This window comes from Amblyomma americanum, chromosome 7 (genome assembly GCF_052857255.1).
Source record: "Amblyomma americanum isolate KBUSLIRL-KWMA chromosome 7, ASM5285725v1, whole genome shotgun sequence".
Lineage (NCBI taxonomy): Eukaryota > Metazoa > Arthropoda > Arachnida > Ixodida > Ixodidae > Amblyomma > Amblyomma americanum.
In genome coordinates this window covers 65,013,865-65,141,556 of record NC_135503.1, presented here as the reverse complement: position 1 = coordinate 65,141,556, position 127,692 = coordinate 65,013,865, and the positions used below count along the sequence as shown (strand labels likewise).

General features: G+C 45.4%; 3 long non-coding RNA genes across 7 annotated transcripts; all 3 read left to right on the top strand.

Moving 5' to 3' along the window:
* Positions 1-8,247: 8,247 nt before the first annotated feature.
* On the top strand, positions 8,248-12,945 carry LOC144097163 (uncharacterized). Its single transcript, XR_013306928.1, has 3 exons — positions 8,248-8,395; positions 11,204-11,285; positions 12,850-12,945. It is a non-coding gene; the product is annotated as an uncharacterized LOC144097163 (long non-coding RNA).
* Positions 12,946-26,394: 13,449 nt separating this feature from the next.
* Positions 26,395-117,704, top strand: LOC144099254 (uncharacterized). Of its 5 annotated transcripts, none has more exons than XR_013307361.1 (4): positions 26,395-26,447; positions 29,249-29,316; positions 78,923-79,004; positions 117,605-117,682. It is a non-coding gene; the product is annotated as an uncharacterized LOC144099254 (long non-coding RNA). The 5 variants fall into 5 exon arrangements; XR_013307360.1 differs by lacking the exon at positions 117,605-117,682 and adding an exon at positions 80,197-80,293; XR_013307357.1 differs by lacking the exons at positions 26,395-26,447; positions 29,249-29,316 and adding exons at positions 70,115-70,195; positions 72,985-73,052.
* LOC144099253 (uncharacterized) lies at positions 47,372-54,414 on the top strand. Its single transcript, XR_013307355.1, has 4 exons — positions 47,372-47,518; positions 50,310-50,377; positions 53,058-53,139; positions 54,312-54,414. It is a non-coding gene; the product is annotated as an uncharacterized LOC144099253 (long non-coding RNA).
* Positions 117,705-127,692: the final 9,988 nt, after the last annotated feature.

Genomic DNA, 127,692 nt, shown 5'->3' with positions numbered 1-127,692 from the left:
ATTCGCTGTGCATTGGACTGAAAAGAGCTGGAGCCGTTGGTTAACTACCATGCCCGATTTGCTGATGACATGGCCCTTCTACCAACTAAAAATGAAAAATGCCGGTCCTTACGGGGACACTGCAATTCAGCAATAAATTTTGCACCTTTCATGAACCGTTGGCCATAAACGTTACGATGCAACGGCCGCAGATGCAGGTTTCTCAGTGTTGCAAGATGGTGTCAAAAAAAATAACCTCTCCTATTCAGTATTTTTTTCTGTTTTAAACGACTTTTTATTGCTGTTCATTCTGTTTCTTCGGAGTGGCGTGACTCGGGTACCGTCTGACGTTAGGTTATAATTCACTTGAGCGTCGTAAGCGCCTGCACGTGCTGGGAAACTCAGACGCGACAATAATAACTGCTCCAAAACAATAAACAAACATATAAGTAAAGCACAAATTTAACGCAAAAAAATGGAACAATTTCAAGAGAGTCATCTGCTGTCTTTTTTCATGGACTCACTACATTCTTTACCGCACGTGGCACACTTTGCAGTAGTTTGTAGTTTTAAGGTATTCAGAGCACCAAAAAGTTATCACGATCATCATCAGCTTGACTACGCCCACTGCATGGCAAAGGCCCCTCCCATGTCTCTGTAATCAACCCTGACCTTTGCCACCTGCGCCCACCCTATGCCTGCAAACTTCCTAACCTCATCTTATTTCATGTTACGAGCTGAGCAGTACTGCTGACCAGTGAGACTTCACCTGCGCTGCCTTCAAACCCACGAAACGTTTCTTGACTCACTATGGAGCATGATGCTCCTGAATCGACTTTCGTCTTCACAGCTTTCCATAAATGCTACCGTGATTTCGCACTTTTCTTGCGCACGCATTTCAAATCCAGAAAATTCTTCCACTCCTTCGGCTGAATGTCACTCACCTCGCTGTTGCATGTGATTTGCTGCTTTTCTTTATCTTACATCGTGTTTTTCTGCAAAGACAGGCTTTAGCGATGCGGTCCTTTCCTTGCAATAAGAGCACGTAAGAGCACCGACCCTCTTCTCTTATATCCCTAGAAGTGTCACTGCATATCTCCGGTGTCATATCTGCTTTATTAGTGCGTAAGCACTAATCCGATAGGTACCAGCCCCGAGCAAATTCGTCCGTTGTCTTTTCTCTTGTTCGCATAGCGCGAGCGCTCCGTCCCGCAGCGGCGCCCGCTCTTTGTCGCCTTATACGAGGCAATAATTCGTTGGTTCCGACACCAGCAAAATCGTCTCTTGCGTGTCCGCAGCTGGCCTAGTTCGAGCGCTCCGTCCCGTGGCACCGCCCGCGCTCATCGTCTTCTACGTAGCAAATATCCACGTTTACGCACTGGTTCCAATGTCGTAAACCTTCTCTCTAGTTTTTTTTTTTTTTGGCTCTCGGAAACAATTTTTAGTTCAATGGCTGCATGCAAACTGCTCGATCTCTTATAATATTCTATGCTGTTTTACCTTACAGCTAAATGTATTTACGTATCTTCAATAAAAGTTGAAGAAATGGCGCTAATAAAAACCGCGACTGAGTGGGGGACCTGTTACTCACTGGCATGATGGTTGAGTGTGTAGATAAACAATCTGCTAGATTTTCGTCTTATGCCCCCCCCCCCCCCCCAAACAATGGAATGCTCACGTGAAAATAGACGAATTAAAATATAAGATTTGACGACATCTCATCTGGTCGGGTTCATGTCGGAAAGAAAAGTATATTCACGTTGTTTGCTTCTCGGATTCTTAAATTTCAGTTCGAACTATCGGCATTTTATATTGCTAAAATTTGTTGGGAAATTTCAAATCTTTATAATTCCACTGCTATGTAGTGTTTATAGATGAGCCCATATATACTCATTCAGTAAGAAATGGAACTGAAGGTAAGTCCTTCGCAAATTACCTCATCATCAACAATTGCCCTTGGACAGAGGCGCGTTTTGGTGGTTTGGAGAAATAATTGTGTCCTTCCGGACCGAACCACGATGCTGTAATGATCTAGCTGGTTGTCCCCGTCTTATATAATTATATAATGGCCTGATACCAATCTTATGACTTTGGCAGGTGTTTTTAAAAGTCGCCTTCATATTAAAGTAAGGCACAAGAGGCACCCAAACTGAGCAAAACAAAGAGGATGAAATTAGATATGCGCTAGAGGCATAGTAAAGCAACCAAAATGTTTGAATACATGCCTCTACCCGTAGACTCAATGGGCAGCGGACGCTGGCTCTCGCCAGCAGTTCGCAAACTTTTACCGCCAACAGTAAATTTACTCGGTCAAGTTGATGAAGCTTGCATAAAACAAACCTTATTTTAATATGCATACCCAGGCCACACAAAAAGAATAGAAAGTATTTACAGGGCTCATCAGAAACAAATCTACGTTCAAACATATTTGATCCTATACCATTTGAACCGGTTCAAACCGGTTCAAAGCAGACCGGAATGTCAGTCTGTATTCGATCCAGGAAATGAACCCGCACTGAACCGTAAAGATTTCCGATTCGACACAGCTTCTTAGGAAAAACAGTACTAGCTGAGAGTGAGGCACAAAGTGACAAGGGGTAAAACGTGAAAGTTTGTTACTTAACACAACTTTTAAATCTCCACTTATATTCACTGCTTATCGGCCTGCCACAATCCACTACATGTTCGTTAGAGCTGAACCTAATGCTGATATTCTTAACAACTTCTGAGAGCAGAAAAATTTCCTCAGTGAACCTTTGTGAACTGGAAAGCCGTGAAAAAGGGGAAAAAGTCTCTTGTTTTTCAAATATTTGCAGCGCAACCGAACGCATGTCCAGCAATACCGTATCTGTTTATTTATTCCAAGTGGCTATTGGTCCTTTCTCATAGAAAGTTTAGGAATTTTCGCATTGTATGCTCCGAGGCGGCAATGATTTGAGCATCAAGCTACACGTGGGCAAAACGGGGCATTGTTGTGTGCCATATGCCCTAAAATGAGAGTGCTACTTTTAATGCTTACTGCAACGCCTTACACTTGGTTAATCGTTCTATATAGTATAACCTGAACGTAAAAATTAAAAAGACAATGCCCAATGGTGCGACGAGGACAGGAATAAACTACTGGCGAATATCAAGCAGGCCGAGTTCCCACCAAGAGTTTTGGGCTTCCTACAGGCGCCCACCAGAGAACAATAAAGAAAGCGAGAAAATATAAATGGGAGGAAGTACAGAAATTTCTTTTCAAATTAAATGGAGCACTCCTTCCGCAGAGCGTGAGAGGTTGCCTGTAGAAAACATTCTGGAAATGAACGAAGCTTTATTAGGTCTGGGACGCCCAAAACCTCTCGTCCATATGCCGCGAAGCGAGCCAAATCGCGTGTGCATTCTACAGGGACGAAGCGACAGAGAGGAAACACTGATACTCGAAGAGAAAAAGATGGGAAGGAGGCAGGACATTGCAAGAAACGTGTAGCCCATCTACACGGAAAGCAGAGCTGCGTCTCTAGCTGGCCTTGGACCAAAACAGCGCCTAGTTCCGTCTGAATCTAGGATTCATCAAGAAGATAGCCTCAGAACGATGGCATTGGTCCCCATGGAGGCAACGTCGGGCTCGCTTGCTCCAAGGCTGCGTACTAGTTTGATTTTTGAAGGCGTTTCATTTCGCCCCATGCAATGACGTATTTCGGCCCAAGTGCTGGGTCAAAATGCTAAATTTCAAACTTTCAAGCATTATAAAAATTTTAATGTTCCACTTCACCTAGGCGTCTCAAAACTACCCAGAAGAATACTGGCGTGGTACCACATAATTGTTTTTATATTTATTCCTAGATGCTTGAGAATTTTCGATTATGATGATGATATGAAAATTTGTGTCCCGTTTTGCCCCACTCTGCCTCAAGCAAAATCAAACGCATAACCGTGCCCAAGCCATTTCTGCGCTTTCTTTATATAGGTGGGCATTATATTCCTTCTGGATAATGAGCTTACAATAAGTTATGTATGAAACCTTTGGTATGCTTGTGGGAATGTTAGTCTGTGGTTAGATAGCGAACCATGCGCAAAATGTAAGTTGGTAGACCTGTATTGCGCGTGAAAATATTTTAGTGTAAGTGCGCTGCTAGCACTCTCGAAAAAAAACAAAAGCAAGCCCTACAGCTGAACATCTTTTGAACGTCCTACGTATAGAAAGATGGAGTAACTATAAATGCACTTCTCTGGGGTGAAAGTCTCGACGAATCAGTCTTTGACCACACCGTTGACTATTAAGAATACCTTGTTCAATGGCGCTCTTTGGCCAAAGTTGCCCTTGCGCCTTTAAAATTCGCGATCATAATCATCTTTTCTCCAATAAATGCGGTAGCTGTTATCGGACCTATATGAATCTAGCAATTGCGTGACATTTCCGCACAGCGCCACTGCCACCAGATATTTGCTTCTAAAGCAGTGAAAAAATTGGAAGTAAACCTTTTTAACCAGACATCGACAACTGCGCCCCACACGATTCATACGAGATAGGAGACAAAATGTTTTGTGCTAACGCGTCAAGCCTACCAATTCTTCTGGGCGAGGGACACGTGTCAACAGATGGGACTCTTAGGAAAGGGGCCAAAGCCACGAGCAGCCACAAGTAAGATGCCACCAACATTGACACGAAGCATCCTGAAGATCGCTAAGTAGCTGTCAGACTTCCATTAGCAGTGATGCTGCTCGCTCCCTTTTGCAGTTATATCGTCCCAGTGGACGTCGATGAGTCATCAGTAGTGTGGCTACAGAAGGGCACCCTCACAATGCAGTACTCCATCCCAAGCCGGAAATGTGAATGCAATGCCCTTTGAATTCTGATTTCCATTTGCTTCCAGTGAAATAACATGTGGATGGTTAAGGAAATGTGCTCTCCTCTTTTTCAACGTTTTCAAAACAAAATTTCAGACATTCTAAATTAGATTTTACGATACACCAAGAAACACATAAGGGGATTGAGATGAGGAAAGGGGGTGGGGGCGAGGTAAGGCAATATTTGTTGAAGAACAAAATTGAACAAGTAAAATGGAAAACAAAAATAAAACCTGCTGTACATGCAAAAATCTTGAATAACGGGCAGGGCTACAATAACAAAGGTAAGCACAGTCTTCTTTTAAAGCTGCAACCCTGCCGCAACATTTGAGGCGGAACAGCTGCTCTTCGAAGCAGACCTTGCTTGTGGTCGCTTTACGCCTGCCGTGCATCTACTGCGGTCGAGGGGTTCAATGCCATAGTATGTCAGTACATCGGCCAGACCATTACACGTGTACATTTCTTAGTAAATGAGGGAAAACCATGGGAAAAGCATGATGGGCGCTGTGGCGCTTTCCTTGTGGTACGCAAATGCAACTTAAAAAAAAGAAACAGTCGACACGTGCCAAGATCCGCACGTGGTGCTTTTCTGCATGTTTTGTTTGGGACACGCGGGGCTCTGTAGGCGTTGCCGGTCGCGTGGCGGATACGGCGTGGCCACGCCCGGTGCGCTCGATAAAGACTCGTCGATTCGCGCGGTGCTTTTCCACTTCTTTGGTGACAGACAGAAAGCCATGAAGAACATTGCATTGGTACTCGCTGCGATCCTGCTGTCTGCAGGTAAGTGCTGCCCGAATGCTCGCAGTTGCAATAGATAAGTGCTCGTACTCTGCACAGAAATTATAACAAGCAAGAGAATACTCAGTCTTTAGAAGAAAAATGGCTCCCAGCTTGCAACTGCACGATTTTGTCTGATTCTTTCACGTTATGTCCACGCATCTTCCTGGTCTACTGCAATAAATTAGCGTATATGCCGCTGTAAGGCGCAGGTTAAAACTGAAGTTAACAATGCACAGCGGTTTTATATAACCCATTCTTTTGTTGGCGTTGAAGTTGTGAGAAAAATGCTTCCAAAGAGGCCGCTGTTTACGAGGGAGGCTAGCGGTTGTATTGCACTCAAACGGCTGTTTACATAGCAATGAACGCACATGTAAATACTTCGTATGTACCACCCCATCAAAAGTATACAGCCCAAGGGGTTCGCTTCGAAGCTGTTTAACTGGGCTCCCTAGCAGATTTCGATGTCCAAAGCTTGGGAGGATTGAGGACGCGAAGCCATTTATAGCTTTAGATGTTAAGGTCGCTCTGTATGCATAACCAGGCACTTTGAAGGCCTCGGAAACAAACCATTTGGGCTTTATTCTTTTGACGGGGGGTGTAAGATGCCATGCCTATATCTTATATACGTTTAGGGCAAAGACAACTGGACAACGGACAGTAACACTTCATGTAGTCGATGGTTTGACGGCATACCGTCTTGTCAGGAATCATGGTTACGTTTCGGTAGCTCTACGGCTACCTTGTTCATAATTATTCACAATTATTCACAATTAGCACTCCAGAAACGTCATTCATTTTTCGAACGTGCTGATCAATGCAACACATAACATTGCACAGGCGCTTCTGGAGACTGGTCGTTACATTAGAACACAAATTCTGGTTCTTTTTCATTTGGAAACTTTGGCACACAATTACTGTTTTCGAGTAATTAGGCCAGTTGTTCTAATCGCCTGTGGTTTCTTAAGCGCAGCTTTCGTTTGTCCCATTGTGCCTGCGGAAAAATTGTAGAAGAATGACCCAGCTAGCCGATTCAAGTACATTGGTGTCATAGCTATGACTCAGGCTATTTGAAAGGACTGCATACAGCGATTGCAAATCACTGTCTTGAACTTTAACTGCTGAACGCATGCGCTTTCACGATGCATCTCGCTTTTTAATGTAAAGTTTTGCGACAGCGCGCAGCCGTGTTTCTTTGTACTGTGTACGTACATTGTAGCTAAGTTTTTCGGTTGGCTGAAAAGAATAAAAAAAGGTAGTGGCTACACTAACTGGCCAGCATGGTTTCAGGCCGTACGTGTACACAGCGCCGAAAAACTTGAAAAGAAATGTTGCTGAAAGTAACGTCGAAAGGGGGGGGGGGGGGGGGGGGGCAGGCGGTCGTTAGTTTTTTTCATGCTCTACGGTCGCATATCTATCGACTGAGCAGGGGTACCTGGCTGCGAAAATTGCACACCGTTCGCAATGCCGCTGGCGGCGTCGGTGTTTATTTGAAGTGACGCTGACTTAGGCTGAGACCTACGCTGATGAGACCGTTGTTGCTTCGACCGGGTGAGAGAGCACGATCTATCAATCCGCAAGTAAGAAGAACAAGTTTGCATGCTTGTCACCTTGCCAGCCACTGTATAAAGTGAGATAGATTCAATAGAAGTCTGCATGAATTTTTGGAAGCATTTCTCTCTGAAAACGGGGAACGACACGTGAATTTGATAGGTCGACTATGATAGCATGTGTTTTTGGCGTGCTATTAGTTCGCTCATGTGTAGTAACGCGTGAACATGTTGACCGCTATGTAATCAAAAATACTGTTTAGAAAGAGATTACGGTTAGAAGTAGCGCAGATCCTTTCCGTGTGTTTGCCGTTCTCACCTGCATGTCGCATCTAAAACAGTGCAAGAAGAACTGCTAGCCCTGCATTTTGTTATTTTATGTGCTGCAGCTAGCGGTTCATAGGTACCTGCAAATATAAAGAAGGAAAAAAACACGCAATCACTCGCTACATTGGCTACTATGCTCTATTTTTTGCTTGTTCGTGTCGTGCAGCGCAATGCACGCAGGGTCAAAGGTGTGTAAACGCTTAGGAGCAACCGTTTGGAGGAGCTTAGACATGAGCTAAATATAAAACATAGCTCTAATACGAACCTTACAGGGAACTCACGGATTTAAAAATTCGACAACAAAAGATGCAAAAAAATAATGCCTAATCGACTACAGACAAATGACGCCTCAGAAAGCTAATAAGGTTACTTTAATTATGAGTGCTGCTCTCGCCTCGCCATTATAGCAGCGTCCAGTACGATAACATAACCGTATGCAGGAAAACAACATCAAAAAGGAAGTACTACGTCTACGAAGGGTATGTAACGTTAAATCCCAATTTATATGTAAAAAAAAAAACTACACAGCTTGTTACGAAAACAAAACGAACACACAACCAATATAAAAGAGACCAAATATGCTTTTAGGCAACACATAAAAGAAGATTAAAATTTATTTTTAAAAAAATTTAAAAAGGGGAAACGCTTCTTGCTAACAGCGGGCTTGACATTGTTTTAGGAATTGTTTCCGCCAGCATTTCGGTGCCAGCTTCAAAAAAAAAATTCAGTTTATGCCCCTTCTCAACAAAAAAGTGGGAAGACAGATCCACTGGTCGCATTGTCAATACGAGAATAGCTTTGAAAAAAGTTGCATGTATATTAAATGGCGCCTGATATCAAACGATTACAATTCGTTTACAGTCATGCTAGCTGACGCCCAAGGATTCCGGGAAGGATTTCCACGGCCTGTTGGCCGACGCAATTGTGGCGTAAGTAAATTATTTTCAATTTTATTCTTATGTACCATATTTGCTAGCCGGCGACCATCAAAGTCAATTGAATCGAATGAAACTAAACAATTTCAGTAATTAAAGTTTTATGGCTGAAGCTGTCAATTTCAAAGTAGAATGCAGGGCTTTATGGCTAAACCAAAGCTGTTACAGCTTCTTCTGTAAATTGTTCCTATATACAGTTAAACCCACTTACAACAAACGTGAAGGTCGCGCGGATTGGGTTCGCTGTATCAAAGGTTCGTGTTAAGCCAACCTTTCATTAAAACGCCAGAAATACCAAGTCCAACGAAACTGGCGTTTATATCTTGCAAAAGTTCGTTATGCGCGTCGGCTTCTTTAAAGGAGACGATGTCATGGCGCTTTGCAAGTCTTCAAGACTGGTCATACTTTGTTCCTCGCCCATGCAGGCCTTAAATGCAAACAATTTAGCTGATTTAAGATCAAGCTATAGCTAACCCGCTGTTAAAGCGTTCACGGCAATTAATGGTATGTCGGCCTCCTAGTCATTTTTATCAGATTTTCGGCAGTCGGACAGCGCTAGTGCTTTCGTTACAATGGCTTCGCCAGTGTTGTAAAGGATGCGCCATAGTTCGTACCAACGAAGTCACCTCAGGCGAAATTATTTCCGGCAATCTGTGTACTAACAAGGCCTTGCTACAAATTCTCGTTCGTTTAATCACCCTGATGTTCAACAGCGTTCTCTGTTGTTCTTTGGACCATAAGGCATGTTTTTCGGAAACAATTGCTGATGGATTCCGCTCTCAGTCCGATCAACACGGTCTTAATTATTTTTACAGCAGCGAAGGATTATTTCCTGTGTGAACTGCTATCAGCATGAGCTGGATAATGCACCGAAGATAAAACGTTTGGAGCGCTTGAGGGACGCCCACGTCAGGTGGCTGCATCTTGCACTTCGCACTTTGCTTTTTTGAGAACAACGCTATCACCACAGCCAGAGAAGAAAACACGTGGAATGTTACAAACTTATCAAGCATGATTTAGCTCGTGTGCTTTCGCCCTGTCAGGTTCGAACTCAAAAAGTCACGTAGCGAACAAATCACGCCAGATACCAATCCCTCCGTTGGAACTTAAGTTGCACGTGTCGCATGACAACAAAAGCCACGCGTTAGCCGCGCCTTTGTTTTTGGTATGCAGTGCAAGAAAACGTAGCTTCCAAATCTTCGCAGTGCGCGAGAATTGCTGATGACTCCTCGTGCACAGCACCATGTTAACGCAAAACCCTGTCCTGTCTTCCGCCAGACCATGTGTCGCCTTTAATGACATGCCTTGTCGACGGCAACATTTGGTAAAACTGTGCCGTTTTGTCAGCAATATTTCGACTTTATTTGGTTTTCGGACTCTACATTATTCTTTTCAGGTAAGGGTGTCACAGGCTCCCGGATGCACTCTTCCATGTACTTGCTTACCGGAAGTCAGAGTTTTTCCACTGCGGGGCCGAGTTTACGCCGCCTCCTCGTTATTTCTAGCCGAGTCACGCCGCCACGGTTGTTCATTGTATTTCAAATGTAGTCCTATTGATCTAAAGCATATTTCGATGGTAGCACCGCCCTCATTCGTAATAAACGAACGGTCGGAATAACTGCAGCCGTTTCAAGCGGATTTACTGTAATCACTCATTAAGACACAAGTACTCCTGTGTTTCGAAAACCTATCGCTCGTAATATATAGACCTACACAACTCATTTTGTAGGTGTAAGCAGTATAAGGATGTCGGCTGCTAATTGAACAGGAGAAAAACTGAAAAGCAGGTTATAACCGCGTGGTCACTTCTAGCAGTGAGCTGCCATCAGAAGTTTTAAGAGAAAAGGAACAGTAATATGGAGCAGTTTGCCAGCATTAAAGCTATCCTCGTGGGATTTTTTGCATATATTTTATATTTCTTCTCTTCATTGAAAATATAACATTGGTAAAAGTAGCTGCTAATGACAAATACATCTTGTCAGTAGACAAGACGAGAACATTATCGGCGTTGCCTGAAACTTTCCCAGCCTCTAAGACGTATTCTGTGCGCCGCCGGTTTGTAGGTGCGTTAATGGTCACATCCCGTGGCTATTTCGTTAATGTGAGATCCACGATGCAGTTTCCTGATGTGCGCGCATGGGGCGAGTGATATCAAATTTCTCTCTAAGCGCGGCCAGCAACTACAGGGTTCACAGTAGAGTTCAGCAGGAAACTGACGACTGCTTTAGAAGGCAGCTGGCTTGAGTTTTTCCACAAAAAGATGCAGTAAAACAAATCGTGCTGCATTCAAACTATTAAATAAAAGTAAAAGATGTCAGCAATAAAACTCAGACTGATAAAGCTCAGGTCAGAGGAGGTATTAATTTTTAGCATGTAAAAGATTTTGTGTAAAGTATCATCACAGCCACCACCAGTAAGTGGTTGCAGCCGTCGGTAGAGAGCCAATGTGAGGAGTTGCTCTGAAAATGTTTACAGCTTTGACTTTACAGGGGTTTTACGTCCCAAAGCGACTCTGGCTATGAGGGACGCCGTAGTGAACGGCTCCAGAAATTTCGACCACCTGAGGTTCTTTAACGTGCACTGGTATCGAACAGTATACACGGGCCTCTAAAATTTCGCCTCCATCAAAATTCGACCGGCGCAGCTAAGATCGAACCCGCGTCTTTCGGGTCAGCAGCCGAGCGCCATAACTACCGAGCCACCGCGGCGGCTGCGCTGTCAAAATTGTGACACATCGGCAAATATAGTGTGAAGAAACTTTTTCAAGTCATGAAGGTTAATTTTTTTGCTTGTTTTTTCCAGGACGTTATTTGCCCCCCAGGACAACGCTGTATTTACACGGGAATAGTGTGCGTCAGAGCTCCGTGCCCATCAACTCCTATATGTAAGTGCGATCTCACCAGACCGTAGTTAAAACGACATTATGAATGTTTATATCATATCTTGGTATATGGGATTTATTGAGTCTAACGAGGGACGTCATTGTGGACATGCCCGATATTCTTGGACAAAAATTTCGATTATTGAAAAATTGTAAGATACTGCTATGGAATGATTGAAGATATTGGTTCATTCTCCTGATGTGTATTAAAGCCTTTCTTTTAACGTGTTTCTGTTGATCTAATCAAGCAGTAAGGACTGCCATAGAAAACCAATGGGGAACACTTTTGACGATTGTAAAAACGTTAACAGCAAAAACAAATTCAAGACTGCCATCGGGTGGCCTGCGGATATGTTGATTTTTACGTAAGAATTTTACGTTACACGAAAAAATTTTGTTCATAACCTGTTTCCTGCTCGAAAATGCTCTTGTTCAGAATTTTTGGGTGCGAAATTATTTTTTCATTGAGAACACCTAGGTTCTTTGTCCACGCTGAAATAAGATAGCCCACCGATATTTTAGCATTTATACTCCATCGAAATGCTGACGCCAAGGCAGTTAATATAATACTTGCATTTTATTAACTCGCATGTAGTGTTTAACTTGTTACAAAACCACTTTGCATTACCCTTTAATGAATACTATGGCAAAATTGAAACTTCAAATTCCAACACGTCATAGCGCTAGTGGCTATGAAATGAAATATGTCAAGGGCGAAATTATGCGAGATGAAGCGGAAGTTTAATGAAGTACTCGACCGGAGCTCATTGTTGGTGGAGAGGAACGTTCGCATCATATATACATGTATCGAGCTTGTAAATAAGTGCTAACAGGATTTGATGCAAAGGCTACAGACGCATTTAACAACGACAAGCACAGTCACAAGCGAGCGGTTTGGCTGTTTTGAAAGCGCTGGAGGATGTTGGCAGGCTGCGCTGGGAGGATGTCTGGCAGGTTTAAGCAATCGTGCGTTAATCACTCGTTTATGTACGTTACCAGCTTCAGCCAACGATGCTTGTGATGCGGGCCATGTGTCGGGATATGAGGAAACAGTGCAGGCACACTCGCTTAGTACAGCACGTGCAACAAACATTCCCGGCGCGCAGATACCGGTAACGGTATCGGAGTACCGGGAGCCCGCTCACTGCTGGTAAGCATGTGCTGATTGGTCCCGATACTGCAGGCGCGCGTGCAGCGGTCGTGTACCTTGCGCCATCTGGCGCCGTGAATGCGATTTGCGCACGCACATTGGCTGCGTGCGTGCTCCCGGTACTCTGGTGCCGGTAACCGCAACACGGTACGCGGTATGCTAAAGGTGTCTATTAAATGAGGCTGCCATAGCTTATCTGCTTGAGCAAGGAACACCAAATATATTACTCAACCCCCTCCGCGTTCCTCACAATCTTGCGAATGATTAAAGTGACCTAATATCGTTCTGAGCGCACAACGTAAATTAAACGCGGCCTATACACATGAACGAGGACGTACTGTTCAGCACATCTTACTGTACGATAAGTGCATTTGTTTCTCATTTGTTACTGACTCATAATTGCACCATTGTTTGCAGGCATCTGACAAAGTGGTCCTGGACGTATTTGCTTCATCAGTGATTCCTAAAGGCAACATCGTGTTACTTGATTCAATAAAATGTGCAGAAAAGAGTAATCGTGACAACTGAGGATCTATACGGGCAACCCAACACGCTCTAAAAAAGAAAGATCATAAGCTTTACTGTGAAAAACTCTTTATCACACTGTTTCAAGTTCAACATACCTGTGAGCAGCTGAAAGGCTGAAGATGGAGACAGAACAGATAAAATGAAACTGTAGCTGTAAATGCATTCTGTGTTTCAGTAAGATGTCAGAATATATGGTTAAGCGTCACTTCAAACGAGCGCTTCGAAAACATGAAGGATATTTCTCCGCTGAAACGGATACGCTGAAAGGAGCTAAGAGGGAAAAGAAGGCATGCAAGTTGATAAGGTGATTATTTGGCAGATTTTTTAAATTCTTTGCACCACGAGTGCCGGCATGTTGTGAAGAGGTGCTTATTTAGTCACTTCCACTGGCATCACGCCCTCTTGATAATATCCCGCCCAACAGGCGCGCCGCAACAAGTGGCGCCACATTACCTCCTCCCCTCAACTCTGCATCCTCCCATTGTGCGTTTTGGCTGGTGTGTGAGTTTCAGGCCATCTGAAACCATGGGTCTCTTTAAGCACGTACCGCTACTTCATTACGTGCACTTAAACAAGATACGCTAGACTCTTAGCAATTTAAATATTTTCTGACCGCCGGTTACTGCATTCCCAAGCAAGGTTTCAGGGCGTCTTTACGGATGGGTGTGGATGTGTTGCTCTGTTTTGCATAGCCGGTTCTTCGCTTTGCTTTTTTTCCACATAGATTCTAAACATAGCGCACTATTGTATTTGCTTAGTCTGTACAAGCGTCCGAAGGTGAAGCCGCGCTACTTGCCGAGAGTTTAAAGCGAAACGCACCCTCAGCGCAGTTGCTGCATGCTTATGTTCGCTTGTTAAATTCGGTCGCGTTAACTCTATTGTTAATCTCTGAAAACGAAATATACGGCAAGAAAAATTTATAGTTAATAAATTACGGCAAAGGTCGCTAATGTTTGCCTAACATGTTTTATTTCATGCATTCGGCATCGCAAGAACCTTAAGAGAACCTTAAGCAGTTTTGGACTGACCTCGAATATCTTCAGTTTGTTCGAGGCCAGATCTTCAGATTAAAGGCGAAATTTAAACAAATAAAAAAATTTCGTTATGCACTTCAGGCACTCCTCGAACGGTCCACCAGGAGGGGTCAGTGTACGGGACCGTAAGTAAGCGGGTTAACTCTGACAAGACTCAAGGTGCAGTGTGTGACCTAGAAGACCAATAGCGGTTTGCACTATGCAAGACAAATAGAAACGACCCTGCCTTGGGGCAAGTCGTACGTCAGAAAAACCGAAAGTTCGACTTATGACAGCGCGAAAAAGCACGCCAATAGAGGATGGATGGATGGATGGATGGATGGATGGATGGATGGATGGATGGATGGATGGATGGATGGATGGATGGATGGATGGATGGATGGATGGATGGATGGATGGATGGATGGATGGATGGATGGATGGATGGATGGATGGATGGATGGATGGATGGATGGATGGATGGATGGATGGATGGATGGATGGATGGATGGATGGATGGATGGATGGATGGATGGATGGATGGATGGATGGATGGATGGATGGATGGATGGATGGATGGATGGATGGATGGATGGATGGATGGATGGATGGATGGATGGATGGATGGATGGATGGATGGATGGATGGATGGATGGATGGATGGATGGATGGATGGATGGATGGATGGATGGATGGATGGATGGATGGATGGATGGATGGATGGATGGATGGATGGATGGATGGATGGATGGATGGATGGATGGATGGATGGATGGATGGATGGATGGATGGATGGATGGATGGATGGATGGATGGATGGATGGATGGATGGATGGATGGATGGATGGATGGATGGATGGATGGACGGACGGACGGACGGACGGACGGACGGACGGACGGATGGATGGATGGATGGATGGATGGATGGATGGATGGATGGATGGATGGATGGATGGATGGATGGATGGATACGGCTGAACCCTTTACATCGGGCGGTGGCTCAAGCCACCTAGCCATGTCTTGTGAAATTTTACTCCTGTCTTGCTTTTAGCCACCAATCAGATAACCTTCGCTTGGTTACTTCTAACCTCTTAAAATCAACTTTCCCTTCACTATCCCTAAACCCCAATGCCTTGGGTAAGTCAGCCCCGCTGCCTTCCACTGTAGGGTGAAGCCCTTTACAGAAAAGTATCAAGTGTTCAGCCGTTTCCTCCTCCTCTCCGCACGCAATGCACAAAGTGTCTATCTCCTGGTACCTGACTCTATACTTCTTAGTCCGCAAAACTCCAGTCCTGGCCTCAAACAACAAAGAACTTCCCCTGCAATTATCATAGATATTTTCTTTGACAATATCCTGTTTAAAGGTCCGGTATGTTTCTAGTGCCGATTTCGTCAGCATCCCTGTTTTCCACAAAGCTCTCTCTGTTCCTTTAACCTTTTTCTTAACCGATAATTGCTGATTTGCCCCCTTACTGCTGTCCAGATATTTGCTTGTCAATTTTCTAGTTCGCTTTCTCCATTTCGTGTCAACATTCTTTATATACAGGTATCTGAAAACTTTCCTAGCCCACCGCTTTTCCTCCATCCTTCTCAATCGTTCCTCAAATGCTATCTTACTGCTAGCCTCTCTGCTCTCGAAAGACGCCCATCCCATATCACCCTGTACCCCCTGATTTGGTGTATTGCCATGTGCTCCCAAAGCTAACCTCCCTACTCCCCGTTGCCTAATTTCCAGCCTTGCTTGAACATCTGGCCTCATACACAGGACCGCATTCCCGAAGGTCAGGCTAGGGACCATCACCCCTTTCCAGATCCCTCTTACCACCTCATACCTATTGTAATTCCACAGTGCCCTATTTTTCATGACAGCTGCATTCCTACTAGCTTTATTCATTACATATTTTTCATGCTCTGTCAGATACTCAACACTGTTATTTATCCACACCCCAAGATACTTGTACTCATTCACTACCTTTAGCACGAACTCCTGTATTCTATGCTCGCCGCCCTCTTCATTAAATGTCATGACTGCAGATTTTTCCTTACTATACTTGAAGCCTAATCTATCTCCCTCTGTACTGCATATGTCTAACAACTTCTGCAGGTCTTCCTTGTTGTCAGCCATTATCACTATATCGTCCGCATATATTAGTCCCGGTAATGTCTGTTTAATCAATTCCCCTTGCTTGAAAAAAGATAGGTTGAAGTCTAGTCCGCTCCCCTCTAGCTTGGCCTCCAAACCTTGCAGGTACAACATGAACAACAAAGGGGACAGAGGACATCCTTGTCTAAGCCCCCGCTGTATCTCTACAGGCCCTGATACATTTTTTTCCCATTTTATGAGCACTCTGTTACCTCTATATATATATCTTTTAAAAGATTAATTACTCCATTTTCCACATCCAATGTGCCCAATATGTCCCACAAATGCTCCTGAGTAACGTTGTCATAGGCTCCCCTAATATCCAGAAATGCTAGCAATAAGGGCCTATGTTCCTTTTCCGCAATTTCTATACACTGTGTCAATGAAAATAGATTGTCCTCCAACCTCCTTTGTTTCCGGAACCAATTCTGTAGTTCCCCTAGCACCCCGAAATGAGCAGCGCCATCTCATGGCGCTCCGAAAACTACGCCCGCCATGTTGGTTCGGTCGAGAAAACGAAACCGCTGCCCAGCGTTGGGTTAAAACGGCTGCGCTCCGTTTGAAATGGAAAATGCCGATGGACTGTTGCGGTACGGTGTGCGCTCTGCAAGGACAGTACGATGCGTGCGGGAAGCAGGTACGTTTCAGCATCTCGCTTTCAATTTTTTCAACTCTGTGCTAACGTTTTAATAACACCAAATGTCACGCGAGGTGCCACGTGTTAGCACGCTGACCAGTGCACACCTTTCCCTTCATGCGCTGATTTTTCACGAAGCTTTAAAGGAGATTTGCGTTCAAACTAGGTTACGAATCAGATTCTTTGTTCTCTCTGGTCAAAATTGAGTCGATTTTGTGCATTCAATAACTCTCTAACAGCGCATAGACGGTCGGACGTGAACATATCGACGCGTACTTCCACAGCGTAATAGAGGAGGCAAATTATTTCAGCCGGCATAGGCCTGTGTTGCTCAATCATGCGGTCCAGTAGCAAAGAAGCGCTTTCATTTATTTGTCGGCCAATCAAGGCCATAGGCACTAAGTGCGCTCCATCTACGAATCTCGATCGCTCGTGCCGTGGCGAACTAAGCGCACTCAAAGAACCATACGCCGATTACAGTTTAGTTTTCGGAGCGTTCACATGAGTTTTCTCAATTTCAATTGCTTTTAGAAGGGCCAGAAAGATCTCGGCCGTGTAGCTGTTGCAAGGTCCCAAACGTCTTTCTGTATTATCATGCTATCGCGTCTTCATGTTATGCGCGTTAGAGCACCTGTGTGATGTGATGTACAGTATGTATAAAAACTTAGGTGTGAATGTGTTAATTTTTCAGGTTATCCAGTTGTTAATATGGACGACTAACAGCGCAGTATTCACTCCATGACGGAGTTCTAACGAGTCGTACGCCTGTTTGAATCAGCGCTAGCAACAGCTTTGAAACGGTGACATTGAAAATCTCGGACATGCATTGCACATTGCAGTTAAGGTAATGGCAGTACGCAGCTGGCCGAGGGTCCTGTGTGATTGTATGGCAGTTCACGCAGCTGCCAGCGTCAGCGCGCACGATAGTTCGCAGTGCCACAGAAGTAGGTCAACACATTTGCGCACTCAGCGCAAAATCACCGCTTGCTACATAACCGGATGAATGTGCCTCCACCTGTAAACAAAACAGAGGTGATAATGCGCGACACTTGAACCGGTACTTAAATACGAGTATTAAAACGACAACGGCACAGAGTTCTTCTTTCGAACCCGGTTTCCTGTGCCGATTAATTCTTGCCATGATCGGCGCCAAACTTCAAGCGAAGCTGGGGACGCCATAGGAGCGTGCTGGCACTGAGTAAAAGCGCCTACATTTGGCAAAACGTGAGCAGAGTAAGCAGGAAAACAAATCAGGCATTGGCTACAGCTGCACCGATATCAGAATGTACGCATAGGAAACGACGCACCAGCTGGATGAGCTCGACCGAACCAAGATGGAAACCGGAAGCTGTGGGCGCGGTTTTGCCAGACCGCCAAGCAGGTTCGCATATCACTTAAATTTCGCATATTCAGTGGAAGTTGCAACAAGTGTTGGGTTTTCTTTTCCACGCTGCGGCCGTTGTAAAGATTAATCTCCCCCGTTAAATCAAACACGCAACAAAAATAAACATAAACACAGTGCACTCATCATCCAAAAGGAAAAACAAGGGTGTGTGACCGAACCATTTTTTCGTAAGAAGTCGCACTTCTGCTAATGTGTTTTCTGATGTGCGCCATGCAGCGAATTGGCTCTTTTTTGTCAGTTGTACACACATTTTTCCTCTCTTTTCTTTGCTTGTTACAGCTTATTAGTCTTTTGTTTATGTTTTACCTACCTTATCCAGATATTAGCGACCGCGCTGGGAAGATGGAGTTTTTCTCCGTCATGCCTATTTTTTCACTTTCCCTTTTTATTGATTTATTTTCCTATTGTACAACGACTACAGGTTTTTTCGAATATCTGAGAAACAGTGTCAATTGTCCGTCAGTGATAGTGGTTTCCATTCTTTTCCTTTCTCGTCATTCGTGCTACTCAAACCATAACCGTTTTCAATCTGAAGGGCCAGAATTTTCAAAATTATTTTCCTTTTCTCAACCTCGACGAAGTGACTGTGGTTTGCATAACATAACTTCGGTTTGTGTAGAAATTCTTCTCGCCCACTGGTTCCACAGTTCAGTCCTAGCAAATTTGTGCAATGATATTGGCTTTGCAGAGCGCCGTCTGATTTACACAGCTGTACGCAGAGATACACCTTCGCTTCCAATTATTTCCCTCCGCAGAGAAGCCTAAGGCTCTTCGTAGTAAAAAAATCCGCAGCTCATGTATTGGCATCGCGAAAAACAGCCCCCAACATGGACTGGGCGCACACGTGCGCATAAAAGTAATGAGACATGACAGCAACGCATTACCTGATGGGGGAAATGGTGGCGCCACGGAAAGGAGTGCCGGTCGAGAGAATTACGAGTAAGCTGAACAAGCTGCACCCAATCAGGGGCAACGAATGAGGTGTCTATTATCAGCTCGCTCCAAGAACAGCGGAGTGTGATCTGTATGTACCGTGTCATCGGCACTACTAAGCGTCATTCCTTTGACGCCAACCAACACCAAGTATGTTGTGCTCGGAGGAGAGACGAGACCACCGTGGACGCGGCCAAACGTCAACAGAGGCGAGCATGGAAAGGAGACTCCCCAATATTTCACTCAGCCAGTGATATATGACACGCACAGACAAAACAATATCACAAGGCTCCCGCTGCCGCCGATAGGTTTCTGCCTCATGTATCAGAGTACGGGCCCAAAGAACCCTATGGGCTACGATTTGGGTTCTTTATCGTGGATCGAAATCTCAGTACGAACTGTTGTCTAAAGAATAGCGGAAACAGACGAGTATATAATGGAAAGAAGCACAAGGTTCGCACAGGCACCGCCTACAAACTCGTTTATCAGTGTGAATCGAAACGGAATGCGGGCCTGTTAAGCTTTACCGAGTTTATAAATGCAGAGCTAAAAGAAAATAAGGGAAGCAAAATCAAACTGCATATGGGAGGCACTAGCCGTCGCAACAACGTCTAAATCAGCACTTAGTAAAGCGCAGAAATAAATAATAAATCCGATAAAAACAAAGTCAAACTGCAGATAAGCTAGATTACCACTTCCATTCGACTCCAAATGAAACATCTTTTTCAAGATAAAGTGAGTCACGTTCTTTGCGCGCATACAACTAATGATGCGCAAAAAACTACTAAACTTCACTGCCTCTCCAGCCCGTGCACTTGCTCATGTAATTGTTGATGTAAAGAAACAAAAAAGAGAAATTCGCCATGTACTTGAATTTTTTTCCTTCTAGTGGTAAAATCTTGCACGTAGTCAATTCAAGAAAATTAAACCATTTCCACTCTATTTAGCCGCCAAGAAGCATGTTCATATTTCGAAGTAGGATTGTGGCTATGCTCATGCTTTCCTGGCCTGCACAGTCCAACCAATGGCCCAACTGTAATTTCTCCGCGATATGCGGAAGATGACGTAGCATTCGTCAAATAGAGGCGCGCCACCATGCTGTTCACCTCGTAATGGCACAACGTGAACTTACACGGCCTAAAGACGTTATAAATATCTTGGGTAGCTTTCTGATTCAGGCAACGACAACTTAAGTCGATATGCTGATTGCTGTACCTTCGATAATTTGATAGACACGATCTCCGACTGCTAAAGAACTCCTGGAACTATAAAATCTGTCCAATGTCTTCTGAGTTGAGAACGCCACATTTGCGCCTACTCTTCATACCTGAAGGTACTAAAAACTGCAGGATATCATTGTAAATTAGGGTAACCACTCTCATCTTAACCAACACTTCAGTCCTTCAAACATGAAATCGTCGCTTCTTCGCGGATCGCGCCTGCCCGCTCCTAGCGATTTTCGCCTTCTTTCAGTCTGGTTAATTAGCAGCGGCACAGACGCCTCCACATTCAAACCACTTCTCGCAAGTTTATTTCTTATGCTATTCCCAGTAGAATAATGATGAACAGTTCGTAATATAGCTCAAGGAAGCGAGCAGTGAGCCCTACTGTGCGCACGAGCATTCGATTCGTAGACGTAAAAATAATTCTCGCATCAAGGCCCGATGATAGAACAAATTGGATACTAAATGTAACCGAAAAAAGCTATGTTTTAATTCTATGCTGAGAAGTTAGCAACAGCCAGCTATGCTATCAAATAGTTTGGTTGAATAATGATTGCAGTCCGAACCCAGGGGGCATTGCGGTCACTTCAAGTACTTAAAATACTTTTCTTGTTTCAAACATGACTACCTTGTGCAAGCGTACAGTCTTGACAATGAAGGTAACGTTATCTCGTGAGTGGATAAGGCAACCTGCTCATGTTTCCCCCTTTCTGACGAAGTCACGGAGTGAAGTTACGGTTTTCACGTTGCCTGCAGTCGCAACGCCGACGGACGTGGTCGGCTTGCTAGGGCCCACTAAATAGGGGCTGCGAATCCCCAGAAGAGTGCTAGCGTGCTCTCCGCAGAATTGGGAACATGCTGCATCCCATGCCGCCCGTTGCCAGATAAGGGGGGCAGGTGTGGAGGCTCCCACACTGGGAGCGTCGAATCTGGCCTCCAAAGGCGATGAAAATTCGGAAGCATAGAAAAAAATCATACCGCACGACCTCCATTCCGTTGCGAAGGGCGTACCACCCAGCAGGGCCGCGTTCGTTTCCGATTCCGAAGGCTCGGTACCTCGGGGAGGGGGGGGGGGGGGGGGGGGGTGCGGCTGGACGAATCAAACCTGGGTACTGGGAAAGTCCGCCTTTCTCTCATATCAGCGAAAAAGGTAGAAACGACAAGCCGCGCCAGGGGTCCCAGTTGGCGCCGGAGATATGAGAACGACAAGCAGTAATACCGAGTAACGGCTGGTAAGCTCGACTTCATCTCACCAATTTTTATGCCCGAATTATGTTTCCGGGCGGATGGAAGGAGGTCAGGGGAAGACAAAAAGCAACTGCTACCAGGTTAGATACTCGTAGAGTAAATACCCGTTGAAAAATTTTGCGGTTTCGAAAACCGTGGAAGGGGGTCACCGCTGGGACTTGTACCTTGAAGTAAGCGCCGGAGCATCCTCTGGGTTGTGTGAAAGCGAAATAAAAGCGATATAAAGTGTAGGCGGAGGCTGCTTGCTTCGGGGATAGGACAGCAGATAGTTGCCCTCAATATGATTCTCCATGAAGGAGGTTTCGCGCAGAGGTAGAGCATCCACCTTTCTTGCAAGAGGACCGGAGCTCGAATCCCCAGGCCGTGCAATTCTACACCGGGTTTGAAAAATAAAACTTCGTGTGTCAATAGCAACGCATATCCAGGCCTGGGGTGGGGCCTGATCTCGTTGACCAGAACAGACAACGCACTCCCTTACTAGAACAGGATATGCCCACGATGGTGTAGTACTTGGCCACAGCCTTCCATGAACAAACGAATTAACCCTCGGCCCTCACTCCCCAGCGGCTACGGAGCAACTGACCAAGGCGGCGGTCAGACTTGTGACGCAGTAGAGGGCCCTGAGAATCTCTGGCTTCGGACAGGCCGCCATTGGAATCCGAACCTGGCAACGTTTAACGCTGGAAGCTTATCCTGTCAGGCTAGCCTAGCAGTGCTGCTCGAGGTACTAGCGGGCATTAAATGGGATGTCATTGGGGTTAGAGGGGGACAGGTGAGGCGTATACAGCACCAAAGGTCAGGCACATACTGTGTTATCGTGGATTAGCGGACAGAGAAGAACTAGATACGGGATCCCTCATAAAGGAGGATATAGCTGGGAACTTGGATGAGTTCTATAGTATTAACGAGACGTTGGCAGCTATCGTAATTAAACTCAATAGGAGGTACAAGCTAAAGGCGGTGCAGGCCTACGCGCTGACATCCAACCGTGATGACCAGATAGTTGAAAACTTCTACGAAGACGCGTAATCCGCATTAAACAAAGTAAAAACGGCGATGGTTTAGTTTTGGTTAAACCTGGAGTGACGCGATAGCTACAGCTGGCCGAGTAGAACTTGGTCACGTGACCAACCACGTTACCAACCACATGATCAGCCACGGCGCCGCACTAACGGCAGCTGCTCCGCACCACGTGACCAACCACGTGACAGCGTGGCGGCGCCGCCACGCTGAAGGCTCGAAATGCTACCGTAATGTAGCTATCGCTACAAAATCACAGTACACTGTACTGACGGGCGACATGAATACGAAGGTGAGAAAGAAGCAGGCTGGCGACCAGGCAGTAGGCGACTATGGGATAGGTTCTAGTAATAGCAGGGGAGAGTTATAGGTAGAGTTCGCCGATAGAAATAATCTACGGATCATGAATATCTTCTTCCGAAAACGATAGAACAAGAAGCAGGCCAGGAAAAGGTCAAATGATGAGACTAAAAATGAAATCGACTTCATACAAAGCGCTCAATCTAGCATCGTTCAGGATGTGGACGTCCGGGGAAATGGGCGTTATATTTCTTTAGTGCTTTATATATTGTAATTCTTAAATAAAGAGGACATTTCTCACGCAAGTTGTAACTTAAATCCGCCATATTTCGTAACACGATTATTTTCGACCACATCATGAATGTAATCGGCAAATTCTTCCAAGAGTACTATTGTGTTCTTGCTTTTTGTGGAACCAAATTGGACTGGGTTATGCAGAGGAAATCTTTCACAAAATGACGGCATCACGCATGCGATATGTTTTTCTATTATTTGCACTAAACAGCACGAAAGTGCGATCGGTCTGTATCGTGTAGTCGTCTTTTCTACCACTTTCATAACCAGGCATCATGGTCGATATTTTTAGCGCTTGGGGTATAAGGCCGGTTTCAAATATGGCATTTATTATCCTTAGCATCTGATCTTCCAGCTTATTGAAATGAAAATATAAGGCACGAAATTGTACTTTATCAATTCCCGGTGGTTTTGTAAGCTTTATCTGCCTCATGTTGTTCCAAAGCTTTGTTTCAGATATTGGTGGTAGAAAGGCTGTGTGTGCGCATGCGCGTACTGGCCTGTACTCGTCAGAGTTGCGGCCATTCCGTTCTCTTGGCTTCTCCGCTGCTCGTACGAGCGTATCTTGGAACTTTTCACATATCACCTGCGTGCTTTCGTTTGGAAAGTTCTTTTTGATTGTTTCCTCAATGCTGACCTTCCTTTCTCTGTCCATTAGTTCATTTGGTATGTTCCACGCCTTCCTCCCGTCGTGCTTGCAAAGTGCGAATTGATGTAAGAAGTATCGCTTTTTAGGTTGTCGTATGTTTGCCCTGACAAGATTTCGTAATATATGAAACTCTCCTCTTTTACATCATCTTCTGGTTGTTTTTGGCAACTTTGCCAAGCCTAGTCTTTTAAGTAGCAGAAATTCATTATTTCATGAGTCATCCATTTATGGTGCGGATTTCTTTGCCGCAGGGCGACACAAATAGATGCACGATGATAAATACCTTCAAGTATGTCAACTGGCTGCTTGTATGCATTTAAATGGTCAAGAGCTAACAGAGATATCCAATTAGTATTCTTGATTATTGCATCAACATTTTATTATCTAAAAGAGTGTTTTGCGCGGCTTCCCTCTCCATCGTTAATTTATTTCTGAGAATATCACGGCTGCTATAAAATATTCCTCAGATAATTTGACTGATCACACCAGACCTATATTCCCGCTAATCTTTGCAGTGTTCCTTCATTCTTCAAATCTGCCGACACGCCGCTTTATCGCTTTGTTTGCGATGCAAGACGGGACCAGATTTATCTCGATTGATCGCATCCGGGCAATGCTGAATCTACGTTGTTCCAGAATGTTCTGTAACTTGGCACTCTTTATCTCGAAAGTTCGCTATCAGCTTGAAATTGGGAATAGCCGACAGCGGCGGGCATTCCGTTCGACGACCGCCGAGCACGCACGTTGCTACGCCACCGCCTAGTGATTCTGCCAATCAGCGCAAATCAGCCCAAATAAAAAGATCCTTAAACACCATTTCAGCAGCCTTGCTGCTCCCCGGACTGCAGTCACCACGTCGTGAGAATATGGTTGTTTTGCCCACCAAAACACAATGTGGTCAATGCAAGCTCTCATGGCTCTCTGTCCTAAAAACTCTTCCCTGGTGTAGACATTTGTTTCATTTATGAGTCCATATTCCGCTAATAAATTCATGTAATCAGCCTCTGCTGTCGTAGATTCCTGTATAGTATCTTCATTAAGGTCCCCAACCAAAAGAAGTCTTTTTTCATTCATATGCCTTTGAAGAAAACGGTTCAATTCTTCCAGAAACTTACTATTCGTACAAGCTTCCTTCGGCCTGCTTCTCTGCTTGTCTCGGATGAAATGCTTCAAAAATAGGTTTTTTTCCACGCATTGAGCAATAAAAAATACCTTATGCAATATCGCTCTTTCGCCAAAGGTGCCCTTGCGCCATTAACATTCACCATCATAAACATATCTTTTCAGCAATTAAATGCGATACCAGGTTCCGGAACCATACATCTATCAATAGCGCGTCGTTCGCCCAGATAGGCCCCTGCCTTGGGACATTTGCTTCTAAAGCGCTGAAAAAAATCCAAAGTCGACCTTTCGAATCCCTTGAGAATCACACATCGACAACTGCGCCCAGCACGAATCATACGAGATAGGACACAAACTGTACTGGGTTAACGCGTCAAGCCTACCAATTTTTCTGGGCGGATGACACGTATTGACAGATTGGGCGCTTTGTAAAGGAGCGCGAATAATGACCAAGAACAACTGTGGCGCAACAGATCTTGACATGTAGCGTCCTGAGGATCGCTAAGTAGCTGCGCATATGTTGCTTCCCTGCAGCGACCAGACTTCCTTAAGCAGTAATGGGGCTCTCTCCGTATTGCAGTGACATCTTCGCACTGCACGTCAACGGATCATCAGTCCATGGCTACCGAAGGACACTCACATTGCAATACTCCATCTCCAGCCAGATTCGTGAATGCAATGCGGTCTTTCGTTCTGATTTCCATGTGCTTCCAATGAAATAAGAACTGGACGTTTCAGGAAGTGCCCTTTCCTTTTTTAAAACTTGTTCAAAACGAAGTTTATGACACGGCGTTTCATGAAAGTGGTCATATTGCTTCCCGTGGCACATGAGCCGGAATCTGCACCCCAAGAAACACATAGGGGGATTGAGGGCCGGGCGGGCGCACGGCAAGAAAGTGGTTGTTGGTGCACATAATTGAAAAAAGAGAATGGAAAACAAAAATAACACTTGCTGTGTATGCAAAGAATTCTCTTGAAGGAGCGGGGCTATAATAGAAAAGAAAAGCAGACTCACCGTTTAAAACTGCAAGCCTGCTGCAACATTTGGGGTGGAGTAGCTACACTTCAAAGCAAACCTTGCATGTGGTCGCTTAACACATGCCGTGCGTCTGTTGCATTCGAGGGGTTCAATGACATCGTATGTCAATACATCGGCCAGACCATAACACCTGCACATTTCTTAGTAAGTGAGGCCACTACAATGGAAAAACACTGATACGCGCTTTGCCGCTTTCCTTGTGGTAGGTACGTGCAAGTAAAAAAAAAAAGAAACACTCGAAACATGCCAAGATCCGCACGCTGTGCTTTTCTGCATCTCTTGTATCGCACACGTGGGGCTCTGTGGGCGTTGCCGATCGTGTGGCAGATACGGTGTGGCAACACTGCGAGCGTGCGATAAAAGCTCGTCGATCCGCGCCATGCTTCTTCAGTTGTTTGGTGACAGACAGGAAGCCATGAAGAACATTGCACTGGTACTCGCTGTGATCCTGCTGTCTGCAGGTAAGTGCTGCCCGAATGCTCCCATTTGCAGTGGATAAGTGCTCGTACTCGGCACAGAAGTTATAACAAGCAAGAGAATACTCGATCTTAAGAAGGAAAACTGCTCAAAGACCGCTACAGAGGCGTGCATGATTTTAGGATTCTTTACAGTTCTGTGAACGCACTTTCCTGGTCTACTGCAATAATTTAACGGATGTGCTGGTATAACGTAACTGCCAATCCGAAATGCTACAATACACAGCGGTGGCATAGGAACGTTGTATTCTTTAGGTTGAATATACGAGAAAATGTTTCCAAATGTAATGCTGTTTGCGAGTGGGGTTAGAGCTTGTCTCGCCAAAAGGACGGTTTGCACATAGCCATGAACGCACACATACCTCGATTGTATGATGGCACGCATATATCTTCTATATGTTTAGCACAACGACAAAGGGACAAAAGAAAGGGACGCTTAATGTAGTTAATGGTTTGACGGCATAACATGCGCTCAGGAATAATCTTTGATGATCGAAAAAGGAAATGTTTCAGGAGCGCTACGGCTTCCTTGTTCATGAAGTAACACTTAACACGACACAGGGTGGTCTGGAAATCGCTCGACATAGTAGAGCACAAATTCTGTTTTGTTTATCTATTCTCCAAGTTTTTCACAAAATTTCTCTTTTCCAATAAATCGGCCGGTTGCAGTAAGCGCCTGTGTCTTCATAAGTACACATTACCTTTGTCAAGTTGCGACCACACGAAACTTGTAGACATATGCCCCAATTAGCCATTGAGGTACATCTCTGCCACAAGTACGATTCAGCCCGTTTGAAAACAATGCAAGGAGCAGTTGCAAATCATTATCTTCAACCTGTTTTTCCGAGCTCATGCGGTTTCAGTACGCAGTCAGCTCTTGCATGTGAAATTTTGCGAAAGGGTTTAATCGCACTGCTCATCACTCTTTAGCTAACGTTTCCCAATAGGCTGTGGAGAAGCAAAAAGGTAGTGGCTGCTCGGAAAATTGGCCAGCATGGTGTGATACCATACGTGTACAGAGCGCGGGAAAACGTGCAGAGAACTTCCCGCAAGTGACTTTATAGCGACCAGGAGGACGTGCCTTTGTTGCATGCTTGTGCTTTTGCATATGGAGCGGATGAGCCAAGGCCCATCCGCAACAAAGGTCTCGGAAAATACACGCCCGTCTCATTGTCGCTGGCAACGTTGCTGTTTTATGTGAAAGGACGCTGACCTGAGCTATTGTGTCTTGACAGGGCAAGATAACATGACCGATCAATTCGCAAGTAAGAAGGAATGAGTTTGCGCGCTCATCGCCTAGCCAGCCGCTTTAATAAAGCGATACAGCTTGTAGAAGCAAGTATTCAATTCTTCGGGAATTTTTGGAAGCGTAGCTAGTCTAAAATTGTGGAAACGGGTCGTGTGTGTGATACCTGGACTTTGTTATAGAATGTAGTTCGTGTGGGTTTCTGTACAAGCTTGTTCCGCCCTCCTTTGACAGAAAGGCAAAAACAGGTTCAAGGTTTGGTTTCTGCTTTTTTGCGTGTTATTCTATTACACATGACCCTGTTAGTGACTGTGATCAAAAAATAATTAAGAATAAGACCACAGTTAAAAACAGCGCGAATCCTGTCTTTATGTTAGCTGTCGCCTGTGCGACGCCTTTAAAATCGTGCAACAAGCACAGCTGTCCCTGAATTTTGCTCCTTTATGTACTGCTGTTTGGTATGCAAGGTACAAGAGAGCATACATACGAAAAAAAAAAGAACGGGATTATTCTCTACATCGGCCACTATGCTACCTTCCTTGCTGGTTAATGTTGTGCAGTGAAATGCCCGCAGGGTTCCAGAGGTGTGAACGCTTAGGAGCAGCCATTAGCAGCATCTGAAACATGAGTTACAAATAAAACGCCGCCTCTGAACAGAACCCTACAGCCAGTTCAAGGCGATTTAGAAAGGCGGCAACAAAAGATGTTAAAAAAAACTATTAAAATCGGCTGCAGAAAAACGTTGCCTCAAGAAAGCCGATAAAGCGACTTTAATTATGAGTGCTGCTGTAGGTAGTCTCTCCGCCTCAGCAGCGTTCAGATGATACCAGTTCCGTATACAGAAAAAAATAATAGAAAAGGAAGTACTACGCCTACGAAGGGTATTTCATACTAACCGACAATATTCAAGAAGAAACAATACGCGGCCTGCGTGGTAACGACCGAACTGAAGACAAAAATGCACGATGCATGAGACAACCAATGTCATTAGGCGACAGAAATTAAAAATAAATTTTGTTTGTTTTGGGGGATTTAACGTCTCAAAGCAACTTGAGCTGTGAGGGACGCCTTAGTGAAGGGCTCCGAAAATTTCGGCTACCTGGAGTTCCTACACGTGCACTGACATCGCAAAGTAGACAAGCCTCTAGAATTTTGCCTCCATCAAAATCCCACCGCCGCCATCGCGATCAAACCCACGTCCTTGGGGTCAGCAGCCGAGCGCCATAACCTCTGAGCTACCGCAGGGGCAGAAAATTTTTGTATACATGAAGGTGTGTAAATAAGGTGTAACGGTGAAAATATTCGTCCTAACAGCAGACTTGTCAGCGTTTTAGTCTGACAGCATGAACAAGAAAAGGTATTTTTCCGGCTTCGCTTCGGTGCCAGCTTTAAAAGAAAAAGGTTCAGTGTATGTCCCTTCTCGATAAAGCAGTGGGAACGCAGATCCACAAATCGCATTGTCGATACGAGAACGGCTTTAAAAAAAAGTGCATGTTCTGTAAATAGAGCCTAATATCAAGACTTTATAATGCCTTTACAGCTGTGATAACAGACGCCCAAGATTTCGGGGGAGGATTTCTACCGCCTGGTGTCAGACGCAGATGCGGCGTAAGTAAATTATTTTGATTCCTCTTGTTATACGCCATTGTTGGTTTGTGGCTACCATTGAATTGCATTAATTGAAATTTAATAATTTCATAAGCAATTAAGGTGTTCTGGCTGACACTGTCGATTCAACCGAAGAATATTGTTTAACCCACTTATAACAAACCTGAAGGTCGCGCGGATTGCGTTCGTTCTATTCGAGGTTCGTGTGAAGCGATCTTCTCATTAAAACGCCCCAAATACGAAGCCCAACGAAACTGGCGTTTATTTTTCATAACAGTTTGTGATGCCCCTCAGCTTCTTTAAAGGGTACCATATTATGGCGCTTTACAAGCCTTCAAGAGCGGTCATAACTTTGTTCCTCGCCCAGGACTAAAGTGCCAATATATGAGTTGTTTTACCGCCAGGCTATAGCTAGCCGCGGTTAAAGTGTTCACTTCAACCAGTAGCCCGCCTCCCTACTCGCCATTTTGATCTGATTCTCCGCAGACAGGCAGCGCTCGTATTTTGCGTACAATAGCTTCGCCAGTGTATCACCTTTTTCACGGCCACGTCATAATACGTACCAACGAAGTCATCTCAGGCGAAATCATGTCCGGCCATCGGGATATCAATAGGGCGTTGCTACAAACCCTCATGCGTCTAATCACTACCATGGTCAACAGTGCTCGCAGTCGTTCCTTGGCCCATGCTTTACGGAATCAATTCGTGATGCACTCCAGTGAGTCCAATGCACATGACTTTAATCATTTCCACAGCAGCAAACAAAATATGCGAACCGGAACACCGTCATCCGGTGTGTGAACTGCTGTCAGCATGAGTTGGATGATGCACCGAAGATGGGACATTCTGACCGCATAAGGGACAACGATATCCAGTGGTTGTATCTTGCACTTGGCGTTTAATGGCGAGAAAAATGTTCTCAGTGGAGCCAGACAAGGCAATACATGGAGCGTTGCACAGTTATGAAGCAGGAATCTTTTCGCCATGTCAGGTTCGAACTCAAAAAGCCAACCTGCTAACAAATCCCGCCCAATACCCATCGCTCGATTGGTACTTATGACCGGTTGGACGCTCGTCACATGAAAACATGACAGCACGCGTTAGCGTTACCTAGGCCTTTGTGTTCTATCTTCATCGTACTAAAATGTATCTTCTAAAGTATCGCAGTGTGCGAGACTTGCCGATGACGAAGGACCACCACCGGTCACTGCCGTTCTTCCTCTTTCTCAGTAGGATGTTAACGCGAGACCTTGCCCTGTCTTTCACCAGTGCCAGTGTCGCCTTTAAAGACGTGCGTTTTCGAAGGAAGCATTTGTAAAAACTGTTCCGTTTAGTCGGCAATATCCCGGATTTTTTGTTGCGTTTTTGGATCCCACATTAATATTTACAGGGAAGGTTGTCACTTGCGCTCGGAAGCTCTGTTCCAATTACACGCTTACAGGAAGCACGAGTTTTTCCACTTCGGAACCAGTTTATGGTGCCTCCACGTTCTTTACAGCCGAGCTACGCATACACGCTTGTTCGTTGTATCTGAAACGCAGCCTCATTGCCCAAAAGCGTGTTTCGGCAGTAGCACAGCCGTCATTTGTAATAAACGAGCGGTCGTGAAAACTGCAGCCGATGTAAGTGGGTTTCACTGTAATCAATTATTACGCCAAAAATAGGCTACTGTGCGTCATAAGCTTACCGCTTCGTAATATATGGAGTTACACAACTCATCGTAAGTATTTGTATTTTTTCCGTCAGAACAAATCCGATGATAATAGAACAAGAGTAATAAACACAAGCAGGTAAAAACCACGTGGATAGTTCTCACTAATGGACAGCTGCCACAACAAATTTTAAGGAAAAGAACAGTAATAGTGGTGCCTTCCCAGAATCAAAACTGTCGCCTACTTGGTTTTCCGCATATATTTTATCTCTTTTCTTCATCGGACATATAACATTAGGAAAATTAGCGGCCAACCACCGAACACGTATCTCCAAATGTGACTAAAGTACCTGTGGCAGTATTCCCCTTCAAAAGGACATGAGTGGCGTTCCTTGAACCTTTCGCTACACTGAGCGACTTATTCTGTTCACGACCGGCTAACAGGTGCGTTAATGGTCATATGTTATGGCCATCGGGTTAATGTTAGATTCATGATGCAGTCCTTATACCACGCAAATAAACCAGTGGTCTTTGCCAGCACCTTTATGCAAGACAGTTATGAATGTTTGTTTCATGATGTGCGTGCATGGGGTGAGTGATATCAAATTTCTCTCAAAGCGCCGCCAGCAACTACGGGGTTCACAGTGGAGTTCAGCAGCAAATCGTTGACTGCTTTAGGAGACAGGTGGAACCAGTGTTTCCACATCCACAAAAGGTACACTTGAACAAACCGTGCTGCATTGAAAAAAAGTAAACGCATATTAAAGATTTCAACAATGAAGTTCAGTCTATCGATAGGTGCTAATTTGAGCATTTGAAAGTTTTTTTTTGTCACTTGTCATCCCAGCCACTTGCAGTAAGCAGATGCAGGTGTAGGTAGAGGACCACTCTGAGGATTTGCTGGGGAAATTTTTTATACTGGTGTATACACCGTGAAAAAATTGTTTCATATCGTTCTTTTTCTTGTTTTGTTTTCAGAAAGTCTTTTGCCGCCGAGGACAGCGCTGTATATATGAGCGAGTCGTGTGCATCAGAGCTAGGTGTCCACCGATTCCTATATGTAAGTGAGTTTTCAAAAGGCGGGCGTTAAAACACGATTAGGAATGTTAATGTAATATTTTGGCCTATGGAGTTTATTTTCTTATTACAATTACTGTAAGCGACACATGGAAAATGGGGGACACCGTAGTAGGGGACTACTGACTCCTAGGTTTCATTATTCTCGCTGAAATTAGTCCTGAGGTGTCTTTTTTTTTCATTTAGAGCCTTCAAAATGCTGCCACCGCGGCGGCAATTCGATCCAGAGACAACTGATCGGAACAGTATGATAACACCGAAACCACTGAGCGATCGTGACTGTTAATCTAATACTTTATTTTAATTACTAGCATGAAACAGCTTGCAACACAACAGCTCTTCTGCCTGATTTTGTGAATAGTACGACAGAAGTAACACTACTACCAGTTCTAACACGTCACTACGCTAGTGGTAATGAAATAACTATTTTAAGCGTGAAAACAAACGCTAAATACGCAGTTAAAAACAACCAAGCAAAGTCAAAAGCGGTTTTGAAAGCGTTGAAGGATGTTCCCAGGCTTCGCTGTCAGGGTGTCTAGCCTTAGGGAATCGCGCGTTTGTCACTTGTTTATGTAAGCTGCCAGCATCAACTGGTGATGCGCGTGACGCGGGCCCTGTGTCGAGATATGAGGAACCAGTGCAGATATAATCGCTGAGTCCAGCATTCTGCACAGATTGCCAAGTACCTCCGGGCGCCGGTTGCGGAAGTACACATGTAATACATATTGGCAGGAGTTATCTATATACACGTGGCCGTAAATGAATCTGGTCTGAGTCATGAAATAAGGCTGCCATAGCTAATCTGCTTGAATAACCAGCGCCAAGTATTTACTCAATCCCCTCCGCGTTCCTCACTTTCTTACATATATGGTCAAGCTGGTCTAATCTCTTTCTGAGCGTATATCGTTAAATAAAGGCGGCCTATATACGTGAACGCCACGAGACTGTTCCGCACATCATACTGTACGTTAGGTGTGCATTTGTTTTTCTATTTGTTGCTTACTCATAATTGCACCATTGTTTGCAGGCGTCTGAAGTGCTTCTGGAGGTCCTTGGTTCATCAACGAATTCTAAAGGCAGCAGCATGTTACGTTACTTGATTCAATAAATCGTGCAGAAAAGAGTGATTGTGGCAAGTTTCTTTCCAGGAAATCCAACACTTTCCATAAGCACGATCATTAACTTTACGGCGAAAAACTGTTTATCACACTGTTACAGCTTCCTTATACATGCGTGCAGATGAATAGCCAGTTAGATGGAAACGGAAAAGATAAGATGAAACTGCAGCTGGAAACACTCTGTGCTTCAATAGATTTTCTTTAAACGTGAAGTTTTGCGTCGCTTCAAACCAATGCTTTTTGAACCTAGCGCATATTTCGCCGATGAAATCTACACGCAGAGAGCAACTAAGGGGAAAAGGAAGGCATGTTAGTCGACAAGCTGGCTATTTGGCTGATTTATTGGATTAATCGCAGCACGACTGGCTGCATGTTCCGTTGCGGTCCTCTCGGTAAAATCCCGCCCAATAGGCGCGCTGCAACAAGGGGCGCCACATTCCACCCCCCCCCCCCCCCCCCCCGCCCCCCAGCTTTCAACTTTCAGCTTTGAATCCTTCCATGGTGCGCTTGGGCTGGTGAGCGACTTTCAATGCAGTCTAAAACCTTGGGTCTGTTTAAGCACGTACCGCTACGTCATTACGTGCACTTAAACAAGATATGCTAAACTGTTCGCGATTTAAGTATTTTCTGACCGCCAGTTACTTTATTGCCAAGCGAAGTTTCAGGGCGTCTTTACGGATGTATGTGGAGGTGATTCTCTGTTTTGCACAGCCGGTTCTTCGCTTTCCTTTTTTTTCCACATAGATTCTAAACATGGCGCACTATTGTATTTGCTTAGTCTGTACAAGCGTCCGAAGGTGACGCCGCGCTACTTGCCGCGAGTTTACACCGAAACGCGCCCTCAGCGCACTTGTTGCATGCTTATGTTCGCTTGTTAAATTCGGGCTCGTTAACTCTATTGTTGATCTCTGAAAACGAAACATACGGCAAGAAAAATTCATATTTCATAAACTAAGGCGAAGGTCGCTAATGTTTGCCTAACATGTTTTATTTCATGGATGCGGCATCGTAATAACTTTATGAGAACCTTCACCAGTTTTGAACTGACCTCGAAGATCTTCAGTTTCTTCGGGGCCAGATGTTCAGATTAAAAGCGAAATTTAAACGAACAAAAAATTTCATTTTGCACTTTAGGCACTCCTCGAGTGGTCCACCAGGAGGGGTCGGTGTACAGCACCGTAAGTAAGCGGGTGAACTCTGACAAGACTCAAGTTACAGTGTGTGACATAGAAGACAAATAGCGGTTCGCACTATGCAATACAAACGCTATTTGAAACGACCATGCCTTGGGGCAAGTCGTATGTCGGACAAATCGAAAAATCTATTTATGATAGGACGAAAGAGCACGCCAATAGATGATATGCGAAATGCGCAGCGCCATCTCATGGTGCTCCGAAAACTAGGCCAGCAATGTTGGTTCGGTAGAGAAAACGAAACCGCTGCCCAGCGTTGGGTTAAAACGGCTGCGCTCTGTTTGAAATGTGAAATGCCGATGGACTATTGCGCTACGGTGTGTGCTCTGCAAAGACAGTACGATGCGTGCGGGAAGAAGGTACGTTTCAGCATCTCGCTTTTCATTTTTTAAACTCGGTGCTAACGTTTTAATAACACCAAATGTGACGCGAGGTATCATGTGCCAGCACGATGACCAGTGCACACATTTTGCTTTCTACGCTCTTTTTTCTCGAAGCTTTAAAGGTGATTTGCTTTCAAACTAGGTTACGGATCAGAGTCTTTGTTCTCTCTGGTCAAAATTAACAGTCGATTTTGTGCATTCACTAACCCTCTAACAGCGCATAGACGGTCGGACGTGAACATATCGACGCGTACTTCCACAGCGCTATAGAGGAGGCAAATTATTTCAGCCGGCACAGGCCTGTGTTGCTCAATCATGTGGTCCAGTCAGGAAGAAGTGCGTTCATTTATTTGTCGGCCAATCGAGGCCATAGGCACTAAGTGCGCTCCATCTACGAACCTCGATCGCTCGTGCTGTGGCAAACTAAGCGCACTCAAAGAACCATACGCCAATTACAGTTTAGTTTTCGGAGTGTTCACATCAGGTTTGTCAATTTCAATTGCTTTTAGAAGAGCCTGAAAGCTCTCGGCCGTGTAGCGTTTGCAAGGTCTTAAGCGTCTTTCTTTAATATCATGCTAGCGCCTCTTCATTTTATGCGTGTTAGAGCACCTGTGTGCTGTGATATACAGTATGTATAAAAACTGAGATGTGAATGTGTTAATTATTCAGGATATTCAGTGCTTAATATGGACTGTGTACAGCGCAGTATTCAGTCCATGACGCAGTTCCAACGAGTCGTACGCCTGTTTGAATCAACGCAAGCAACAGATTTGAAACGGTGACGTTGAAAATCTTGGACATGCATTGCACATTCCAGTTAAAGGAATGACAGTACGCAGCTGGCCGAGGGTCCTGTGTGATTGTATGGCAGTTCACGCAGCTGATCGCGTAAGCGCGCACGATAGTTCGCAGTGCCACAGAAGTTGGTCAACTCATTTGCGCACTTAGCGCAAAATCACCGCTTGCTACATAACCGGATGAATGTGCCTCCACTTGTAAACAATACAGCGTTGATAATGCGCGACACTTGAACCGGTACTTAAATGCGAGTATTGGAAGGACAACGGCACAGAGTTAGACTTTCCAAACAACTTTCCTGTGCCGATTAATTCTTGCCATGATCAGCGCCAAACTTCAAGCGAAGCTAGGGACGCCACAGGAGGGTGCTGGCACTGACTAAAAGCGCCTACATTTGGTAAAACGTGAACAGAGCAAGCAGCAAAGCAACTAAGGCATTGGCTACATTGGCCACAGCAGCACCAATATCAGAAAGTACGCACAGTAAATGACGCACCAGCTCGACGAGCTCGACCGAACCAAGATGGAAACCGGAAGCTGTGGGCGCGTTGTGGCCAGACCGTGAAGAAGTTTCGCATATCGTCTATTCATTGGAAGTTGCAACAAGTTTTGGGTTTTCTTCTCCCCGCAGCGGCCGTTGTAAAGATTAATCTCCCCTCCTAAATCAAACACGCAACAGAAAGAAACATTGTAAGCGCAGTGCACGCAAGAATCGGGCAGCCTTCATCATCCAAAAGAAAAAAACAAGCGTTTGTGACCGAACCATTTTTCCGAAAGAAGTCGCCCTTCTTGATAATTAGTCTTCTGATTTGGGCCACGCAGCGAATTGGCTGTTTTTTCTCATTTGTACACACATTTTTTCTTTTCTTTGCTTTTTACAGTTTATTAGTCTGTTGTTTCTTTTTTACCTACCTTATCACGATATGAGCGACCGCGCTGGGAAGGTGTCGTTTTTCTCCGTCATGACTATTCGTTCACTTCCCCTTTTTATTGTTTTATTTTCATATTGTACAACGACTATAGGAATCTTCGAATATATGAAAAACAGTGTCAGTTGATCGTCAGTGATAGTGGTTTCCTTTTTTCTCCTTCCCCGTCATTCGTGCTACTTAAACCATAATCGTTTTCAATCTGAAGGGCCAAAATTTTCAAAATTATTTCCCCTTTCGCCACCTCGCGGAGGTAACTGGGGTTTGCATAACATAACTTCGGTTTCTACAGAAATTCTTCTCGCCAACTGGTTTCATAGTTCAGTCGTAGCAAATTCTTGCAATGGTATCGGATTGATTTGCTGAGCGCCCTCTCGATTTGCACAGCTAGCTGAACGCAGAAATACACCTTCGCTTTCAATTATTTCCCTCCGCAAGGAAGTCTAATGATCTTCGTAGTCCCATTTCAATAGGTGATTATCGTCCCATTTCAATTTTGCCAATATTTTCAAAGGGTTTTGAGAAACTGATTCTTGAGCGACTTACATCCTTCACCGACCGTTACAGTATCATAAGCCCTTCGCAATATGGTTTTCGAAAAAACAGATCAACAGAATTCGCCTTTCTCTGTCAAAAAGAATTGATATTGGAAAACTTTGAGAACAGAGGTATATTACCAGGTGTTTTTCTTGACGTCAGCAAGGCTTTTGATCCCGTTGATCATCAAATATTGCTCCAGAAACTTAACTCTCACGGGATTCGTGGTAAGGCTTTGTCATTATTATCATCTTGTCTACAGCACCGCACACAATTTGTTGATATAAATGGACACTTCTCACATGTTAAAACTGTGACTACAGGCGTTCTCCAAGGTAGTATTCTTGGTCCGTTTCTTTTTATGTTACATATTAAGGATATTGTGCACATAGGTGAACCTGACAAATACATATTATATGCAGACGATATAGCAATGTTCTTTTCGGGAAGCAAAGGCTCAGACTTAAGTGCCCGTGCGAATGGCACCCTTTCGCAAGTAAACAACTGGGCATGTAACAACTATTTAAAGTTAAATACCAATGCGTCAAAACCAGCTTTATTTCACACACGAAACACGAATATTGGGCTGCCTCCCCTCCTGCTCAACGAAAATGTACAGGAAGTTGTACCCTGTTATAAAACTTTAGGAGTTTAGTTTACTGAAAACATGTCATGGGATAGACACATTGAACATTTGTCCGGTAAATTATCTAGCGCCATCGGCCATATACGTCGCTACTGCCCGACGTTACCCACATTCGTTAATACCCTCCTTTTTAAATCACTCTTCCTATCTTTAACTATGGCATCCTAGTGTGGGCCACTACAACTGCAGAAAACATGCACAAGTTGGCAGTCTTGCAAAAACGTGCTATTAGAATTATAAGTAAAGTGCCATACCAAAATCCTACAGCTGACTTATTCAAAAAAAGTAAACGTTACTCGTGAGGACTCCATGCATGGCTTTAGGTTATGCAAATGTTACAGGTCAAATATCATAAACCATATCCGAAGCCTGGTTGAATTAGCCGAATTATATAGAAACAAATCTTCATACCCCACACGTCATCCTGAATTCAGGAAAGTTGTCAAATGCCGTATCAATTATGGGAAACAGATGCTAAAGTTCGCCTTTCCAACTACCATAAATCAACTACTACAAAATGACATACATGTTAAGAGATTGTCCATGAAAAAGTTGCGCGATATTTTTATTTAGATAACGTATGTGTTTTCTAATTGTACTAATTTTATTAACTAGTCATGCTTGTTCTGTATCTCTTTTTTTGCTAATACGACAGAAACCGTTTTATGTTTTGCTTTTTCCTGATAATGCAAACATGGGGTCTACGAGTGGCTTATATATGCTTTGTAATCTTCCATTGCCTTCCACTGTATTTTTATCGCTGTATGTTTTCAGGTTGTGGAACATATTATTTTCCACCCCTGCTGGAAAAGAATGGGTGCACTGGCCTTGTCAAGCCTTTCTGGCTTTTTGCCCGTGCACCCAACATCACCTGATGTTGAATAAAGATAAAAACGAATCAATCAAAAAATCCGCAGCTCATGTACTGCCATCACGAAAAATAGTCCCAAACATGGCCTGGACGCACACGTGCGAATTAAAGTAATGAGACATGACAGCAACTCATTACCTGATGGGGGAAATGGTGGCGACAGGGAAAGGAGTGGTGGTCGAGAGAATTACGAGTAGTAGTAGTAGTAGTAGTATTTTTATTTGGCCATTTAATACAATATGCCCTCGAGGTGAGGCAAAAGGAGGAAGACAAGGAAAACCTCCTGACGAGGCCTACACCCCGAATAATACATCGAACAGTGGCCGCATGGCAAAAAAAAGACACTTTCAAAACAAGCAACATAAGTTATATAATAGACATAGCAAACACTGAAAAAACGATGCAAAGATAATAAACAGCAATTGGCAGAAAACACGATATGCACACTCGGCAGTAAAGGAAGCAACGCAAAAGACAAAATATACAAGGTTAGCTGAATTGAAACAGGAAAAAGAATCTGCTTTTAAGAAAAGTTTTTCTTAAAAGCAGATACACTTTGACTTTCTACGACGATTTTTATTAAAGACTGATAAGCATTACACAATGTTACAATTTGGCTATCTATAGTTGGTTTTCCATAGTTTGTTCTAGGTCTTTCAGTGGATAACCATACGTAACATTTCTTGAATTATTGGAAAGACCTGAAATTATGTTTTACTTTATAAAAAATCTGAACAGCTAAACTCAAATTGTAGGAATGAAAGAAATTGCGAACATGAAATGTTTCGAAAAGATTATGTTCGACAACTGGGCTTTAACATAATGAGCGTAGAGCTCTTTTCTGAAGAGAAAGCAATTTATACGAATCGGTTTTGTTGGAAGTTCCCAACACCAGGTTGCAGTATACAAGATGGGAATGAACAAGGGCAAAGTATAATTGTCTTCTAACCTGTAGTGGAAGTCGATGCCTAATACGATAGATAACACAAATAGACCTGGCCATTTTTAGTCTACTGCAGTTTACATGATCTGTCCACCCCATATCACTGCGAAAATACACACCTAGAAAGCGGCAACTATAACCTTGCTCGATGTTCAAGTCATTAAAAGCTAGTTTGACGCGATGATCTAAAGGTTTGTGTTTAGTATGAAAGAGCATAAACTTTGTTTTGCTGAAGTTTAACTGAAGTTGATTAACAAAGAGCCAAACCGCTAACTCGTTAAGCCAGGCATTAGATTGTCGTTCAAGTACTTGAAGATTGGAGCCAGAAAAAAAGACATTAGTATCATCAGCATATATAATAATATTAGGAGTTAATGGAATGTTGACAATGTCATTGTTGTATAAAATAAATAAAAGTGGTCCTAAATTTTAACCCTGAGGGACACCGACATTTATCGTGCCAAAAGTAGATTTTGCATCATGAATCTGAGTGTACTGGATACGTGCAGTTAAATAACTCTCCAAAAGTGCATTTGCAACTCCACGGATCCCATAAGTCTCTAATTTATGAAGTAGTATTGAATGCTTCACAGAATTGAAGGCTTTGCACAAATCAAGAAAAATTCCAACAGAAAAAAGCCTATCCTCAAAATTGTTAATTACAGAGTTTTTAATATCTAAAAGAGCTGATTGAGTTGATTTACCGGCCTTAAAACCGTACTGTTGGGGACAGATTAGATGCTTAGTCTGTAAGAAGTTATTTATTCGCCTGAAGAGAACACGCTCAGCTAATTTTGAAAAAAGAGGCAATACCGAAATGGGACGATAATTGTTCGGGTCATTTTTGTTGCCACCTTTGAATATCACGGCAACACGTGCGACATTTAATTTGCTAGGGAATACACCAGAGAGCAGCATTCTATTACAAATATGCGTAAGGGGACCAGCGATAATAATAACTGCACATTTGATAGGAAAAACAGCTACTTCGTTGTCTCCAGGTGAGCACGTGTTTCTAAAGGCATTAATAATAGAAACAACTTCATCCGCGGAAGTGGGGGACAGAAATATAGAATCAGTGCTGCAGGAGGAAAAATAAGTGTCTACAGTCCGAGTTAAATGGCAGCTAACTGAAGGCTGGTATGCTCCGGCAGCTAAAAAGTTGTTCGTTGAGTTTATTCGCAAGTGACATGCCGGCATAATTCACCCCATTGATTTTTAGCTCAGATGGAAGATCATTTTTCTTGTTCCCTATTATGGCGTTAATACCTTGCCAAAGTAATTTGGGGTTGTGCAAAATAGACGAGAACTTATTAACAAGCTGCACCCAATCAGGGGCAACGAATGAGGCGGCTATTAGCAGCTCGCTCCCTGAAGATCGGAGTGTAATCAGTATGTACCGTGCCATCGACGCTACTAAGTGCCATTCCTTTGACGCCAATCGACACCATGTATGTTGTGCTCGGAGGAGAGACGAGACCACCGTGGACGCAGCCAAACGTCAACAGCAACGAGCAAGGAAAGAAGACTCTCCAACATTTCACTCAGCCAGTGATATATGACACGTACAGACAAAACAATATCACAAGGCTCCCGCTGCCGCCGATAGGTTTTTGCCTCTAAGCAAAGTACGGGCCCAAAGAACCCTATGGGCTACGATTTGGGTTCTTTATCGTGCATCGAAATCTCAGTACGAACTGTTCTCTAAAGAACAGCGGAAACCCACGAGTATACAATGAAAAGAAGCACGAGTTGCGCACAGGCACCACCTACAAACTCGTTTATCAGTGTGAATCAAAACGGAATGCGCACCTGTACAGCTTTGCAGAATTTATAAAGTCACAAATGAAAGAAAATAAGGGAAGCACAATCAGGATGCATATGGGAGGCACTAGCCGTCACAACAGCGTCTAAATCAACACTGAATAAAACGCCGACAAAAATCATAATGCCGATAAAAACAAAGCCAAACTGCAGATGAGCTATATTATCACTTCCATTCGACTCACTATGAAATATCTTTTTCTAAGAGAAAATGAACGGTGCTTGCTTACGCGCATACAATTAATGATGCGCAAAAAACTACTAAACTTGGCTGCCTCTCCTGGCCCTGCACTTGCTCATGTACTTGAAGATGTAAAGAAACAATAAAGAAAAATTCGCGAAGTACTTGAAATTATTTTCTATCCAGTGGTAAAATCGTGCAAATAGTCAATACAGGCAAATTAAGCCACTGCCACTCCATTTTGCCGCCAAGAAGCATATTCATTTTTGGTAGTAGGATTGTGGCTATGCTCATGTTTGTTTTTTAACCTGCACTGCCCTATCAATGGCCCAACTGTAATTTCTCTGTGATAAGGAATGATGCTGCGGAAGACGACCTATTGTTCATCAAATATAGGCGCGCCACCATGCTGTTTACCATGCAATGGCACGACATGAACTTACGCTGCCTAAAGATGGTTTATGGTTTTTGGGGGTGTAACGTCCCAAAGCGACTAAGGCTATGAGAGGCACCGTAGTGAAGGTCTCCGAAAATTTCGACTATCTGGGGTTATTTAACGTGCACTGACATTGCACAGTACACGGGCCTCTAGAATTTCTCCACCAATCAAGCCTGGGTACTGGGAACGTCGCCTTTGCTTGAAAACCGCGAAAAAGGTTGAAGCGACAAGCCAAGCTAGGGGCCCCATTTGGCACCGAGGATATGACAACGACAGGCAGTAATACCGAGTAACGGCTAGTACGCCTGGCTTCATCTCACCGATTTTTACGCCCGAATTAGGTTTCCGGGCACCCGCACCTTGGCGGATGGGAGGAGGTCACAGGAAGACAAAAGGGAACTGCTTCCAGGTTACATACTCCAAGAGTAAATGCCACCGGAAACCGCGAAAACCGCGGTTGCGAAAACCGGTAAAGGGTTCAGTGCTGGGACTAGTGCCTTCAAGTAAGAGCCGACGCACCTCTGGGTTGTGTGAAAGCGAAGTCCTCTAGGAGTTGAAGGTGGAGGCGGAGGTTGTTTGCTGGGGGATTGGACTGCAGATAGTTGCCCTCAACATGATTCTCTGCTTAGGAAGACTGGCGTAGACGTAGAGCATACGCCTTGCGTGCAAGAGGATTGGGGCTCGAATCCCGGGGCCGTGCAATTCTCCACCGGGTTTAAGAAATGAAAGTTCTCGTGTCGATGGAATGCCATATCCAGGCCTGGGTTGCGGCCTGATCTCGGTCACGAGAACCGACAACGCACTCACTCAGCAGAACAGGACTTGGCCACCCTGGTGTAGCACTTGGCGACAACCAACCTTCCATGAAAAAACCAATTAACCCTTGGCCCTCAGTCCCTAGTGGCTGCGGAGCAACTGACCAAGGTGGTGGTCAGACCTGTGACACAGCGGAGGGTGCTAAGAATCTCTGGCTCCCAACAGGCCGCCATTGGAATCGGAACCTGGCAGCGCTTAACGCCAGAACCTTATCTAGTGAGGCTAGCCTAGCAGTGCTGTTCGAGGAACTAGCGGGCATTCAATGGGATGTCATAGGGCTTAGTGAAGTTAGGAGGACAGGTGAGGCGTATACACTACTAAAGGACGGACACTTACTGTGCTATCGCGGATTAGCGGATAGACGAGAACTAAGTGTGGGATTCCTCATCGATCAGGATATATAGCTAGAAACATAGAGGAGTTCTAGAGTATTAATTAGAGGGTGGCAGATATCGCAATTAAGTTCAATAGGAGGTACAAGCTGTAAGCGGTGCAGGCCTACGCACCTACATCCAGCCATGATGACCGGCTAGTTGAAAGCTTCTATGAAGACGTGTAATCCGCATTAAAAAAGGCAAAATCACAGTACACTGTACCTATGGGCGACTTCAATGCGAAGAAGAGAAAAAAGGAGGCTGGCGATCAAGTTGTAGGCGACTACGAGATAGGTTCTAGGAATAGCAGGGTAGAGTTATTAGTAGAGTTCGCTGATAGAAATAATTTCCGGATCATGAATACCTTCTTCCGCAAACGAGAGAAAAGGAAATGGATGAGGAAAAAACCCCAATGGTGAGCCTAAAAATGAAGTCAACTTCATACTATGCGCTCAACCTGGCATCTTTCAGGATGTGGACGTGATCGTAAAAGTGCGCTGTAGCGACCAAGGAATGGTAAGGTCTCAATTTTAAACTTAGACTTGAAAAGGGAGCGGAAGAAGCCAGTGAAGAGAAAGTACATTCAAGAGTTATCGGGAAGAGGAAAAATAGGGGAATTCAGGATATCGCTGCAAAACAGATATACGGATTTAACTGAGGTAGATGATCTTAATGTTCAAACAATGGTGATAATCTCACTGCTGTCATTAAGGAGTCCGCAGTAGAAGTAGGTGGTAGGATGGTTCGACAAGATACCGGCAACCTATTTCATGAGACGAAAGATGTGATTAAGAAGCGCCAGAACTTGACTGCGTCTATCCGTAGAGACAAAATAGATCTCCACAGAAGACTCTATTCACACTACCAATGAGGTGTTAGAGAAAAGCACAGATTATAACCGACCCCTGTATATAGCTTTTAATGATTACGGGAAAGCATTTGACTCAGAGGAAACCTCGGAAGTCATGCAGGTATTGCGGAATCAGGGTGTAGAAGAGCCTTATGTGGAAATAGCGGAAGATCTCTATACCAACTGTACAGCTACCATAGTCCTCCATAAAGTCAGCAATAAAATTCCATTAAGAAAGGACGTCAGACAGGAGGCATTCGGAGGCCTGAATTGGGAACAGATGGGGATAAGAGTTAATGGAGAATGCCTAAATAATCTGCAATTGGCTGATCACATTACCTTGTTTAGTCACTCAGCAGATCAGGTGCAAAGCATTATCAATCAGTCAGACAGGCTGAGCAGATCGGTACGTCTTGAAATTAACATGCAGAAACCGAAGTAATTTTCAACAGTCTCGCATGAGAACAGCAGTTCACAATTGGCAACGAGATGCAGGAAGTGGTTAAAGAAAAAGGTCTACTTAGGGCAGGTAGTGACAGCTGATCCCAATTATGGGAGGGAAATGCCTAGAATAAGAATGGGGTGGAGCACATGTGGAAGGTTCTCTCAGATCATGAATTGCAGTTTACTAGTATCCCTCAAGAGAAAGGTATACAACAGCTGTATCTGTTGTGCACCTGCAGAAACATGGAGGCTAACAAAAAGAGTTCAGCTGAATTTAAGGAAAACGCAACGAGCTATGGAAAGAAAGATGATAGGCGTAATGTTAAGAAGCAAGAAGCGGGCAGAGTGGGTCAGGGAATAAATGCGTGTTAATGACATCCTAGTCGAAATCAAGAGGAAGAAATGGCCTTGGACAGGGCATGCAATGCGAAGGCAAGACAACCGCTGGTCTTTAAGGGCAACGGAATGGATTCCAAGAGAAAGCAAGCGTTATCAGGAGACGGCAGAAGGTTAGGCGGGCGGAGGAGATTAAGAAGTTTTCCGGGATGTGGTGGCAGCAGCTGGCAAAAGAAAGGTTTGCTTGCAGAGACAATGGGGGAGGCATTTGTCCTGCAGTAAGCGTAGTCAGGCTGATGATGATGACCGTGATGACATTCATTCTGCCATGTACGCATTATTTCAGCACTTATTACAAAAACCAAAATCATGCTTTCGCTTTCCGAGCGCGCCACATCGGACTTCGCAAGCAGTACGGGTTTAAAAAAAATGCCGTCTACTTTCTATCTGAGACCTGATCGTTTGTTTCCAACGCATGATTATACGTACCGCGAATATTTAAGCATGCAGGAAATAAGGTCTCAAAGCCTGCTTTAACAATTAAGTACATGGAGGCATTTCGGCATCAGCAAACACTGGCGCACTAAGTCGACTTCTGCTGGTACATTCTTTGAGGGCGGTGCTCAAGGCTGTCACATTGGGGCGGTTAATTTAATAAGAAATACGGAAAAATTAGGTTGGACGCTTAAGCTGCGCCTTCTGCGCCTTTTTTCTCTTTGTATTCCTTTTCTTTTTACTTTCTCTTCTATAAGCTATCCACAATCACATTACCCAGCACGATCATCGATTACAATTCTAATTACTAATCAACTTACTCAGTACCAATCAGAGAGAGAGGGTTTATTGACGGGAAAGACAGAGACGTTGGCCGGAAAAATAAATATCTGTCCTGCAAATGTCAATAACCAATCACCAATCATTATCTAGGTTACAATGAACGACATACTACGTCACTATGTACTCTTACACATACACATCATTTGTTTCAGTACAGTGAAGCACTATAACACCGCCTTTCATTCTGCGCACTTTTGACACCTAATTAGCATCATCATCATCGTCATCGTCGGAATCGTAAATAAGGCTGATGGTGATGATGATTATAGCAGCACTCTCAGAAGGCACACTCAAGCAGCAATATATATATATATATATATATATATATATATATATATATATATATATATATATATATATATATATATATATATATATATATATATATATATATTTGGTTGTATTTCTTTAACTACTATAACGTGAGTACACATGCTAAACACACGTTAGTACGTTAAACACACCTCAATGCGTTCAACAGGGGCTCCATCAGCAAGGTCGCACCAACGTTGCTTACGTTCGAGGCCGTCGTTCATGGCCTATGTGTTGTGTGTCCGCCTGGCACGCCAATGGCGTGGGTTCGAACCCCAATGGCGGCAATTTCCTTTTAATGAGTTATACGTATATTCTCATTTTTCAATATTCTGGGGTTTTATTCGGATGAAGCCGAACGACGCCCGACGCGGGGTTTCAGTAAGAACTAGCTCCTTATGTTACCGCCTGAAACTCTTCTCCGCTTGCCACCGCACGGTCGCCTAGTGATTTAGTATCTCCCTCGCATACAAGAGGCGCAGAGTTCGAACACCAGTGCCGCCGGGTACCCACCGCTCATATACAGTTGGAACACGCTTTCCCCTGGCCTAGGTTCTTTGTAAAGGAGCGAGAATAATAACCAGGAATAGCTATGACGCAGCAGATCTTGGCATGTAGCATCCTGAGAATCACTAAGTAGCTGCGAAAATGTTACTATCTCTGCAGCGACCAGACTTCCATTAGCAGTAATGGGGCTCTCTCCGTATTGCAGTGACATCTTCGCACTGCACGTAGACGGATCATCAGTCCATGGCGACCGAAGGACACTCTTACATTGCAATACTCCATCTCTAGCCAGATTCGTGAACGCAATGCGTTCTTTCGTTCTGATTTCCATGTGCTTCCAATAAAATAACTGGACGTTTCAGGAAGTGCGCTTTCCTTTTTTCAGACTTATTCAAAAAGAAATTTAGGACACCGCGTTTCATGAAAGTGGTCATATTGCTTCCCGTGGCACATGTGCCGGAAACTGTACCCCAAGAAATACATATGGGGATTGAGGGGCGGGCGGGTTCAAGGTAACAAAGTGGTTGTTGGTACACAAAATTGAACGAGGAAAATGGAAAACTAAAACAAAACTTGTTGTGTATGTAAAGAATTTTAAAGAAGGGGCGGGGCTATAATAAAAAAAGCACACTCAGCTTTTAAAACTGCAAGCCTGTCGCAACATTTGGAGCTGAGTAGCTACACTTCAAAGCAGACCTTGCATGTGGTCGCTTTACACCTGCCGTGCGTCTATTGCCTTCGAGGGGTTCAATGCCATCGTATGTCACTACATCAGCCAGACCATAACACGTACACATTTCTTAGTAAGTGAGGCCATTACCTTGGGAAAACCCTGATGGGAGCTTTGACGCTTTCCTTTTGGCACGTAAGTCCAAGTAAAAAAAAAAGTGCAAATGAAAAAAAGAAACACTCGAAACATACCAAGAGCCGCATGCTGTACTTTTCTGTATCTTTTTTCTTGGGATACGCGAGGCTCTGCGGGCGTTGACGATCGTGTGGCAGATACGGTGTGGCAACACTGGGAGCGTGCGATAAAAGCTCGTCGATCCGCGCCGTGCTTCTTCAGTTGTTTGGTGACAGACAGGAAGCCATGAAGAACATTGCACTGGTACTCGCTGTGATCCTGCTGTCTGCAGGTAAGTGCTGCCCGAATGCTCGCAGTTGCAGTGGATAAGTGCTTGTACTCTGCACAGAAGTTACAACAAGCAAGGAAATACTCAATCTTTGGAAGGAAAACGGCTCCTAGACCGCTAAAGAGGCGTGCATGATTTTATCTGATTCTTTACAGTTCTGTGAATGCACCTTCATGGTCTATTGCAATAATGTAGCCATTATTCCGGTATAACATATATGCCAATCCGAAAGGCAACAATACACAGCGGTTGTATAGGAAGATTGTATACTTTAGGTTGAAGTTACGAGAAAATGTTTACTAATGTACTGCTGTTCACGAGTGGGGTTAGCGCTTGTCTCGCCTAAAGGACGGTTTGCACATAGCCACTAACACACGCATACCTCGTATGTATGATGCCACGCTTATGTCTTCTACATGTTTAGCACAACGAAAACGGGGCAAAAAAAAGGGACGCTTAATGTAGTGGATGGTTTGACGGCATACCGTGTGCTCCGGAATGATGTTTGATGATCGAAAAAGGAAATGACGTTTCAGGAGCGCTACGGCTCCCAGTTCATAAAGTAACGCTTAACACTACACAGGCTGGTCTGGAAATCGCTCGATATAGTAGAACACGAATTCTGTTTCCTTTTCTATTTTCGAATTTTGGCACAAAATTTATCTTTATTCTAATAGATCGGCCAGCTGCTGTAAGCACCTGTGTCTTCTTAAGTACACCTTCCTTTGTCAGGTTGTGGCCACAGAAAAATTGTAGACATATGACCCAATTAGCCATTGAAGTACAACTGTGCCACAAGTACAATTCGGCCCATTTGAAAACAATGAAAGGAGCAATTGCAAATCATTGTCTTCAACCTGTTTTGCGGAACTCATGCGCGTTCAGTACGCAGTCAGCTCTTTCATGTAAACTTTTGCGGCAGGGCTTCATCGCACTGCTCATCACTCTTTAGCTAACGTTTCTCAATAGGCTGTGGAGAAGCAAAAATGTAGTGGCTACTCGAAAAAATGGCCAGCATGGTTTGTTACCATACGTGTACAAAACGCCCTAAAACGTGCAGAGAATTTACCGCAAGTGACATTATGGTGACCAGGAGGAAGGGCCTTTGCTGCATGCTTGTGCTTTTGCATATGGAGCGGATGAGCCAAAGCTGATCAGCAACAAAGGTCTCGGAAAATACACGCCCGTCTCATTGTCGCTGGCAGCGTTGCTGTTTTATGTGAAGGGACGCTGACATGAGCTATTGTGTCTTGACAGGGCAAGATAACATGACCGATCAATTCGCAAGTAAGAAGGAATGAGTTTGTGCGCTCATCGCCTAGCCAGCCGCTATAATAAAGGGAGACAGCTGGTAGAAGCAAGGATTCAATTCTGCGGGAATTTTTGGAAGCGTAACTATAATCTAAAATGGGGAACAGCTCGTGTATGTGATGCCTCGATTTTGTTATAGAATGTAGTTCATGTAGGTTTCTGTACAAGCTTGTTCCACCCTCCATTGACAGAAAGCCAAAAACAGATTCAAGGTTTGGTTTCTGCTTTTTAGCGTGTTATGCTATAACACATGAACCTGTTAGCGAATGTGATCAAAAAATAATTAAGAAAAACACCACAGTTAAAAATAGCACGAATCCTGTCTCTGTGTTAGAGGTCACCTGTGCGACGCCTTTAAAATCATGCAACAAGCACAGCTGTCCCAGAATTTTGCTGTTTTATGTACTGCTGTTTGAAATGCAAGGTACAAGAGAGCATACATACGAAAAAAAAAAAGAACGGGATTATTCTCTACATCGGCTACTATGCTTTCTTCCTTGCTGGTTAGTGTTGTGCAGTGAAATGCCCGCAGGGTCACAGAGGTGTGAACGCTTAGGAGCAGCCATTAGCAGCATCTGAAACATGAATTACAAATAAAACGCCGCCTCTAAACAGAACCCTACAGCGAGTTCAAGGCGATTTAGAAAGGCGGCAACAAAAGATGTTAAAAAATTATTATAATCGGCAGCAGAAAAAGTTGCCTCAAAAAAGCCGATAAAGCGACTTTAATCATGAGTGCTGCTGTAGTCTCTCCGCCTCAGCAGCGTTCAGATGGTACCAGTGCCGTATACAGGAAAAAAATTATAGAAAAGGAAGTACTACGCCTACGAAGGGTATTTCATACTAACCGACAATATTCAAGAAGAAACAATACGCGGCCTGCGTGGAAACGACCGAACTGAAGAAAACAATGCACGATGCATCAGAGACAACCAATGTCATTAGGCAACAAAAAAAAAACTGTTTTCGGAGATTTAACGTCTCAAAGCGACTTGGGCTATGAGGGACGCCTTAGTGAAGTGCTCCGAAAATTTCGACTGCCTGGAGTTCCTACACGTGCACTGACAATGCACATTAGACACGCGTCTAGAATTTTGCCTCCATCGAAATCCGGCCGCCGCCATCGGGATCAAATTCATATCCTTCGGGTCAGCAGCCGTGCGCCATAACCACTGAGCTACCACAGCGGCCGAAAATTTATGTATAGATGAACAGATTTAAATAAGGTGTAACGATGAAATTGTTCGTCCTAGCAGCAGACTTGGCAGTGTTTTATCCTGACAGCATGAATGAGCAAAGGTATTTTTCCCGCTTCCTTTCGGTGCCAGCTTTAAAAGAAGAAAAGATTCAGTGCATGTCCCTTCTCGATAAAGCAGTGGGAACACAGATCCACAGATCGCATTGTCGATACGAGAACGGCTTTAAAAAAAGTGCATGCTCTGTAAATAGAGCCTAATATCAAGCGATTATAATGCGTTTACAGCGGTGCTAGCAGACGCCCAAGGATTCGGGGGAGGATTTCCACGGCCTGGCGGCGGACGCAGGTGCGGAGTAAGTAGATTATTATGATTCCTCTTGTTATACGCCGTTGTTGGTAGGTGGTGGCCATTGAATTGCATCCATTTAAATTAATTAATTTAAGTAACCAATTAAGGTGTTCTGGCTGACACTCTATCTCACGGGAGAATTCAGGGCTATATTCATGACTATACAAAAGGGCTAACTTCTTAAATTTTCTCTAAAAAAATTGTGTGTATAGTCTAACCCAAGGATAACAACCCTGAAGATCGCGCGGATCGCGTTCGTTCTATCCGAGGTTCGTGCTAAGCGGACATCTCATTAAAGCACCCCAGATACGAATCCCATCGAAACTGTCGTTTTTTTTTACAAAAGTTTGTGATGCGCGTCAGCTTCTTTAAAAGATACCACATTATGGCGCTTTCCAAGCCTTCAAGACCGGTCATGACTGTGTTCCTCACCCAGGGATAAAATGCCAACATATTAGTTGGTTTAACGCCAGGCTATAGCTAGCCGCGGTTAAAGCGCTGACTTCAACCAGTGGCACTCCTCCCTCCTCGCCATTTTGATCAGATTCTCGACAGACAGGCAGCGCTCGTACTTTGCTTACAATAGCTTCGTAAATGTATCATCTTTTTCGCGGCCACGTCATAATACGTACCAACGAAGTCATCTCAGGCGAAATCATGTCCGGCCATCGGGATATCAATAGGACGTTGCTACAAATCCTCATGCGTCTAATGACGCGGATGATCAAAAGTGTTCGCAGTCGTTCCTTGGCCCATGCTTTACGGAATCAATTCGTGATGCACTCCAGTGAGTCCAATGCACATGACTAATCATTTCCACAGCAGCAAACAAAATATGCGAACCGGAACACCGTCATCCGGTGTGTGAACTGCTGTCAGCATGAGCTGGATGATGCACCGAAGGTGGGACATTCTGACCATATAAAGGACGCCGATATCCGGTGGTTGTATCTTGCACTAGGCATTTGATGGCGAGAAGACGTTCTCGGTGCAGCCAGACAAGGCATTACATGGAGCGTTGCACAGTTATGAAGCAGGAATCTTTTCGCCATATCAGGTTCGGACTCAAAAAGCCACCTTGCGAACAAATCACGCCCAATACCCATCGCTCGATTGGAACTTATCACTCGTTGGACGCTCGTCACATGAAAACATAACAGCACGCGTTACATAGGCCTTTGTCTTCGGCCTTCATCGTACTAAAACGTATCCTCCAAAGCATTGCACTGTTCGAGACTTGCCGATGACAAACGTTCACTGCCGTTCTTCCTCGTGCTCAGTAGGATGTCAACACGAGACCTTGCCCTGTTTTTACCAGTGCCGGTGTCGCCTTTAAAGGCATGCGTTTTCGATGGAAGCATTTTTAAAAACTGTTCCGTTTAGTCGGCAATATGTCGGTTTTTTTATTGCGTTTTTGGATCCCGCATAATTATTTTCAGGGAAGGTTGCCGCTGGCGCTCGGACCCTTTGTTCCAACTACACGCTTACAGGAAGTGCGAGTTTTTCCGCTGCGGATCGAGTTTATGGTGCCTCCACGTTCTTTATAACCGAGCTACGCCTGCACGGTTGTTCATTGTATCTGAAACGCAGTGTCATTGCCCAAAAGCGTGTTTCGGCGGTAGCACAGCCGTCATTTGTAATAAACGAGCGGTCGTGAAAACTGCAGCTGATGTAAGTGGGTTTCACTGTAATCAATTATTAAGACAAAAATAGGCTATTGTGTGTCGAAAGCCAATCGCTTCGTAATTTATGCAGTCACACAACTCACCGTAAGTATCTCTATTTTTTCGAGTCAGAACTAATCCGGTGCTAATAAAACAAGAGAAATAAACAGAAGCAAGTAATAACCACGTGGTAAGTTCTCACTAACGGACAGCTGCCATCACAAGCTTTAAGGAAATGGGAACAGTAAGAGTGGTAGTTTTCCAGAATGAAAACTGTCCCTGACTTGGTATTGGCATTTATTTTATCTCTTCTTCAACGAAGATATAACATTAATAAAAGTAGTTGACAACCACCGAACAGGCATCTCGAAATGTGACTAAAGTACTAGTGGCAGGATTCCCCTTCGGAAGGGCATCAGTGGCGTTGCTGAACCTTTCGCTACACTGAAAGACTTCCTCTGTTCAAGACCGGCTAACAGGTGCGTGAATGGTCATATGTTGTGGCCATCGCGTTAATGTTAGATTCATGATGCAGTCCTTATACCTTGCAAATAAACCAGTGGTCTTTGCCAGTACCTGTACGCAAGAGGGTTAGGGATGTTTGTTTCACTATCTGCGTGCATGGGGTGAGTGATATCACATTTCTCTGAAAGCGCCGCCAGCAACTGCGGGGTTCACAGTAGAGATCAGCAGCAAACCGTTCACTGCTTTAGAACACAGGTGGAACCAGTGTTACCAAATCCACAAAAGCTACACTAGAACAAACCGTGCCGCATTGAAAAAAAGTAAACGCAGAATAAATATTTATACAGTGAAGCTCAGCCTATCGAGAGGTGCTAATTTTTAGCACTTGAAAGTTTTTTTGTGTGTGTAACTTATCATCACAGCCACTGACAGTAAGCAGTTGCAGGTGTAGGTAGAGGCCACTCTGAGCATTTGGTGGAAAAATTTGTGATATCGGTAAATGCAGCGTGAAAAAAATTGTTTCACATCGTTCTTTTTTTCTTGTTTCGTTTTCAGAACGTCTTTTGCCGCCGAGGACAGCGCTGTATTTATGAGCGAGTCGTGTGCATCAGAGCTCCGTGTCCACCGATTCCTATATGTAAGTGAATTTTCACCAGGCAGGCGTTAAAACACGATTAGGAATGTTAATGTAATATTTTGGCCTATGGAGTTAATTTCTTTATTAAAATTAACGAAGGCGACACATCGAAAATGGGGGACACCGTAGTAGGGGACTACTGACTCCTAGGTTTCATTATTCTCGCTGAAATTAGTCCACAGGTGTCTTTTTTTGATTTAGAGACCATCGAAATGCTGCCATCGCGGCAGAAATTCGATCCAGAAGCAACTGATCGGAACAGTAGTCTAACAGCGAAACCACTGAGCGATCGTGACTGTTAATGTAATACTCTATTTTAATTACTAGCAACGGCTTTTCAAAATGATTTAGTGAACAGTACGACAGAAGTAACACTTCTACCAGTTCTAACACGTCACTACGCTAGTGGTTATGAAACAAATTATTTCAAGCGTGAAATTAGCTGAGAGGGAGCGAAAATTCTCGCAAACATTCGACCGGAGCTCACTGCTAGAGGATAGAAACGTTCGCATCGTGCATACATCTAGCACGTAAAGCAATTTTCGCAACCCGATGTATTCACGGCATGTGTTACAAACGCTAAATACGCAGTTAAAAAAAACAAAGCAAAGTCAAAAGCGAGTGGGTTGGCGGTTTTGAAAGCGTTGAAGGGTGTTGCCAGACTTCGCCGTCAGGGTGTCCAGCCTTAGAGAATCGTGCGTTAATCCCTTGTTTATGTAAGCTGCCAGCATCAACTGGCGATGCGCGTGACGTGGGCCCTGTGTCGAGATATGAGGAGCCAGCGCAGATATAATCGCTGAGTGCAGCATGTTCTGCACAGATTGCAAAGTACCTCCGGGCGCCGGCTGCGGATGTAAATATGTAATACATAGTGGCAGGAGTTATCTAAACACACGTGGCCTTAAATGAATCTGGTCTGGGTCATTAAATGAGGCTGCCATAGCTTATCTGCTTGAATAAGCAGCGCCAAATATTTTACTCCATCCCCTCCGCGTTCCTCACTTTCTTACATATATGGTCAAACTGGTCTAATCTCTTTCTGGGCGTATACCGCTTAATAAAAGCGGCCTATACACGTGAACGCCAAGAAACTCTTCAGCACATCATACTGTATGTAAGGTGCATTTGTTTTTCTATTTGTTGCTGATTCATAATTGCACCATTGTTTGCAGGCGTCTGACGAAGTGCTTCTGGAGGTACTTGGTTCATCAACGAATTCTAAAGGCAGCAGCATGTTACGTTCCTTGATTAAATAAAGCGTGCAGAAAATAGTGATCGTGGCAAGTCTCTCTCCAGGAAATCCAACACTTTCCAAAAGCATGATCATTAACTTTACGGCGAAAGGCTGTTTATCACACTGTTACAGCTGCCTTATACCTGCGTGCAGATGAATGTCCAGTAACACAGAGACGGAAAAGATAAAATGAAACTGGAGCTGGAAACACATGCTGTGCTTCAATAAGATTTTGTTTAAATATGGGGTTCAGCATCGCTTCAAACCAACGCTTTTTGAACATAGCGCATATTTCGCCAATGAAACCGACACGCAGAGAGACTAAGGGGAAAACGAAGGCATGTTAGTCGACAAGGTGACTATTAGGCTGATTTATTGGATTAATCGTAGCACGACTGGCTGCTTGTTCTGAAGAGGTCCTCTCGGTAATATCCCGCCTAATAGGCGCGCCGCAACAAGGGGCGCCACATTTCCCTCACCCAACTTTCAACTTTCAAATTTGAATCCTCCCATGGTGCGCTTGGGCTGGTGAGCGACATTCAAAGCAGTCTAAAACCATGGTTATTTTAAAGCATGTGTCGCTAAGTCATAACGCGCACATAAACAAGATATGCTATACAGTTAGCGGCTAAAATATTTTCTGAGTGGCAGTTCTTGCATTTGTAAACAATATTTCAGGGCGGCTTTACGGATGGGCGTGGATGTGATCCTCTGGTTCGCATAGCCGGTTCTTCGCTTCGCTTTTTTTTTCAGATTCTAAACTTGGCGCACTATTGTATTTTGTTGGTCAGTAGAAGCGTCCGAAGTTGAAGCCGCGCTAACTGCCGCGAGTTTAAAGCGAAACGCGCCCTTAGCGCACTTGTTGCATGCTTATGTTCTCTTGTTAAATTTGGGCGCGTTAACTCAAATGTAGATCCCTGAAAACAAAACAAGGTCAAGAAATTTTTTATTAAACTGCGGCAAAGCCCGCGAAATGTTTGCCTAACATGTTTTACTTCATGCATGCGACATCGTAATAACCTTAAGAGAACATTAAGCAGTTTTGGACTGACCTCGAAGATCTTCAGTTTCTTCGAGGCCAGATCTTCAGATTAAAGGCGAAATTTAAACAAACAAACAAAAATTGCATTATGCACTTCAGGCACTCCTCGAGTGGTCCACCAGGAGGGGTCGGTGTACAGCACCGTAAGTAAGCGGGTTAACTCGGACAAGTCTAATATTACAGTGCGTGACATAGAAGACAAATACCGGTTCGCACTATGGAAGACAAACGTTATTAGAAACAACCCTGCCTTGGGGCAAGTCGTATGTCGGACAAATCGAAAGTTCTACTTATGGCAGGGCGAAAGAGCACGCCAATAGAGGATACGCGAAATTCGCAGCGCCATCTCATGGCGCTCCGAAAACTAGGCCCGCCATGTTGGTTCGGTCGAGAAAACGAAACCGCTGCCCAGCGTTGGGTTAAAACGGCTGCGCTCCGTTTGAAATGTGAAATGCCGATGGACAGTTGCGCTACGGTGTGTGCTCTGCAAAGACAGTACGATGCGTGCGGGAAGCAGGTACGTTTCAGGATCTCGCTCGCTTTTAATTTTTTAAACTCGGTGCTAACGGTTTAATAACACCAAATGTGACGCGAGGTATCATGTGCCAGCACGATGACCAGTGCACACATTTCGCTTTCTACGCTCTTTTTTCTCGAAGCTTTAAAGGTGATTTCCTTTCAAACTAGGTTACGGATCCGATTCTTTGTACTCTCTGGTCAAAATTAGGAGTAGATATTGTGCATTTACTAACTCTCTAACAGCGCATAGTCGCTCGGATATGAACATATCGACGCGTACTTCAGCAGCGTAATAGAGGAGGCAAATTATTTCAGCTGGCCCAGGCCTGTGTTGCTCAATCATGTGGTCCAGTCGGGAAGAAGCGCGTTCATTAATTTGTCAGCAAATCGAGGCCATAGGAACTAAGTGCGCTCGATCTACAAACCTCGATCGCTCGTGCTGTGGCAAACTAAGCGCACTCAAAGAACCATACACAGATTACTGTTTAGTTTTTGGGGCGTTCACATAAGTTTTATCAAGTTCAATTGCTTTTAGAAGTGCCAGAAAGCTCTCTCGGCCGTGTAGCTGTTGCAAGGTCCCAAGCGTTTTTCTTTAATATCATGCTATCGCCTCTTCATGTTATGCGCGTTAGAGCTCCGGTGTGATGTGATAAACAGTATGTATAAGAACTGAGGTGTGAATGTGTTAATTATTCAGGATATCCAGTTGTTGACATGGACTGTGTGCAGCGCGGTATTCACTCCATGACGCAGTTCCAACGAGTCGTACGCCTGTTTGGATCAACACAAGCAACAGCTTTGAAACGGTGACGTTGAAAATCTTGGGCATGCATTGCACTTTGCAGTTAAGGGAATTACAGTACGCAGCTGGCCGAGGGTGTTGTGTAGTTGTATCGCAGTGCACGCAGCTGCTAGCGTCAGCGCGCATGATAGTTCGCAGTGCCACAGACGTTGGTCAGCACGTTTGCGCGCTCAGTGCAAAATCACCGCTTGCTACCGTACCGGATGAATGTGCCTCCACTTTCAAACAAAACAGCGTTGATAATGCTCGACACTTGAACCGGTACTTAAAAGCGAGTATTAAAACGACAATGGCAAATAGTTCGACTTTCCAACCAACCTTCCTCTGCCGATTAATTCTAGCCATGATCAGCGCCAAACTTCAAGCGAAGCTGGGGATGCCATAAGAGCGTGCTGGCACTGTGTAAAAGCGCCTACATTTGGCAAAACGTGAGCAGAGCAAGCCGCAAAACATCTAAGGCATTGGCTACATTGGCGACAGCTGCACCGATATCAGAAAGTACGCATAGCAAACGACGCACCAGCTCGACGAGCTCGACCGAACAAAGATGGAAACCGGAAGCTGTGGGCGCGTTGTGGCCAGACCGTGAAGAAGTTTCGCATATCGTCTATTCACTGGAAGTTGCAACAAGTTTTGGGTTTTCTTTTCCCCGCTGCGGCCGTTATAAAGATTAATCTCCCCTGTTAAACCAAACGCGCAACAGAAAGAAACATTATAAACACAGTGCACGCAAGAATCGGGCAGCCTTCATCATCCAAAAGAAAAAAACAAACGTGTGTGGCCGAGCCATATTTCTGAAAGAAGTCGCATTTCTTGATAATTAGTTTTCTGATGTGGACCATGCAGCGAATTCTCTTTTTCGTCAGTTGTACACAAATTTTTCCTCATTTTTTGTGCCAAAGTAAAACTGCAGATAAGCTAGATTACCACTTCCATTCGACTCCAAATGAAACATCTTTTTCAAGATAAAGTGAGTCACGTTCTTTGTGCACATACAACTAATGATGCGCAAAAAACTACTAAACTTGGCTGCCTCTCCAGCCCGTGCACTTGCTCATGTACTTGTTAATGCAAAGAAACAATAAAGACAAATTCGCCATGTACTTGAATTATTTTTTCCTTCTAGTGATAAAATCATGCACGTAGTCAATTCAAGCAAATTAAACCATTTCCACTCTATTTTGCTGCCAAGAAGCATGTTCATATTTGGAAGTAGGATTGTGGCTATGCTCATGTTTTCCTGGCCTGCACTGCCCAACCAATGGCCCAAATGTAATTTCTCCGCGACATGCCGAAGACGACGTAGTGTTTGTCAAATAGAGGCGTGCCACCATTCTGTTCACCATGTAATGGCACAATATAAACTTACGCGGCCTAAAGACGTTATAAATATGTTCGCTAGGTTTCTGACTCAGGCAACGACAACTTTACTCTATATCCTGATTGATGTTCCTTCGATAATTTGAGAGACACGATCTCCGACGTCTAAAGAACTGCTGGAACTAGAAAATCTGTCCAATATGTTTTCGGAGTTGAGAACACTACATTTTCGCCTACTCTTCATACCTGAAGTTACTAAAACCTTCAGGATATTATTGTAAATTAGGGTAACCACTTTCATCTTAACCAATACTTCAGTCCTTCAAACATGAATTCGTCGCTTCTTCGCGGATCGGGCCAACCCGCCCCCAGCGCTTTTCGTCTTCTTTCAGTCTGGTTAATTAGCAGTGGCACAGACGCCTCCCCGCTCAAGCCACTTCTCGCAAGTTTATTTCTTATGCTATTCCCAGTAGAATAATGATGAACAGTTCGTTGTGTAGCTCGAGGATGCGTGCAGCGAGCGCTACTGAATGCACGAGCATTCGATTCGTAGACGTAAAAATAATTCTCGCATCAAGGACCGATGATAGCACAAAGTGGATACTAAATGTACCAAAAACAGCTCTGTTCTAATTCTGTGGTAAGAAATTAGCAACAGCCAGCTGTGCTATCAAATAGTTTGGTTGAATAATGATTGCAGTTCGAACCCAGGAAGCATATCGGTCAGTTCAAGTACTTAAACACACCATTCTATTCTTTTTTTCCAACATGACTACCTTGTGCAAGCGTACAGTCTTGACAATGAAGATAACGTTATCTCGTGAGCGGATAAGGCAACCTGCTCATGTTTCCTCCTTTCTGACGAAGTCACGGAGTGAAGTTACGGTTTTCACGTTGCCTGCAGTCGCTTGCCGACGGACGGGGTCGGCTTGCTGGGGCCCACTAAATAAGAGCTGCGAATTCCCAGATGAGTGCAAGCGTGCTCTCTGCAGAATTTGGAACACGCTTCATCCCATGCCGCCCGTTTCCAGATGAGGGGGGGGGGGGAGGGCAGGTGTGGAGGTGCCCAGACTGTGAACTTCAAATTTGGCTTCCAAAGGCGGTGAAAATCCTGGAGCATAGAAAATAAACATACCGAGCGACATCCCTGTCACTGAGAAGGGCGCACCACCAAGCAGGGCCGCATTGATTTCTGATACCGAAGAGCTCGGTACCTCGAGGAGGGTGGGGGAGGGGGAAGAGGGTGCGGTTGGACGAATCAAGCCTGGGTACAGGTGGGAAAGTCCGCCTTTCTCACAAATCAGCGAAAAAGGTTAAAACGACAAGCCTCGCCAGGGCTCCCATTTGGAGCCGAAGATATGAGAACGATAGGCAGTAATACCTAGTAACCACTAGTAAACCCGGCTTCATCTCGCCAGTTTTGTAGCCCGAATTATGTTTCCGGGCGCATGGAAGGAGGTCAGAGGAAGATAAAAAGCAGCTGCTACCAGGTTAGATACTTGTAGAGTAAAAGCCGGTTAAAATTTTTTGCCGGTTGCGAGAACAGTGGAAGGGATCACCGCTGGGATTAATACATAGAAGTAGGCGCCGATGAATCCCCTGGGTTGTGTGAAAGCGAAGTCCTCTGGGACTTAATGGTGGAAGCGGAGGCAGTTTGCTTGGGGGATAGGACAGCAGATAGTTGCCCTCAATATGATTCTTTGTATAGGAGGTTTGGCGCAGAGGTAGAACATCCACTCCCTTGCAAGATGACCGGGGCTCGAATCCCGAGGCCATGTAATTCTACACCGGGTTTAAAAAAAAACTCCTCGTGTCGATGGCAGTGCATATCCAGGTCTGGGGTGGGGCCTGATCTCACTGACAAGCACCGACAACGCACTCCCTCACCAGAACAGGATTTGGCCACAATGGTGTAGTGCTTGGCCACAGCCTTCCATGAACAAACCAATTAATCCTCGGCCCTCAGTCCCCAGCGGCTGCGGAGCAACTGACCAAAGCGGCGGTCAGACTTGTGACGCAGTAGAGGGCCCTAAGAATCTCTGGCTTCGGACAGGCCGCCATTGGAATCCGAACCTGGCAACGTTTAAGGCTGGAACCTTATCCTGTCATGCTAGCCTAGCAGTGCTGCTCGAGGAACTAGCGGGCATTAAATGGGATATCATAGGGCTTAGAGGAGGACAGGTGAGACATATACAGCACTAAAGGCCGGGCACATACTGTGCTATCGTGGTTTAGCGGACAGAGAAGATCTAGATACGGGATCCCTCACAAATAATGATATAGCTGACAACTTCGACGAGTTCTATAGTATTATCGAGAGGTTGGCAGCTATCGTAATTAAACTCAATAGGAGGTACAAGCTGAAGGCGGAGCAGGCCGATGCGCCGACATTTAGCCATGATGACCGGATAGTTGAAACTTCTACGAAGACGCGTAATCCGCATTAAACAAAGTAAAAACGGTGATGGTTTAGTTTGGTTAAACCTGGAGTGACGCGATAGCTACAGATGGCCGAGTGGAACTTGGTCACGTGACCATCCACGTTACCAACCACATGATCAGCCACGGCGCCGCGCCACCAGCAGCTGCTCCTCACCACGTGACCAACCACGTGACAGCGTGGCGGCGCCGCCACGCTGAAGGCTCGAAATGCTAACATAATGTAGCTATCGCTACAAAACCACAGTACACTGTACTGACGGGCGACTTGAATGCGAAGGTGTGAAAGAAGCAGGCTGGCGACCAGGCCGTAGGCGACAATGGGATAGGTTGTAGGAATAGCAGGGGAGAGTTATAAGTTGAGTTCGCAGAGAGAAATAATCTACGGATAATGAATATCTTCTTCCGCAAACGAGAGAACAGGAAGTAGGCCAGGAAAAGATCAAATGATGAGACTAAAAATGAAATTGACTTCATACTATGCACTCAATCTGGCATCGTTTAGGATGTGGACGTCCATGGAAAGGTGCGTTATACTGCTTTAATGTTTTATTTATTATAATTCTTAAATTAAGAGGACATTTCCCACGCAAGTTGTAACTTAAATCCGCCATATTTCGCAATTTTTTCCGAAAGTGCTCGATATATGGTTATTCCAAGTTAAGTGTAGGTCCAAAAAAGGCCTTAATTGTTCACCAGTGACTCAGGTCTTAGTGGCACACATTTAAACGGGAAGCAAGTAGACGTGTGCAAGTATAGAGGTCGTCTGAGGGTAACCGGCTGATGTGGATTTCTGAAACATGAAAATTTTGTTTTCTCAGGGTTGACAAAAAAAACATTTTTTACCAAACCAGTCAACGATTTTATGTATGTCTTCTTGAAAACGAACGCATCCTTTCTCTAAACCCACTGTATTGTGACGTGGTGGTGACGGCAGTCGAATCAGCGATGAAGACGGACGAAAGGGTCTTCTAAAAGAACTGTTTATTGGGCTGACTTGCACCCAAAATGGACTGAATCACTTGGCGGCGGCGAAGCGACAAGCGTGCTCGGCGGTCGTCGAACAGAATGCCGGCCGCTGTCGGCCGTGCTCAATTTAAAGCTGATAGCGAACTTTCGAGATAAAGAGCGCAAAGTTACTAGAACATTTCGGAACAACATAGAATCAGCTCTGCCTGGCTGCGATCAATCGAGATAAATCTAGTCACGTCTTGCGTAGCAAATAAAGCGATAAAGTGATGTGGCGGCAGATTTGAAAAACGGACACACTGCAAATATTCGCGGCATTACTCCCCTCTCAAAGAAGCATCGACCCGATGCATTAAAACAAATAATGCGATTAGTAAGGAAAAAAAATGATCTTGCGAAAATAGAGCATGGAAATGCAGCGGCCTTTAGCGCGCATAATACGGCATCAGACGGACTACATGGACAACATCTGGTCGTACGCGGCGTCGCTGGCATGCAGTCATATCGTCAGGGATGACTTCATAATCCAGTTCACCCAGCCGGCGAAGAACCTTGTACGGGCCGAAATAGCGGCGCAAAAGCTTTTCACTCAGTCCACGGCGGCGAATGGGCGTCCACACCCAGACTTGGTCTCCTGGCTTGTATTCCACATGGCGTCTTCGTAGGTTGTAGCGTCTGGCGTCGGACCGCTGCTGATCTTTGATCCGTAATCGGGCAAGCCATCGAGCTTCTTCTGCGCGTTGAAGGTACGCGGCAACGTCGACGTTCTCTTCTCCTGTAACGTTGGGCAGCATAGCGTCTAGCGTGGTCGTGGCCTCCCTGCCATGGACGAGCTTAAAAGGCGTCATCTGGGTGGTCTCCTGCACTGCGGTGTTGTAGGCGAAGACGACGTAAGGCAGGATGACATCCCAGGTTTTGTGTTCGGCATCGACATACATAGCGAGCATATCGGCGATGGTTTTGTTCAGGCGCTCGGTCAGTCTTTTGGTCTGCGGATGGTATGCAGTTGTCCTCCGGTGGCTGGTTTGGCTGTAGCGCAGGATGGCTTGCGTTAGTTCCGCCTTGAATGCTGTTCCTCTGTCCGTGATGAGCGCATCGGCGGCGCCGTGTCGAAGAAGAATGGACTCCACGAAAAATTTGGCGACTTCTGCTGCTGTTCCGTTCGGTAGGGTTTTCGCCTCGGCGTAGCGGGTCAGGTAGTCGGTCGCTATGATCATGCACTTATTTAGAGATATTGACGTTGGAAAAGGGCCAAGCAAGTCCATGCCAATCTGCTGAAAGGGCCTTGAAGGAGGTTCAATGGGGATCAGAAATTCTGCTGGTCGTGTGGGAGGAGTCTTTCGTCGCTGACAATCTCGGCAGATTTTCACACATTGTGCGACATCGCAGACAGTCGGGGCCAGTAATACTTGTCTTCAATGCGGCGGAGGGTGCGAGTAAACCCGAGATGTCCAGCTGTCGGCTCGTCGTGTGAAGCCTGTAGAACTTCTTCGTGGAGAGAAGTACGTAAAACAAGGATGTAGGCTGTTTTGTTCGCTGTAAAGTTCTTCTTCACAACGACCTCATTCTGCACACAAAAGGAAGACAGTCCTCGCTTGAATGAAGCGGGGGGTGAAGAAACTTTGCCTTCCAGGTACTCGATGAGGCCTTTTAGGTCGGGGTCCGACCGCTGCTGCTGAGCAAAAGAGCTGGGGTTGATGGGTCCCAGGAAGGCGTCCTCATCATCGTCCGGCGGCGGTGCATCTACAGGGGCTCGTGAGAGGCAATCGGCGTCAGAGTGCTTGCGTCCGGACCTGTAAACGACGGTGACGTCAAACTCCTGGAGACGCAGACTCCATCGAGTGAGTCGGCCAGAGTGGTGCTACAAATTGGCAAGCCAGCAGAGCGCGTCGCTGACCACCTTGAACGGCCGTCCGTAGAGGTAGGGGCGGAATTTTGACGTAGCCCAGATGATGGCAAGGCACTCCTCAGTTGTGGAATAGTTAGCCTCGGCCTTGGAAAGGGAACGGCTAGAGTATGCGATGACTTTCTCCAGCCTGTCGCTTTTTTGAATGAGGACGGCGCCTAGTCCCACGCTGCTTGCGTCGGTATGAACTTCAGTATTGTCGTTTTCATCAAAATTCGCAAGGATCGGTGGGGACTGTAATCGACGCGGAAGTTCCTTGAAGGCTTCTGCTTGCGGCGCTTCCCATTTAAACGGCACGTCTGCCTTCGTCAGTTGGGTCATTGGCTCGACGATGCGCGAAAAGTTTTTCACAAATCGTCGGTAGTATGCACACAGTCCGAGAAATCTGCCCACTGCTTTCTTATCGGTCGGCGGTGGAAACTGTTCAATAGCAGCTGTTTTCTGCGGGTCTGGGCGTACTCCTTCCTTGCTAACGATGTGGCCTAGAAACAGGAGCTCTTCGTAAGCAAAGTGGCATTTCTCTGCTTTCAAGGTTAGGCCTGACGACTTGATTGCGTCTAGTACTGTTCGAAGTCTTTTGAGGTGCTCTTCAAAGTTCGAGGCGAAGACAACGACGTCATCTAAATATACCAGACAAATTTTCCACTTCAGGCCTGCCAGCACTGTATCCATTACTCGCTGAAACGTCGCTGGTGCGGAACAGATACCAAATGGCATCACCTTGAACTCAAACAGCCCATCCGGAGTGATGAATGCTGTCCTCTTGCGATCTCTGTCGTCGACCTCAATTTGCCAGTAGCCGCTCTTGAGGTCCATCGATGAGAAATATTTGGCGTTGCAGAGGCGGTCCAGTGTGTCGTCGATGCGGGGGAGGGGATAGACGTCCTTCTTTGTTATGTTGTTCAAGCGGCGGTAATCCACGCAGAATCGAAGTGAGCCGTCTTTCTTTCTCACTAGAACAACCGGTGCCGCCCATGGGCTGTTTGAAGGCTGGATGACGTCGTCGCGAAGCATTTCTTCGACTTGGTCCCGGATGGCTTGTTCTCGCGGTGACACACTGTAGGGGCTTTGACGGAGAGGTCGGACGTGTTGATCCGTTATAATGCGATGCTTGGCAATTGGCGTCTGTCGCACCTTCGGCGATGTCGAAAAACACTCACTGTAGCTTTGAAGCAGATTGCGGATCTGGTCTTGTCTGTTCCGGTGCAGGGCTGGGTTGATGTCGAAAGTGGGCGAGTTCTCTTGGTCAGGCGAATCTTCTGCGGAGGGATCGGAGAGGGCGAAAGAGTCTCGTACGTCAGATATTTCGTCGAAGAAAGCAATCGTCGTTCCTCTGTTAATGTGCCGGTATTCTTCGCTGAAGTTAGTCAGCAGTACTTCGGCTTGGCCATTGCGCAAATGTGCGATGCCTCTTGCGATGCTGATTCCTCGGTCTAGGATCAACTGCATGTTGCCCTCCATGATGGCTTCAGCGTTAATGGCTTTCGTGGCGCCTACGGTCAGGATAACGCTTGATCGGGGTGGGACGCTCACTTCTTCCTCCAGGACACTCAGGGCAACGTGATTTTCCCGAGTTTTCATCGAAGCGATGGCTTCGTCCGTCGAAAGCGTGATCGGCTTGGATCGCAGGTCGATGATCGCCTGATGCCATTAGGGAAATCCATACCCAAGATTACTTCGCGGGAGCATTGCGGTAGCACAACAAAGGTCGCAGGATAGGTATGTCCTTTGACAGTCACTCGCGCTGTGCATCGTCCTGATGGCGTAATGAGGTGGCCCCCTGCGGTGCGAATTTGTGGGCCGTCCCAAGCCGTTGTGACTTTTCTCAGCTGCGCAGCGAATGTTCCATTCATCACCGAGTAATCGGCTCCTGTGTCGACTAGAGCGGTAACTTTCCGGCCGTCGATAGTCACTTCTAAGGGGAGGACGTGGGGGTTGTCGTTGGGGCTGGGCAGTCCTTACTGCAGCGGCGTAGGTCATGGCCTGGTGTTCTGTGGCCGTCGGGGTGCCAAGTGCCTGTTGCAATTCTTCCCGTACCACGTCCATCAGAGTCGCTGCTTGTGGCTGTGGGGAGGATGGCAGTAATCGGCGTAGCTCCTCTCGGACGATTTCGCGGATAACTTCCCGCAAGCTGTCGCTGGTGGTGGCCGGCGTGTCCGAACGGATTGCACAGGCAGAGGAAACAGAGGAAGGACGATTGTACTGCCGAGCTCGGACGTTGAGGGTCTTCTCAATCGTGCAGGCTTCTTGCATGAATTCCTCGACTGTTTTTGGCGGCTGGCGGACGAGGCTTGCAAAGAGTTCTTCTTTTACGCCGCGCATTAAAAACTGAACTTTCTTTTCCTCGGTCATCCCGGGGTCGGCGCGGCGAAGTAGGCGGTTCATCTCCTCGACGTAACCGCGGAAGGGCTCATTCGAAAGCTGGATCCTGGACTCGAGGAGTCGTTCGGCTCTTTCTTTCCTCACGACACTGGTGAATACCTTCAATAGTTCTCTCTTGAATAGCTCCCATGTCGTAAGGGACGACTCGTAGTTTTCGTACCACGTGCGTGCGGAGCCATCCAATGAGAAGAACACGTGTCCAATTTTTTCCGCATCATCCCACATGTTGAATGACGCCACACGTTCAAATTGATCCAACCATTCTTCAGGGTCTTCGCCTAGGGATCCATTGAATGTTGGCGGCACCCGTGGCTGCTGCAGTATGATCGGTGTCGACATCTTCGGCGAGGTTGCGGTGCTCGTAGCCGCGTCTTTTCGCTGTCTTGTGCGGTCCGGCAGTTTCCCGAACTCAGGCTCCTCCCCCTGGAGACGTCGGCTGGCTCGCTGAGCTGCTGGCTCGTCCTCGGGTGCGAAACGCTTAGGGCTGGCTTCACGACTTGAAGGGGACGTCCGGAAAATGGAAGGCCACCAAGCACGTCCACCAGATGTCACGTGGTGATGACGGCAGTCGAAGCAGCGATGAAGACGGACGAAAGGGTCTTCTGAAAGAACTGTTTATTGGGCTGACTTGCAACCAAAACGGAACGAATCACTCGGCGGCGGCGAAGCGACAAGCGTGCTCGGCGGTCGTCGAACAGAATGAAGGGCGCTCTCGACCGTGCAAAATTTAAAGCTGATAGCGAACTTTCGAGATAAAGTGCGCAAAGTTACAAGAACATTCTGGAACAACGTAGAATCAGCTCTGCCTGGCTGCGATCAATCGAGATAAATCTAGTCGAGTCTTGCGTAGCAAACAAAGCGATAAAGGGATGTGGCGGCAGATTTGAAAAACGAACACACTGCAAATATTCGCGGCATTATAGAGAATTATTCGCGGTATCATCTGCATATTTATATATTTTTGAAGTTAGTGGTAAACTGCCCAGGTCAGTAACATATATGTTAAACAGTATTGCGGTACACCGTATTTTATTATTGTATTGCTGCTATACTCATTGTCAATTCTAACACACTGTAACCAATAGAAAAAATAATTACTGAGAAACCTGCTGAATTGGCCTCGAATGTCTAAGATATTTAGCTTACTTATCATTAGGGAATAATGCACGGTATCAAATGCTTTGGTCAGATCCATGAAATAATTTAAACCAACACGATTATTGTCGCCCACAATGTGAACGTAATCGGAAAATTCTTCCAAGAGTACTATTGTGTTTTTGCTTTTTGTGAAACCAAATTGTACTGGATTATGCAGAGGAACTCTTTCACAAAACGACGGCATCACGCATGCGATATGTTTTTCTATTATTTGCGCTAAACAGCACGAAATTGCGATTGGTCTGTATCGTGTAGTCGTCTTTTTTGCCACTTTCATAACCAGGCATTATGATCGATATTTTTAGCGCTTGAGGTATACGTCCGGTTTCAAATATGGCATTTATTATCCTTAGTATCTGGTCTTCCAGCTTACTGAAATAAAAATATAAGGCACGAAATTGTACTTTATCAATTCCCGGTGGTTTTATAAGCTTCATCTGCCTCATGTTGTTCCAAAGCTCTGTTTCAGATATCGGTGGTAGAAAGGCCATGTGTGCGATTGCGTTTACTGGCTTGTATTCGTCAGAGTTGCGGCCATTCCGTTCTCTTAGGTTTCCCGCGGCTCGATGGAGCGCATCTTTGAACTTTTCACATATCACCTGCATGCTTTGGTTTGGAAAGTTCTTTTTGATTGTTTCCTCAATGCTGACCTGCCTTTTCTGTCCATTAGTTCATTTGCTATGTTCCATGTCTTTCTCCCGTCGTGCATGAAAAGTGCGAATTGATGTAAGAAGTATCGCTTTTTATGTTGTCGTATGTTTGCCCTGACAAGATTTCGTAATATATGAAACTCTCCTCTTTTTACATCATCTTCTGGTTGTTTTCGGCAACTTTGCCAAGCCTAGTCTTTTAAGTAGCAGATATTCATTATTTCATGAGTCATCCATTTATGGTGCGGATGTCTTTGCCGCAGGGCGGCACAAATAGATGCACGATGATAAATACCTTCAAATATGTCAACTGGCTGCTTGTATGCATTTAAATGGTCAAGAGCTAACAGAGATATCCAATTAGTATTCTTGATTATTGCATCAACTTTTTATTATCTAAAAGAGTGTTTTGCGCGGCTTCCCTCTCCATCGTTATTTTTTCTGTGAATATCACGGCTGCTAGAAAATAATGGTCAGCTAATTTGAGCCCGATCACACCAGACCTATATTGCCGCTAATCTTTGCAGTGTTTCTTAATCCTTCAAATCTGCCGACACGCCGCTTTATGGCTTTGTTTGCGATGCAAGACGGGACGAGATTTATCTCGATTGATCGCATCCGGGCAATGCTGAATCCACGTTGTTCCAAAATGTTCTAGTAACTTTGTACTCTTTATCTCGAAAGTTCGCCAATAGCTTTAAATTGAGCACGACCGACAGCGGCGAACATTCCGTTCGAACACCGCCGAGCACGCAAGTTTCTACGCCACCGCCTAGTGATTCAGTGCATTTTGGCCGCAAATCAGCCCAAATAAAGAGTTTCTTTAGACACCGTTTTAGCAGCCTTTCTGCTCCCCGGACTGCAGTTACACGTCGTGACAATATGGTTGTTTTGCCCACCTAAACACAATGTGGTCAATGCAAGTTCTCATGGTTTTCTGTCCTGAGAACTCTTTTCTGGTACAGACATTTGTTACATTTATGAGTCCATATTCCGCTAATAAATTCAAGTAATCAGCTGCTGCTGTCCTAGATTCCTGTAGAGTATAATTATTTAGGTCCCCAACCAAAACAAGTCTTGTTTCATTCCTATGCCTTTGAAGAAAACAGTTCAATTCATTCAGAAACATACGATTAGTACAAGCTTCCTTCGGCCTGCTTCTCTTCGTTTGCGATGAAATGCTTCAAAAATAGGTCTTTGACCACGCATTGAGCAATAAAAAATACCTTATGCAATATCGCACTTTCGCCAAAGCTGCAATTGCGCCATTAACATTCACCATCATAAACATCTTTTCAGCAATTAAATGCGATACCAGGTTCCGGACCCATACATCAAGCAATAGCGCGTCGTTCGCCCAGACAGGCCCCTGAGATCTGATATTTGCTTCCAAAGCGGTGAAAAAATCCAAAGTCGACCTTTCGAATCCCTTTAGAATCAGACATCGACAACTGCGCCCAGCACGATTCATACGAGATAGGAGACAAACCGTACTGGTCTAACGAGTCAAGCCTACCAATTTTTCTGGGCGGGTGACACGTATTGATAGATTGGGCGCTTTGTAAAGGAGCGCGAATAATGACCAAGGACAGCTGTGGCGCAACAGATCTTGGCATGTAGCGTCCTGAGGGTCGCTAAGTAGCTGCGCATATGTTGCTTCCCTGCAGCGACCAGACTTCATTTAGCAGTAATGGGGCTCTCTCCGTATTGCAGTGACATCTTCGCACTGCACGTCGACGGATCATCCGTCCATGGCTACCGAAGGACACTCTCACATTGCAATACTATATCTCTAGGAAGATTCGTGAATGTAATGCGTTCTTTCGTTCTGATTTCCATGTGCTTCCAATGAAATAAGAACTCGACGTTTCAGGAAGTGCGCTTTCCTTTTTGAAAACTTGTTCGAAACGAAGTTTAAGACACGGCGTTTCATGAAAGCGGTCATATTGCTTCCCGTGGCACATGAGCCGGAATCTGTATCCCAAGAAACACATAGGGGGATTGAGGGGCGGGCAGGCGCAGGGCAAGAAATTGGTTGTTGGTCCACAACATTGAACAAAGATAATGGAAAACAAAAATAACACTTGCTGTGTATGCAAAGCATTCTCACGAAGGGGCGGGGCTATAATAAAAAAGAAAAGCACACTCACCGTTTAAAACTGCAAGCCTGCTGCAACATTTGGGGCGGAGTAGCTACACTTCAAAGCAAACCTTGTATGTGGTCGCTTAACACCTGCCGTGAGTCTGTTGCATTCGAGGGGTTCAATGACATCGTATGTCAGTACATCGGCCAGACCATAACACGTCCACATTTCTTAGTAAGTGAGGCCATTACTATGAAAAAACACTGATACGCGCTTTGTCGCTTTCCTTGTGGTACGTACGTGCAAGTAAAAAAAAACAGAAACACTCGAAACATGCCAAGATCCGCACGCTGTGCTTTTCTGCATCTCTTGTATCGGTCACGTGGGGCACTGTGGGCGTTGCCAATCGTGTGGCAGATACGGTGTGGCAACACTGGGAGCGTGCGATAAAAGCTCCTTGATCCGCGCCGTGCTTCTTCAGTCGTTTGGTGACAGACAGGAAGCCATGAAGAACATTGCACTGGTCCTCGCTCTGATCCTGCTGTCTGCAGGTAAGTGCTGCCCGAATGCTCGCATTTGCAATGGATAAGTGCTCGTACTCTGCACAGAATTTATAACAAGCAAGAGAATACTCAATCTTTAGAAGGAAAATGGCTCAAAGACCGCTACAGAGACGTGCATTATTTTAGGATTCTTTCCAGTTCTGTGAACGAACCTTCCTGGTCTACTGCGATAATTTAGCGGATATGCTGGTATAACGTACCTGCCAATCCGAAAGGCAACAATACACAGCAGTTGCATAGGAACAGTGTATTCCTTAGGTTGAAGTTACGAGAAAATGTTTCCAAATGTACTGCTGTAAGTTAGCGCTTGTCTCGCCTAAAGGACTGTTTGCAGATAGCCACGAACGCACACATACCTCGTATGTATGATGGCACGCATATGTCTTCTACATGTTTAGCACAACTACAACGGGACAAAAGAAAGAGACGCCTAATGTAGTCGATAGTTTGACGGCATACCATGCGCACGGAAATAATGTTTGATGATCGAAAAAGGAAATGTCGTTTCAGGAGCGCTACGGCTCCCTTGTTCATAAAGTAAGACTTAACACGACACAGGCTGGTCTCGATATCGCTCGACATAGTAGAGCAGAATTTTGTTTTGTTTTCTATTTTCCAAGTTTGGCAGAAAATTTCTTTTCCCAATAAATCGGCCAGTTGGAGTAAGCGCCTGTGTCTTCATAAGTACACATTTCTTTTGTCAAGTTGCGGCCGCACGAAACTTGTAGACGTATGCCCCGATTAGCCATCGAGGTACGTCTGTGCCACAAGTACGATTCAGCCCGTTTGAAAACAATGCAAGGAGCAGTTGCAAATTGTCATCTTCAACCTGTTTTTCGGAGATCACGCGCTTTCAGTACGCAGTCAGCTCTTACATGTGAAATTTTGCGAAAGGGATTCATCGCACTGCTCATCACCCTTTAGCTAACGTTTCCCAATAGGCTGTCGAGAAGCAAAAAGGTAGTGACTGCTCGAAACATTGGCCAGTATGGTGTGATACCGTACGTGTACAGAGCTCCGTTAAACGTGCAGAGAACTTGCCGAAAGTGACAATATGGTGACCAGGACGGCGTGCCTTTTTAGCATGTTTGTGCTTTTGCATATAGAGCGGATGAGCCAATGCCCATCCGCATCAAAGGTCTCGGAAAATACACTCCCGTTTCATTGTCGCTGGCACGATTGCTGTTTTATGTAAAGGGACGCTGACATAAGCTATTGTGTCTTGACACCGCAAGAGAACACGATCGATCAATTTGCAAGTAAGAAGGAATGGGTTTGCGCGCTCATCGCCTCGCCAGCCGCTATAATAAAGCGAGACAGCCTGTAGAAGCAAGGATTCAATTCGTCAGGAATTTTTGGAAGCGTAACTAATCTAAAATCGGGAAACAGCTCGTGTGTGTGATACCTGGACTTTGTTATAGAATGTAGTTCATGTGGGTTTCTGTACAAGCTTGTTCCTTCCCTCCATTGACAGAAAGGCACAAACAGGTTCAAGGTTTGGTTTCTGCTTTTTTGCGTGTTATGCTATTACACATGAACCTGTTAGGGACTGCGATCATAAAATAATTAAGAATAAGACCACAGTTAAAAATAGTGCGAATCCTGTCTTTGTGTTAGCTGTCACCTGTGCGACGCCTTTAAAATCATGCAACAAGCACAGCTGTCCTAGAATTTTGATGCTTTATGTGCTGCAGGTTGAAATGCAAGGTACAAGAGAGCATACATACGAAAAAAAAAAGAACGGGATTATTCTCTACATCGGCTACTATGCTCTCTTCCTTGATGGTTAGTGTTGTGCAGTGAAATTCCCGCAGGGTCACCGAGGTGTGAACGCTTAGGAGCAGCCATTAGCGGCATCTGAAACATGAATTACAAATTAAACGCCGCCTCTAAACCGAACCCTACAGCGAGTTCAAGGCGATTTAGAAAGGCGGCAACAAAATATGTTAAACAATTATTAAAATCGGCTGCAGAAAAAAAGTTGCCTCCAAAAAGCCGATAAAGCGACTTTAATAATGAGTGCTGCTGTAGTCTCTCCGCCTCAGCAGCGTTCCGATGATACCAGTGCCGTATACAGGAAAAAAATATTAGAAAAGGAAGTACTACGCCTTCGAAGGGTATTTCACACTAGCCGACAATAACCAAGAAGAAACAATACGCGGCCTGCGTGGAAACGACCGAACTGAAGAAAAAAAATGCACGATACATCAGAGACAACCAATGTCCATAGGGAACAAAAAAGCTAAACTTTGTTTGCTTTCGGGGGATTTAACGTCCGAAAGCGACTTGGGCTATGAGGGACGCCTTATTGAAGGGCTTCGAAAATTTCGACCACCTGGAATTCCTACAGGTGCACTGACATCGCACAGTAGACAAGCCTCTAGAATTTTGCCTCTATCGAAGTCCGACCGCCGCCATCGGGATCAAACCCACGTCCTTCAGGTCAGCTGCCGAGCGCCATAACCTCTGAGCTATACCGCAGCGGCCGAAAATTTTTGTATACATGAACAGATTTAAATAAGGTGTAACGGAGAAATTATTCGCGCTAACAGCAGACTTGAAAGCGTTTGTCTGACAGCATGAACGAGCAAAGGTAGTTTTCCGGCTTCCTTTCGGTGCCAGCTTTAAAAGAAAAAAAGATTCAGTGTATGTCCCTGCTCAATGAAGCCGTGGGAACACAGATCCACAGATCGCATTGTCAATACGAGAATGGATTTTTAAAAGGTTCATGCTCTGTAAATAGATGCTAATATCAAACGATTATCATGCCTTTACAGCTGTGCTAGCAGACGCCCAAGGATTCGGGGAAGGATTTCCACCGCCTGGAATCAGACGCAGATGTGGCGTAAGTAAATTGTTTTGATTCGTCTTGTTATACACCATTGTTGGTAGGTGGCGACCATTGAATTGCATTGATTGAAATTCAATAATTTCAGTAAGCAATTAAGGTGTTCTGGCTGACACGGTCGATTCAAGAATGCAGGGTTATATTAATGACTATACCAATGCGCTAACTTCTTAAATTTCTGTGTAAAATATTTCTGTATATTGTTTAACCCACTTATAACAAACCTGAAGGTCGCGCGGATTCCGTTCGTTCTATTCTCGGTTCGTGTTAAGCGGTCTTCTCATTAACAAGCCCCAAATACGAGGCCAAAGGAAACTGTTGTTTTTTTTTTTACAAAAGTTTGTGATGCGAGTCAGCTACTTTAAAAGATACCACATTATGGCGCTTTCCAAGCCTTCAAGAGCGGTCATAACTTTTTTCCTCGCCCAGGCATTAAGTACCAATAAATCAGTTGATCTAACACCAGGCTATAACTAGCCGCAGTTACAGCGTTCACTTCAACCAGTGGCACGGCTCACTCGCCATTTTGATCAGATTCTCGACAGACAGGCAGCGCTCGTACTTTGCATACAATAGCTTCGTAAATGTATCATCTTTTTCGCGGCCACGTCATAGTACGTACCAACGAAGTCATCTCAGGCGAAATCATGTCCGGACATCGGGATATCAACAGGGCGTTGCTACAAATCCTCATGCATCTAATCACTACCATGGTCAACAGTGCTCGCAGTCGTTCCTTGACCCATGCTTTACGGAATCAATTGGTGATGCACTCCAGTCAGTCCATTGCACATGGCCTTAATCATTTCCACGGCAGCAAACAAAAGTATGCGAACCGGAACATCGTCATCCGGTGTTTGAACTGCTGTCAGCATGAGCTGTATGATGTACCGAAGATGGGACATTCTGACCGCATAAAGGACGCCGATATCTGGTGGTTGTATCTTGCACTTGGCGTCTGATGGCGAGAAGAACGTTCTCGGTGCAGCCAGACAAGGCATTACATGGAGCGTTGCACAGTTATGTAGCAGGAATCTTTTCGCCATGTCAGGTTCGAACTCAAAGCCACCTTGCGAACAAATCACGCCCAATACCCATCGCTCGATTGGAACTTATGACCGGTTGGACGCTTGTCGCATGAAAATATAGCAGCACGCGTTACCTAGGCCTTTGTGTTCGATCTTCACCGTACTAAAACGTATCTTCCAAAGCATCGCAGTGTGCGAGACTTGGCGATGACAAAGTGTCACCGCCGGTCACTGCCGTTCTTCCTCGTTCTCAGTAGGATGTCAACGCGAGACCTTGCGCTGTCTTTCACCAATGCCAGTTTCGCCTTTAAAGGCATGCGTTTTCGAAGGAAGCATTTGTAAAAACTGTTCCGTTTAGTCGGCAATAGTGTTGCGTTTGTGGATCCCACATTAATATTTACAGGGAAGGTTGTCACTTGCGCTCGGACGCTCTGTTCCGATTACACGCTTACAGGAAGCGTGTTCCACTTCGGAACGAGTTTATGGTGCCTCCATGTTCTTTATAGCCGAGCTACGCCTGCACGGTTGTTCATTGTATCTGAAAGGCAGTATCATTGCCCAAAAGCATATTTCGGCGGTAGCACCACCGTCATTTGTAATAAACGAGCGGTCGTGAGAACTGCAGCCGATGTAAGTGGGTTTCACTGTAATCAATTATTAAGACGAAAATAGGCTACTGTGTGTCGAAAGCCTATCGCTTCGTAATATATGGAGTTACACAACTCATCGTAAGTATTTGTATTTTGTTGAGCCGGATGCAGCGATGGCGTAGAGGTAGAACATCCGCCTCGCGTGCAGGAGGACCGGGGTTCAAATCCTGGTGCCGCGCAATTCTCCACCGGGTTAAAAAAAAAACCGCGTGTCGATGGAATTGCATAACCAGGCCTGGAGTGCGGCCTTATCTCGGTGACCAGAACCGACAACGCACTCTCTCACCAGAACAGGATTTGGCCACCCTGGTGTAGTACTTGGCCACAACCTTCTATGATCAAACCAATTAACCCTTGGCCCTCAGTCCCCAGCGGCTGCAGAGCAACTGACCACGGCGGCGGTCAGACCTGTGACGCAGCGGAGGGTGCTAAGAATCTCTGGCTCCGGACAGGCCGCCATTGGAATCTGAACCTGGCAACGTTTAACGCTAGAACTTTAGCTAGTGAGGCTAGCCTAGCAGTGCTGTTCGAGGAACTAGCGGGAATTAAATGGGATGTGATAGGGCTTAGCGAAGTTAGGAGGACAGGTGAGGCGTATACAGTACTAAAGGATGGACACATACTGTGCTATCGCGGGTTAGAGGATAGACGAGAACTAGGTGTGGGTTTCCTTATTAATAAGGATATAGCTGGCAACGTAGAGGAGTTCTACAGTATTAACGAGAGGGTAGCAGCTATAGTAATTAGGCTGAATAGGAGGTACAAGCTGAAAGTGGTGCAGGCCTACGCACCCACATCCAGCCATGATGACCAGGCCGTTGAAAGCTTCTATGAGGACGTAGAATCAGCAATGAATAAAGTAAAATCGCAGTACACTGTACTGATGGGTGACTTCAATGCGAAGGTGGGCAAGAAGCAGGCTGACGACCACGCGGTAGGTGACTATGGGATAGGCTCTAGAAATAGCAGGGGAGAGTTATTAGTCGAATTCGCGGATATAAATAATTTACGGATCATGAATACCTTCTTCCGCAAACGAGAAAACGGGAAGTGGACCTGGAAGAGCCCCAATGGTGAGATTAAAAATGAAATCGACTTCATACTATGCACTAAACCTGGCATCATTAAGGATGTGGCCGTCCTCGGAAGGGTGCGTTGCAGCGACCATAGAATGGTAAGGTCTAGAATTAGCTTAGACTTGAAGAGGGAACGGAAGAAGCTAGTGAAGAAGAAGACCATTAACGAGTTAGCCGTAAGAGGGAAAGCACAGGAGTTTAGGATAGCGCTGCAAAACAGATACTCGGCTTTAACTGAGGAAGATGATCTTGATGTTCATTCAATGCACGATAACCTGACATCAATAATTACGGAGTGCGCAGTAGAAGTAGGCGGTAGGACAGTTCGAAAAGATACCGGGAAGCTATCTCAGGTGACGAAAGATCTGATTAAGAAGCGCCAAAACATGAAGGCATCTAACACTACCGATAGAATAGAACTAACGGAGCTATCAAAGTTAATAAATAAGCGCAAGGTAGCCGACATAAGGAAGTTTAAAATGGAGAGAATTGAGCATGCTATAAAGAACGGAGGTAGCCTAAAAACAGTGAAGAGGAAACTAGGCATAGGTAAAAACCAGATGTATGCTTTAAGAGACAAGCAGGGCAATGTCATTAGCAATATGGATAAGATAGTTAACGTAGCCGAAGAGTTCTACACAGACCTGTACAGTAGCCAATGTAATCAGAGCGCTAATGAGAAAGACAGCAGTGCACAGCAATGTCATCCCGCCAGTTACGAAAGGTGAAGTAAAGAAAGCCTTAGAAGCAATGAAAAGGGGAAAAGCAGCTGGGGAGGATCAGGTAACAGCAGATCTGTTGAAGGATGGAGGGGACATCGTGCTAGAGAAACTAGCCACCCTGTATACGCAATGCCTTATGACCTCGACTGTACCAGAAGCTTGGAAGAATGCAAACATTATCTTAATTCATAAGAAGGGAGACGCCAAGGACTTGAAAAATTACAGGCCGATCAGCTTACTATCCGTTGCCTACAAAGTATTTACTAAGGTGATCGCTAATAGAGTCGGGGCAACGTTAGACTTTAATCAACCAAATGATCAGGCAGGCTTTCGTAAAGGATATTCTACAATAGATCATATTCACACTATCAATCAGGTGATAGAGAAATGCGCAGAATATAACCAACCTCTATATATAGCTTTCATTGATTACGAGAAAGCATTCGACTCAGTGGAAACCTCAGCAGTCATACAGGCATTGCGTAATCAGGGGGTAGAAGAGCCTTATGTCAAAATACTGGAAGATATATATAGCAACTGCACAGCTACTATAGTCCTCCATAAAGTCAGCAATAAAATTCCAATAAGGAAGGGCGTCAGGCAAGGAGACACGATCTCGCCAATGCTGTTCACCGCATGTTTGCAAGAGGTATTTCGAGGCCTGAATTGGGAAGAGTTGGGAATAAGAATAAATGGAGAATACCTAAATAATCTGAGATTTGCTGATGACATTGCCTTGCTGAGTCACTCAGGAGGTGAACTGCAAATCATTATCAACGAGTTAGACAGGCAGAGCAGATCGATGGGTCTAAAAATTAACATGCAGAAAACCAAGGTAATGTTCAACAGCCTAGCAAGGGAACAACAGTTCGCAATTGGCAGCGAGAGCCTAGAAATGGTGCCGGAATACGTCTACTTAGGGCAGGTAGTGACAGCTGATCCGGATCATGAGAGGAAGATAACTAGAAGGATAAGAATGGGGTGGAGCGCATATGGCAAATTCTCGCAGATCATGAGTGGCAGTTTACCAATTTCCCTCAAGAGGAAAGTGTACAACAGCATAATCTTACCGGTACTCACCTACGGGGCAGAAACGTGGAGGCTAACGAAAAGAGTTCAGCTTAAGTTAAGGACAACGCAGCGAGCCATGGAAAGAAAAATGATAGGTGTAACGTTAAGAGATCGGAAGCGGGCAGAGTGGGTGAGGGAACAAACACGGGTTAATGACATCCTAGTCGAAATCAAGAGAAAGAAATGGGCTTGGGCAGGGCATGTAATGCGAAGGCAAGATAACCGCTGGTCTTTAAGGGTAACGGAGTGGGTTCCAAGAGAAAGTAAGCGTAGCAGGGGGCGGCAGAAGGTTCGATGGGCGGATGAGATTAAGAAGTTTGCAGGCAAAGGGTGGATGCAGCTGGCAAAGGATAGGGTTAATTGGAGAGACATGGGAGAGGCCTTTGCCCTGCAGTGGGTGTAGTAGGGCTGATGATGATGATGAGTCGGAAGAAATCCGGTGATAATTGAACAAGAGAAATAAACACAAGCAGGTAATAATTACGTGGTAAGTTCTCACTAATGGACAGCTGCCACCACAAATTTTAAGGAAACGGGAACAGTAACAGTCGTGGCTTGCCAGAATAAAAACTGTCGCCTACTTGGTTTTTTCGCATATATTTTCTCTTTTCTCTATCGGACATATAGCATTAGGAAAATTAGCGGCCAACCACCGAACAGGTATCTCCAAAAGTGACTCGAGTACCTGTGGCAGTATTCCCCTTCAAAAGGACATGAGTGGCGTTCCTTGAACCTTTAGCTACACTGAGAGACTTATTCTGTACACGACCGGCTAACAGGTGCGTTAATGGTCATGTTGTGGCCATCGCGTTAATGTTAGATTCATGATGCAGTCCTTATACCTTGCAAATAAACCTGTGGTCTTTGCCTGTACCTTTACGCAAGACAGTTATGAATGTTTGTTTCACGATGTGCGTGCATGGGGTGAGTGATATCTGATTTCTCTCAAAGCGCCACCAGCAACTGCGGGGTTCACAGTAGAGTTCAGCAGCAAACCGTTGACTGCTTTAGATGACAAGTGGAACCAGTGTTACAACATTCATAAAAGCTACGCTAGAGCAAACCGTGCTGTATTGAAAAAAAATGTAAACGCATATTAAATAATTCAGCAATCAAGCTCAACCTATCTAGAGGTGCTAATCTTTAGCGTTTGAGAGTTTTTTTTTTGCGTGTAACTTGTCTTCACAGCCACCGCAGGAAGCAGTTGCAGGTGTAGGTTGAGGGCCACTCTGAGGATTTGCTGGGAAAATTTGTGATATCGGTAAATACAGTGTGAAAAAAAATTCCACAAATTGTTCTTTTTTCTTGTTTCGTTTTCAGAAAGTCTTTTGCCGCCGAGGAGAGCGGTGTATTTATGAGCGTGTCGTGTGCATCAGAGGTCCGTGTCCACCAATTCCTATATGTAAGTGAATTCTCACCAGGCAGGCATTAAAACATGATTAGGAATGTTAATGTAATATTTTGTCCCATGGAGTTTATTTCTTTATTACAATTAATGAAAGCGACACATGAAAAATGGGGGACACCGTAGTAGGGGACTGCTGACACCTAGGTTTCATTATTCTCGCTGAAATTAGTCCATAGGTGTCTTTTTTTTTCATTTAAAGCCCATCGAAATGCTGCCACCGCGGCAGAAATTCGATCCAGAGACAACTGATCGGAACAGAAGTCTAACAGCGAAACCACTGAGTGATCGTGGCGGTTTATGTAATACTTTATTTTAATTACTAGCATCAAATAGCTTGCTACACAACGGCTTTTCTGCATAATTTAGTGAACAGTACGACAGGAGTAACACTTCTACCAGTTCTAACACGTCACTACGCTAGTGGTTATGAAACAAACTATTTTAAGCGTGAAATTAGTTGAGAGGGAGCGAAAATTTTTGGCAAACATTCGACTGGAGCTCACTGCTAGCGGATAGAAACGTTCGCATCGTACATACATCCAGCACGTAAAGCAATTTTCGCAACCCGATGTACTCACGGCATGTGTTACAAACGCTAAATACGCAGTTAAAAACTACCAAACAAGGTCAAGAGCGAGTGGGTTGGCGGTTTTGAAAGCGTTGAAGGGTGTTGCCAGGCTTCGCTGTCAGGGTGTCTAGCCTCAGGGAATCGTGCGTTAATCACTTGTTTATGGAAGCTGCCAGCATCAACTGGCGATGCGCGTGACGCGGGCCCTGTGTCGAGATATGAGGAAACAGTGCAGATATAATCGCTGAGTCCAGCATGTTCTGCCAGATTGCAAAGTACCTCCGGGCGCCGGCTGCGGAAGTAAATATGTAATACATAGTGGCAGGAGTTATCTAAACAGGCGTGGTCGTAAATGAATCTGGTCTTGGGAATTAAATGAGGATGCCATAGCTAATTTGCTTTGATAAGCAACGCCAAATATTTTACTCAACCTCCGCGTTCATCACTTTCTTACATATATGGTCAAACTGGTCTAATCTCTTTCTGAGTGTATATCGTTAAATAAAAGCGGTCTATACACGTGACCGCCAAGAAACTCTTCAGCACATCATACTGTACGTTAGGTGTGCATTTGTTTTTCCATTTGTTTCTGACTCATAATTGCACCATTGTTTGCAGGCGTCTGACGAAGAGCTTCTGGAGGTACTTGGCTCATCAACGAATTCTAAAGGCAGCAGCATGTTACGTTACTTGATTCAATAAAGCGTGCAGAAAAGAGTGATCGTGGCAAGTCTCTTTCCAGGAAATCCAACTTTCCATAAGCACGATCCTTAACTTTACGGCGAAAAACTGTTTATCACACTGTTACAGCTTTCTTATACATGCGTGCAGATGAATAGCCAGTAAGATGGAGACGGAAAAGATAATATGAAACTGGAGCTGGAAACACATTGTGTTTCATTAGAATTTTGTTTAAATATGGGGTTCCGCATCGCTTTAAACCAACGCTTTTTGATCATAACGCATATTTCGCCGATGAAGCCGACACGCAGAGAGCAAATAAGGGGAAAACGAAGGCATGTTAGTCGACAAGTTGTGTATTTGGCTGATTTATTGAATTATTCGTAGCACAACTGGCTGCATGTTCTGAAGAGGTCCTCTCGGTAATATCCCATCCAACCGGCGCGCCGCAACAAGGGGCGCCACATTTCCCTCCCCCAACTTTCAACTTTGAATCCTCCCGTGTTGCGCTTGGGCTGATGAGCGACTTTCAAAGCAGTCTAGAACCATGGTTCTGTTAAAGCACGTGCCGCTAAGTCATAAAGTGCACATAAGCAAGATATGCTATACAGTCAGCAGCTCAAATATTTTCTGAATGGCAGTTCTCGCATTTGTAAGCAATATTTCAGGGCGGCTTTACGGATGGGCGTGGATGTGATCCTCTGGTTCGCATAGCCGGTTCTTCTCTTTGCTTTTTTTTTCTCATAGATTCTAAACTTGGCGCACTATTGTATTTGTCAGTCTGTACAAGCGTCCGAATGTAAAGCCTCGCTACTTGCCGCGAGTTTAAAGCGCAATGCGCCCCTAGCACACTAGTTTCACGATTATATTTGCTTGTTAAATTCGGGCGCGTTAACTCGATTGTTGATCCCTGAAAACGAAACATACGGACACAAAAATTGTTATTAAACTACAGCAAACCTCGCGAAATGTTTGCCCGACGTGTTTTATTTCATGCATGCTGCAATCGTGATAATCATTGAGAACCTTGCGCAAATTTTGGATTGACCCCGAACAGCATCAGTTTCGCCTGCTTTTGTCTCAGATCCGAGGCGAAATTGAACCAAAAAATTACTTTTTGCCCTTCAGGCACTTTCCGAGTGGTTCACGGGAAGGGTGAGAGTAAAGAGTACGGCAATTATTTTCTGCATCTAGCAGGCACGGAACCATAAGTAAGCAGGTTAACGCTGGCAAGACTCAAGCCACAGCGTGCGACATAGAAGACAAGTATCGGTTCGCACGATGCAAGCCTAAGGTTATTTAAAATGCCCCTGACTTGGGGCAAGTCATGCGTAGGACAAACCGGAAATTGTTGTGGACAGGGTGAAAGTGGAGAGGGCGAATGATCGCGCCAGTTCAGTGGAAGTTGAAAGAAGTTTTGACTTTGCTATTCTCCGCGGCCGTTTTAAAGATTGATGTCCCTGATAACGGGCATCCAAAATATTATGACCGTAGTGAATGAAAGATTCGGGAACACTTCGTAATCCTAGAGAAAGAAGCCTGTGCGACCGAGCCGCCTGTCACCATTTTTCCGAAAGAAATCGCACTTCTTGATCAAGAGTTCTCTGATTCAGAAGACTGAAGAGCGGGCTTGTTCGTAACACATCTTTACAAAACAGCGCTGCGAAAATCCAAAGAAGGGGTACGACGACACGTATGCTCGTGTCGTCGTGCGGCTTCTTTGCCCGTGTTTTTGCACGCCTTTCTTTAAAGTTCTGATTCAGGACATGCAGCGAATTTGCTCTTTTTTTTCACTTGTACACACAATTTGCCCTTTTTTTTGCTTGCGTTGTCACTCATTATTACTCTGTCGTTTCTGTTTTACCTGCCTTATCCAGATATTAGCGACTGCGCTGGGAAGGTCCCGTTTGTCATCTTCATACCTAATTGTTCACTTCCCTTTCACTGTTTCGTGTTCATACTCTATGATGAATATCAGAATCTTTGAATATCTGCAAAGTAATGCCGATTGATAAGTCAGACATAGCTGTTTCCATCTTTTTCTTTACTTACCATTCGCGCTACTTAAACCACGATCGTGTTCAATCGGTAGTTTTAAAGTTTCGGATAAATTTTTTTCCTTTGCAACCTAGTGAAGATAACTGGTGCTTGCATTCCATAACTTCGGTTTGTCCAGAAATTCTTTTCGCCCACTAGTTTCACAAGCTAATTGCAGGAAACTCGTGGAATGAGATTTGCTTTGCTGAGCGCCCTCTCAATTTGCAGAGTTGAACGCAGAAATACGCCTTCGCTTCCGGTGATATCACTCCACACGGACGCTTGAGGCTGTCTGTAGTAAAATAATTCGCAGCTCACGCATTGAGAGCGCTAAAAAAACAGCCTCAAACATGCAGTGGACGCACGTGTGCAAGAAAAAGGAACGAGACGCGGCAACAACCCATGGACTTCCATGATGGAGAAAATGGTGGCGCCTGTGAAAGGAGCAACTCTTGAGCGAATTGCGTGTAAGCTAAACCAGCATTACCCAATCAGGGGCAACAGATGAGGCGCCGATTAGCAGGTCTCTCTCAGTAAAAAGAAGTATGATGTGTTTGTGCCGTGGACGCGGCGCCACTAGGCGCCATTTCTTTTACACCAATCGACACCATATATGTTGTGCTCGGAGGAGAGACGAGACCACCGTGGAGAAGACCAAACGTCAACAGCGGCGAGCAAGGAAAGGAGATTACTCCAATGTTTCACTCAGCCAGGGATATATGACACGCACAGACAATACAAGACCACGAGGCTCCCGTTGCCGTCGATAGGCTTCTGCCTCCCAGCACTGTACGGGCCCACTTCCGGACACAGTACTTTGTTGGTATTGCAAGCGAAGGAGCCAACGCTCCTCGCTTTTGGTTCGCCCTTTCGCAGGGTGATGAAAGCTGCTAAGGTGGGTTTGATATAATTGAATAATGTCTTCGTAAGTGTTAGCAACATTAAGTTATGATACATCTGGCTGCTAGTGTCGTGGCGATGCCCGGCAGTTGAGCCCGTGGGCTGACGAGTCTGCGGCCTCCTTTCCCTCTAGTCCCGCATATGCTATGGTCCAGATGACGAAACGTGTGTCCAGACGATCCCGGTACTCGCATCTTTTATATTTTTTATCCGGCCTTTAACGGGGAGTGCCTTCATTCCTTGTGCACGTTCTCGGGCGTGTACCACATAGTGTGGGCATGCCCGCTAACCCTGGTTACCCTTCTTTCCCCTCATTTACCTGGGAGCGCTGGGCGGCTGCCCTGCTCGGCTGTTCTACCTTAGATAGCCAATGAGCTCTCCTGGCTAGGTCACAGGTGTTCCGGACTAAGGACTCCTCCTAGAATTTGTAAGGGGCTGGCACTTAAAGCCAAACCCTTACAGCGTTCACATAGGCACCGACTACAAACTGGTTGAGCGGTGGAAATCAAAACGAATTTCTTACCTTATCAGCTTTGCAGATTTGTAAATGCACAACTAAAAGGATATCAAGAAAGCAGAATGAGGATGCATGTGGAAGGAACAGCGACAAAAACATCACTGAGCTAAACGAAAAAAAAACAAAGATCACGCCAATGAAAACAAAGGAAAACTGCAGACGAGCTACATTGTCACTTCGATTCTAGTTTCAAATGAAACCTTTTTTGACACGAGAATTCGTGCGACGTTTATCCTATGCGCATAGAGACTTCTGCGTAAAAAGCTACCCAACTTCGTTGCCTGTCCTGCCCCCGCACTTGCTCATGCACGTTTTGGTTTAAAGAAAGGATACATAAAAAATTCTTAAACCTATGAAATTTTTTTCTGTGCAGTGAAAAAATCTGCATATAGTCAACGCAGGCAAATTAAACCGTTTACATTCCATTTAACCGCCAAGAAGGATGTTTATTTTGTCGGCAGTAGGACTGTGCTGTGCTTCAATTTTGCTAACCAGCACTGCCAAACCTATGGCCTCGTGTAATTTCTCCTCCCTAAGGAATCATGCTGCGGAAGAGACGTAGTATTCGTAAAATAGACGCGCGCCACCATTCTGTTCGCCACGCAACGGTACAACATGAACTTACGGGGTCTAAGCACGTTATAGATATGCTTAATTGCTCTCTGACTGCGGCAAACAAAAACTTCAGTTCGTGTGCTCCTTGCTGCATATCGTTGAGGTCGCCACGTGGTATCGTTCATTCCAGCAACAGCTGTTTTCTGCGATGAATGGACGAACACGATCTCCGACACCTAAAGAACTGCTGACCCTAGAAAATCTGTCTTTCTTGGGATTTATGAGTGCCACATTTGTGTCTTCCCTTTATACCTGAAGGTATCCAAAACCGCAGGATATTAATGTAAATTAGGGCAGCCACTTTCGCCTCAACCAACGCTTCAGTCTCTCAAACATTATTTAGTCGCCTCCTTGCAGATTCATCCTGAACGCTGCCAGGAGTTCTTCGCCTTCTTTTGGTCTAGGAATGTTAGCAGCGGCACAGACGCCTGGCCGTTCAATCCACTTCGCCGAAGTTCATTTCTCAAGATATATCGTGTAGAATAATCATGACCAGTTCGTTGTGTAGCTCGGGGATGCCAGCAGCAAGCGCTATGGAGTGCACGAGAATTCGATTCGTAGACGTAAAAATAATTCTCGCATCAAGGTCCAATGATAGGACAAAGTGGATACTAAATGTAACCGAAAACAGCTCTGTTCTAAACCATGCTAAGAAGTTAGCAACAGCCAGCCGTCCTATCAAATAGTTTAATTGCAGAATGATTGCAGGATGAACCCAGGAGGCATTTCGGTGAGTTCAAGTACTCAAAAACACCTTTATTTTCTTGTTTCCAACATTACTACCTTGTGCAAGCGTACAGTCCTGACAATGAAGATTAATTTCTCTAGTGAGTGGATAAGGCAAACTGCTCATATTCATTTTTTCCCCTTTATGATGAAGTCACAGAGTGAAGATACGGTTTTCACGTTGCCTGCAGTCGCAACGCCGACGGACGAGGCCGGCTTGATAGGGCCCACTAAATATGGGCTGCGAATCCCCATTAGAGTGCTAGCGTGTTCTCCACAAAATTGGGAACATGCTGCATCCCATGTCGCCCTTTGCCAGATGAGGGAGGCAGGTGTGGAGGTGTCCAGACTGGGAACTTCGAATTTGGCTTCCAAAGACGGTGAAAATTCTGAAGCATAGAAAATAATAATATCGCGCGACCTCCTTGCCCCTGCGAAGGACGTACCACCAAGCCGGGCCGCGTTGGTTTCCGCTTCCGAAGAGCTCGGTACCTCGAGGGGGGGGGGGGGGTGCGGCTGGACGAATCAATCCTGGGTACTGTGAAAGTCCACCTTTCTCTCAAATCAGCGAAAAGGGTTGAAACCACAAGCCTCGCCAGGGGTCCCGGTTGGAGCCGAAAATATGAGAGCGACGGGCTTTAATACCAAGTAACGGCCAGTAGTCAGAAGAAGATAAAAAGCAACTGCTACCAGGTTACGTACTCGTAAAGTAAAAGCCGGCTGATAATTTTTGCCGGTTGCGAAAATCGTGGAAGGGGTCACCGCTGGGTCTAGTACCTTGAAGTAGGCAACGAAGCATCCTCTGGGAGCGCCGAAGCATCCTCTGGGATGTGTGGAAGCGAAGTCCTCTAGGAGATAAAGGTCGAGGCGGAGGCAGTTTGCTTGGGGGGTAGGACAGCAGATAGTTGTCCTCAATATGATTCTCTGTGTAGATGGCTTGGCGCAGAGGTAGAGCATCCACCTTTCTTGCAACAGGACCGGAGCTTGATCCGGAGGCCATGCAAATCTACAAAGGTTTGAAAAAAAATTCCGCGTGTCGATGGCAGTGCATGTCCAGGCCTGGGGTGGGGCCTGATCTCGCTGACCAGAACCAACAACGACTCCCTCAGCGGAACAGGATTTGGCCACGATGGTGTGGTACTTGGCCTCAACCTTCCATGAACAAACCAATTAACCCTCGGCCCTCAGTCCCCAACGGCTGCGGAGCAACTGACCAAGGCGGCTGTCCGACTTCTGACGCAGTAGAGGGTCCTAAGAATCTCTGGCTTCGGATAGGCCTTCATTGGAATCCGAACCTGGCAACCTTTGACGCTGGAACCTTATGTTTGGCTAGCCAAGCAGTGCTTCTCGAGGAACTAGCGGGCATTAAATGGGATGACATGGCGCTTAGAGGAGGACAGGTGAGGCGTTGTCACGGATCTGTCCGGAGAACTCTCGGACCGAAAGAATGGACTATGCAACGAGTGTACCCACACAAACGCACATTTAATACACTCTACGTGACACACACACACTAGAACACGAAACTAACAAAACTAACACAACACACAAAGACTATAAATACTCACGACCCGGGCACACTGCACCAGCGTCTACTACTAGCGTTCTGCTATTAGCTGTCGGCGTTCGTGATCACGGTTGGTTCGGTGCGGCTGCGGCGTTGTATGGATCCCGTAGCCGGCGTCGAGGCGGCGTTCGGCGTGCTTGGGCTGGCGTTGCTGGCGACGTCGTACAAGCTCCCTGTCCCAGCGCACGTGGAGGTGATGCCGGCGTTGTTGGCGTTGGTGGCGGCGTCGCTGGCTGCGTCGTACAAGCTCCAGGTCCAAGCGCCCGTGGAGGTGATGCCGGTGTTGTTAGCGTTGGGGGCACCACCCGGATGGGTGGCAACACCGCTGGAGACACCGCTTGACGTAGCAGGTGGTAGCGTCCTCTGTTGACTCCTCGGAACGGGCTCAGGCACGGCGGGAAGTCCACGATGCGATGTCGTAGAACGCGAGCTCACCGGAGCAGTAGCCGGCGTCGCTCCCATCCAGCCGACGTGTCCCTGACCTGCTGGAGTATCCGCTTCTCTGCTGTTAACCCCTGTGCCTCGCTCTCACACGCCCTTTTATTGCCTCCGTGTTAGTCTACGTATGCCTTGTCGTCGTCTTCTTCTCTTCTCCACCAATAATCTCTCTCCACCTCACCGAATGCTTCTCCACCAATCATCTCCTGCGTTTTTGTTCCCACAGAACGTGGGCACCTCAGCAACATCGCCTGTTTCCTCGGCCCCTACAGAACAAGCTGCCCTGGGGGCGTTCCGCCGTACGGGACCTAGTTCTTCATATTTCTTCAACATATTAACATGGAAAACCCTCTTAGTGCCATCTATCAATACCTCATAATCCATGTTCTTATGCTTCCGCGTCACAAGGTACGGGCCCTTGCATTGCATCATTAACTCATGATCCATGGGTAGCAACACAAGAACCCTGTCGCCCGGATTCAGATTTCTGTTAATGGCTTTCTTTTCATAACATCCCTTGTGGCGTTCACGCGCATTTTCCAGGCTTTTATGTGCAAGCCTGCATGTTTCCTTCAACCTATCCCGCAACTCAAACATGTACGTATATGTGGTCTTGAGATCTGATGCAATTTTTTTATTAGTCCAACTCTCCTTGAGTATTGCAAATGAACTTCTAACGGTTCTCCAATATAGCATCCCGAAAGGCGAGAAACCAAGACTCGTTTGTGGTACTTCGCGGTAAGCGAACAAAAGAGCTGGGAGATATCTATCCCAATCAGTAGGTCTCTCCTGGCACATTTTATTGATCATATTTTTGAGGGTGCCGTTGAACCGCTCTACAAGCCCATTACCCATGGGATGGTAAGGCGTTTTCAGTAATTGCCTCACTGACACAAGGCGGATAACATCCTTCATTAGTTCCGATGTGAAGTTCGAGCCCCGGTCACTCAAATCTTCCCTCGGGAACCCATAACGCGAAAACATTTCCACAAGACCCTCCGCCACTTGGACACTGTCAATAGTTCTCAGTTGAATAGCGTCAGGATAACGAGTGGCCACGTCAACTAGAGTAAGCACATATCTATTGCCTTTGGCAGATACTGGAGAGATTGGCCACACAATGTCAATAGCCACTCGCCGAAACGGTAGGTCGATGGCTGGCATCTTGTCCAGAGGTACGGGACCAACTCTTCCCTTCGAAACTGTGCGCTGGCACACATCACATGAGCGATCAAAGCGCTTAACATCACTCTGAACACCCGGCCAGAAAAACTCCTCGGTGATTCTAGACACCGTTTTTTGAACACCCTGGTGTCCGGCCATAATGGCGTCATGTCCTAAGCGTAGCACGGTCTCTCGCATATTTCTCGGTAACACCAGCTGTTGGACCCGCCTTCCTGAACTAAATGTGCATTCCCTGTGCAAAAGACCATTTACCAATTGATACGCGAATGATGTCCGACTCTTCTTTCTATTCACCTTTTTCCCGACTCTTTGGAAGCCGGTCTTCAAGCTCGTGTCTTCTTTTTGCCTAATTGCCATTTCGCCCGATGTTACGCTCAGGCACATCGTAACAAAAGTAGAGAGCGGACGCTACGTTGCTCGGGCTGTCGCTTGAGTTCTTGTCTCCACTGCCATCTAGAAACTGACTGCACCCGTCTGAGCTGTCGCAGGCCTTTCCTCCTTTGGATGTTCTTTAACGTCGAGCATCCTCCACTTGGGATCGAGGTCTTCGACACCTCTTGCACCCGTAATGTTCCCCAAGATGAGATCGTAGATGGGTTGGCCTACGCATTTTGCCACTACCTGCCCAGTATAATATGGCGTGGACACTAGAATCCTTGCTTCATGAAGGTACCTTACTATGCTATCTACAAGAGTGACGACCGACGCTTCCCCTTTAAGATCCTTGTCCTTCACCAGGCTTCTCCGAACCAAGACTGTGTTGGCTCTGCTGTCTTTAAGCACCTATATAGGACGATCCCCTATTTGCCCAACCACCACTGGCATTGCTGCTTTCGACTTGGGTGTTCTCCTCACTGCCTCATTTTCCAGCGGCGTTAGCTCTCCTTTCAGCTGTGAAACTTCAGATGGCGTGGCAAGTTCTACCCTTGAGTCGACAACGCATGCAGCTCGGTCCTGCGTTCTGTATCGGCACTAATCCAGAGTATGACCCCTCCTCATTTAACCTTGACACACAATCTGTGTTTTTTGGGCAGCGCTACTAGTCCGACAGTACGGTGCACGGTGTCCCACCTTGCCGCAAAGAAAACACCTTACTGGCACCTTAGATGAACCGCCATATACTCTTGGTTTTGCCGCATCTGTCTCTAAGGTCTTTTGGGTTTCCTCCTTTGCCTTACTCAAATTTCTTAACCCTTGAGCCTCGAGGAATTGGTCTGCAGTGTCGGCTAACTCTTCCAGCGAACACAACTTTCTTTCAGGAATAGCGCCAGCTTTGAGCTGCAACACGCTAAAAATTGCTCTGTGAACAGCTTGTCACGCACACCTTCAATACTCTTTTCTGTGTTTGACATATCAAGCCACCTATCAAAACAGTTGGTCAGCCTGCAGGAAAACAGCTTAGCGGTTTCCGAATCCTCAGGTTTCGCGGTGCGAATTCTCCCATGAAAGCCCTCTGCCGTAAGCCTGTATCTTTGGAGGAGTGCCTTTTTAACTTTCTCGTAGTCTATGGAATCAGCAGCAGGCATCCTTCCAAACACATTCAGCGCCTTTCCGACTAAACACAGGCTTAATGCCATGCCCATTCACTGCGTTCCCAGCCTTGCCCCAAAGCTATCCGCTCGAACCGTTGCAGATATGGATCCAAATCATCTCTCTTGTCATCAAAAGGAGCCATCAGCTTCCTTGGGCAAACTCTGGCCGGTCTAGGAGATTCTGTACCCACTAAGGAACACTGATCATTGTCCATGATCTCCTCATACCCTCCCGCGACATGCGCCTGTTTCCAGAAAATAAACTCCTTCTCCCGTTCTATCCTTTTCTCCTGTTCTTCTGCCTCCGTCGCGGGCTCTTCTAGCTTCTCGTTCTTCTGCCTCGCGAGCTCTTTTCGCCTCGCGTTCTTCTGCTTCACGAGCGTCTGCGCGTGCTTGCACCCTTTACTCTCTCTGCCTCTTTGCCTCTTCTTTCTCCTCGTCACAGAGACGCATCGCCTCTTCCTTGCTTAACCCTAGCTTGAGCGTCAGTTCTAACGTTCTTGCCAAACACATCCTTTCTGCCGTCGAGAGATCGGAAAGATCCGAGACAAAGCAAAAACAAAAAAGGAAATGAATCCTGGCAGGCTCGCCACTTATCTTCGTCACGGATCTCTCCGGAGAACAGTCGGACCGAAAGAATGGAAACGCACATTTTATACACCCTACGTGACACACACAATAGAACACAAAACTAACAAATCTAACACAAAACACAAATACATAAATACACACGACCCGGGCACACTGCTATCGGCGTCTACTACTAACGTTCTACTATTAGCGGTCGACGTTCCTGCTCACGGTTGGTTCGGTGCGGCTGCGGCGTTGTATGGATCCCGTAACCGGCGTCGAGGCTGCGTTCGGCTTACTTGGGCTGGCGTTGCTGGCGGCGTCGTACAAGCTCCAGGTCCAAGTGCCCGTGGAGGTGATGCCGGTGTTGTTGGCGTTGGGGGCACCACCCGGATGGGTGGCAACAGCGCTGGAGACACCCCTGGACGTAGCAGGTGGTAGCGTCCTCTGTTGACTCCCAGGAACGGGCTCAGGCACGGCAGGACGTCCACGATGCGATGTCGTAGAACGCGAGTTCATCGGTGCAGTACCGGCGTCGCTCTCTTCCAGCCGATGTGTCCCTGACCCACCGGAATCTCCGCTTCTCTGCTGTTCCCCCTTGTGCCTCGCTCTCACACGCCCTTTTATAGCCTCGGTGTTAGTCCACGTATGCCTTGTCGTCGTCTTCTTCTCTTCTCCAGCAATCATCTCTCTCCACCTCACCGAATGCTTCTCCACCAATCATCTCCCTCCACCTCACCGAATGCTTCTTCTTCCTCTTCTGTATTCTTCGGTTAATTCGCGTCTTCTTCACACCTTTTTCCTTTAAAATTTCATTTAGGCTCTTTAATATATGTTACAGGCGTAAACAGCACTAAAGGCCTAGCACATACTGTGCTATCGTGGATTAGCGGACAGAGATCTAGATACGGGATCCCTCAGAAATGATGATATAGCTGGACTCTTGGATGAGTTCTATAGTATTAACGAGAGGTTGGAAGCTATCGTAATTAAACTCAAGAGGAGGTACAAGCTAAAGGCGGTGCAGGCCTATGCGCCGACATTTAGCCATGATGACCGGATAGTGTAAAACTTCTACGAAAACGCGTAATCCGCATTAAACAAAGTAAAAACGGCGATGGTTTAGTTTTGGTTAAACCTGGAGTGGCGCGATAGCTACAGCTGGCCGAGTGGAACTTGGTCACGTGACCAACCACGTTACCAACCACATGATCAGCCACGGCGCCGCGCCACCGGCAGCTGCTCCGCACCACGTGACCAACCACGTGACAGCGTGGCGACGCCGCCACGCTGAAGGCTCGAAATGCTACCATAATGTAGCTATCGCTACAAAATCACAGTACACTGTACTCACGGGCGACTTGAATGCGAAGGTGGGAAAGAAGCAGGCTGGCGACCAGGCATTAGGCGACTATGGGATAGGTTCTAGGAATAGAAGGGGAGAATTATAAATAGAGTTTGCAGATAGAAATAATCTACGGATCATTAATATATTCTTCCGCAAACGACAGAACAGAAAGCAGGCCAGGAAAAGATAAAATGGTGAGACTAAAAACGAAATCGACTTGATACTATACGCTCAATCTGGCATCGTTCAGGATGTCGACGTCCAGGGAAAGGTGCGTTATATTGCTTTAATGCTTTGTATATTGTAATTCTTAAATTAAGAGGACATTTCCCACGCAAGTTGTAAGTTAAATCCGCCATATTTCGTAACTTTTTCCGAAAGTGCTTGATATGGTTATTCCGAGTTAAGTGTTGGTCCAAAAAAAAGGCCTTAATATTTAACCACTGACTCAGGTCTTAGTGGCACACATTTACACGGGAAACAAGTAGAAGTGTGCAAGTATAGAGGTCGGCTGAGGGTAACCGGCTTATGTGGATTTCTGAAGCATAAAAATTTTGTTTTCTCAGGGTTGACAAAAATATATTTTTTACCAAGCCAGTCCACGATTTTATGTATGTCTTCTTGAAAACGAACACATCCTTTCTCTAAATCTATTAAATAGAGAATTATTCGCTGTATCATCTGCATATCTATATATTTTTCAAGTCAGTGGTAAACTGCCCATGTAAGTAACATATATGTTAAAAAGTATTGCGGTACACCGTATTTTATTATTGTATTGCTGCTATACTGATTGTTAGTTCTAACACACTGTAATCAATGGGAAAAGTAATTTCCGAGAAACCTGCGGAATTGACCTCGAAAGCCTAAGATATTTAGCTCACTTATCATTAGGGCATGATGCATGGTATCAAATGCTTTGGTCAGATCCATGAAATGATCTTAAGCGACACGATTATTTTCGCCCACATTATGAACGTAATCGGCAAATTCTTCTAGGAGTACTATTGTGTTTTTGGTTTTTGTGAAACCAAATAGGACTGCATTATGCAGAGAAAAGCTTTCCCAAAACGACGGCATCACGCATGCGATATGTTTTTCTACTATTTGCACTAAACAGCACGAAATTGCGATTGGTCTGTATCGTGTAGTCGTCTTTTCTACCACTTTCATAACCAAGCATTATGATCGATATTTTTAGCGCTTGTGGTATAAGGCCGCTTTCAAATATGGCATTTACTTTCCTTCGCATCTGATCTTTCAGCTTATTGAAATGAAAATATAAGGCACGAAATTGTACTTTATCAATTCCCGGTGGTTTTGTAAGCTTCATCTGCCTCATGGTTTTACAAAGCTCTGCTTCAGATATTGGTGGTAGAAAGGCCGTGTGTGCGCATGCGCGTACTGGCTTGAATTCGTCATAGTTGCGGCCATTCCGTTCTCTTAGGTTTTCCGCTGCTCGTTGGAGCGCATCTTTGAACTTTTCACATATCACCTGCGTGCTTTGGTTTGGAAAGTTGTTTTCGATTGTTTCCTCAATGCTGACCTGCCTTTTCTGTCCATTAGTTCATTTGCTATGTTCCATGTCTTTCTCCCGTTGTGCTTGCAAAGTGCGAATTGATGTAAGAAGTATCGCCTTTTAGCTTGTCGTATTTGTGCGCTGACAAGATTTCGTAATATATGAAACTCTCGTCTTTTTCCAAAATCCTCTAGTTGCTTTCGGCAACTTTGCCAAGCCTGGTCTTTTAAGTAGCAGATATTCATTATTTCATGAGTCATCCATTTATGGTGAGCATTTATTTGCCGCAGGGCGACAGAAATAGATGCACGATGATAAATACCTTGAAATATGACAACTATTTGCTTGTACGCATTTAAATGGTCAAGAGCAAACAGAGATGTCAAATTAGTACTCTTGATTATTGCATTAACCTATTTATTAGTTAAAAGTGTTTTGCGCGGCTTCCCTCACCATCGTTAATTTATTTCTGAGGATATCACGGCTGCTATAAAGTAATGGTTAGCTAATTTGAGACTGATCACGGCAGACCTATATTGCCGCTAATCATTGCAGTGTTTCTTCATTCTTCAAATCTGCCGACGCGCCGCTTTGTCGCGTTGTTTGCGATGCAAGACGGGACCAGATTTATCTCGATTGATCGCATCCGGGCAAAGCTGAATCTACGTTGTTCCAGAATGTTCTAGTAACTTTGCGCCCTTTATCTCGAAAGTTCGCTTTCAGCTTTAAATTGAGCACGGCCGACAGCGGCGGGCATTCCGTTTGACGAACGCCGAGCAGGCGTGTTGCTACGCGCCGCCGAGTGATTCATTCCATTGTGGGTGAAAATCAGCCCTAATAGAGTGTCCTTTAGACACCAATTTCGCAGCCTTTCTGCTCCCCGGACTGCAGTCACCACGTCGTGACAATATGGTTGTTTTGCCCACCTAAACACAATGTGGTCAATGCAAGTTATCATCGTGAAGAATAATAATTAATAATTGGTTTTGGGGGGAAAGGAAATGGCGCTGTATCTGTCTCATATATCATTGGACACCTGAACCGCGCCGTAAGGGAAGGAATAGTAGTCGCAAATTTGCGACTACTATAAACTGGGTAGAAGATCCTAAGCCACACCGCACACACGACTGGACAACGAACAAGCCAGGTGTCTGAGAAGACTCCAGGCGGGCAACTATCCGAACACTCACTGGCTATACCTCCTTATCATAGACGCAAGAGAACACGACAGATGTAAACAATGCGACCAGACAGGGACACTAAACCACATAATCTGGCAATGCCCCTACTCACCTGGGGCTGCCGTAAACATTCCTAATGAGGAAACTTGGGAGTCTCTCCTTCGAAGCTCAAAATTCGAAGACCAACTCGAAGCCTTCCGCCTGGCGACCGAGGCCTCGAAGAACCAAGAGGTTCACCACACAGGCCTCTAGTCGCGGAGCCCCCTACTCCCTCCCGGGTCTGCGTACCTGAACTGGGAAGGTAGGCGTGTCTCCTATATCGGCGTGTCTCCTATAGCGTTTGTCTTGCATAGTGCGAACCGCTATTTGTCTTCTATGTCACACACTGTAGCTTGGGTCTTGTGAGAGTTAACCCGCTTTCTTACAGTGCTGTACACCGACCCTTTCTGGTGGACCACACGAGGAGTAATAATAATAATTGGTTTTTTTGGGGGGGAAAGGAAATGGCGCAGTATCTGTCTCATATATCGTTGGACACCTGAACCGCACCGTAAGGGAAGGGATAAGAGAGGGAGTGAAAGAAGAAAGGAAGAAGAGGTGCCGTAGTGGAGGGCTCCGGAATAATTTCGACCACCTGGGGATCTTTAACGTGCACTGATATGGCACAGCACACGGGCGCCTCAGCGTTTTTGCTCCATAAAAACGCAGCCGCCGCGGTCGGGTTCGAACCCGGGAACTCCGGATCAGTAGCCGAGCGCTTTATCCACTGAGCCACCGCGGCGGGGCTCATCGTGAAGAGCAAAACCGCGAAACAGGACGGGACTTAGGCAGGCGACCACACAGGGCTGTACTGACTAAGCAGACTAAGCAGTACTGACAACAAAGGGCGGTACTCTCAGTACCGCCCTGTGTTGTCGCCTGCCTCAGTCCTGTCCTGTTTTGCGGTTTTGCTCTTCACGATGTCATACCAACTGGCCTACACCAAAGTCCTTCTAAGTTACAAGTTCTCATGATTGAATATGTACATAGACAGTGACTTCTGGAGTAGACTGTGGTATGGACTGTGTGGATTGATTGTGTGCATAGATGGTGACTGCGGGAGAGAATGTGTGCTATTATAAGAGACTGTGCGCATAGCGGGGTAGATACGACAGGCATTAGGACATTTTTAACATTGAAGGGACGCTACGGTGAAGCAATTTTGTACACTATACCGGTGGCGCATTCTACGAACTTTTCTTGGTGTGCGATACCACAAGTGTTAGCCAATTGTTTTTTTGGCTAACACTTGTGGTATCGCACACCAAGAAAAGTTCGTAGAATGTGCTACCGGTATAGTGTACAAAATTCTCCTGTCATGCGGCATGAGCTGCACAGGTCAATCAGGCAGATGTCTAAACACCAGGTTGAAAGAGCACAGTAAAAAGTTATTAAAAATAACGAATCCTGGAAATCTTTCCCCCATTGCGCAAATCACAAATGTTCACTGTACTTTGATCAGACAGCAATTTTAGGTCGGGCAAAAGAAAAGAAAGGAAGGGAAATAAAAGAAGCCTTTGAGATAAGGGAGACCGGTGAAGACGAGTGCGTAAGCACACCATCGGTGTTGTTATCAAGTAAGGAGGTGCATCTAATCAAAAAACGAAGGAGCGTGCGACACAGCCGTTGGCAATGAATTGATTATTTCAGCATGTTCGTGGAATGTATTTATGTACTCTCGTACCAGAATAAATTTTAGCTGTTAGTGCGCACTTGTCCTGTGTCCTTCGTTCCAGTGTCGTTTTGTTAGTGTGTAGCGCGTTATTCAAACCAAAATGTATAACCAACTAGCCCACATTGCTGCCTTAGTTATTTCATTGCCAAGCAAGGTTTCAGGGCGTCTTTACGGATGGGTGTGGATGTGATGCTCTGTATTGCATAGCCGGTTCTTCACTTTGCTTTTTTTTCCACATAGATTCTAAACATGGCGCACTATTGTATTTGTTTAGTCTGTACAAGCGTCCGGATGTGAAGCCGCGCTACTTGCCGCGAGTTTAAAGCGAAACGCGCCCTCAGCGCGCTTGTTGCATGCCTATGTTCGCTTGTTAAATTCAGTCGCGTTAACTCTATTGTTGATCTCTGAAAACGAAACATACGGCAAGAAAAATTCATAGTTAATAAACTACGGCAAAGGTCACTAATGTTTGCCTAACATGTTTTATTTCATGCGTGCGGCATCGTAATAACTTTACGAGAACCTTAAGCTGTTTTGGACTGACCTCGAAGATCTTCAGTTTCTATTGGGCCAGATCTTCAGATTAAAGGCGAAATTTAAACGAACAAAAAATTTAATTTTGCAATCCAGGCACTCCTCGAGTACCCGCCACGGTGGCTCAGTGGTTAAGGCGCTCGACTACTGATCCGGAGTTCCCGGGTTCGAACCCGACCGCGGCGGCTGCGTTTTTATGGAGGAAAAACGCTAAGGCACCCGTGTGTAGTGCGATGTCAGTGCACGTTAAAGATCCCCAGGTGGTCGAAATTATTCCGGAGCCCTCCACTACGGCACCGAATTCTTCCTTTCTTCTTTCACTCCCTCTCTTATCCCTTCCCTTACGGCGCGGTTCAGGTGTCCAACGATATATGAGACAGATACTGCGCCATTTCCTTTCCCCCCAAAAAAAACCAATTAATATTATTACTCCTCGTGTGGTCCACCAGAAAGGGTCGGTGTACAGCACCGTAAGAAAGCGGGTTAACTCTCACAAGACCCAAGCTACAGTGTGTGACATAGAAGACAAATAGCGGTTCGCACTATGCAAGACAAACGCTATTTGAAACGACCCTGCCTTGGGGGCAAGTTATATGTCGGACAAACCGAAAGTTCTATTGATCACAGGGCAAAAGAGCACGCCAATAGAGGATATGCGAAATTCGCAGGGCCATCTCATGGCGCTCCGAAAACTAGGCCCGCCATGTTGGTTCGGTAGAGAAAACGAAACCGCTGCCTAGCGTTGGGTTAAAACGGCTGCGCTCCGTTTGAAATGTGACAAGCGGATGGACAGTTGCGCTACGGTGTGTGCTCTGCAAAGACAGTACGACGCGTGCGGGAAGCAGGAACGTTTCAGCATCTCGCTTTTGATTTTTTAAACTCGGTGCTAACATTTAATAACACCAAACGTGACGGGAGGTATCATGTGCCAGCACGATGACCAGTGCACACCTTTCGCTTTCTACGCTCTTTTTTCTCGAAGCTTTAAAGGTGATTTGCTTTCAAACTAGGTTACGGATCCGATTCTTTGTAATCCCTAATCAAAATTAGGAGTAGATATTGTGCATTTACTAACTCTTTAACAGCGCATAGTCGGTCGGACGTGAACAAATCGACGCGTACTTCCACAGCGCAATACAGGAGGCAAATTATTTCCGCCGGCACAGGCCTGTGTTGCTCAATCATGTGGTCCAGTCAGGAAAAAGCGCGTTCATCAATTTGTCAGCAAATTGAGGCCATAGGAACTAAGTGTGCTCGATCTACGAACCTCGATCGCTCGTGCTCTGGCAAACTAAGCGCACTCAAAGAACCATACGCATATTACTGTTTAGATTTTGGGGCGTTCACATGAGTTTTATCAAGTTCAATTGCTTGTAGAAGGGCCAGAAAGGTCTCTCGGCCGTGTGGCTGTTGCAAGGTCCCAAGCGTTTTTCTTTAATATCATGCTATCGCCTCTTCATGTTATGCGCGTTAGAGCTCCGATGTGATGTGATAAACTGTATGTATAAGAACTGAGGTGTGAATGTGTTAATTATTCAGGATATCCACTTGTTGATATGGACTGTGTGCAGGGCAGTATTCACTCCATGACGCAGTTCCAACGAGTCGTACGCCTGTTTGAATCAACGCAAGCAACGGCTTTGAAACAATGACGTTGAAAATCACGGATATGCATTGCACATTGCAGTTATGGGAATGACAGTACGCAGCTGGTCGAGGGTGTAGTGTGATTGTATCGCAGTGCACGCAGCTCATAGCGTCAGCGCGCACGATAGTTCGCAGCGCCACAGAAGTTGGTCAACACATTTGCGCACTCAGCGCAAAATCACCGCTTGCTGCCGTACCGGATGAATGCGCTTCCACTTGGAAACAAAACAGCGTTGATAATGCGGGACACTTGAACCGGTATTTAAACGCGAGTATTAAAACGACAGCGGCACAGAGTTCAACTTTCCAACCAACTTTCCTGTGCCGATTAATTCTAGCCATGATCAGCGCCAAACTTCAAGCGAAGCTGGGGACGCCATAGGAGCGTGCTGGCACTGAGTAAAAGCGCTTACATTTTGCGAAAACGTGAGCAGAGCAAGCAGCAAAGCATCTATGGCATTGGCTACATTGGCTACAGCTGCACCGATATCGGAAAGTACGCATAGCAAACGACGCATCAGCTCGACGAGCTCGACCGAACCAAGATGGAAACCGGAAGCTGTGGGCGCGTTGTTGCCAGACCGGCAAGCAGTTTCGCATACCGTCTATTCACTGGAAGTTGCAAAAAGTGGTGGGTTTTGTTTTTCCCCACTGCGGCCGTTGTAAAGATTAATCTCCCCTGTTAAATTAAACACGCAACAGAAAGAAACATTGTAAACACAGCGCACGCAAGAATCGGGCAGCCTTCATCATCCAAAAGAAAAAACAAGCGTGTGTAACCGAGCCATTTTACTGAAAGAAGTCGCACTTCTTGATAATTAGTTTTCTGATGTGGGCCATGCAGCGAATTGGCTCTTTTTCGTCAGTTGTACACAATGTTTTCCTCACTTTCTTTGCTATTTACAGTTTATTAATCTGTTTTTGTGTCTTACCTACTTTATCACAATATTAGCGACCACGCTGTAAAAGTGTCGTTTTTCTCCCTGATGCCTATTTGTTCACTTGCCCTTCTTCTTGTTTTATTTTCATATTGCACAACGACTATAGGAATCTTCGAATATCTGAAAGTGGCAGTTGATCGTCAGTGATAGTGGTTTCCTTTTTTGTCCTTTCTCGTCATTCGTGCTACTTAAACCATAATCGTTTCCAATATGAAGGGCCAGAATTTTCAAAATTATTTTCCTTTTCTCAACCTCGTGGAAGTAACTGTGGCTTGCATAACATAACTTCGGTTTGTGTAGAAATTATTCTCGCCCACTGGTTCCACAGTTCAGTCCTAGCAAATCTGTGCAATGATATTGGCTTTGCAGAGCGCCGTCTGATTTACACAGCTGTACGTAGAGATACACCTTCGCTTCCAATTATTTCACTCCGCACAGAAGTTTAAGGCTCTTCGTAGTAAAATAATCCGCAGCTCATGTATTGGCATCGCGAAAAACAGCCCCCAAGATGGACTGGACGCACACGTGCGCATAAAAGTAATGAGACATGACAGCAACGCACTACGGGATGGGGGAAATGGTGGCGCCGCGGAAAGGAGTGCCGGTCGAGCGAATTACGAGTAAACTGGACAAGCTGCACCCAATCAGAGGCAGCGGATGAGGCGCCTATTAGCAGCTCGCTTCCCGAAAAGCGGAGTGTGATCTGTATGTACCGTGTCATCGGCGCTACTAAGCGCCATTCCTTTGACGCCAACCAGCACCAAGTATGTTGTGCTCGGAGGAGAGACGAGACCACCGTGGACGCGGCCAAACGTCAACAGCGGCGAGCATGGAAAGGAGACTCCCCAATATTTCACTCAGCCAGTGATATATGACACGCACAGACAAAACAATATCACAAGGCTCCCGCTGCCGCCGATAGGTTTTTACCTCTCAGCAAAGTACGGGCCCAAAGAACCCTATGGGCTACGATTTGGGTTCTTTATCGTGGATCGAAATCTCAGCACGAACTGTTGTCTAAAGAATAGCGGAAACAGACGAGTATATAATGGAAAGAAGCACGAGGTTCGCACAGGCACCGCCTACAAACTCGTTTATCAGTGTGAATTGAAACGGAATGCGGGCGTGTTGAGCTTTACCGAGTTTATAAATGCAGAGCTAAAAGAAAATAAGGGAAGAACAATCAAACTGCATATGGGAGGCACTTAGTAAAGCGCAGAAAGAAATCATAAATCCGATAAAAACAAAGTCAAACTGCAGATAAGCTAGATTACCACTTCCATTTGACTCCAAATGAAACATCTTTTTCAAGATAAAGTGTGTCACGTTCTTTGCGCGCATACAACTAATGATGCGCAAAAAACTACTAAACTTGGCTGCCTCTCCAGCCCGTGCACTTGCTCATGTACTTGTTGATGTAGACAAACAAAAATGCGAAATTCGCCATGTACTTGAATTTTTTTTCCTTCTAGTGATAAAATCATGCACGTAGTCAATTCAAGCAAATTAAACCATTTCCACTGTATTTTGCTGCCAAGAAGCATGTTCATATTTGGAGGTAGGATTGTGGCTATGCTAATGTTTTCCTGGCCTGCACTGCCCAACCAATGGCCCAAATGTAATTTCTCCGCGATATGCCGAAGACGACGTAATATTTGTCAAATAGAGGCGTGCCACCGTTCTGTTCACCATGTAATGGCACAATATAAACTTACGCGGCCTAAAGACATAATAAATATGTTCGCTAGGTTTCTGACTCAGGCAACGACAACTTTACTCTATATCCTGATTGATGTTCCTTCGATAATTTGAGAGACACGATCTTCGACGTCTAAAGAACTGCTGGAACTAGAAAATCTGTCCAATATGTTTTCGGAGTTGAGAACACTACATTTTCGCCTACTCTTCATACTTGAAGTTACTAAAACCTTCAGGATATTATTGTAAATTAGGGTAACCACTTTCATCTTAACCAATACTTCAGTCCTTCAAACATGAATTCGTCGCTTCTTCGCGGATCGGGCCAACCCGCCCCCAGTGCTTTTCGCCTTCTTTCAGTCTGGTTAATTAGCAGTGGCACAGACGCCTCCCCGCTCAAGCCACTTCTCGCAAGTTTATTTCTTATGCTATTCCCAGTAGAATAATGATGAACAGTTCGTTGTGTAGCTCGGGGATGCCAGCAGCAAGCGCTATGGAGTGCACGAGCATTCGATTCGTAGACGTAAAAATAATTCTCGCATCAAGGACCGATGATAGCACAAAGTGGATACTAAATGTACCGAAAACAGCTCTGTTTTAATTCTGTGCTAAGAAATTAGCAACAGCCAGCTGTGCTATCAAATAGTTTGGTTGAATAATGATTGCAGTTCGAACCCAGGAAGCATATCGATCAGTTCAAGTACTTAAACACACCATTCTATTCTTTTTTTCCAACATGACCACCTTGTGCAAGCGTACAGTCTTGACAATGAAGATAACGTTATCTCGTGAGTGGATAAGGCAACCTGCTCATGTTTCCCCCTTTCTGACGAAGTCACGGAGTGAAGTTACGGTTTTCACGTTGCCTGCAGTCGCTTGCCGACGAACGGGTTCGGCTTGCTGGGGCCCACTAAATAAGAGCTGCGAATCCCCAGATGAGTGCAAGCGTGCTCTCTGCAGAATTGGGAACACGCTTCATCCCATGCCGCCCGTTTCCAGATGAGGGGGGGGGGGGGAGGGCAGGTGTGGAGGTGCCCAGACTGTGAACTTCAAATTTGGCTTCCAAAGGCGGTGAAAATCCTGGAGCATAGAAAATAAACATACCGCGCGACATCCCTGTCGCTGAGAAGGGCGTACCACCAAGCAGGGCCGCATTGATTTCTGATACCGAAGAGCTCGGTACCTCGAGGGGGTGGGGGAGGGGGAAGAGGGTGCGGTTGGACGAATCAAGCCTGGGTACAGGTGGGAAATTCCGCCGTTCTCACAAATCAGCGAAAAAGGTTGAAACGACAAGCCTCGCCAGGGCTCCCATTTGGAGCCGAAGATATGAGAACGACAGGGAGTAATACCTAGTAACCGCTAGTAAGCCCGGCTTCATCTCGCCAGTTTTGTAGCCCGAATTATGTTTCCGGGCGCATGGAAGGAGGTCAGACGAAGATAAAAAGCAACTGCTACCAGGTTAGATACTCGTAGAGTAAAAGGCGGTTAAAATTTTTTGCCGGTTGCGAGAAAAGTGGAAGGGATCACCGCTGGGATTAATACATAGAAGTAGGCGCCGATGAATCCCCTGGGTTGTGTGAAAGCGAAGTCCTCTGGGACTTAACGGAGGAAGCGGAGGCAGTTTGCTTGGGGGATAGGACAGCAGATAGTTGCCCTCAATATGATTCTTTGTATAGGAGGTTTGGCGCAGAGGTAGAACATCCACTCCCTTGCAAGATGACCGGGGCTCGAATCCCGAGGCGATGTAATTCTACACTGGGCTTGAAAAAAAAACTCCTCGTGTCGATGGCAGTGCATATCCAGGTCTGGGGTGGGGCCTGATCTCACTGACCAGAACCGACAACGCACTCCCTCACCAGAACAGGATTTGGCCACAATGGTGTAGTGCTTGGCCACAGCCATCCATGAACAAACCAATTAATCCTCGGCCCTCAGTCCCCAGCGGCTGCGGAGCAACTGACCAAAGCGGCGGTCAGACTTGTGACGCAGTAGAGGGCCCTAAGAATCTCTGGCTTCGGACAGGCCGCCATTGGAATCCGAACCTGGCAACGTTTAAGGCTGGAACCTTATCCTGTCATGATAGCCAGCAGTGCTGCTCGAGGAACTAGCGGGCATTAAATGGGATATCATAGGGCTTAGAGGAGGACAGGTGAGACGTATACAGCACTAAAGGCCGGGCACATACTGTGCTATCATGGATTAGCGGACAGAGAAGATCTAGATACGGGATCCCTCACAAATAATGATATAGCTGACAACTTGGACGAGTTCTATAGTATTAGCGAGAGGTTGGCAGCTATCGTAATTAAACTCAATAGGAGGTACAAGCTGAAGGCGGAGCAGGCCTATGCGCCGACATTTAGCCATGATGACCGGATAGTTGAAACTTCTACGAAGACGCGTAATCCGCATTAAACAAAGTAAAAACGGTGATGGTTTAGTTTTGGTTAAACCTGGAGTGACGCGATAGCTACAGATGGCCGAGTGGAACTTGGTCACGTGACCATCCACGTTACCAACCACATGATCAGCCACGGCGCCGCGCCACCGACAGCTGCTCCTCACCACGTGACCAACCACGTGACAGCGTGGCGGCGCCGCCACGCTGAAGGCTCGAAATGTTAACATAATGTAGCTATCGCTACAAAATCACAGTACACTGTACTGACGGGCGACTTGAATGCGAAGGTGTGAAAGAAGCAGGCTGGCGACCAGGCCGTAGGCGAAAATGGGATAGGTTGTAGGAATAGCAGGGGAGAGTTATAAGTTGAGTTCGCAGAGAGCAATAATCTACGGATCATGAATATCTTCTTCCGCAAACGAGAGAACAGGAAGTAGGCCAGGAAAAGATATAATTTTTGAGACTAAAAATGAAATCGACTTCATACTATGCACTCAATCTGGCATCGTTCAGGATGTGGACGTCCGGTGAAAGGTGCGTTATATTGCTTTAATGTTTTATATATTGTAATTCTTAAACTAAGAGGACATTTCCCACGCAAGTTGTAACTTTAATCTGCCATATTTCGTAACTCTTTCCCGAAAGGGATGGATATGGTCATTCCAAGTTAAGTGTTGGTCCAAATAAAGGCCTTAATATTTAACCACTGACTCAGGTCTTAGTGGCACACATTTACACGGCAAACAAGTAGAAGTGTGCAAGTATAGAGGTCGGCTGAGGGTAACCGGCTTATGTGGATTTCTGAAGCATAAAAATTTTGTTTTCTCAGGGTTGACAAAAATACATTTTTTACCAAGCCAGTCCACGATTTTAAGTATGTCTTCTTGAAAACGAACACATCCTTTCTCTAAATTCATTGTATAGAGAATTATTCGCGGTATTATCTGCATATTTATATATTTTTGAAGTCAGTGGTAAACTGCCCATGTGAGTAACATATATGTTAAAAAGTATTGCGGTACATCGTTTTTATTATTGTATTGCTGCTTTACTCATTGTCAATTCTAACACACTGTAATCAATGGAAAAAGTAATTACCGAGAAACCTGCCTAATTGACCTTTAAAGCCTAAGATATTTAGCTTACTTATCATTAGGGCATGATGCACGTATCAAATGCTTCGGTCAGATCCATGAAATGATCTAAAGCGACACGATTATTTTGGACCACATTTTGAACGTAATCGGCAAATTCTTCCAAGTGTTCTTGCTTTTTGTGAAACCAAATTGGACTGGGTTATGCAGAGGAAATCTTTCACAAAATGACGGCATCACGCATGCGATATGTTTTTTCTATTATTTGCACTAAACCGCACGAAATTGCGATCGGTCTGTATCGTGTAGTCGTCTTTTCTACCGCTTTCATAACCAGGCATCATGGTCGATATTTTTAGCGCTTGGGGTATCAGGCCGGTTTCAAATATGGCATTTATTATCCTTAGCATCTGAACTTCCAGCTTAATGAAATGGAAATATAAGGCACGAAATTGTACTTTATCAATTACCGGTGTTTTTGTAAGCTTCATCTGCCTCATGTTGTTCCAAAGCTCTGTTATTATATTGGTGGTAAAAAGGCCATGTGTGCGCATGCGCGTACTGGCGTGTATTCGTCAGAGTTGCGGCCATTCCGTTCTCTTAGCTTCTAAGCGGCTCGTACGTGTGTATCTTTGAACTTTTCACATATCACCTGCGTGCTTTGGTTTGGAAAGTTTTTTGATTGCTTTTTTCTATCAATTAGTTCATTTGCTATGTTCCATGTCTTTCTCCCGTCATGATTTCAAAGTGCGAATTGATGTAACAAGTATCGGCTTTTAGCTTGTATTTTTGCCCTGACAAGATTTTGTAATATACGAAACTCTCGTCTTTTTTCACCATCTTCTCGTTGTTTTCGGCAACTTTGCCAAGCCTAGTCTTTTAAGTAGCAGAGATTCATTATTTCGTGACTCACCCATTTATGGTGCAGATTTCTTTGCCGGAGGGCGACACAAATAGATGCATGATGATAAATACCTTGAAATATGTCAACTAGCTGCTTGTATGCATTTAAATGGTCAACAGCTAACAGAGATCTCCAATTAGTATTCTTGATTATTGCATCAACTTTTTTATTATCTAAATGAGAGTTTTGCGCGGCTTGCCTCTACATCGTTAATTTAATTCTGAGAATATCACGCCTGCTATAAAGTAATGGTCAGCTAATTATAGACTTATCACACCAGACCTATATTGCCGCAAATCTTTGCAGTGTTTCTTCATTCTTCAAATCTACGAACACGCCGCTTTATCGCTTTGTTTGCGATGCAAGATGGGACCAAAATTATCTCGATTGATCGCATCCGGGCAATGCTGAATCCACGTTGTTCCAGAATGTTCTAGTAACTTGGCACTCTTTATCTCGAAAGTTCGCTATCAGCTTGAAATTAAGCATAGCCGACAGCGGCGGGCATTCCGTTCGACGACCGCCGAGCACGCAAGTTGCTACGCCACCGCCTAGTGATTCTGTGCATTGTGGGCGCAAATCAGCCCAAATAAAGAGCTCCTTAAGCACAATTTCAGCAGCCTTGCTGCTCCCAGGACTGCAGTCACCACGTCGTGAGAATATGGTTGTTTTGCCAACCTAAACACAATGTGGTCAATGCAAGCTCTCATGGTTCTCTGTCCTAAAAACATTTCCCTGGTGTAGACATTTGTTACATTTATGAGTCCATATTCCGCTAATAAATTCAAGTAATCAGCCTCTCCTGTCCTAGATTCCTGTAGAGCATCATCATTAAGGTCCCCAACCAAAAGAAGTCTTTTTTCATTCATATGCCTTTGAAGAAAACGGTTCAATTCATTCAGAAACATACTAATCGTAGAACCTTCCTTCGGCCTGCTACTCTGCTTGTCTGGGATGAAATGCTTCAAAAATAGGTCTTTGACCACGCATTGAGCAATTAAAAATACCTTATGCAATATCGCTCTCTCGCCAATGCTGCCCTTGCGCCATTAACATTCAACATCATAAAAATCTTTTCAGCAAATAAATGCGATACTAGGTTCCGGACCCATACATCTATCAATAGCGCGTCGTTCACCCAGACAGGCCCCTGTCATCCGATGTTTGCTTCTAAAGCGCAGAAAAAATCCAATGCCGACCTTTCGAATCCATTTAGAATCAGACATCGACAACTGCGCCCAGCACGATTCATACGAGATAGGAGACAAACTGTACTGGGTTAACGCGTCAAGCCTACCAATTTTTCTGGGCGGGTGACACGTATTGATAGATTTGGCGCTTTGTAAAGGAGCGCGAATAATGACCACGAACAGCTGTGGCGCAATAGATCTTGGCATGTAGCGTCCTGAGGATCGATAAGTAGCTGCGCATATGTTGCTTCCCTGCAGCGACCAGACTTCCTTTAGCAGTAATGGGGCTCTCTCCGTATTGCAGTGACATCTTCGCACTGCACGTCGACGCATCATCAGTAGGGTGTCTACCGAAGGACACTCTCACATTGCAATACTCCATCTCTAGCCAGATTCGTGAATGCAATGCGTTCTTTCGTTCTGATTTCTATGTGCTTCCAATGAAATAACAACTGGACCTTTCAGGATGTGCGCTTTCCTTTTTTCAAACTTGTTCAGGACAAAGTTTGAGACACGGCGTTTTATGAAAGTGGTCATATTGCTTCCCGTGGCACATGAGCCGGAATCTGTACCCCAAGAAACACATAGGGGGATTGAGGGCCGGTCGGGCGCAGGGCAAGAAAGTGGTTGTTGGTACACGAAATTGAACAAAGGGAATGGAAAACAAAAATAACGCTTGCTGTGTATGCAAAGAATTCTCACGAAGGGGCGGGGCTATAATAAAAAAGAAAAGCACACTCACCGTTTAAAACTGAAAGCCTGCTGCAACATTTGGGGCGGAGTAGCTACACTTCAAAGCATACCTTGCACGTGGTCGCTTAACACCTGCCGTGCGTCTGTTGCATTCGAGGTGTTCAATGACATCGTATGTCAATACATCGGCCATACCATAACACGTGCACATTTCTTATTAAGTGAGGCCACTACCATGGAAAAACCGTGATACGTGCTTTGGCGCTTAACTTGTGGTACGTACGTGCAAGTAAAAAAAAAAGAAACACTCGAAACATCCCAAGATTCTCACGCTGTGCTTTTCTGCATCTCTTGTATCGGACACGTGAGGCTCTGTGGGCGTTGCCGATCGTGTGGCAGATACGGTGTGGCAACACTGGAAGCGTGCGATAAAAGCTCGTCGATCCGCACCGTGCTTCTTCAGTTTGGTGACAGAAAGGAAGCCATGAAGAACATTGCGCTGGTACTCGCTGTGATCCTGCTGTCTGCAGGTAAGTGCTGCCCGAATGCTCGCATTTGCAATGAATAAGTGCTCGTACTCGGCACAGAAGTTATAAAAGCAAGAGAATACTCGATCTTAAGAAGGAAAACTGCTCAAAGACCGCTACAGAGGCGTGCATGATTTTAGGATTCTTTCCAGTTCTGTGAACGCACCTTCCTGGTCTACTGCAATAATTTAGCGGATGTGCTGGTGTAACGTACCTACCAATCCGAAAGGCTACAATACACAGCGGTTGCATTGGAACGTTGTATTTTTTAGGTTGATTTTACGAGAAAATGTTTCCAAATGTAATGCTGTTCGCGAGTGGGGTTAGCGCTTGTCTCGCCTAAAGGACGGTTTGCACATAGCCATGAACGCACACATACCTCGATTGTATGATGGCACGCATATGTCTTCTACATGTTTAGCCCAACGACAAAGGGACAAAAGAAAGGGATGCTTAATGTAGTCGATAGTTTGACGGCATACCATGCGCTCAGGAATAATGTTTGATGATCGAAAAAGGAAATGACGTTTCAGGAGCGCTACGGCTCCCTTGTTCATAAAGTAATACTTAACACGACACAGGCTGGTCTGGAAATCGCTCGACATAGTAGAGCACGAATTCTGTTTGGTTTTTCTATTTTTCCCAAGTTTTTCACAAAATTTTTCTTTTTCCAATAATTCGGCCAGTTGCAGTAAGCGCCTGTGTCTTCATAAGTACACATTTCCTTTGTCAAGTTGCGACCGCACGAAACTTGTAGACATATGCCCCAATTAGCCATTGAGGCACATCTGCGCCACAAGTACGATCCAGCGCGTTTGAAAACAATGCAAGGACCAGTTGCAAATCATTATCTTCAACCTGTTTATCAGAGCTCATGCGCTTTCAGTAAGCAGTCAGCTCTTACATGTGAAATTTTGCGACAGGGTTTCATCGCACTGCTCATCACTCTTTACTAACGTTTCCCAATAGGCTGTCGAGAAGCAGAAAGGTAGTGGCTGCTCGGAAAATTGGCCAGCATGGTGTGTTACCATACGTGTACAGAGCGCCGTAAAACGTGCAGAGAATTTTCCGCAAGTGACATTATGGTGACCAGGAGGAAGTGCCATTGCTGTATGCTTGTGCTTTTGCATATGGAGCGCATGAGCCAAGGCCCATCCGCAACAAAGGTCTCCGAAAATACACGCCCGTCTCATTGTCGCTGGCAACGTTGCTGTTTTATGTGAATTGACGCTGACATGAGCTATTGTGTCTTGACAGGCAAGATAACATGACCGATCAATTCGCAAGTAAGAAGGAATGAGTTTGCGCGCTCATCGCCTAGCCAGCCGCTATAATAAAGCGATACAGCTTGTAGAAGCAAGTATTCAATTCTTCGGGAATTTTTGGAAGCGTAACTAATCTAAAATTGGGAAACAGGTCGTGTGTGTGATACCTGGACTTTGTTATAGAACGTAGTTCGTGTGGGTTTCTGTACAAGCTTGTTCCTTCCCTCCAATGACAGAAAGGCACAAACAGGTTCAAGGTTTGGTTTCTGCTTTTTTGCGTGTTATGCTATAACACATAAACCTGTTAGTGACTGTGTTCAAAAAATAATTAAGAATAAGACCACAGTTAAAAATAGCGCGAATCCTTTGTTTGTGTTAGCTGTCGCCTGTGCGACGCCTTTAAAGTCATGCAACAAGCTCAGCTGTCCCAGAATTTTGCTCCTTTATGTACTGCTGTTTGAAATGCAAGGTACAAGAGGGCATACATATGAAAAAAAAAAGAACGGGATTATTCTCCACATCGGCTACTATGCTATCTTCCTTGCTGGTTAGTATTGTGTAGTGAAATGCCCGCAGGGTCCCAGAGGTGTGAACGCTTAGGAGCGGCCATTAGCAGCACCTGAAACATGAATTACAAATAAAACGCCGCCTCTAACAGAACCCTACAGCGAGTTCAAGGCGATTTAGAAAGGCGGCAACAAAAGATGTTAAAAAATTATTATAATCGGCAGCAGAAAAAAGTTGCCTCAAAAAAGCCGATAAAGCGACTTTAATCATGAGTGCTGCTGTAGTCTCTCCGCCTCAGCAGCGTTCAGATGATACCAGTTCCGTATACAGAAAAAAATAATAGAAAAGGAAGTACTACACCTACGAAGGGTATTTCATACTAACCGAAAATATCCAAGAACAAACAATACGCGGCCTGCTTGGAAACGACCGAACTGAAGAAAACAATGCACGATGCATCAGACAACCAATGTCATTAGGCAACAGAAAATAAAAATAAATTTTGTTTGTTTTGGGGGATTTAACGTCTCAAAGCAACTTGAGCTGTGAGGGACGCCTTAGTGAAGGGCTCCAAAAATTTCGACTACCTGGAGTTCCTACACGTGCACTGACATCACACAGTAGGCAAGCCTCTAGAATTTTGCCTCCATCGAAATCCGACCGCCGCCATCGCGATCAAACCCACGTCCTTCGGGTCAGCAGCCGAGCGTCATAACCTGAGCTACCGCAGCAGCCGAAAATTTTTGTATACATGAACAGGTTTAAATAAGGTGTAACGGAGAAATTATTCGCGCTAACAGCAGACTTGAAAGCGTTTTAGTCTGACAGCTTGAACGAGCAAAGGTATTTTTCCGGCTTCGTTCCGGTGCCAGCTTTAAAAGAAAGATTCAGTGCATGTCCCTTGTCGATAAAGCAGTGGGAACACAGATCCACAGATCGCATTGTCGATACGAGAACGGCTTTAAAAAAAGTGCATGCTCTGTAAATAGAGCCTAATATCAAGCGATTATAATTCCTTTACAGCTGTGCTAGCAGAAGGCCAAGATTTCGAGGGAGGATTTCTACGGCCTGGTGTGAGACGCAGGTGCGGCGTAAGTAAATTATTTTGATTCCTCTTGTTATACGCTATTGTTAATAGGTGGCGACCAATGAAGTGCATTCATTGAAGTTAAATAATTTAAGTAAGCAATTAAGGTTTTCTGGCTGACACTGTCGATTCAACGGAAGAATGCAGGGCTATATTCATGACTGTACCACTGCGCTAACTTCTTAAATTTCTCTGAAAAATATTTCTGTATATTGTTTAACCCACTTATAACAAACCTGAAGGTCGCGTGGACCGCGTTCGTGTCAAGCGGTCTTCTCATTAAAACTCCAAAAATACGAAGCGTAACGAAGCTGGCGTTTATTTTTTATAAAAGGTTGTGATGCGCCTCAGCTTCCTTATAGGCTACCATATTATTGCGCTTTCCAAGCCTTCAAGAGCGCTCATAACTTTGTTCCTCGCCCATGACTAAAGTGCCAATATATCAGTTGGTTTAATGCCAGGCTATAGCTATCAAATCAAAGGTTTATTTGCACTTCATACAAAGAAATGCAGGGCACAGGGACAAAAAAGCTTGTCAGAAGACAGCTTGACAGGGCCCCTGCGGCCTTACAAATTGCTGGCGTACAGTGCAACAAAAAGCATCACTAAGGACTGAAATAACATGACATAATTACCACAATCAAAACGAAATTAGGTACACAAAAGAACTACTACAAAGATTCAGTTGTTTTGACCTTGAGGAGTGATCAGTTGCAGACACATTTATTAAAAATTCAACAGATACGTCTTAAGTTCGGCCGGTTTCATGCTGTATACATTTACATTTTTTGAGATTAACTCATTTAGAAGCCTGCTTATACGATTTTCAATGCTGTTCCACCCCTGACTCGTCCTAGAAAACGGAACCAACCATGATTCCTGGTTCCGAAGAGAATATTGCACGTCAGGAGGCCGTTTCAGAATAAGCAGTGATAGATATGCCTTATTATTGAATTTCAGGCATGTCTTATATCGCGTTATCAGTCGGTAGCTGTAGAAGTTACTGAACGGTAAAACGTTGTACGCTTGAAAAAGAGGCATTGATGGTGCGTCCCAAGAAACTCCCGCAATTTGCCGGAGAGCTTTTTTCTGTAATATGTAGATTCTATTAATATTTACCTTTGATGTTGTACTCCAAACTAAAGAGCAGTAGTCTATTTGGGATGAAAAAAGGCAATTATATACCTGAAGTTTAAGCCTTGCAGGTAAGACATGACGGCAGTTACACAGTACTCAAACTACTTTCGCCAAATTAGCAAGGACATAGTTCACATGCGAGTTCCATACCAAATGTTCATTAAATGTGACACCGAGCACCTTAGTCTCTGGTACAAGTGCAATCTTGTCTGACCCGATATAGAGGTCAAATCTGCAACTTATGCGTTTTTGGGCCACAGTAAAAAGGATTGCCTTAGTCTTTTTAGTGTTTATATGCAGTGAGTTTGCTTGGCTCCAATGGTGTAACGCCTCAAGGGTGGCATTGGTTGCATCATGAAGATCGTCAAGGCTGTCAGACTTTATAAATACGCTCGTGTCGTCCGCATAGGTAATGAAGGAAGCATGGTCTGTGATGTTTACAATATCATTTATATATAAATTGAATAACACAGGTCCTAAGACACTACCTTGTGGAACACCGGCTTTCAGGAATTTCGGAGTAGAATAGTCCTCATTTATTACGACGGATTGTTGCCTGTTTGTGAGATAAGATTTCAGGAGATTTATTGATACTCCCCGAAAACCATAGTGTTCTAGTTTCGCTAAAAGTGTTTCGTGATTCAAAGAGTCAAAGGCTTTTGAGAAGTCTACAAAAATACCAATAATTAGCTCCTTTGCTTCTAAAGATTTTATGATTTCCTTTTGTGTTAATAAAGCAAGTTCGGTCGACATTCCTTTTCGAAAACCAAACTGGCATGGGGATAATAAACTGTGTTTTTCGCAAAAGGAATTCATTCTAGTGCAAATAATTTTTTCTAGTCCTTTGGAAAAGGCAGGGAGGACCGAAATTGGCCTATAATTTGAAAAGTTGTTCTTATCACCTGATTTGTATATCACTACGACCTTTGCACGCTTCATGTCTTCTGGAAATATGCCGGATGTCATGGACAGGTTAAAAATGTGGGCAAGAACCGACAAAATGTGTTCTAAAACGAACTTCAATGGTTTTATTTTGAGACCGTCAATGTCTCTAGCTTTACTGTTTTTTAATCCGAGAAACGCTGCGCAAATTTCACTATATGTCGTTGGATAAAAGAAAACGCTGTCTTTGTTGGAGGCGCTTAAGTACGGAAGGTAGGACATATTATGTTTGCTATCTGCTAGGTTAACGAAATAGGAATTAAAGGCATCTGCTAGAGGCTTTCCTGTGAGAGTATTGCCGTCGCACTGTATTTCTAGAATTGGTTTGCTGGATTGACTTCGATTTAAGAGCAGGTTTAACGTGCTCCACAATTCGTCAGCATGAGCAGCAATGTGAGCTCTTGCGAACAGATTGTTGAAGTACGCACGCTTGGCATTTCGGAGAACGTTCGTGAGAGTATTTCTAAATTTTTTAAACTGAACCAGGTCTTCTTTTTTTTCTAGATTTGATAAATTTGGCGTACATGTGGGTTTTCTTGCGTATCATTTCAAGGCACTCGCGCGTAATCCATGGCTTACGTATCTTTTTGCACTTTTTTATTCTTTTCAGTGGAAAAGACTTTGAATATGTGTCAGTGAAAATTGACATAAACTTCCTGTAAGCGTCATTTACGCAGTTGCAATTGTATACCGGTGCCCAGTCTGCCGTAGAAAGCTCGTACTTAAATTTGTCAAGAGTATTTGGGGTTATATCTTGTATAAAGAAAGTGTCTGAAGCGGCCAGTGTTTTTTTGTTGCAGTTTGTTTTCCAGAACATGTATATCGGTAAATGGTCGCTAAGAGAAGTCTCTATAACACCACACTCTGTATCTACGTAGCATTGAGTTATGAACATGTCAATGAGGCTCTCAGAGTCTGTTGTAATACGTGTCGGTTCGGTAATGACATTTCTGAAGTTATTTGATTCCAGTAACAACAATAATTCACTAGATGAGCTTCCTTGCTGTAGTATATTGATGTTCAGATCACCTCCTATAACAAGTGCCAGTTTGTTTTCATTCGCATAACTTAAAAGTTTTTCCATAAATTGGAAGAAGCTGCCTTCGTTGCCATTTGGAGGACGATAAAGAACAACGAACAAACTATTTCCACAGTGCACCGACAAGGCTTCATAGTTTACACACGAAATACTAACAGCTGGAGATATGCTTGCTGAATGGGAATTTTCAATCAGCATCGCCACACCACCACCGCGTCTGTTCTGCCTGTTTAGGAAGAAACTCGAATACCCCGGCAGGTTTAGCACATCGTACTCGGATGTATACCAGGTTTCTGTCATCATCAGGACGTGGAACCTAAAAGATAAAGCTGATAGAAAGGCTATCAGTTCGTCGTGACATGAGTGGCGTTCCTTGAACCTTTCGCTACACTGAGAGATTTATTCTGTTCACGACCGCGGTTAAAGCGCTCACTTCAACCAGTGGCACGCCTCCCTGCACGTCATTTTGATCCGATTCTCGCCGACAGGCAGCGCTCGTGCATTGCGTACAAAAGCTTCGTAAATGTATCATATTTTTCACGGCCACGTCAAAGTACGTACCAACGAAGTCATCTCAGGCGAACTCATGTCCGGCCATCGGGATATCAACAGGGCGTTGCTACAAATCCCCATGCGTCTAATCACGCGGATGATCAACAGTGCTCGCAGTCGTTCGTTGGCCCATGCTTTACGGTATCAATTCGTGGTGCACTCCACTGTCAGTCCAATGCACATGACCTTAATCATTTCCACAGCAGCAAACAAAAGTATGCGAACCGGAACATCGTCATCCGATGTGTGAACTGCTGTCAGCATGAGCTGGATGAAGCACCGAAGGAGGTCAATTCTGACCATATAAGGGACACCGATATCCGGTGGTTGTATCTTGCACTTGGCGTTTGATGGCGAGAAAAACGTTCTCGGTGCAGCCAGACAAGGCATTACATGGAGCGTTGCACAGTTATGAAGCAGGAATCTTTTCGATATGTCAGGTTCTAACTCAAAGCCACCTTGCGAACAACTTGGAACTTATGACCGGTTGGACGCTCGTCACATGAAAAGATAACAGCACGCGTTACCTAGGCATTTCTGTTTGATCTTCACCCTACTAAAACGTATCTTCCAAATCATCGCAGTGTGCGAGACTTGCCGATGACAGTGTCACCGCCGGTCACTGCTGTTGTTCCTCGCGCTCAGTAGGATGTTAACGCGAGACCTTGCCCCGTCTTTCACCAGTGCCAGTGTCCCCTTTAAAGGCATGCGTTTTCGAAGGAAGCATTTGTAAAAACTGTTCCGTTTAGTCGGCAATATGTCGGCTTTTTTATTGCGTTCTTGGATCCCACATTATTATTTACAGGGTAGGTTGTCACTCGCGCTCGGACGCTCTGTTCCAATTACACGCTTACAGGAAGCGCGAGTTTTTCCACTTCGGAACGAGTTTATGGTGCCTCCACGTTCTTTATAACCGAGCTACACCTGCACGGTTGTTCATTGTATCTGAAACGCAGTCTCATTGCCCAAAAGCGTGTTTCGGCGGTAGCACAGCCGTCATTTGTAATAAAAGAGCGGTCGCGAAAACTGCAGCTGCAGTAAGTGGGTTTCACTGTAATCAATTATTAACACAAAAATAGGCTACTGTGCGTCGAAAGCCTACCGCTTCGTAATATATGGAGTTAAACAACTCATCGTAAGTATTTGTATTTTTTTCCGCCAGAACAAATTCGGTGATAATATAACAAGAGTAATAAACACAAGCAGGTAAAAACCACGTGGCAAATTCTCACTAATGAACAGCTGCCACCACAAATTTTAAGGAAACGGGAACAGTAATAGTGGTGACTTGCCAGAATAAAAACTGTCGCCTACTTGGTTTTTTCGCGTATATTTTATCTTTTCTCTATCGGACATATTACATTAAGAAAATTAGCGGCCAACCACCGAACAGGTATCTCCAAAAGCGACTCAAGTACCTGTGGCAGTATTCCCCTTCTGAAGGACATGAGTGGCGTTCCTTGAACCTTTCGCTACACTGAGAGACTTATTCTGTTCACGACCGGCTAACATGTGCGTTAATGGTCATATGTTGTGGCCATCGCGTTAATGTTAGATTCATGATGCAGTCCTTATACCTTGCAAATAAACCTGTGGTCTTTGCCTGTACCTTTATGCAAGACAGTTATGAATGTTTGTTTCATGATGTGCGTGCATAGGGTGAGTGATATCAAATTTCTCTCAAAGCGCCGCCAGCAACTGCGGGGTTCACAGTGGAGTTCAGAAGCAAACCGTTGACTGCTTCAGAAGACAGGTGGAACCAGTGTTTCCACATCCACAAAAGCTACACTAGAACAAACCGTGCTGCATTGAAAAAAAAGTAAACGCATATTAAAGATTTCAACAATTAAGCTCAGCCTATCGAGAGGTGCTAATTTTTAGCATTTGAAAGTTTTTTTTTGTGTGTACCTTATCACAGCCACTGGCAGAAAGCAGTTGCAGGTGTAGGTAGAGGGCCACTCTGAGGATTTGCTGGGGAAATTTTTGATATTGGTAATTACAGCGTGAAAAAATTGTTTCACATCGTTCTTTTTTCTTGTTTCGTTTTCAGAAAGTCTTTTGCCGCCGAGGAGAGCGCTGTATTTATGAGCGAGTCGTGTGCATCAGGGGTCCGTGTCCACCGATTCCTATATGTAAGTGAATTTTCGCTAGGCAGGCGTTAAAACACGATTAGGAATGTTAATGTAATAATTTGGCCTATGGAGTTTATTTCTTTATTACAATTAATGAAAGCGACACATGAAAAATGACTACTGACTCCTAGGTTTCAATATTCTTGCTGAAATTAGTCCAGAGGTCTTTTTTTTTTCATTTAGAGCCGGTAAAAATGCTGCCACCGCGGCGGAAATTCGATCCGGAGACAACTGATCGGAACAGTAGTATAACGGCGAAACCACTGAGCGATCGTGGCCGTTAATGTAATACTTTATTTTAATCACTAGCATGAAATAGCTTGCTACACAACGGCTTTTCTGCATGACTTAGTGAAAAGTACGACAGGAGTACCAGTTCTAACATGTCACTACGCTAGTGTTTATGAAATAAACTATTTCACGCGTGAAATTAGCTGAGAGCGAGCGAAAGTTTTCGCAAACATTCGACCGGAGCTCACTGCTAGCGGATAGAAACGTTCGCATCGTACATACATCCAGCACGTAAAGCAATGTACGTAACCCGATGTACTCACGGCATGTGTTACAAACGCTATATTGTTTATGTAAGCTGACAGCATCAACTGGCGATGCGCGTGACGCGGGCCCTATGTCGAGATATGAGGAAACAGTGCAGATATAATCGCCGAGTCCAGCATGTTCTGGACAGATCGCAAAGTACCTCCGGGCGTCGGCTGCGGAAGTAAAAGAACGGCACATTGGCCGAGTTGGAAATGCTCCGCAATATTAAAACCGCGCTAAGCAACAAGGACGAATAAAGAAGGGAACACACACAAAGCGCCTTTTTGTGTGTTCCCTTCTTTCATCGTCCTTGTTGCTTAGCGCTGTTTTAATATTATGCGGAAGTAAATATGTAATACATAGTGGCGTGAGTTATCTAAACACACGTGGCCGTAAATGAATCTGGTCTGGGGTCATTAAATGAGGCTGCCATAGCTAATCTGCTTGAATAAGCAACGCGAAATATTTTACTAAACAACCTCCGCGTTCCTCGCTTTCTTACATATATGGTCAAACTGGTCTAATCTCTTTCTGAACGTATATCGTTAAATAAAAGCGGCCTATACACGTGAATGCCAAGAACCTCTTCAGCATATCATACTGTACGTTAGGTTTGCATTTGTTTTTCTACTTGCTGCTGACTCATAATTGCACCATTGCTTGCAGGCGTCTGACGAAGTGCTTCTGGAGGTACTTCGTTCATCACCCAATTCTAAAGGCAGCAGCATGTTACGTTCCTTGAATAAATAAGGCGTGCAGATAAGAGTGATTGTGGCAAGTCTCTTTCCAGGAAATCCAACACTTTCCAAAAGCACGATCGTTAAATTTACGGCGAAAAACTGTTTATTACACTGTTACAGCTTCCTTATACATGCGTGCAGATGAATAGCCTGTAAGATGGAGACGGAAAAGATAAAATGAAACTTGAGCTGGAAACACATTCTGTGCTTCAATAAGATTTTGTTTAAATGTGGGTTTCAGCATCGCTTCAAACCAACGCTTTTTGAACATAGCTCATATTTCGCTGATGAAAGCGACACGCAGAGAGCAAATAAGGGGAAAACGAAGGCATGTTAGTCGACAAAGTGACTATTTGGCTGATTTATTGAATTAATCGTGGCACGACTGGCTGCATGTTCTGAAGAGGTCATCTCGGTAATATCCCGCCCAATAGGCGCGCCGCAACAAGGGGCGCCACATTTCCTTCCCCCAACTTTCAACTTTGAATCCTCCGATGGTGCGCTTGGGCTGATGAGCGGCTTTCAAAGCAGTCTAGAACCATGGTTCTGTTAAAGCACGTGCCGCTAAGTCGTAACGTGCACATAAGCAAGATATGCTATACAGTTAGCAGCTCAAATATTTTCTGAGTGGTAGTTCTTGCATTTGTAAGCAATATTTCAGGGCGGCTTTACGGATGGGCGTGGATGTGATCCTCTGGTTCGCATTGCCGGTTCTTCGCTTTGCATTTTTTTCACATAGATTCTAAGCTTGGCGAACTATTGTATTTTGTTGGTCAGTAGAAGCGTGCGAAGGTGAAGCCGCGCTAATTGCCGCGAGTTTAAAGCGAAACACGCCCTTAGCGCACTTGTTGCATGCTTATGTTCGCTTGTTAAATTCGGGCGCGTTAGCACGATTGTTGATCCCTGAAAACGAAAGATACGGCAAGAAAAATTGTTATTAAACTACGGCAAAGCTCGCGAAATGTTTGCCCGACGTGTTTTATTTCATGCATGCTACAATCGTGATAATCATTGAGATACTTGCGCCAATTTGGATTGGCCCCGACGATCATCAGTTTCGCCTGCTTTTCTCTCGGATCAGAGGCAAAATTGAACAATAAAAATGACTTTTTGCACATCAGGCACTTTCCGAGTGGTTCACAGGAAGGGTCAGAGTACAGAGTATGGCGATTGTTTTCTGCACCTAGCAGGCAGGGAACCATAAGTAAGCAGGTTAACGCTGACAAGACTCAAGGTACAGCGTGCGACATAGAAGACAAGTATCTGTTCGCACGATGCAAGACAAAGGATATTTAAAATGCCCCTGCCTTGGGGCAAGTCATATGTAGGACAAACCGAAAATTGTTGTGGACAGGGTGAAAGTGGAGAGGGCGAATGATCGCGCCAGTTCACTGGAAGTTGCAAGAAGTTTTGACTTTGCTATTCTCCGCGGCCGTTGTAAAGGTTGATCTCCCTGTTAACGGGTATCAAAAATATTATGACCGTAGTGAATGAAAGATTCGGGATGACTTCATCATCCTAGAGAAAAAAGCCTGTGCGACCGAGCCGCCTGTCACCATATTTCCGAAAGAAATCGCACTTCTTGATCAAGAGTTCTATGAATCAGAAGACTGAAGAGCGGGATTGTTGGTAACACATCTTAACAAAACAGCGCTACGAAAACACAAAGGAGTACGACGACACGAACGCTTGTGTCGTCGTGCGGCTTCTCTGCCCGTGTTTTTGCAGCGCCGTTCTTTAAAGTTCTTATTCAGGCCATGCAGCGAATTGGCTCTTTCTGGTCACTTGTACACACATTTTGCCTGTTTTTTTTTTGCTTGCGTTGTCGCTGTTTATTACTGTCGTTTCTGTTTTACCTGCCTTATCCAGATATTAGCGACCACTCTCACTAGGTACCGTTTGTCACCATCATACCTAGTTGTTCACTTCCCTTTTCACTGTTTCGTGTTTATGCTCTATAATGAACATCGCAATCTTCGAGTATCTGAAAAATAATGCCGATTGATAGTCAGTAGTAGCGGTATCCATCTTTGTCTTTACTTATATTCGCGCTACTTAAACCTTGGTAGCTTACAATCGGTAGTTCAAAAGTTTGTGAAATATTTTTTTCTTTTGCAACCTAATGGAGATAACTGGTGCTTGCATACCATAACTTCGGCTTGTCCAGAAATTCTTTTCGCCCACTAGTTTCGCACGTTAACAGCAGGAAACTCGTCGAGTGAGATAGGCTTTGGTGAGCATCCTCTCGATTTGCAGAGTTCAACGCAGAAATACACCTTCTCTTGCGGTGATATCACTCCACATGGACGCTTGAGGCTGTCTGTAGTAAAATAATCCACAGCTGATTCATTGGAGGCATGAAAAACGGCCTCAAAAACGTAGTGGAGGCACACGTGCACGCAAAACGAACGAGACACGACAAAAAGCACTTCCTGATGGGGGAAATGGTGGCGCCTCTGAAAGGAGCGACGCTTGAGCGAATTGCGAGTAAAACCCAAATCAAGGGCAACGGATGAGGCGCCGATTAGCAGGTCTCACTCTGGAAAGTGGAGTGTGGTCTGTATGTGCCGTGGCCGCGGCGCCATTCCTCGGACGCCAACCGGCACCATGCATGTTGTGCTCCGTGGACAAGACCAAACGTCAACAGCGGCGAGCAAGGAAAGAAGACTGCTCCAATGTTTCTCTTAGCCAGGGATATATGACACGCACAGACAATACAAGACCACGAGACTCCCGCTGCCGTCGATAGGCTTCTGCCTCCCAGCACTGTACGGGCCCACTGCCGGGCATAGTACCGTGTTGGTATTGCAAGCGAAGGAGCCAACGCTCCTCGCTTTTGGTTCGCCCTTTCGCAGGGTGATGAAAGCTGCTAAGGTGGGTTTGATATAATTGAATAATGTCTTCGTAAGTGTTAGCAGCATTAAGTTCTGATACATCTGGCTGCGAGTGTCGTGGCGATGCCCGGCAGTTGAGCCCGCGGGCTGACGAGTCTGCTGTCTCCTTTCCCTCTGGTCTCGCATATGCTATGGTCCAGATGACAAAACGTGTGTCCGGGCGATCCCGTTGCTCGCATCTATAATATTGTAATCCGGCCTTTAACGGGGAGTGCTCGCATAGTGTGTGCGCGTTCTCAGACGTGTACCACATGGTGCGGGCATGCCCGCTGATTCCACTTGCACCCCCCTTTCCCCTCACCTACCCGAGAGAGCTGGAAGGCCTTCCTGATCGGCTGTTCTACCTTAGATAGCCAACGAGCTATCCTGGCTAGGGCCCGAGCTGCGGCGGAAGTCACAGGTGATCCGGACTAGGGACTCCTCCTAGAATTTGTAAGGGGCTGGCCCTTAAAGCCAGCCCCTCTCCCCTGAAAATCGCCATTAATCAATGTTTTCCAACACCTACACTAAGGAACGCTATGTGCTATGATTTCATTTACTTATCGCACATCGAGACCTGAGTACAAACTGTTCGCTAAAGAACACTGGAAACAGATGTGTGCACGACGAAAAAAAAGCACAGCGTTCACATAGGCACCGACTACAAACTGGTTGATCAATGGGAATCGAAACGGAATTCATATCTCATCAGCTTTGCAGATTTGTAAAGGCACAACTAAAAGGAAATAAAAAAAGCAGAATCAGGATGCATGTTGAAGGGACGGCGACAAAATCAGCACTGAGCGAAACGCAAGAAAAAAATAATATCACGCCAATGAAAACAAAGCAAAACTGCCGACGAGCTAGATTATCACTTCGATTCCTGTTTCAAATGAAACCTTTTTTGACACGAGAATTCGTGCGACGTTTTTCGTATGCGCATAGTGAATTCTGCGTAAAAAGATACTCACCTTCGTTGCCTGTCCTCCCCCTTATTTGCTCATGGATGTTTTGGTTTAAAGAAAGGATACATAAAAAATTCTTAAAACTATTGAATTTTTTTCTGTGCAGTGAAAAAATTCTGCACATAGTCAACTCAGGCAAATTAAACCATTTGCATTGCATTTAGCCGCCAAGGAGGATGTTTATTCTTTCGGCAGTAGGACTGTGCTGTGCTTGCATTTTCCTAACGAGCACTGACCAACCTATGGGCCTCGTGTAATTTCTCCTCCCTAAGGAATCTCGTGTAATTTCTCCTCCCTAAGGAATCATGCTGCGGAAGAGACGTAGTATTCGTAAAATAGAGGCGCGCCACCATTCTGTTCGCCACGCAACGGTACAACATGAACTTACGGGGTCTAAGCACGTTATAGATATGCTTAATTGCTCTCTGACTGCGGCAACCGAAAACTTCAGTTCATGTGCTCCTTGCTGCATATCGTTGAGGTCGCCACGCGGTATCGTTCATGCCACCAACAGCTGTTTTCTGCGATGGGTGGAGGGACACGAACTCCGACACCTAAAGAACTTCTACCCTAGAAAATCTGTCTTTCTTGGGATTTAAGAGTGCCACATTTGTGTCTACTCTTTATACCTGAAGGCATCTAAAACCGCCGGATATTACTGTAAATTAGGGCAGCCACTTTCATCTTAACCAACGCTTGTCTCTCAAACTTGATTTAGTCGCCTCCTTGCAGATCCATCCTGAACGCTGCCAGGAGTTTTTCGCCTTCTTTCAATCTAGGATTGTTAGCAGCGGCACAGACGCCTCGCTGTTCAATCCACTTCGCCGGAAGTTCATTTTTCATGCTATTTCGTGTAGAATAATGATGACCAGTTCGTTGTGTAGCTCGGGGATGCCAGCAGCGAGCGCTATGGAGTGAACGAGAATTCGATTCGTAGACGTAAAAAAAATTCTCGCATCAAGGTCCGATGATAGGACAAAGTGGATACTAAATGTAATCGAAAACAGCTCTCTGTTCTAAATCCATGCTAAGAAGTTAGCAACAGCCAGCCGTGCTATCAAATAGTTTGGTTGCAGAATGATTGCAGGATGAACCCAGGAGGCATTTCGGTCAGTTCAAGTACTTAAAAACACCTTTATTTTCTTGTTTCCAACATTACTACCTTGTGCAAGCGTACAGTCCTGACAATGAAGATTAATTTCTCTAGTGAGTGGATAAGGCAACCTGCTCATATTCATTTTCCCCCGTTCTGATGAAGTCACAGAGTGAAGCTACGGTTTTCACGTTGCCTGCAGTCGCAACGCCGACGGACGAGGTCGGCTTGCTAGGGCCCACTAAATAGGGGCTGCGAATCCCCATTAGAGTGCTAGAGTGTTCTCCACAGAATTGGGAACATGCTGCATCCCATATCGCCCGTTGCCAGATGAGGGAGGCAGGTGTGGAGGTGTCCAGACTGGGAACTTCGAATTTGGCTTCCAAAGACGGTGAAAATTCTGAAGCATAGAAAATAATAATATCGCGCGACCTCCTTGCCCCTGCGAAGGACGTACCACCAAGCCGGGCCGCGTTGGTTTCCGCTTCCGAAGAGCTCGGTACCTCGAGGGGGGAGGGTGGGGGCAGTGCGGCTGGACGAATCAATCCTGTGTACTGGGAAAGTCCGCCTTTCTCTCAAATCAGCGAAAAGGGTTGAAACCGCAAAATGGCATTTTTCTGGGCCAGTTGGTATGAATCCATGACTTGGGCAAGCATGAACTTTGGGACACAAACGAAGAGAGACACAGCAGTGTGTTCCGTGTTCCACGTGTCTCTCTTCGTTTGTGTCCCAAAGTTCATGCTTGCCCAAGTCATGGATTCATACCAACTGGCCCAGAAAAATGCCATTTTGCAGTATCTTTCTTGTTCGCTGGACGCCCCTCTTTTCTTCTCTCTTCTTAAAGCCCCACCTTCTACTCTGACGCTCTTGATTGCCCAGCAGTGTGTTCCGTGTTCCACGTGTCTCTCTTCGTTTGTGTCCCAAAGTTCATGCTGGCCCAAATCATGGATTGAAACCACAAGCCTCGCCAGGGGTCCCGGTTGGAGCCGAAGATATGAGAACGACGGGCTCTAATACCTAGAAACGGCCAGTAGTCACAGGAAGATAAAAAGCAACTGCTACCAGGTTACGTACTCGTAAAGTAAAAACCGGCTGATAATTTTTGCCGGTTGCGAAAATCGTGGAAGGGGTCACCGCTGGGTCTAGTACCTTGAAGTAAGCACCGAAGCATCCTCTGGGTTGTGTGGAAGCGAAGTCCTCTAGGAGATAAAGGTCGAGGCGGAGGCTGTTTGCTTGGGGGGTAGGACAGCAGATAGTTGTCCTCAATATGATTCTCTGTGTAGAAGGCTTGGCGAAGAGGTCGAGCATCCACCTTTCTTGCAAGAGGAATGGAGCTTGAATCCCGAGGCCATGCAATTCTACAAAGGTTTGAAAAAAAATTCCGCGTGTTGACGGCAGTGCATGTCCAGGCCTGGGGTGGGGCCTGATCTCGCTGAACAGAACCAACAACGACTCCCTCACCGGAACAGGATTTGGCCACTATGGTGTGGTACTTGGCCACAACCTTCCATGAACAAACCAATTAACCCTCGGCCCTCCGTCCCCAACGGCTGCGGAGCAACTGACCAAGGCTGCTGTCAGACTTCGGACGCAGTAGAGGGTCCTAAGAATCTCTGGCTTCGGACAGGCCTTCATTGGAATCCGAACCTGGCAACGTTTAACGCTGGAACATTATGTCGGGCTAGCCAAGCAGTGCTTCTCGAGGAAGTAACGGGCATTAAATGGGATGACATGAAGCTTAGAGGAGGACAGGTGAGGCGTTGTCACAGATCTCTCCGGAGAACTCTCGGACCGAAAGAATGGACTATGCAACGAGTGTACTCACACAAACGCACATTTAACACACCCTACGTGACACACACACACTAGAACACAAAACTAACAAAACTAACACAACACACAAAGACTAAATACACACGACCCGGGCACACTGCACCAGCGTCTACTACTAGCGTTCTACTATTAGCTGTCGGCGTTCGTGATCACGGTTGGTTCGGTGCGGCTGCGGCGTTGTATGGATCCCGTAGCCGGCGTCGAGGCGGCGTTCGGCGTGATTGGGCTGGCGTTGCTGGCGGCGTCGTACAAGCTCCCTGTCCCAGCGCCCGTGGAGGTGATGCCGGCGTTGTTGGCATTGGTAGCGGCGTCGCTGGCTGCGTCGTACAAGCTCCAGGTCCAAGCGCCCGTGGAGGTGATGCCGGTGTTGTTGGCGTTGGGGGCACCACCCGGATGGGTGGCAACAGCGCTGGAGACACCCCTGGACGTAGCAGGTGGTAGCGTCCTCTGTTGACTCCCCGGAACGGGCTCACGCACGGCAGGAAGTCCACGATGCGATGTTGTAGAACGCGAGCTCACCGGAGCAGTAGCCGGCGTCGCTCTCTTGCAGCCGATGTGTCCCTGACCTGCTGGAGTCTCCGCTTCTCTGCTGTTAACCCCTGTGCCTCACTCTCACATGCCCTTTTATAGCCTCAGTGTTAGTCTACGTATGCCTTGTCGTCGTCTTCTTCTCTTCTCCACCAATCATATCTCTCCACCTCACCGAATGCTTCTCCACCAATCATCTCCTGCGTTTTTGTTCCTACAGAACGTGGGCACCTCGGCGACATCGCCTGTTTCCTCGGCCCCTACCGAACAAGCTGCCCTGGGGGCATACTGAAGTACGGGACCTCGCTCTTCATATTTCTTCAACATATTAACATGGAAAACCCTCTTAGTGCCATCTATCAATACCTCATAATCCATGTCCTTTTTCTTCCGCTTCACAAGGTACGGACCCTTGCATTGCATCATTAACTTATCATGATCCATGGGTAGCAACACAAAAACCCTGTCGCCCGGATTCAGATTTCTGTTGATGGCTTTCTTTTCATAACATCTCTTGTGGCGTTCACGCGCCTTTTCCAGGCTTTGATGTGCAAGCCTGCATGTTTCCTTCAACGTATCCCGCAACTCAAACATGTATGTGCATGTGGTCTTGAGATCTGATGCAATTTATTTATTAGTCCAACGCTCCTTGAGTATTGCAAATGGACTTCTAACGGTTCTCCCATATAGCATCTCGAAAGGCGAGAAACCAAGACTCTTTTGTGGTACTTCGCGGTAAGCGAACAAAAGAGCGGGGAGATATCTATCCCAATCAGTAGGTCTCTCCTGGCACATTTTCTTGATCATATTTTTGAGGTTAGCGTTGAACCGCTCTACGAGCCCATTACACATGGGATGGTAAGGCGTTGTCAGTAATTGCCTCACTGACACAAGGCGGTTAACCTCCTTCATTAGTTCCGATGTGAAGTTCGAGCCCCGGTCACTCAAAACTTCCCTCGGGAACCCATAACGCGAAAACATTTCCACAAGACCCTCCGCCACTTGGATACTGTCAATAGTTCTCAGTTGAATAGCGTCAGGATAACGAGTGGCCACGTCAACTAGAGTAAGCACATATCTATTGCCTTTGGCAGATACTGGAGAGATTGGCCCCACAATGTCAATAGCCACTCGCCGAAACAGTAGGTCGATGGCTGGCATCTTGCCCAGAGGTACGGGACAAACTCTTCCCTTCGGAACTGTGCGCTGGCACACATCACATGAGCGAACAAAGCGCTTAACGTCACTCTGAACACCCGGCCAGAAGAACTCCTCGGTGATTCTAGATACCATTTTTTGAACACCCTGGTGTCCGGCCATAATGGCGTCATGTCCTAAGCGTAGCACAGTCTCTCGCATATCTCTCGGTAACACCACCTGTTGGACCCGCCTTCCTGAACTAAATGTGCATTCCCTGTGCAAAAGACCATTTACCAATTGATACGCGAATGACGTCCGACTCTTCTTTCTATTCACCTTTTCCCCGACTCTTTGGAAGCAGGTCTTCAAGCTCGTGTCTTCTTTTTGCCTAATTGCCATATCGCCCGGTGTTACGCTCAGGCACATCGTAACAGGAGTAGAGAGCGGACGCTGCGTTGCTCGGGCTGTCGCTTGAGCTCTTGTCTCCACTGCCAACTAGAAACTGACTGCACCCGTCTGAGCTGTCGCAGGCGTTTCCTCCTTTCGATGTTCTTCAACGTCGAGCATCCTCCACTTGGGATCGAGGTCTGCGACACCTCTTGCACCCGTAATGTTCCCCAAGATGAGATCGTAGATGGGTTGATCTACGCATTTTGCCACTACCTGTCCAGTATAATATGGCGTGGACACTAGAATCCTTGCTTCAGGAAGGTACCTCACTGTGCTATCTACAAGAGTGACAACCGACGCTTCCCCTGTAAGATCCTCGTCCTTCACCAGGCTTCTCCGAACCAAGACTGTGTTGGCTCCGCTGTCTCTAAGCACCTATATAGGACGATCCCCTATTTGACCAACCACCACTGGCATTGCTGCTTTCGACTTGGGTGTTCCCCTCACTGCCTCATTTTCCAGCGGCGTTTGCTCTCCTTTCAGCTGTGAAACTTCAGATGGCGTGGCAAGTTCTTCCCTTGAGTCGACAACGCATGCAGCTTGGTCCTGCGTTCTGTATCGGCACTCATCCAGATTATGACCCCTCCTCTTATAACCTTGACACATAAGCTGTGTTTTTTGGGCAGCGCTACTAGTCCGACAGTAAGCTGCACGGTGTCCCACCTTGCCGCAAAGAAAACACCTTACTGGCACCTTAGATGAACCACCATATACTATTGGTTTTGCCACATCTGTCTCTAAGGTCTTTTGGGTTTCCTCCTTTGCCTTACTCAAATTTCTTAACCCTTGAGCCTCGAGGAATTGGTCTGCAGTGTCGACAAACTCTTCCAGCGAACACAACTTTCTTTCTTTCAGGAATAGCGCCAGCTTTGAGCTGTAACACGCTAAAAATTGCTCTGTGACCAGCTTGTCACGCACACCTTCAAAACTCTTTTCTGTGTTTCACATATCATGCCACCTATCAAAACAGTTGGTCAGCCTGCAGGAAAACAGCTTAGCGGTTTCCGAATGCTTAGGTTTCGCGGTGCGAAATCTCTCACGAAAACCCTCTGCCGTAGGCCTGAATCTTCGGAGGAGTGCCTTTTTGACTTTCTCGTAGTCCATGGAATTAGCAGCAGGCATCCTTCCAAAC